The following is a 142377-nucleotide window of genomic DNA, read 5'->3' as shown; positions in this document are numbered from 1 at the left end:
GTCTTAAAAAATAGTCAAGGACATGCAGCATCAAAGCTCATAAATTTTTTGACGGAAACAAAGCTCATAAATTTGATTAACGATTTTCTGCGAAAGCTGGTAATTTGACTAGTAATTTCTATAAAGATGCTTCAGTTCGTATTTAGAGAACATATTTTCGTAGCATTTTTTTTCCCATGAGGAAAATTCTGTACTTCCTTTTTTTTAATGTAAACCTATAATCATCTTCTAGACCAGAGGGAGCATTTAAGGGAAAACGAGAGAGAGAGAGAGAGAGAGAGAGAGAGAGAGAGAGAGAGAGAGAGATGAGTGAGGAAAGAAGAAGAGGAAGGAAGGGGGCAAGCAGACGAACAAAACACAACAAAACCGGTCGTAATTGGCAGACCGGAAGCGCCACTTCCCTGGCGAAGCCCTTCCAAGTTTCCGTCCATCTCGAGGCACCTCCCCAGTCTTCTGTTCTGTTCTAGGACTAGGAGCATCGGCACACCAGCCCAGTAAAGAAAAAACAAAAAAAAAAAACAAAACCGCGGCGACAAAAAAGAAGGGGAATCGAGGCCGGACGGCAAACACTGGGCACAATTCCCCACCCGTCCTCGCGCACCCACCCGTCTGCCCTGCCTCTTTAATTAACGTAATCCTACTCGCCTTAATTAAAACCCCCACCCCTAAATAATACTAGTAACCTACAGTACTAATCAATCTCCTCGCCAAGTCGCTAATCTACGCAGCGGGTGTCCGTCACTGCACTCGACTCGATACGCGCCCCCAGCATCTCCTCGCTAATATACCATGGCCACCACCACCACCACCCACGCCCTCGCCGCCGCCTCCGCTCGCTCTCGCGCTCGCGCTACGCTTCGCTTCCCCAGTCAGTCTCCCCTCGCCCGCTCGCGATGGCGGCCGCACCGCGGCGGCTCACTCCCCTCGCCGCGGCGGCCGTCGCGGCGTGGATGCTGGCCGCCGCTGCTACTGCTGGCGTGGAGGCCGGGGACCCGCCGCTCTCGCCCAAGGGGGTCAACTACGAAGGTGCGCTGCCGCGCGCGCGCACGCGCTTGCCGTCGCCCGTGGCTGGGGTTTAGGGTTTGGTCATGTGACTTGGGGGCTTCGATGGCAGGATGGGGGTTTCTGACGCTCTAGGCGCGGTTTGGTTCTGCTTTCCTTGTGCAGTGGCGGCGCTCATGGCGGTGAAGAGCCGGCTGCGGGACGAGAGGGGGGTCATGGCCCACTGGGACATCTACTCCGTCGACCCCTGCACCTGGTCCATGGTCGCCTGCTCCCCGGACAAGTTCGTCGTCTCGCTGTGAGTGACCCTCTCTTCCCCCATCTCTGATCCTGGCCCCCGCTTTTTTTTCCCCCATTGTTGGCTGTTTGTTGCCGGTCAGTCAGTGACAGTGTTTTGTTTCGTTTCGTTTCGCGCTGGAGCTGCAGCCAGATGGCCAACAACGGCTTGTCCGGGGCACTGTCGCCGAGCATCGGGAACCTCAGCCACCTCCAGACAATGTGAGCGTTTCAGGATGACGAACCCCGCCTTTCCATTTCGGTTGCTTCTTGTCTGTTTCATTCTTATTAGTAACTCTACCACAGTAATATCGCGTGCCTCACGTTCACATCACTGTAAAATAGACATGCACTCCAGTTGATACTGGTTCAAGAATGGGATTGTTAATTTGTCGTTGACACTAGTAAAGATGAATGTGATGTTTGGTCTGTTCACTTCGTCCAGCTCCCATTTTAGTTTAGTCCAACCGTGACAAATGTGTCGCTGTCATGTCACTTGCAGTCTTGCAGAGCAGTGAAGGAACATTGCAATAACACTCTTTGGTTTTATCATTATTTTGAATGGAAATCCTACATAGGACCCGTGTACACTTACAAACATGGATCATAAGCCTTCCAATGTCAGGACAACAACAAAGCAAAATAAGATAGTCTACAAATACAAGAGACCATGGTCCACGGCTCCAGGCACACCAAAACCACAGCCTTTCCTAATGAGTGATGACTCTTGTTTTGTAACTTTTTTATTGCCAAAAAAGGCAAGTTTGGATGTCCCCAGTTCTTTTTGGAATCATATGGAAGCACAAATAGATCCCACTTTTCTATCATTGACAATGTTAGTATGGCTACAGTTTCCATCTGGGTGTTCTCGAACTTCTAGGCTTCTATGGCTTCTTGAACACAGATTGCCCATTTGTATACACACATTGATGCAGTGTCATAGCTCCTAACTATATATGTGTTGTTTTCTGAATCCAGACCGAGTTGTTTGTGCAATTCCTGGTTTGATTTATCATAATATGTAGTTTCAAATTTGTGCAGAGAAGATGATTTGTGGCTTCCTTTTTTTTCCTTACCTAACATTCAGTGGTTGGTTGAATTAAGTTACACAACGCTAGCTATTTTTCCTCTCTTCATGATAATTTCAATTACAGCGTTCCTTTCTCATAACATTATTTAACCATGAACCGTTGCTTTATTCTTTATAGTATATATGGCATAGTGGATCTAGAATCTTCACGGCTGCACCTCACAAATCTGTTTACCATGAAACATTTGGCAGCACTATTTGCTTAGGTCAGTGGTTATCTCCCGAATTAGAAAGCATAAGCAGAAGTCTCTTCTTGGTTCATGATTGACCATGTGAGCGTTTCAGGATGATGGACCTACCATTCCATTTCATTCACTTCTTGTTTGTTTCATTCTACTATAGTAACGTCGCGTGCCTCACGCTCACAGCACTGTAAAATAGGCATGCATTCCAGTTGAACTGGTTCAAGAATGAGATTACCATTGACAATGTTAATTAGGATGGCTAGAGTTTCTATTGGGGTGTTCTAGACCTTCTATGGCTTCTTGAACACAGATTGCCCATTTGTATACACACCAGTCACACCTGTTTTATGTGTCATAGCTCCTAAGTATACAAGTAAATATGTGTTGTTTTCTGAATCCAGACCGATCTGTTTGTGCAATTGCCCAGTTTGATTTATCATAATAGATAGGTTTCAAGTTTTTGTACAGAATATGATTTGTCTTCTAATTTTCCTTACCTAACATTCGGTGGTTTGTTGAATTAAGCTACATAAAGCTAACTATTTTTCCTCTTAATTTCAATTATATCATTCCTTTCTTATAACATTATCTAACCAGGGACTGTTGGTTTATACATGTATTGTGCTACACTGGCATAGTGCATCTAGAACCTTCACAGCTTCACCTCACAAATCTGTTTACCACGAAACGTTTGCCTATTTGCTTAGGTCAGTGGTTAGCTCCCGAATGAGGAAGCATAAGCATAAGTCTCCTCTTGGTTTTGTGTGATTGACCATCCAACTTGAAGCTCTTACTGATCACAGCTGGCTTTTGGATACCAAGGGAGCCCGCACAGTTGGTGTTATAGTGGACTTCCTCCATCTTTGGGAAGTGTTGTACAATTTCGAATTAGAGCCTGACGTCGAAGTGTCCACATTTGGCGGCTATCAAATAGTAGGCAATACTCTGCCAAGTCTGCTTATGAGGGTTTCTTCCTGGGATCTACTCAGTTTGGACCTTATGAGAGGATTTGGAGATCCTGGGCACCGCCCAAGTGTCGTTTTTTCCTATGGTTGGTGGCCCATCATCGGTGCTGGACAGCTGATCGCCTCCGCGACGTGGGCTGCCTCATCCTGAGAAGTGCCCTTTTTGTGACCAGGAAGATGAGACTATCAACCACCTTCTAGTCTCTTGTGTCTTTGCTAGGCAATTCTGGTATTATCTTTTAAGTCAGGTCAGCCTCCATTCCTTGTCACCACAACCTTCAGACGTTTCTTTTGATAGCTGGTGAGAACAAGCTAGTGGAGCAACAAGCGGATTGATACAAAAAGGTCTCAACTCTCTCATTGTGCTTGGGGGCATGGACTCTTTGGAAACATCAGAACCGTTGCGTTTTTTATGGCATTATCCCAAGCCTTGGTGGTGCACTCATCCTTGCTGGAGAAGAGCGCCGGTTGTGGAGTCTAGCAGGAGCTAAGGGTCTGTCCTCCTTGACAGCCCCTCTCCTTGGTGGTTAGCTTAGTGCTAGTCCTTTTGGTCGCTTCCCTGTCTGCTTTGCGGGTGCGATTGTAATCTCTGAGTGTGGGGATTATGTTTCGTGTGTGTTGTAGGACTCTAGCCCCTTTATTTGTTCTTAAGATAATGAAGCGCAGCTCTCCTGCGTTTTCGAGAAAAAAACCATCCAACTTGAAAATAATGCTGCATCATTCACCCATCTTAAAAGTTAAGAGTATTGGCTATATGATGATTTCCTTCTCAATTCTGGACTTGTATCATATTTCCTATTGGATTTCACTAACTATGACTACCATCCATCCTTGTGAAATGAGATAGTACCTGTGTTCAATAGCTGACCTTATTGTTGGTTTGATTCAGGTCACTACAGAATAACAGAATATCAGGTGAAATTCCTCCAGAGATAGGGAAGCTGATCAATCTGAATGCTCTTGACCTTTCTAGTAACGAGTTCATTGGTGATATGCCAAGTTCATTGGGGCAATTGACTCGACTAAATTATCTGTGAGTTGATTTCAAAAATGTTTCTTAAGTTTACAACCTGTATTTTATATTAAAACGGTTGCTTTGTCAATCTCTCAGACGCCTTGATAGGAATAACTTGTCTGGGCCGATCCCAGCAGATGTTGCTAGGCTTCCAGGTCTCACATTCCTGTATGTTTCTTTCTGATTTCCTCTCTTTTTCACATAAGTGAGTTGTAACTATTGGCTGCATGTTTCTTTCTGATTTCCTTTCTCTTTTTCACATAAGTGAGTTGTAACTATTGGCTATTTGGCTTTACACTAACGAGGTGATATGTTTCAGTGATTTATCATTCAACAATTTAAGTGGCCAAGTTCCAAAAATCTATGCACATGATTACAGGTAACTGTTGGGGGTGTATGTATAAGCTCTTATTTCTCTTACTCCAGTTTAAGCATATTTTGGTCAATCATCTAGATTAGGGAGACCACACTAGGAGATGACCATGGTATGCATGATGTTAATTTCTGGAGAATAATGTATGGAATGATTTGTGGGTTGTTTATTAGAAAACGTTGAAGAGGAGTGAAAATAAATAAGGGAAAGGAGAGAAAGGGTAATTTGCATGTGTGCTGTATATGTCAAAGTAAGATTACAAATTCTATAGGCCATGTACTTTTGAAATGGATGGAGTACTGTTTTCCTCCATTTTCTCATTCAAAATCTTTTGTCAGTTGCAATGAATGATTATTTGCTTCCCACCTTTTATTACATTGCGTAAGCTGAGACTGAGCATGCACATTCTTTTCTGATAGTTTTGACGTTACACTGAAGTAAACTTTTTACTTTGTTTCTCAGTCTTGCGGGAAATCGGTTCCTTTGCAATTCCTCAACTGTACATGGTTGTTCGGATCTGACAGCAACGACTAATGGTAGTTGCTTTCCCAGATGGCATATTTTTTACATATCTATTCTTTAGAAACTGGAACTTAACTGTACGTTAATGGTAGGGACAATGTCAAGACAGGTCCAGAAGGCCAAGAACCATCATCAATTAGCTCTGGCAATTTCTTTAAGTGTCACCTGTTCCACAATATTAGTTTTGTTGTTCGTGTATTGGCTAAGCTATTGCAGATGGCGCTTGCCTTTTGCTTCTGCTGGTAATTATCCAAGCCGATGCAGTATTCGCTCTTTACAGGTTAATATACATGATTTGACATTTTTTTTATTTGTAGATCAAGATCTAGAATTGGAATTGGGTCATGTGAAGCATTTCTCATTTCATGACCTGCAAAGCGCAACGGACAATTTCAATTCAAAGAATATATTAGGTCAAGGAGGTTTTGGCATTGTGTATAAAGGCTGTTTGAGAAATGGAACTTTAGTTGCAGTGAAGAGATTAAAAGATCCTGATGTTACCGGTGAAGTCCAATTTCAAACAGAAGTTGAGTTGATTGGCCTTGCTGTGCACAGGAATCTCTTGCGATTGTATGGATTTTGCATGACCTCGAAAGAACGGTTGCTTGTATATCCGTATATGCCAAATGGCAGTGTTGCTGACCGCTTGAGAGGTAACTCAATTGTCTACAACATCAATGTTATTTAAGTCTATAATTGGCATTCTGTGCATGTGTTTTGGTTGCTTCTTTGCCACGGTCATATCATCTGCTATCCTTATCTCTTTGTAATATATGGGGTTGCAATTTTCAGATTACCGTAACGGAAAACCATCTCTTGATTGGAGTAAACGCATGCGGATTGCTCTTGGCGCTGCCAGGGGGTTACTCTACCTTCATGAACAATGCAATCCTAAGATCATTCATAGGGATGTCAAAGCTGCAAACATATTGCTTGATGAAAGTTTTGAAGCAATCGTTGGGGATTTTGGATTGGCGAAACTTCTTGACCGTCAGGAATCACATGTTACTACTGCAGTTCGGGGCACTATTGGGCATATTGCTCCTGAGTATCTCTCAACTGGACAGTCCTCAGAAAAGACTGATGTTTATGGGTTTGGTATTCTCCTGTTGGAACTGATCACTGGTCCTAAAACCTTGAGCAATGGACATGGCCAGTCTCAGAAAGGCATGATTCTAGATTGGGTAAACTTCTGCGCACTTATTTACATAGTATTTACTGTATTTCAACCCCACGCCACATAGATTTGACACCTGTGTTCCTCTTCAGGTTAGGGAGCTAAAGGAGGAAAAGAAACTGGATAAGCTGGTCGACAGGGATCTCAGAGATTCATTTGATATTCTCGAGCTGGAATGTTCAGTTGACGTGATCATCCAATGTACACTGACGAACCCTATACTGCGGCCTAAGATGTCTGAAGTTCTGCACGCTCTTGAAGCTAACGTCACGCTGGCAGAAAGCAGCGTCGAGTTGAATAGAGAACCTCTTCCTAGTGGCCTGCCTTACAGTTTCTCTATAAGACATGAGGACCCACATGATTCGTCGTCCTTCATAATAGAGCCAATTGAGCTATCTGGTCCCAGATGACATCTGTTATCGGTCGGGTGGGGACAAAAATGAACCAAAAGAAGTTTGAAATTGTACAAAAAAAAATTGTATATCCTGGATGTAGTTCTACTTGGAAAGAGTTCGCTGGGTGTTGCAGCACCTTACATACCATTTTGAACTATGGAGCTGTGGTGATCATGATAGCTGTTTTTTGTCGCATGACCCATCTAGTTCAAACTTGTATTTTTACACCACTGGCAATGTTTTTACATTTCATCTGCTACCCATAAGCCGACCATCCATTTTTGACGTGACATGTTGTTCAGAATATTCATGGAGATGGCTTAATTTCTACACCAAATGCTTTTACTCTGACAAGTACAAACATCTTTAGCTTTTTTTTAGCAAAACAAACATTTTTAGCTACGTTCATGCTGAGTTCTGGGCGTGTTTTCCACAAATTTTTTTTTAAAAAAATTGCGTTTCCTCAATTTGGTAATATTTCCAGCAAAAAGTGCTGGAAGAACGGTACGCTCCCGCCAGTTGCCTGAGTAACTTGACCTCAGTTTGTCAGGCCGTGACAGCGAGAGACAGATGCAACCTCGACGGCCCTTTTACAGTAACGGCCCATGAGACTACAAACCTGGGCTGGCATAGGAGGGCCGAAACATGTCAGCCGCACACGGGAAATCAGCATTGGGCCCAAACAAGCGCGCCGCGCGCACGGGGGAGTGGCAGACCGCGGGGAGAGTAGTAGAGGCGGTGCAGATGTTTTAGTCCCACATCGCCTGCTGAGCCGCGGAGGGGCGCGAGGCGCTCTACAAAAGAAGGCGCAGGGCTCCGTCCCAACTCATACCTTTCTCGGCCTTTTGGCTAAGATCAAGTGTAGTATCTGTTCTTATCAGTTTAATATCTGATATGTGGGCCATGTGCCCACTTCGATATTAAATTTATTTATTGTGGGGAGAGGTCGCAACAGTAGCTTGCTACTGGGCCTCTCGAGCGTCGCTTGGGCTTTGCACTACAGCCCTAGCCTGGCGCACCCCAACCAAAGCTAATTTAAATTTGCTGAAATGTTTAATTATTATTATTATTGTTATTATTATTCTTTTTACAAAATAAACATATATACTACTAGAGTTTGGATAATAAGCAGAAAAAGTGTATATTATTAATATAATATATATAACACTAAATGTTTAAATGTGAATGATTGTAATTAAAATCAGTTTAAATAATAAATGTATTCTACATTAAATGTTTGGAATGATTGTACTGTAACATAGCTGTAGTCGGGTTCCCTAATTCAGGATTATAATTCAATTAGAAGTTTTAAAAACATGTAAGCACCACAGGGCATTCTCTAAAGTCAAGAATTTTCACGTAGAACTCTAATCTGCAGAGTAATTTAAACGCTGGACAAACAAATTCTTAACTTCGCACTGTAAATTATGCTACAGCCTTTTGCAGATGGTGTAACAATTGTCATGACAATACCAAAAAACAGTAAATAGAAGCAGCAGGATCAGCATGTAGCTCTCAAAACTGAAGTTTTTAAATTATGCTATAGCCTTTTGCAGCTGGGGTAACAATTTGTCATGACAAGACCGGGAAACAGAAAATACGAGGAATAGGATCAACATGTATATAGCTCTCAAAACTGAAGTTTTACATCTCTGAGTCTCCATGCATGTGGGACCGCAGGCTTCACTTATTTCACCAGAACGACCATGTTATTATGTCAGGAAAGAAAAAAAAAAGGTGCCTCAGCCTCATTTCATCCGCCAAAGGTAGGACCGTAACTCAGTTTGGTTTGGTAACCTCATGAATCGCATTTGCCAAGTAAGCAACATTTCCTGTTGTTACACCAGCCATGCTGAAATTGGCACGGGAATGAAGTTAGAATTCATTCTTCGGAAGGTACGAGGAATAGATCAATGAATCAACGTGATGTAAAAAAAGAATCAGGAAGTGCTATACCTTATCCTCCCATTGCGGGTCATGTAAATATGGTATTCATTTGTTAAACGGTCAACTTGTTCAGGTGTCATACCACTGTAGCAGAACATTCCAATCTGTACAAAGACACGTACCCTTTATTCAGATACAAATTCACCACATACTAATAATAATGCCTTGCACAAGGCGTAAATTGAGTCTGGTCTCATAAAAAAGAGTACTGAAACAAAAATGCAGTGGCACCGGAAAAGACATGTTGCAAGAAGAACTATTGCTATTGCTATCCAGTAAAGGTATCAGCAAATTCAGCAGCACAAGATGAGATTGGTCCTCGTTAGTAACTCGATACACTTAAAATATGAATGATGATTGGCTGATGTACTGGCTTTTCGTTCGGAACTTCAAAAATTTGGATATAGTCCTTCCATTATACTTGTTTCCTAGAATATCGAAACTCAACATTTTGATTGCTAATATGAATGAACAATTTTTGCTTCATGAAAATAGCAGTAATTGATTCCTCTTAATTCTAAAAAAAATAGTTATATATCATCACAATTGCCACACATCCTGCTAGATGTCACTATAAAAAATAAATGATCAAAGGGGAGTATGTGTATCTCAGACTATCTATGTTCGAAGCATTAAGTAAACAAGACACTAGATGCCCTTGTTTGTCATTATCTATTGCCAACTGTTAGTCCCAAGGTTGGCGGCTCAAAGGACCTTGTATTTATTTTTATTTACTAATCCAAACCACGCACCAAATTGAACTCCAACAACATTACGATACAAACTAGACAACCTTAGCCTTGGGATAACCAGTTACTGGTCACTGTCGTAAACCGGCGAATATACATGTTACTCTAAATATCAGTAACTATATTCAGATTTCAGAAACATGGAAATGATATTTCTCATAGTTGTATTACCTGATTAGTGATATGATCCCATGACAAAGGTGAACCTAGCTTTATAAGATTTTCCTTAAGTGCCTTCCGCATGCCAATGATACGATCAGCCATACCCTGAAACAATCAATAGGGTGTTGATAAAATTCTTCTTTATTTACACAATAGATTAACCATCATTTAAGAACATAGTACTTTTGTAGGCATCACAATTTACCTTGACTTCTTTTAACCATAAACTCTTCAATTCTGGATCATTGAGGATTATAGAAACAACCAGTGCACCATGAACAGGTGGGTTGCTGTACATTGGTCTCGCGATCTGTTGCAGTTGGCTCTTGACAGCAACTGCTTGCATCTCATCCTCACACAGAATACTGCAATATTGGTAACAAGCACACATTATAGTGATTAGTGTACTACCATTATCTAAAAAGTAAAAGTAATCACACTATAGTCACTATTTGACCAAAAGTTTAAACAATGGAGCATCTATTATATTTAATATCATCCACTTAGCTTCAGAGGGCATCTATTATATTTAATATCATCCACTTAGCTACAGAGGGAATGCAATAAGGTGCACTCAAATTGAAAAAAAAAGTCTTTCATTAAGTCAAGTCTGCCCCCCTTCCCCCTTTCTTTAGAATGCTCTATATCATAAGAAATCCAACAACTCTTTCTCTCAGAAGCATAGAAAACTCCAATGAAGAATACTAAGAAATCTAACAGCTGTTATATTAGGAAACTAGCCACATATCATTTCAAAAAATCACGCATGTCGGTATACTAAGTACAGCAGGTGGCAATGCTATATGTAAACAATAGCTAGGCACTGGTCAACTAAATACCTCAGGCATCCCGCTCTCTGTCCATAAAGTCCCATGTTCTTTGCGTATGACTGAGCACATCCAATTTGGTGTCCATCTTCAAGGAAAATTCGGATTGCCTTGGCATCTCTCTCTGGATCACCACTGGCAAACCCTTGGTATGCCATGTCAAAGAATGGGAAATGTTTTTTCACCTATAGAGGAACAAGAGTGAAACTTGAAAGTTCTGGCTTGTAGTAGTTCACAGGAAAAACTGTAACTTTTGTGTTCCCCAGTTCCCCTTACCTTGAACTGATGGGATATTTCTCTCCATTGTTCCTCTGTAGGATCTACACCAGTAGGATTATGGGCACATGCATGAAGCAAAAAGAATGAACCGTCTGGAGCATTCTGCAGGTGACAGAAAAAAACATAAACAAAAGGAATTTCAGACAAATTCTCAGTACTCAGCAGAACAGATCCACCGAGCAGAAAATAGTCTCTCAGGGTTCCATTTCCAAATTTCAACTGACTAGGTATCTGTATTGTACCAAAAGAACTATAAATGCACACAATAACTCTCAATTAGAGAGGACAAATTGCTACCAAAGTAACAAGCGAAGCTAAATTTGTAGCTGGTAGGACACGAGATTTAAGAATAAATCCATACAAAGCTTAATACATACGGGAAGCAGCAAGAATGGAAGAAGCAAAAAAGAAACAATATTGAACGTGTTATAATGTTAAAGAAATGAACCACCTTGATGTCATTCATCAATCCTGAAAAATCAAGCCCTCTTGACTCTGGATGGTAGTATGTGAATGTCTTCTGTGGCACGTGAGCATCCCTCCAGATATTGTGATGGCTGGAGAAGTCCCCACATTATAAGCCAATATAAGGGTGTAAGTAAAGTAATAATACTGACAATGAAAGGTCAATGTTAACTCTGCAAAGAATCCTGGATGGCTAGTTGGCTACCATAGTCCATAGGTACATAGCAGGAACAAATAAATTGAGATTAACTCTTTGCCAAACGAATTGCAAGGGAGTGCAGAGCACACTCATCTCCATAGCTCTACTATTTCATACCCTTTTTTCCCCTGTGAAGTAAACAAAATAACATTTGGTGACACAGCAAGGTGTCAACTCACTTGGACCACGTTGGTGTTGGTATGTAGATCTGCGAATCCGGCAAAAAACGCTTCTGGAAATCAGCAAAGAGCCGGCAGGCACCAGTGCCTGAAAGAGCCTGCACCGCTGCTATCCTCTTATCTTTGATGAAGCCAGAATCCTCACCGTACGCCAGCTTCAGTGACTCTTCAATCATCTTGATACTGCCTCCCATCGGAAGGTACTCCCTGAATTGCAAATTTAGCAAATATAATGTTCAGAACCCACGGCATTCTTGTATTAAGCCTGAAGACACTAAGACAGAATAGCATTAGCATGCCTAGGATGAGCAAATCAATCTCGCAGCAAGGGGGGGGAAGCGGCAGTGCAAAATCTTAATGCCCCAATCGTTGTACTAGTAAGCAAGCTGAAGCTAACCTATGTGCTGGATCGAGCCCACCGTTCGGGTAGGAAAACACAGCACCCTCCCAATATGTCGTTTTTTCAAGGGATCGCACGGAAATGGGGAGAAGAAAGCAAGGCAGGGGACCGGTCGCAAAGGAGGAAGAGGAGGAGATGTCTCACATGTTGAGGTTGCCCGCGATCCGGCGCTCGGCCTCGCGCACGCAGCTGAGCACGACGGGCTGGCCGTTGTCGTCCCGGTAGGCGCCCTGCGGCAAAAGCACCCGTCCCGTTCATCAGGATTCAGGAACCGAGGACAGGCTAGAAAGCAAGATTCGATGACAGCGATCGCGGAGGGAGAAGAGAAGAGAAGATGAGAGGTTCGCGGAGCGGATTACGTACGACGCCGACGTTGACTTTGTCGGGCGAGGGGTCGGCGAGGAAAGCCTCGGTGACGCCGAGGATTGGGTCCTTGGGCGCCGGCTCGACGTGGCCGAAGAGCGACGACGCCATCGCCCTCGCCGCCAGCAGCCTCGGCGGCAGCAGTGCCGGGCGCCGGGCCGCGGAGGAGGCCGCGCGGGAGAGCATCGCCATGCCGGGACGGGACAGGCAGGGGCGCGGCGGCGGGCGGCGGCGTCAGAGAGGGAAACGGACGGGGCAAGAAAGTTGGGGGGCGAAGGCTGTGGCTGTGGGATTTTGTCACTGCCCTGCGCCGCTGGTTTTGCTTTGGACTGCACTACTAGGCTACTCCTAGACGAGCAAAGTGGACCGGCCTGGCCTGCTGCGACGGTTCGCTGCTGCTGCGGCCTGCGGCCACTCGGCGCCGCCGCTCTCGCCACTTGCCTCAAACAAACAGGCCAGACCATGACGCCAGGTCGCATCACCTCGAAGCGAGAGAGCCGGCCATTTTGGCCCTTGCCCGGTTGCCCGCCCCAACCGCCCTCCTCCCTCGAGATGGCAAAAGATATCCGAAATCCGAGTACTTGATAAGTTTTATCCCATAAAGAGATAGATATTAGATGAATTTTCTATCCATGGATTTATTATTGGATAAAATATTATACTCATCGAGTATGGCGGGTACGGGTGTAAGTGTATTCTACTCATACCCGCCTACCCACGAGTAAAAAATACTCACTAAAATAACTAGTTACTTTTGTCATTTTTAGCCTATATAACTCATGAATTTGGTCTGAATCCAGGAAAACTCTCCTAGTATATATATAAATTTAATGTTATTATATGAATATTAGTTTGTAACTTATTCGAGGCGTAGAATGATTTTATTTTTACGTGTGAATGTCTAATTTTTATATATAATTCTCGGGTATACTATCGGGTGCGGGTTACTCATCGGGTAGAATTTACCTACAGGTGCGGATATAGGAGCATTTTTCTACCTGTGTGCAGGTACGGGTAACTCAACGGATAAAATTTAGACTTCGCGGGTGGGGTACGAATGATCACTACCCGTCGTCCATCTTGACTCCTACCTCCTCGCGTCTCCAATGGAAACCAAATCGCTAGCACGAAGTGAATTCCTTTTTTTTGCAACGAACCGGTGGAAAAGCTGCGGGCTATATTAAAAAGAGGAGAGTGCCTACACAGACAAAGTACAAACACGACAAAAACACAGCAACTGCAAAGAGCGAAAAGAGAAAAAAAGACATACGCTACAGTAGTGCCGATAAAAAATGTAGACGGTGGTGATTTACGAAATTTTTCAGATGCTTTGCTCCTGCTATGATCTACACTCTCACCTCCTCTTTGATCTTTTAAAGAACCCCAAAGTTTGTGGACTCCGCTAGTTGGAAAAGTCTAGTATTTCTTTCCTTCTAAATTTCCCAACAAATTTGCATGATGATCCACTAGAGCCCTCTTCTATTTACACTAGCCACATCTGAAGTGGATGTCCACCACTTGGTGTCGTTGGGCGGCCACGCATTCGGTTGCATATTATAGTTTGCTGTTCAGATAGCGATTTCACTCCATAGATGCTTCGTGAACCTACATTCTTTGAGAAGGTGGAGTGAATTTTATTGACCGAGAGAACAGAAGCTGAACTTGCTAGCGAGTTACTAATGGCTAGTTCTCTAACAGCTCACGTGCTCCTTCACTCCTGTTCTTGTTTTTATCATTTCTAGAGCTCACGGTGCTAGCATTTTGTTCCACCCTGTTGAGGACGCCCCATCAACAGCTTCAACAGGCTCTAGTACCCCATTTTTGGATGAAAAACAGATTAAATATGAACGGATATCACTGTTATCATTTTTTTCATATTTCTGGTCGGATTCGAATACGGATAAGATACAATTGAATGTTGAAATCATAAATATATAATTTTAGTATTCGAATACGGATACGGTATCGGATGTTGAATATTCGAACTCGAATAGGCATAAATTTGAACCCCTCTAAACGAGTTCGGTCTCGAATACGATCGGAAAATATTTATACCGTTTTCATCCCTAACTCCATTGCACCTTACGAATCTTCTCTATAAATAAAAATATAAAATAATATAGAAATAACAAAATAATATAGGAATCCTGCATCAAAAAGTGAGTCCATGGATCAGACCACGTCGTCCAATAACCCACTAGCTGTAGGATAGAGCTATCATGTGAACTGTCAGCAAGTTTAATAATGCAGCCTACTTGTTGACTGTATGATTTTTTTAGCTTTCTCTCAGTCCACCCATACAATAGTTATCTATTCACTATTAATATATGGCTCACTTATTTCTCTCACAAAAAAACTTTTTTGTGGTTCTTATGCCTAACCTGGCTGTAAGCTTACATTGCTTCTCTTCTCTCTTCTTCCTTCTCTCCTCCACCTCAGCATTTAGCTACCTTACAGCCCACTATAATACTTGCTCTGATACAAATGTTAGCGGGTCTCTCACCCATTAAATCGGAAATCGGACGCTTGAGAAATTAGGGCACTCACAATGCAGCCTCTATCATAGAGTCTAAAGTTATTTATTACCTCGAACAATGTGGACTTAGAGTCTAAATAAGACTTGGAGTCTTATTTTTTCTACCTCTTTCTTCAATAAATATGCTGACACATCAGCAAAATACCATAAATATTATGTAATTAAATGTCTTGGACTCTGTGATAGAGTCTTGCATTGTGAGTGCGCTTATACCACAGAAAATGTACACGTGCATAGAGACAGTCGTCCAATAACTGCTAACCATAAGATTAAGCCAGCTCGATCGTCACATTAACCGACCGAAACAAATGTTAGTGGGTCTGCCACCCATTAACCTAGAAACCAAACACTCAGTGCATATTTGCGAGAGGCCGCTCAAGCTACGAGCTCATCCCCACTCCCAAGAGTCATCGAGAAGATAAGTAATGGCCCTTGGTTGCAAGTTTGCGACCATGGAGCCGATGGAGGGCAGTCGTCCCCCACCTTCCTCCGATCCTAGAGCTGCATCGGGAGAGCAGTCGCTCGTGCTGTGGAGCCATCCTACATCAAGGGCCCAGCAAGCCTACGACGTCGAAAATGTCAAGTGCGCTCGGTTGCTGGCTGCTACACTTGCCCTCGAGCCGATCGAGGACGACCGAGGGCTCACACACCGGGGACGCCATGGGAGGAAGCCATTGTGGCTGTGTGGCCGACGCTGTCATGCGGAGGATCCACCCTTGCTGATGTTGTGTCGGCCCTCATGTTCTTCTGTCCAAACGCAACCATTTTTATTTTTTTTATAAAGAAAAGATTTTATTAATTCACAGTCATTACATCGAGTTGATATAATAAAAGTAAATTCACTTCCGGCTTAAACACAAAGCCTAAGAGAAAGAAACCTCACACTCTAGTGACAATCAATTCTAAGACTAGATCGCCACCCATGTGACCGGCAGAAAAACACCGTAACCGCTTGCATCGATTGTTGCAATGCCTTCTGCACCAAATCCTGTGCGTAAGGCTTTTGGAGGATAACTCATGTATGCAGCCAATAGATTACCAAATAAACCACCTGCAAACGCAGCCATGAATACATCATCAGATCATCTACCTAACCAGGCATTTTTTTTCTATCAATTACAAGCAACTTACGGGCACATGAAAAGCCCATACAACTTATTCAGGGTTTTATCCAAATATGTCACAAAAGCATTGGTGTCGGCAGGCTAGTCTTCTACGTCCAAGCCTCATTTCTTCATGAGCATATTTTTTTACCTTGATATCAGGCTTTGCTGCTCTCTTCTTGCTCTTCGTCGTGAGGCGACTACTCCTGTGGACCCACATAGGCCCATATGTAGAATGGAGGTATTCACGACTCCTCCTATGGACCCACATAGGCCCATCTGTAGAATGGAGGTATTCGGTCACAGTGTGACTTACCACCTGGCATCCATTCTCTGAATAAAACTGTTGTTTGATTCAGTCAGTTAAGGCCTTGTTTAGATCCAAAAACTTTTTGGATTTTGACAATGTAGTATTTTCATTTTTATTTAACAAACATTGTCCAATTATGGAGTAACTAGGCTTAAAAGATTTGTATCGTGATTTACAGATAAACTGTGCAACTAGTTATCTTTTTTATTTATATTTAATGTTCCATGCAAGTGCCGCAAGATTTGATGTGATGAGGAATCTTGTAAAATTTTGGGTTTTTAGGTGCATCTAAACAAGGCCTAAGGATGTGAACCAAACACAATGGCGAACTGATGGTGATGCTTTATGTTTGTTTCATCACCAAAATACCATGGTAATCCATACCCCGCCGTAGTACGTCATTTACGTCCAAATTGATGGGCAAACCATCCACTCTCACTCATTTTGTTAGCATGGTTGAACAAAACAAAACAAGCAACCCCAACTATTCCCTTTCCATTCCTGTAGAGGGGTGATTCCATTTGCGTTGATGTGACCTCCGTGTAAACAAGCAACATCTAAGATCTAATGGCACCCAAGCACATCGTAAAAAAAGAGGCTCCCAAGAAAAAAATAGTATACAATTTTTTCAGCAGGAAAGGCCAGGGCTCGAGTGATTAGTCTTCACTTACCTCCGTTCATCACTCCATGGCGCCCTGCCGCCCTTGGCTATCGCAACAATGAGCCACCGCTAGAGGAGAGGGAGACGAGCCGCCCAAGAGCCCAAGACGTTGTTAGGAGAACGTACATGTCCATGGGAAGCCATGGAGCGTCAGGAGAAGGTACATATCCATTGTTGCTTCGTATATAAATGCATGGACATCTTTGCCGTTGCTCGTACAGTGTCATACTGAAAGCTCTAGTTTGATTTTGGATAATTGATAAAATCCTAATACTAACCTCTATATTAAGTGTGTAGACTTAATGAGGTTGGTACATGCCAAGTGATGGAGCAAGTAAATGATCATGGTGATGATGGTGATGACCACAAGATGATCAAGTACTCAACTTGAAAAATAAGAAAGAAAAAACAAAACCCTATGGAGATCAAAGCAAAAGTATTGCTTAGGGTTTTAGTTTTGGTGATCAAGACACCATAGAGGGTGTGATCATATTTAGGATAGATAGTCATACTATAAAGAGAAAAATTCTTTGACTAAGCGGTTATCAAGTGTCACTAGATATCATTATTCAATGTGCATGCATTTAGAACCTAGTGAGCTAACTTAACTTCTTCGAAGAAAATGTTTATAAAAATGCTAACACACTTGCACATGTTGGTACACACATAGTGATGTTGGCACACTTTAAGAAGAAGGTGGAGTTTGAAGGGTAGAGAGGGGTTTGGATTCCTCTCTCCCTCCTACTGACCTTGCGAGGCGGGATTCGACGCTTTTGAGAAAATAAAATGTATATTTTCTATTGCGTCGGTGGAAAGTTTTAAGAAGTCATGAGAGTGTTTTTCACCGGACGCTGGCCTCGAAGGCACCGGACGCTACACCTGTGTGTCTAGTGCGCTCTCAGTTTCAAGCACAACTTAACTACAAGCATCGGACACTCAGCACCAGACGCAGGCTAGACCCTGTTCATGCGTCCGGTGTGGCTTGACTTCAGGAGGTGTGACTGAGAGCACCGGTGAAAGGTCTAAATGGCTAGAGGGGGGTGAATAACCTATTTAAATTTTCTACAAACTTCAACTAGACAAGTTGATTAGTAAAACAAAAGGCAAAGCTATTCTAGCACTGGCACAACTAAGCTATGCAAGCCACCTACACAAGTCTAACAAGTCTAGCAAGAAAGCTAAACAAACCACAACAACTAGAGAAGGCTACACAACAACTAAGCTAAACAAGCTAAACTAACAAGGTAAGAAAAGTATGTAAAGAGAAGAGAGTAATTGGTATACTGACGTTGTAGAGAGAAGATATGTCCAATCAATCACGTGCACAATTGCAAGAGAGATCTCGACAAGAGATGACACAAGATTTTTTTACCGAGGTTCACTTGCTTCCCGACAAGCTACTCCTCGTTGTGGCGATACACCCACTTGATGGATCACGAGCTAATTGGCAATCCAAAGCCAAACTCTCAGCGGGTGCCGTACATCCACTCACAAGATAAGGATCCTCCAAGCCACGAGCAATCCACTAGAGTAGTCAATTACGATCTCCCGCGGGGAAGGCTCAAGAACCTCTCACAAAACACTTGGTGAGGCTCGAAACAATCTCCAATCACGAGCTCAACACCACCGCTGCTCCAAGCCATCTAGAGCGTCGGAAAACACCCAAGAGTAACAAGAAATCCGTAGCAAACTCAAGAATCAAGTGCCACTAAATGCAACTCTCAAAGCAATGCACTTGAATCTCACTCAATCTCACTAGGATTAGCAATCAAGCAAGGAAATGAGTGGAGGGAGTGTTCTCTAGCTCAATGTATGCCTCAAATATTCAAATGTGAAAGAGAGAACCCCCAAAACTGGCCACCAACTATTTATAAGCTCCCTCAAAAAAACTAGCCGTTGGCTGTTTTCAAAGTGATGCAGTCGACCACACCGGACGTGTCCGGTATGAACCAGGACAGCGTCCGGTGCCTTTGACCGTACAAAAAGTAGCCGTTGCCGTTGCACGAGACACGGCACCGAACTCTCGACTTGGAACGCAACGGACGGTCTCGAGTGAGACCGGACGAAAACTCAGAGAGGTTCGCAGAAACGCCACAGCACCGGACGCACAACCCGGACGCATCCGGTGTGCACCGGACTTAAACACAGAGAGGCTTAAAACTGAGTTTGCACCGGACGCTCAACTCGGACGTGTCCGGTGTCACACCGGACGCGTCCGGTGTGCAACTGACGCAAACTCAGAGAGCTACTCGTGACAGTGTCTACTCCGGACGATTTACACCGGACTCAACACAGAGAGTCCGGAAAAAGTTGAGATCACACCGGACGCTCAACTCGGACACGTCCGACCTCATACCGGACGCGTCCGGCCTCACGTCGAACGCGTCCGACCTCACATTGAACGTGTCCGGCCTACAACTTCTTCCCTTGCTTCCATGTGCCAACACAAAAGTGTCACAACACTTGTGCAAGTGTGTTAGCATTTTCACAAATATTTTTATCAAGGATTCAAGTTAGCACTTTACTAGATCCTAATGCATATGCTCAAGATATGGACCTAGTAGCACTTGATTCGAGAGATGACCGTGATTTCCCCTCTTGATAGTCGGCTATCTATCCTAAACCCGTTCAAACACTTCTCTACTCAACTTAGAACAACAAAAGCAAAACCCTATGTTTATACCTTTTCCTTGTTTACTTTCTCCCTTGTCTATCATCATGATCTCCACATCATGCTTCATCTCTTTGTAATCACGTGGCCAACTTTCCATGCCACCTTGCTCCTTCATCACATGTGTTGCTATGCCTATCTCAATTTACTTAAGTACAAAGCATTAGCAACTAGGTGTCATTAATTACCAAAACCAAACTTGGGCTTTCAACCAGACGCTCAGGGAGTGTCCAGTGGTGTGAGTCCGGTGCTCCTGCGTCTTTGCAACCCTCTCTGTGTACATGACCGGTGTACACCGGACGCGTTTGGTATCTACTTGACCGCGTCCAGTGGTTCGAATTTTAGCATTAGAGATCAACGCGTGAGGTTCGCTTAGCTGACATGCGGCTGGATCTGGAGCACCGGACGCAAGGGTTGAGCGTCCGGTGGTCACCTGCTGTGCGTCCTGTGACCCCGTGTTCTGCCCAGTGAAAGAGCCAACGGCTCTATTTTTTGAGGGGCTTATAAATATATGTTAGCCAGTTTATGGCTCACTCTCTTGGCATTCTATCATACTTGACATCATTGTGAGCCTAAGAAAACACCTCCCACTCATCTTCTTTATAGATTAACCATCTTTGTGAGATTGGAAGTGATTCCAAGTGCATTTGCTTGAGTGATTGCGTCTGGTGGCACTTGGGGATCGATTTGGCTGCGGTTTTCTTGTTACTCTTGGTGGTTGCCGCCACCTAGACTGCTTGGAGCAGCGGAGGAGCATTGACACGAGTTGGTGATTATTCATGGCCATCTCTCGGTGATTGTGAGGACTTTTGTGCCTACCCCGGTGTCGGGCATTCTTAACGCTATTACCAAAAGTAGACTTAGTTTTCTAATTCTGATAACGGCGCCAAAAATGCCGAACCTATCCCTCATGCCACTTAAGCCAAGTTGTCATCCCCAGCATGTCATGAGAGACGCGGTATTGAAATATGCAATTGCTCTTCTGAATGAATAATAATTGAGATCTGCAAGTGCACAGATTAATACCGATGTAGCATTTTAACCGGGAAGTATTCCACGTATTGTTATTTATATTTTTACCACTGGGAAGGGAATGCTAATCATCAATGTTGATTGTGGAATGAAATATGGAATTGAGTACCTATCATTGCATGTGTAATAGAGAGCATTTATCTATCTCTTTTATACAGGGATAAATGTCACATAAAATATAGATAAAGTATGAATAGTGATAAAGATAATTAATCTGATCAACATAACTAGCCACATATAATAATGATAAGCACCTCAACAGATATTCTAGCAAGTCATTAGCATGGAACTAGGATGAACTACAAGAATATTTCCTAAGTTATTCTTAACTATAAAGTCTAGCATATCATATTTAGTGCAATTATACTTGGCAATCATTACGAGACAGGACTACGCCCATGCATAGTAATATTATCAAGGAAGATGAGAAACATAGCAACCACTCCCCTATAATAATGTTGCTCTGCCTGCCCTATACACGGGAGGGGGACTATATAAGAATCAATGGAGCTGTCACCACCACGAACTACCCCGCGATCCGGCATATAGGGTACAATCGTAGATAAATACGGTATAGGCACCACACCTACACAATACTTATCATTTACCCACTGTACACATGGATAAATGCTATATGATCCTAAACAGTATATAATTCCAATCTAACTAAGCCAAGCATATAACTATGATAAACTAAGAACGATATAATTGCAAATATAAACAAGTATAGCAAAGTCATAATCAATATATTAAAGTAGAACAAAGTCATATTCATAATATTGAAGAACAATGATGAACAAATAAAGAACAGTAGAGGAATTACCAAGAATCCTCTTGACACATCCAGAAACCAATCGAAGATTGACTCCTTCTAGTTCTAATCCTATGTAGCTATGCTAAACTAGAGATCTAGTTGATGTGGTGGCTCTAGGGCTTGATCAGAGACTTCTTCTCCCGAGATGAATGAATGAATTAGGGTTTCAGAGGTGCCTCCTCCAGGGGCCAAGGGGCCTGCTTATATAGTCCCTCCAAATGAATATGGGCCGTCGGATCAAACCAACCTTAATCGCACGGTTTTCCTTAATCCTCTAGGTCGGTGGAGCATTATCCGCGAGACGGAGCCTGATTGGCCCAGGCAGCAGGGCGGGCGCCCAAGGGGGGAGGGCGGGCGCCCTGTCCCCGGGCCCGCTCGGCCTCTCGCTCGTTCTCGTGGCTTCTGGACTCTTCTAGGTTAGGGAAAATTGCGCGACACGTAATTATCTCTATGTAAACCCGACGTGTGGGCCTTTCCTCCATATTTCCTAATAACCCCCTGCAGAAATAGACAAACACCAAAACTCGTGGAATTCTGTCAGATAAAACCCTAAGTCTGGGTGTCGGTTGCATTTGGGTCCTTTTCTCTATTTATTTGTTGATTATATTTGATACTTAAGGACCGTCAACACCCGGCGAAGAGCCAAAGGCAACCATTAGCGAATTGCACGTATCATTGAGTTACCTCACTTGTGGTAGGTCCTTGCGGTGCTCGTGGTGAGCTTGGGTGTGGAACCCCAATTAATCGTCGGATCATGAAGTGTTGGTCGACACAACGGGGACATAGCGTGCCGGCAAGCACGTGAACATCTGGAGAAAAATCTTTGTGTCTTTTTGTCTCCCTTGGTTATTTAGTGATTGATTGGATTCTTGGTTATCTTGGATATTCTTTTGTGATTGGATCAATCTCCTCTACACGGTGGTATAACATCTCTAACTCAACTTTGCATTACTTTCTTTTACATTCCCGCTAACTAGAGTAGCTTACTTGTATAGAAACTTTAGGTAGTTCTCTAATGTAAGTAGAGACTTAGTTCTTGTGTGCCTAGTGATTATAGCAAGTAAAATTGTTGGTTAGGTGGCTTGCAAACACCCCATTAGAGCTAGAGCAAAAAGCTTTGCTTTGTTTTTACTAACCTCTTGCTCTAGTGAGTTTGTAGAATTTTTAAATAGGCTATTCACCCCCTCTAGCCATATTAGGTCCTTTCACATACTCACAACACTTTAGTTTGGCAATAATACTTCTTTTTTATGGAACATGGCTTGGCACGATATTCATTAAGCAGAGGTAGAAATTTTCACTTACATAGGACTCATAGGTAATCCTAGAATTACCATAATAGCCCCAAAAAACAATGAGCAACAAGAGAAAAAACAAAGAAAAGAAGACCCTAGCCTCAACACCCTTGCAGATTGAACTTATGATCAAATGACAACAATACAGAAATAGCCTACAAGGCCTTGAATCTGCAGTGGCGAAGCATCTACCAAAAGAAGACCAGACGAGATTGCAACAATAGAGGCAACAAAGTATCCACTAGAGAGAACCACAATGACCTTGGTGGCAAAGTATTCACCGAAAACGAGACGTGCGATGGTAGTGGCAAGGCATCCGCTAAGAAAGCCAACAAGGAAGCAATCAAGGAAAGCTGAAACAATAGCGAATCAATCGCCAAGACCTACAACGTCAAAGTATCTTCATAGCGAGCCATCAACACTGACACAAAGCATCCGCCAGAAAGGAGTGCATCAATGGCAAAGTATCCACCGGGTAAGCGACAAACGAAGGGGCAAAGCATCCGCCAAAGAAGAGACCACCACGTAGGACAACACATAGGTTGAAGATTTGCGCGGAGGGATCACACACACAACGATAATGATGAAAGACGCTGCAGGACCATAGGCAGCAATAGCCACATGTAGCACCAAGAAAGACGGGGAGGCAGCCCCACATGCGCCATGGCCAGGGAACTCCAAGGAGGAGCGTGACGCGGACAACGCCGACATTGCTTGCACAACAGGGACAAGGTTTCCACCCAGAAGATCCATGAAAGGTTTTGGAGCGTCGTTACCCTCCTTGGAGGCATTTGTCCTTGGTAATAGTACTTCTAAACAACTGGTTGTCTTCACCGTTTATTTATTTTTGTGACTGGTTGTCTTCACCATTTATTTATTTTGTACACAAAATTCAAACTCACCTATTTTTTCCTCTAGAAAAGTTTTATTTCAGTTTTTAATACAGGGACAAAAGCAAAGATGAATTTTCATTATAGGTGTGACCTGGAAGTCCCTCAAGTGCTGCACAAATGCATGTTATTTGTGCGGTAAAGCTATCGTATGCTCAAGGGTTTCTCTCCTTCTCAACACTCAATTATCTTCTTCTTAGCCCCGCAGGCTTAAAAGAGGCTCACATGACTATAGCAGCGGCGAGAGAGGGAAGAGGAAGGAGGCCACCGCAGACAAAGTAGAGTTTCACCAGAATTCCACCACGGTGGGCACTAAGCGACGACGATGCATGGAGAGGAGGAAGAAGACAATGAAGAAAAAAATTAAATATTCTCACACCTAGACAAACACTACTACAGATACCTTATTTTCGGCCCTCAGTTTCAAACCATACTAATTTTTGTTGTTGATTGATTTACATGCCAATAAACTTGACTGCATTTATAGAAAATATATCAATAATTTTATATTTCAAAATATATTTTATAAAAATAGATTTAATGATCTATCTAATGATACTAATTATATACTATAAATATTAATATTTTTAATATAAATTTAATTTAAAACTATTTTTAAGCAAGAATGAGGGACGAAGGAACTATAATACGTGACATAAATAAATGCTACAAGAGTACCCCAACGGCCCAACCGACCCCTGCAGCAGTGCAGCCTCTCGGGGTCCGGTCCACTGTCCAAGCCACCACTCGAGTTCCCCCGCCATGATGTCCCATCACCTGGCGAAGCGACCGTCCGACAGCGCAGCCACGGTGGCATTGCCGGCGGCGAAGCTTGCCCGTGACCCATCCTCGCCGGCGTTCCCCACGAACAAGGAAGCCACCGATCTGCCCCCCAAGACCCGCATCTTCTACGATATCCTAGCCTCCCGCACCGACGACGACGTGGACGCCACGCTCGACAAGACCGACATCCGCGGCGTAACCACCGTTGACGTCGAGCAGGTGCTTCGCTCATCCTAGGTGCACCCGCACGCCGCCACCGCCTTCTTCCACTGGGCGGGGCACCGGCACCTCGACCATGACAACCACTCCCCCAACTCATGGAACCTCATCGTCGACATCCTCAGCACAAACTGCCTCTTCACGCGCATGTGGGAAACCGTCGACTCCATTCACTCGCGGCGGCTGCTCTTGCTCGATACTTTCGCCTCCGTATTCTCCTCCCTCGCGGCAAGCCCCGGCTGTTGCCTGCTCAAGGCGTTCATGGACGACATGCTGCGCTACGACATGACCCGCGACACGCTGGCGCTCAACTCGCTTCTCTCCGCACTCTGTCGTGGCGACCGCCTCGACGACGCCCACGCGACGATCCTAGTAGCCCGCGCCGAGGCCGGCACGCTTCTGGATGCCGACTCCTACACCATCCTCCTCGAGTGCTACGAGGCTACCCCCGACACGCGGGCTGCACGCAACGTGTTCGACAAAATGGTGCGCGACATCGGTGTTGATCTTGACAACGTGCCTGCCTATGATGCCTTCCTCACTACGCTTGTGTCAAGCAACTCCTCCATGGCGCTACCGAAAGCAATGTACTATCTAGATTTCTTAAACAGGCGTGGTTGTTCGCCGGGAGTAGGAGAGAGGTTCTTTCGTGCTGCTCTCGCCGTGCACCTTGAGGTAGGAGAATTGCGCGGCGCCACTTATCTTTGGGACAAGTTTGTTGGGCGTCGAGGGCTCGTCCGAGACATGGAAATGTACAACAGAATGATCATGCTGCAGGGCAGTCTTGGGCATGGTGAGGTGATAGTGGATTATCTGGACGACATGATCTTCAATGGTTTGTTCCCTAATACCAACACATACAATGTGGTCCTCTAGATTTTGCTAGACAGAAGGGAGCTCCATAAGACAGCGGCAATATTTAGCGAGATGGTTAAGAACGAATGTGGGCCAAATGAGGGAAATTGATTTTGCTAGACAGAAGGGAGCTCCATAAGGCAGCGGCAATATTTAGCGAGATGGTTAAGAACGAATGTTGGCCGAACGAGGGAAATTGTTCGCTTGCACTTCGCTTATTTTTGGATGCACGCTATTGGGAGACTAGTGTTGATATTTGGTAACGCAATCAGAAAATGATCCACAAGCGCACGGATATCGGTGAGCATTTCACCCGGGAGGTTTTCTAGAGTATCGTATTTATATTTTTACCACTGGGAGAAAGGGTGCATCTGACTAACCAAATCTATTGCTACTATCCCTTTAGGCTACAAAGAATGTTTCTCGATGTGAGTGATGTATAGAGAAGACTGCAACCGTAGTCTCGTTCTAACCTTGGTAAGGATGATCTACTGTTCTATTGGGGAAGCTTACGGAATCTAGACACCACAAAGGATGTTCGACCTGCACCTATAAACCTACCCGTCCTGCTAACAAGATATGGGATACAAAGGTAACTCGGAAATGTCACGTTCCTCGCTACTACCACGGTCCAGCTAGTCAGGGGATATCTATGAGTACCCTAGCCTAAACACCACGTTTACGCTAGCAATGATTACTCTAATACTCAACCGGAAGAGGATTAAAGTAAACCCATAAACCAAAGAACAATAAAACAAGAACTTACTAGAATTTAGAAGTCGAATTACTGAAGAATCTTAGGAGCAAGCCTCGGGTTAGAAGACTTGATCCCGCAGGTATAACTCGGAGTAGACACCGATAGGCCGGCCTTCCTCCTATCTACACCTCCACTCTATCTCTCTCAATCTAGTAGAAACTAGAAGATCTATTTCTACTTACATTGGTTGCTAAGCCTAAAAAGAAATATTATTTAGAGAAGAGGTTTTTCTTCGAGGGCACCCCTCAATCTCTATGATAACTTCTTGTCTTCTCCAGGGGCCAGGGGGGTCTCCTTATATAGTCCTCCTCCTCTATGCGTTTTTGGGTCGGTAGGCGATGTGGTACTACGTTATCTTTGATCCTTTAGGTCGGTGGAACATCATGTGCGAAGAGAGTCCCGAACGGAGTCCAGGACAGGGCGGGCGCCCTGGGCCTAGCCCCTTTCGGCCTCTGCTTTCTTCCCGTGGCTTCTGGAGTCTTCTAGATGGTAGAAACTTTCGCGGTGCGTTGATATCTCTATGTAATCTCGACATGTGGGCCTTTCTTTCGTATTTCCTGATAACCCCCTGCAGAAATAGACAAACACCAAAACTCGTGGAATTCTGTCAGATAAAACCCTAAGTCTAGGTGTTGGTTGCATTTGGATCCTTTTCTTTATTTATTTGATGATTATATTTGGTACTTAAGGACCGTCAACAACTCCCCCAAGCTTACCTCTTGCTCGTCCCTGAGCAAGGATGAACTCAAGAGTTTCTGTAGTGGTTTTATGCCTTAAAAGTACACACGCATTCAAGCAAGATCTCATCTCTGAGTTAGAATAAACTGTTAAGACTTAAAACTTACTCATTTTACCTTTCACCATAGGACTTGTAATCGTCACTTGTGTTTTGAGCAGTTAAAAGATAGAACGGTCAAGTCAAGCGCTATGTCTCTTATTCTTTATCAGCTATAGCTCTGGAGTTTTTTGCAGATTTTCAAATAAAACTCAGAGATTCCTTGTATGACTCTCTCAGATCTCTCTTTTGTGGTATTTCTAGATCCTTACCAAGGCAATAATGGTATATGCCTTCTCTCAAAGTATGTAGTATTTGTGGTATGAGGCATAGTGATATTGCCTTCTCTCTCACCCTATTCTAATAAGGTTTTGATATCTGGAGCTCATAGGTGGGAGACAGCTAATACATACTTACAAGACATTTATTGCATAGTCAAACCATGGATCCAGAGAAACAAGTCAATAAGTCAAATCAAGATGTGCATGTGTGGCGAATGAATGGTGTATGGTGATGATGGTGATAACAATGGTGAAAGTCAAATTCTATTTTTGCTCTTTTAAGGGGATACATACCTTTCTTGCACTTTGAAGCTTTTTGAGGATAATGAGATGCTCTATATTTTCTTTTTCTTTCTCTCTCAGGTGGGTATCTTGTACCCCTAATTCTACTGTCGGACACTTGTCCATTTTTACCTCTCGTCTCACTTTTTCTTTTCTTCGAGGTTCCGGGCATTTGCCCCTTTTTATTTCCTCGTATATTTTTTTTCTCTCTTTTTTTCTTTCTTTCTCTTCTTTTTTTAGAGCACTCATCTCCTGAAATAATATAGCAAGTGGTAGTAACCAAAATAACTGGAGCATTTATTTCATAGGGAATAATAGGGATAGGAAAATATTTTTAGCTATTCTCTCCCGGATTAGGAGTAGAATAATTTTGGGTGAATCTGGAGATGGAAATGAGTGGATGTATGTGGATGCGTACTTCCAGAGTAGAAGCAGCATATACGAGTGAACATGCAAGTGAATCTAGATTTTAACCACATGACAAGCTCCTAAGGGTCTACATAGCTTGACCACACTCAATGCTCATAAGCAGTAAAAAGTAAATGTGTGGCTAAAAGTCTAATAAGCATGTATATATGGCTGAGGTAGGATTTTAAACTCTCATCATACAGGAACTCATCATATGATATTTTAAAGATTTTTTAAAGATAAAATTCTCCAGAATTCTAGCATCTCTAGGAACAGATAAACAGCAGCTCAACCTTCCATATCATATCCGTTAACGACTTAGACTTTAGATCAAGTACTCTTTCCACAAGTTCAGGTTTAGAGCAAATCTTACTTCATAACAGTCATGCCTAAACTTGAGAGAGATTTCAATTTTAAGAACTAGTCATGGCAGAGCAACTATTCATTATTTCCATGTGAGAGCTTATCATGAGGGTTCATAGCAAACTTTATTTATTTATTTATTTAGCAAACTAAGCAAAGATATATATATAAAAGCACAAAATCTTTATTTGGGTTTTCATGATTATGCATCTTTTATTATTTGAGTAAAGTATAAACGCGAGTAGAAACACTTAGCTGGATAAATGGGGGTGCTCTCTCCCAAGCTGGATTTTGACGTAATTTCTTCTGATGTAGCTAGCAGGTGATGGAGGTGTATTTGAAAGTCGGCAGCACCCTGACAACGATTAGGATGTCCTTCGTCTGCTAGTTTTCTTTGATCCTTGAATTCTGTGGAGCTCAAATAGACAACAAAGCTTTGTGAAACTGGTTAAGTGTTAGCATAAATATCTAGCCTCTATCATGTTGAGCCTCCTCAATAAATGTTATTTATTTAGCAGGATCATGCACTTATTATTTTTATATTTTTATTGTAAGATGAAAACATATTTATTTTATGCCACCACAGTGAATGTACCTATGGGTTTTATGCCATGAGCATACTCACATGGAGCTTACTATTTTTAACATTTTTATTTTCTTTTCGAGATGATGTGAACCTGATTAACTAAGCAAACTATTAAAAGGAAAAGGATAACTACCAAGTTTACCTCTTGGCAAGGCGTTCGGTGTTTTTAAGTCCTCCGGGACTCTCCGTTTTCTCAGTCGTCCTGGGATTCGTTGGATGGCGTAGTCGGTGATTCCGGTGGCGCCTCATCTTCGTGTATAACTATCTTCTCTCTCCTCACCTGACTCGGTGCTATGGTCTCCTCAGGACAGTTCTGTTCAAGCTATATGTCTCCAGACCTTGTCACTTCTCCTTCGTAGTCTACCCATCCGTCCTTGATGTTAGAGTCTTCAACTATATAGTTAGGGTCAGTAAAATAGCGGTGTACCTTCTTAGAGGGGAAGTACACGTGGACTTCTCCGATTTCAATGTAGACGATAACTTTGATAGTGTTGAGGAATGGTCTTCCAAGGATGATGGGTGGATCGTACTCGTCTTCTCCCATGTCAATGATCTGAAAATCATCTGGAGCTGAATATATATTGGTTGTAGAGGCATGGTTCCATGCAGGAGCTGATAAGTGACTGCGGCCATTATGTTGTCATCAGATCCGGTGTCGTAGAGTGTCTTCTGAAAAGAGTATCCATTGACTGTGCACTCGATGCTTGGAACACTAGGGTCGTCCTTCTTAATCAGGAGAGGCGACTTGAGTCGACGATCTTGACCTCCTCCGATAAGGATCCAATGTTTTAAGTCTTCTGGTCAAGACTTCTCACCGTCTTCATCCTTTTGGTGCATCATTTGATTAGGTGTGGACCTTGACGTCTGCACTTCTTGATACGGTGTCACCTATATTCTTTGATTGCCCAGGAGTTCGAAGTGCGGTGTTGGCAATATCCTGCTCAGTGTGTTTGTGCTCATATATCCAGGTCCTTCACTTGGTGGAGTCTGGGAGTTGTAAAATTCCTCCATGTTTTGCTTGAAGTGTACCTGCTCATAGAGACAAGGCAGAGATCAAGTGCATGGGCTCTGTTGGTGGAAAACACCAACAGAACCAAAAGTGTATTTGTTCTTCTCGAACCTTAAGCATAGAGAGCAAGACAAAGTTGATGGATCATGAGTGTAGCATTTAAAACATTTGTCAGATCAGATGGCTCAACCTAATGAAAAGATAATCTATCTATATTTATGTTTTGTTTATATCTTCCAAAGATTGAATGTGCAACATATTAGCTTATATGATTAGGAGTGTGGGATCACGAAGGTAGTACTAAGAACAAAGATTAAAGGACTCAACATGTTGAATTAATTGAGTTGGTTAATTTGGAGTTACAGATCATACATGTTTGTCTCTTTATTTTGTGTGAATGCCAGAACCAAGGAGAAGTTTATAAAAGTGATAGTCAAGTACCTTAAGGTGTTACCTTACTTGAAGAGTGATGGTATAGTGTCACCTTGTGGAAGCTTTCCTTTCTTAGCGGTTGTGCATCGTGTTTGTGGCACCCTACATGAATCATCTCTTATGAGCTACGTCTTTCTTGTGCAAATTGTTAAACTTCATGTGTCACTTTCTTCATCTCTAATGTGAGTTTATCTCAGGACTTCCCAGGTTGATATTGAAAGTTTTCCTGCAAGGGTTAGTCCCACAAAATATACCAATATCTACTCAAGCAGTTTTTAGTTCAGTAACCAAACTAGACTCCATGTCTAATCAGATTAAGGAAGGCTATTTAACCTAAGCACCATGCTTAATTTAAATGCCAATGGAAGTATGTCGAGTACTTCCAAACCAACACTTGCTAGTAAATAGATAAAGGTAGCATGACAACATTTATAGAGATCTACTCAAGTGGAGATGAAGTAGTGTGATTAGTACTTAACAAATTGAGCATCTCTCAAAGGTAGGGACAACCAACATAGCAACATGGCAAAGGATGTTTTTATGTCAAGTACTCCCCCAAACTTGAATTTTGTGAAATTCAAGTTTGGATGAATTTAATTCAATGTTGTATGATGGTTGGCTGGACATACCTTGTGCTTGTCATTCATCAGATCTTCTTGCTCCAATCCTGGAAAGGTTAGTGGCAAGAATACCCGAAGGAATATTTCTACAATTATCTCAATATGCTCAATACACGAGGCAATGTTGCAAATACATGTTACAATCTGATAAGTGCTTGTTTAAGGACGCTAAGCTTATCCTTGGAAAACCATCAAATTATGTCGGTGAAGTGGTTTCCCCTCCAACGCTGACCTATATCAAGATCAACGCAACGAGATCTGCAATATTTATTATAGACATATGCATCGACAACCGCCCTTTTAAAGTTTTTATAAATAGAAAGTAAAAGGGGGTTGGAGATCTCAAATGTGGTAAGGATGGAGAGACCAATTGATTGGGGAGATGTTTTATATGAGCAAGGACTTGATAAGGTATTTATGAAATAACTTCCATGCTCACTATTGTTTCTCTCATTCTCAAACTTCAAGGATGATTCTTCATGAATGCTAAAAATTTCTCTAGGATTGTCTCTCAAGTTTGTTTTATCTATCCATTCAATGGTGATAGCACATGGATTTTTAATGCCCTCTAGCCATTGATGTTGCTCTTCTCGATCCTCCTTCTTATGCATGGGATGTCTAGAGAGATTCATAGGATTATCGGGAGGTTCAAGAGAAAGAGCATAGTAGAAATTATTAAGCTCAAGGATGGGATGGATAGCCGAATCATGGGATTGAAATATTTGGAAATTAGCTATTGAAACTTCCTTTCCTCGTCTGGGAGATGATTCCTTCTCTATCTCTAGGATTTTTCTATGAAGACTAGTGCAAGAAGGATGTCTACGAATGAAGACATACCTTCCTTTACTAATAGATAAAGAAAGAAATACTCTATCAAAGGGTATATAATTAAGACCAATGTAAAAATATCGAGAAAAAACATGGTCTTGTTGGGCTAGGTCTAAACCAGAATTTATAGAAAGGTTAACAGATTCCCTAAGTGTAGCAAAAAGTGCATTATCTTCTTGATTAAAAGATAGGACCTCAGCTATAGAGAAGGGTTGGTTTTGACCTATTGCAATCAACTCCGGACACAGATCATAATTAGGGGCAGGACTTGTTGACTCCCATGGTCTATGGCTGGTCTCCGAAGGTGCAAAAAATTCAATAATAGGTGTGGAATTTGAGTTATCCATAAAGATGGAAAAAATAAAAAGATAAAAGAATAAAAGCATAAAAATATAATACAAGATAGTAGCAAGACTTAAAGTTATCTCAGCAAACCGTCTTTCTCCCCGACAACGGCGCCAGAAATGCTTGTTAATATTTGGTAACGCAATCAGGAAATGATCCGCAAGCGCACGGATATCGGTGAGCATTTCACCCGGAAGGTTTTCCAGAGTATCGTATTTATATTTTTACCACTGGGAGAAAGGGTGCATCTGACTAACCAAATCTATTGCTACTATCCCTTTAGGCTACAAAGAATGTTTCTCGATGTGAGTGATGTATAGAGAAGACTGCAACCGTAGTCTCGTTCTAACCTTAGTAAGGATGATCTACTGTTCTATTGGGGAAGCTTACGGAATCTAGACACCACAAAGGATGTTCGACCTGCACCTATAAACCTACCCGTCCTGCTAACAAGATATTTTTTTTTTGCGAACAGCCGGAGCTTGTATTAATCATGTGCAGGATTACAATCGAGATCAACCGTGCCTTGTAAACCTGGTGGAATTATATGCCACATTTCCACCGGGTTTTCACGAGACACCAATCTAGCACACTCATGAGCTAATTTATTACAGGTTCTGCTAACAAAACAAAAACTGAAAGCTTCAAAATTCCGGCTAAGGTCTTGCATCTGGAACAGAACAGGTGCAACCTCTGATCTCTGTGTCTTGCGATTCTCCCAAAGCTTCACCAAGACCTGGCAATCCGTTTCAAGAACTAGCTTGCTGACCCCACAGTCTTGCGCGAATTGCATACCATCACGGCATGCCAGAGCTTCAGCGGTCATAGCATTCAGCGTTTGTTCATACCATCTAGCCATAGCACCACAAGGTTGTCCATCATGATCACGTAGGACTACTCCTGTCGTTCCTGTGCTGTCCCCCTCATAGAAAGATGCATCAACATTACATTTCGTCCATCCAGGGTCCGGCTTATGCCAGTGTTGTTGCTCTGGTTGGGCCATTCTCGGACATTTTGGGGGATGGCTCAGTTGCCATAGATCGAAAGCTGTATCCTTGACCCATTGCACTGCTGAACGAATTGGGTAAGGAGATTCACCATGTCGTCTTTTATTCCGTGCCATCCATAAGGACCACATTCCACAGAGTAAAACTGCCGCAGCTCTTGGGGAACATCGCCCTGGATCCACTAAATCATGTGCCCAGGTTAGTGGATGTAAATGTGGGAGTTTTACTGCAGTCAGCTTCCTCATTTCTACCCAGAAACATTTAGCAACACTGCAGTCCATCAAGACATGCTTAATTGACTCTTCTTCTGCCCCACAAACATCACAGTTTGGCAAGGGTTCAATATGTCTTCGGTGTAACTCACCCTTAGTCGGTAGGAATCCGTTCACTACACGCCACCAGAAGGATTTCACTTTCGGCGGCACACATAAGCCCCAAATCTGTTTCCAGACCTTCTCTCCCGAGGATGATGCCAACCCATCGGTTGTCTGCATATTCAGTTCATCATACAGCTTGCGATACGCTGAACGTACCGTGTAAAGACCATGTCGCTCCGGCTCCCAAGCCCAAGTGTCATCCCCAGCCCCTCTGATCTGGGTGCTCAGGATTGCCCGAGCATCGACGTTGACAAAAATTTGTCTAATCAACCTCTCATTCCATGCTCCACTAGGCGTTACTAGGTCTGAAACCAAGCGAACTTGTGGGGCATCCGGCATAACAATCGGTCGCCCACCAAAGTGGTTTGGAAGCCATCGGTCCTGCCAAATGTCTGTTGTGCTGCCATCTCCAATCCTCCGCAATAAACCTTTCTTTAGGACCTCTCTCCCTTCCAGAATTGCGCGCCAAGTATGGCTAGCATGCTTCTTCCGAGTAGCTGTTAGAAAATCAACATCAGGAAAGTAACGTCCTTTGAGAACCTTCGCACACAAAGATTCCGGGTTCTCAATTAACCTCCACCCCTGTTTCCCCAGCATAGCCAAGTTAAAACATCTGAGGTCTCTGAAGCCCATACCTCCCTGTACCTTGGGTCTCATTAGAAGTTCCCAGCGCTGCCAATGCATATGTCTGCTATCAGCCGAGCTACCCCACCAGTAGTTCGAGAACAACGATTTCAATTTCCGACAGGTATCCTTTGGAATTAAGAAGCAACTCATTGGATATGTGGGAATTGCCTGAGCCACTGATTTCAGAAGTACCTCTCTACCGGCACAGCTCGCTTCCCGCCCACTCCATGCCCCCACCAGACCCCTGATTTTGGTGGGCATGTATTCAAAGGCCTCCTTTGTTGACCGCCCAAGAGCGGTCGGGAGACCCAAATACTTGTCAGCTAGTGCTTCAGTCTCAATTTGGAGAATCTCTCTCACCTCATTTTTTGCACCATCATCACAGTTTGAACTGAAGAACACTACAGATTTATCTTTGTTCACCAGCTGACCTGAACCTCGGCTATAGGTTTCCAGAACATCATGCAGCCGATCAGCTCCTCGTTTCGAAGCTTCTGAGAACACAATGCAGTCATCTGCGAAGAGGAGATGTGAAATCCAGGGAGCATGGATACCCACTCGGACTCCTCTTGAGAAGTATAAAGGGCCGACTGATTTCAGGAGACACGATAAACCCTCCGAGCATAATAAGAATAAGTAGGGTGAAATAGGATCACCTTGTCGTATACCCCTAGTCGGTCGAAAGAGCCTTGAAAGATTACCATTTACACGTACTGAGAAGACCACTGAGGTAACACATCTCATGACGGTGTTAACAAAACTTTCAGCAAAGCCCAGTTTCAGCATAATTCCTCTTAAATAATTCCATTCCACTCGGTCGTATGCCTTAGCCATATCCAGCTTGATTGCACACGCCCCAGTTTTCCCTTTCTTCCTCTTCAGATAATGTGTACATTCATATGCAACTAACACATTGTCAGTGATCAGGCGTCCAGGAACAAAAGCACTTTGCTCCTCGGAGATGATCTCATCAAGAAAGACCCGAAGCCTATTAGCCAATACTTTAGAGCAGATTTTGTAGATGACATTGCACAAAGAAATTGGCCTAAAATTTTTTAGATCTTGGGGATGTTTGACTTTCGGTATAAGCACAATTGTCGTCTGATTAATACCTTCTGGCATATGGCCGCCATTTAGGAAGTGTATCACCGCCTTCGTAATGCTCGGCCCAACCACGTCCCAATGGTTTTGATAGAAACCTGCTGTGAACCCGTCGGGTCCCGGAGCCTTGTTAGCGCCCATCATAAAAAGAGCCCGTTCCACCTCCAGGGCTGTGTAGGGGCTTTCCAGGGACACATTCATCTCATCCGTAACCCGCAGTGGCACATGTGCCAGGATGTTCTCAGGGCGTTGTTCTAGCTGTGCCGTGAACAGGTTACTATAAAAATCTGACGCCAAGGCCTCAAGCTCCACCTGTTCAGTGATCAACACCCCATCATCTGATCTCAATCCAACAATCTGATTCATTTTGGCTCTCTCCTTTGATTTAGCCTGGAACAGCTTGGTATTACGGTCCCCTAGCTTCAGCCATGTAATGCGTGACCGTTGTCTCTCCATAGTCTCCTCCCTAGCCAGCAGTTCGGAGATCCTGTACATGAGCTGACGCTCCTCTTGGGATGGACCAGTAAACAGAGACCGACGCCGTACTGACTCCAGTTCACGGCGTAGACGGTTCAAGTCTCTCCTAACCGATCCAAAAACAGAAGCCTCCCATTCCTGGAAGGAGCACTTCATCTTCCGTAGAACCAATTGCAGTTGGCCAAGGCTTTGGATTGCATTTGGATTACCCCAGGAGTCTGCCACTAGAGCAGCATAGGAGGGGTCCCGGCGCCACATATTTTCATATTTAAAACCACGTTGCCGTCTCCCTCTCCTCTTATTCCGGATGCATTCAATAATCAAACATCAATGGTCTGATTCAGTTGTCTGCATATGCCACACCTTAATGTCTTTGAACATATCAGTAAAGCTGGAGTTAGCAAAGGCCCGGTCTAGCCGCACCTTTATATTCTGATCTCCTTGCTGTCTGTTGTCCCAGGTGTAGGGTAATCCCAAGTAGCCGAGATCCGTAAAGCCGCATACACCTACCGCATCACGGAAACCATTCATCTGTCGCTCTGGTCTAGTCACCCCGCCAAACTGTTCTCGAGCATCCAGAATTTCATTGAAATCCCCCGTGCACATCCACGGGACATCACTCTGGGTGCTCAAATACTTTAATAGATCCCAGCTTCGGTGCCTGCGTTCCCTCCGAGCTTCTCCATAGAAGCCCGTGAACCTCCATAGATCGGAACCAGTGGTTGGATCAACCACTACTACATCAATATGAAGTTTATCATACGAAAGCAAGCGCACTTGAATCTCATGCGACCAGAGGAGAGCCAGTCCTCCACCTCGCCCGAAGCTACCAACGCCAAGGCCATTCCTATAGCCTAGACTCCTTTTCAAGCCTTCCACATTATTACTGAACAATCTCGTTTCTGACAGGAACACCACCACCGGGCGGTGCAACTGGGTGAGGCTACGAACTTCTTGAACTGCCTCGGACCGCCCCAGGCCCCGGCAGTTCATACTTAAGAGTTTCATTGTGCCCGGCGAGGACTGCTGCCCGCAGCCGTCGCCGATCTTGCAATGTTGGAGCTACCGCCCCGCTTTTGTTTCTTAACCGTCTCCTCCAGACTACCACCGCTGCTTTCAGTGTCCCCATCCAGTTGACTGACCCTTGAAATAACCAGTCCAACTGGCACGATGGCACTGGTATTATTCACCGGCACATTCAGGTCTGGTGTTTGCAAACTCGCTTGAGTGGGCTTGGACTTCCTCTTTCGCACCTGTTGGATCTCCATGAGATCAAGTTTTCGGTTGACTCCAGGCAAAACCCCTTTCTCCTTTGAGTTAGACTTTGGAGGTTCCTTTAGAGGAGACTGCACCTCTGTATCATCAGCTACATGATTGGTTTCCGAGGAGGAGTGGTCAGATCTTCCATCCATTTGGCTCTTCCCCTTCCCACGTGGAGGCCGTGAACCCATCGACGAGCCGCTGCTCTGGGACGCAGCTGCAGCTTCGGCAAAAGATTGCACCTTCCTCCTCTTCTCTTCTGGTGCACGTAACTGAACATCAAAAGGCAGCTTACCATACTCATTGCGTGGAACAGGGTTAGGGCATTCAATCTCAGAATGTCCCATGATCCCACACGCGAAACAGAAGAAAGGCAGCCGTTCATATTGAACTGCAAACCATTTCGGTTCCTCCGATCTACTCATACGCAGCAAAACTCCTCTCCTCAGAGGTTTATCAATCTCAATTGCCAAGCGAGCACGTAGAAAGGCTCCACTAGCTTTGCCATCCCTATCAACATCCATTTTGATCACATTTCCAATCAAACCCATCGCCCTATTACCTCTCTGCAGGTTCATCCATCCCAAGGGAAGGTTTAGAATTCTTACCCAGATCTCCATACGGTCAAAGACTATCTCTGAAGCGCTAAGCCTTTCATCATACTGTTTCAAGATCACTGCATGTCGACCCACCATCCATGGCGAGCCAGCAAGGATCCTCTCCATATCCATCTTGCCGCCGAATTCGGCAACGAACAAGTTGTCAATCTTTTCTCCAAAAGCCCGGATTTTGAGCCCCCACGGATTACCCCATGCCGGCTTCATAGCCCCCCGGACTGTGTTCACATGCACAATTGACGGCAAGAGGACCTTGCCGACCACCGCCCAGTTCATTGGCTGCGGGTTCTCGTCCCCCTCATCGTCACTGAAGTCTGCAATCACTTCTTCACCTTCGGTAAGATTCAGGCGCATAAGGAGATCAGCCACGGTTGATTTGTCACCGCCGCCGCCACCCGCAGCCGAACCACCCCCGGTTTTCTCGCTCCCAACTCCAGATGATGCCAAGGCGATCTGATCTGGAGGGGTACACCAAGTGAGAACTGCACACAATCACAATGATGCAGCCACACGCGCGATCCCAATCACTATGACCTAAGCGGCGCTAGCGGGGAAACAATCTGTGGTCGGCGGCGCCGGGCTGGCTAACCGACGATTTGCGGTGGCCGCACGTCGACTGGCTGCCGGCGGGCGGGGCGTGGACGTCGCGATCGCTGTGATCGACAACGGAGCAGGTCCTAGCTATCATCGATGTGGCGATCTAGGATGATGGCAGGATCGCAAACGACAGCGTGGGGGCGACCTTGGCGAGAAGGTGAGCGTTTGAGGGAGGAAGCGACAGGTAATTTGGGGAAGGCGTCTCGCGATTGGGGGAGGGCCTCCTGCTAACAAGATATGGGATACAAAGGTAACTCGGAAATGTCACGTTCCTCGCTACTACCACGGTCCAGCTAGTCAGGGGATATCTATGAGTACCCTAGCCTAAACATCATGTTTACGCTAGCAATGATTACTCTAATACTCAACCGGAAGAGGATTAAAGTAAACCCATAAACCAAAGAACAATAAAACAAGAACTTACTAGAATTTAGAAGTCGAATTACTGAAGAATCTTAGGAGCAAGCCTCGGGTTAGAAGACTTGATCCCGCAGGTACAACTCGGAGTAGACACCGACAGGCCGGCCTTCCTCCGATGTACACCTCCACTCTATCTCTCTCAATCTAGTAGAAACTAGAAGATCTATTTCTACTTACATTGGTTGCTAAGCCTAAAAAGAAATATTATTTAGAGAAGAGGTTTTCCTTCGAGGGCACCCCTCAATCTCTATGATAACTTCTTGTCTTCTCCAGGGGCCAGGGGGGTCTCCTTATATAGTCCTCCTCCTCTATGCGTTTTTGGGTCGGTAGGCGATGTGGTACTACGTTATCCTTGATCCTTTAGGTCGGTGGAACATCGTGTGCGAAGAGAGTCCCGAACGGAGTCCAGGACAGGGCGGGCGCCCAGGGAAAGAGGGCGGGCGCCCTGGGCCTGGCCCCTTTCGGCCTCTGCTTTCTTCCCGTGGCTTCTGGAGTCTTCTAGATGGTAGAAAATTACGCGGTGCGTTGATATCTCTATGTAATCCCGACATGTGGGCCTTTCTTTCGTATTTCTTGATAACCCCCTGCATTAATAGACAAACATCAAAACTCGTGGAATTCTGTCAGATAAAACCCTAAGTCTAGGTGTTGGTTGCATTTGGATCATTTTCTTTATTTATTTGATGATTATATTTGGTACTTAAGGACCGTCAACAACTAGGATCAGAGTCTGGAGCTGCATGGTGCAGAATGGCTTGCCACCTTTAGAGGAGTGTGGGAACATGCTTGTGTGTTGTGTCAAAGCTGAAGGATGACAGGCTACCTGAGGCATGCAAGTATGCAGAAGACATGGTTGATCAGGGTATCAAGTTGAGTTCATCGACACTGTCCAAGCTGAAGCGGTGCCTGCAGAAAATTAAGAAAGGAGACATCTATGATGACCTACTTAGAAAATGGGAGGCACATTAGTTTGTTGATCTCTCTTGTACGGGTAACTGACTAAAGACAGGTAGGATCACTTAGCGTTGACACCTAGGTTGAACCTTTTTATCAGTTTAGAATGTTTCAAACAACAGTTGGTGGTAACAACTCCATTATCATCCTTCAAACATGGGCAATCTGGAATCTCCACAATCCATACGTGTTTGATGGGACCTGGCCTAGTTTGAATGGAGTTTTAGAGTTCATTAGGAAGGCACTACATTTCTAGTGTTTAGCTGTGGCTCGAGGGGTTTCACATCTCCTCGCCTTTAGGTCCAGCGTTAGTTAGTTTGCTGGCTAAGGTTGTTTGGTGCTTGCAGTCTTTAGCGAGTTCATTTTCCTTTTCTTTTTGTGTGTGATCTGTCCGTGTCGTGGGGTTGTGTGATGTTGGGTTCTATATCCTTTTCTTCTTGATACACAGATCTCCTGTGTATTAGAGTTCGTCGGGTTTCTTTGTCTCCATATCTCCCATGCTGTAGTAATAGACTTCCAAGAAGAAATGATGCTGCACTCTGGATGGTAATGGTATGATCCCAATAAAGTTCTAGCACTCGTGCTAAAGTTGTCCATGTTTATGTTAGCTTGAGACCTCTCTAATGATTCCAAGGACCTCTCTCAAAAAACAGAACTAAATTGGAGACAAAATCAATTTAATATCTGTTTATTATTCATAACATATAGATACAAGCTATACCCCCTAGCTTATTAAAAAACCTATCCACAAATTAAGTGAAATCTATGACAGGTTGTAGGCCTCCTAAAAGAACATTTGATTGGGCAGAAAATGGAAATACACATTTGTTCTCAAGATGTTAGCAAAGAGAAGTTTTACCATATCTCAATATTATCACTGTTTTACAGGCAAAATTATCTCCTCTATTTATCAGTATTAATACATCTTCCAAAGAAGATATTGTGAAAAGTAGAGAAGATATAGAGAAAGAGGAGTAACAAAATCTGTAAAAACAGGCTGACCCACTCCACGGAGGGCGCGGCAAAGCCGAGCTGGTTTTCTATGTCAACCTCCACTGCATCTTCAGTTGAGGCCATGCAGTTTCAGTGCTGGTTTTGTACATAGCATGGGCGTCAATACTCCTTTGCCTCCCAATTTCAGCAATGCCACACAGAAAATGCTGAAACTAGCAACAAGATGTCATGCAGAATTTAGAAATCACCCTGTCGCCTTTCGTAATTCATGAATATATGATTCATATATCACTGTGTCGTTCTATTGCACCATTGGCTATTGACACTTGGGGCAGGTACATCACATTCTATTGCCGAATCTGTCAACCATTCAACGATGTTTTTCTTTCATGATAAATCAAGAAACGGTATTTGCAGCCGAGAAAAGAGAAGCTCACTCATCAACTGTCTGAAAACAACCCACTCTGACTGTGCCATTCCCCTGTCTCCTCCCCAACCTCAAACAGGGGAGGGATGCTCTGCTCACTCCAGAACACCTGGTCAGGATCCACCTCGGCCTTCACCATGGCCAGCCTCCTGAAGTTGCCCCTGAAGTACATCTCCCCCCACGCCCTGGCGGCCTCGTAGGTCGTCTTCCCATCCACGTTCTGCCCTAGGTCCAGGTCCCTGAAGTTGACGTACGCCGCCCGGGGACTCGCGCTCGCGTACGGCGTCATCCACCGGTGCACGCCCCGCACCCACCCGAGGTGCGCGTCCTCGTACGACACGTTGGCGTCGCCGCCCCACTTGACGAAGTACTGCACGTTGTATAGGTACCCTCGCCGGTGCGCGTACGGCGTGTCCGACTCCGGTGTCGCGCTCATGGCGCCACCCTGTGGGTCCACGTCGATGGACCCGCCCCTGTCCTCCACCACCCTGGCGAGGAGCCCCGCCAGCCCGGCCGCCGGGATCGGGGTCGTCACGTAGTCCAGCTTGACCTTGTAGTAGTCCTTGGGCTGCAGGCTCCGGTCAAGGAGCACCTCCGCGGCGGTCTGCCCGCTCGTGTACCCGTAGAAGTAGAGCATTGACTGGATCCAGCTCATGTCTCTGCAGTCGCTCGCCGTGACGCCGAGCTCCGGTAGGTGGGCGCTCATCTCCGCCACCATCCCGCTGCAGTTGCCGCCGAGGAACAGCGACTTGAAGGTCACCAGCGGGTGCCTCTCGCCGGCGTCGTCGAGCTCCGGCTCCATGGCCGCCTTCACGAACAGGTCGTCGGGGAGCGCGTGCGCCACGCGCTGCCACTTGGCCAGCAGCCGGACCGTCGCCTGGGTCTGCCGTCGGTCCCCGCGGCGGACCAGGCGGCGCACGGTGAAGGCGGAGACGACGCGCGGCACGGGGACCAGCCGCACCGTCCAGGAAACCACCACGCCAAAGCTCCCGCCCCCACCGCCGCGGATCGCCCAGAAGTGGCCCTCGCCCATGGCCGCGCGGTCCAGGAGCCTCCCGTCGGCGTCCACCACCTCGGCGTCCACCACGTTGTCCGCGCCCAGCCCGTGCTTCCGCATCATGGGGCCGAACCCGCCGCCGCTGAGGTGGCCGCCCACACAGACCGTGGGGCAGATCCCCGCGGGGAACCCCAGCGCCCCGCCGCTGTCTCGCGCCACTGCGTAGTAGAGCTCCCCGAGCGTGGCGCCCGGCCCGACCGTCGCCACGCGGCGCGCGGCATCGACGCGGACATCGCGCAGCGCGGCGACGTCGACCACGGCGAAGGGGCGGGCGGTGCCAGCGCTCTGGAGGACCGAGCGGTAGGAGAGGCCCTCGTAGTCGTGGCCGCCGCTGCGGGCGCGGACCGTGAGGCCCTGGCGCCGGCAGCAGGCGACGCAGGCCCGCACCTCGGCGACGGTCGCCGGTGTCAGGAGCAGCGCCGGCCGCGGCGTCCGTGGGGAGGCGAAGCGGAGGTTCTGGATGGTGGCGTTGAGCAGGGAAGTGTAGGACGCCGCCGACGGTGCGTGGACGAGCCGGGACGGGTCGGTGGTCGCCGGCGAGAGGCGCGCGACGCAGCGGACGAAGCTCCCGTGGAGGGCGACGCCGCCGCCGCCGTCGTCTTGCTCCTGCGGGGAACAAGGCGGGGCGAGGAGGAGCAGGAAGAGGAGAGAGAGGTGCGCCGCCGATCTTGGTCGCACCACCGCCATCGTCTTGCTCGTCATGCCTTGCTCCTGGCCTCGCTCTCTTCTCTTCTACCTATACACCTACTCTGCTCTTTCGGTGAAAGATTTTCTCACTTTTCTGTTCTTTGGAATACGGCAATTTTGGCATAATTTGCACTGGAACCCAGGCATAAAACAATCGATGGAGGCAGAGGCTCTCCAGATTGGCAGCTCTAGTGAGCTGGGACGGAGTAGCGTGGCGGTGGGTATGGTGTCGGCCACCGGCGAAGCTAGCTTAGCACGGGAGATGCACTCGCGGCAGCAGGTGGGAAGGTCGGAAGGAGTGAGGGAAAATGGCGTCAGAGAAGAAGGGTCGCCGTTGCGCCGTCGTTTTCAGGTACCACCAGCTTTCAACGTTTAGCTCAGTGTCACAGGTGGCGTTTCCTACCACAAGAAGTGCTCGAATTTCCGGTGTGAAAGAGCAGAACTGATCAAAGAGTGCTCAAGAGTAATTCAGGCCTTATTTAGTTCCCAAAATATTTTACACAAAAATTCAGATTCACCATCACATCAAATCTTACCGTGCAGGCATAGAGAATTAAATATAGATAAAAATAATAACTAATTGCACAATTTGTCTATAATTTGCGAAACAAATTTTTTGAGCCTAGTTAGTCGATGATTAGATAATATTTATCAAATACAAACGAAATTACTACAGTGTCTATTTTGCAAAAAAAACTGGAACTAAACAAGGCCTAACTCCCCATCCCGAGGGCCACAGGTGTATCAGGTTATGGGTAAGAGACTGTTTAGATTGGAGATGAAAAATTTTTGTGTGTCACATCGAATGTGTCGGAAGGATGTCGGGAGAGGTTTTTAGCAACTAATAAAAAAATAAATTACATAGCTCGTCTGGAAACTGCAAGACAAATCTATTAAGCATAATTAATCTGTCATTAGTACATGTGGGTTACTGTAGCACTTAAGGCTAATCATAGACTAACTAGGCTTGAAAGATTCATCTTGCGATTTTAAACCAAACTGTATAATTAGTTTATTTTTTTATCTAAATTTAATGTTCTATCCATGTGTCCAAAGATTCGATGGGATTTATGAAAATTTTTTGGGTGGGAAACTAAACAGGCCCTAAGGGTAACGAGTTGGGTTACATTGTTGAGATGAAGATGAGGGCTTGTGTTCATGGAAACGTTGGCAGCTGACGGGCGTTCTGCAGCCATGTATGGTGCATTGGTTTGTCTAGCGAAGAAAGGGTGAAATCAGGTCTCGTTTAGTTCGCAATTTTTTTTGAATTTGACTACCATAATATTTTCATTTTATTTAGCAATTAGTGTCTAATTATAGATTAATTAAACTCAAAAAATTCGTCTCACAAATTACATATAAATTGTACAATTAGTTATTTTTTATCTATATTTAATACTCCATACATCATTTAAAGATTGATGCGATGTGACAACAAAAACAGAAGCAAGAGCCGAACGCATTACGGATTAACTGTGTCAAAAAGTTTTTTATTTTGACACTGTAGTATTTTCGTTTTTATTTAACAAACATTGTCCGATCATTGAATAACTAGGCTTAAAAGATTTGTATCATGATTTACAAGTAAACTGTGTAATTAGTTTTTATTTTTATCTATATTTAATGCTCTATGCGTATACCACGAGATTCAATGTGACGGAAAATCTTAAAAAGTTTTTGATTTTTAGGGTGATCTGAACAATGCCTCAGCTGTGTTGAAAGAATATCAGCGTATAATTTTTAAGAAAATGCCCTTGTTTCGTACGGACGTATTGATGACAGTTGACAGGAACTTGCGTTCACCAATGGAATTTTCCCACCCTTTCGAAGATATTCTGTAGAGACCACAATCAGGCCTTGTTTAGTTGGCAATTTTTCTTTGTTTTTGGCTATATAACACTTTCATTTGTAATGGATAATTATTGTCCAATCAACTAACTACTCAAAAAATTCATCTTATAAATTATAGATAAACTGTATAATTAGTTATTTTTTAACATTTAATGCTCCGTGTAAATTTTGAAGAAACTTTTCAAAATTTCCCATCCATCAAATATTGCAGCTCATGCATAAAACATTAAATATAAATAAAAAAAAACTAATTATACAATTTGTCTATAATTTACGAGATGAATCTTTTATGACTAATTAGTCGTTAGACAATAATTGCCAAATACAAACAAAAATACTACAATGTCAAAATCCAAAAAAAATTTGATCTAAACCAGACCACAGTACACAAATGCTTGCTGATACCCATTACAAACAATAGAAACCTTCCCTTAGTCCGCTTCAATTTTCCAGACCAGGTGACAGTAATTCGTCAACAAAAACACAAAACGCAGGCGGCAGATAAAGCAATGTAACCAAAGAAGAGCCAGATCACAAGCTGCGCTAGGAGATCAGACTAGCATGTTTTTAAGCAACAGCACAGAGTATGATACGGGCACTGAAATAATTCATTCGGCAGTTTATAGCTCTGCTATAGTAGACTAAAACATCTTGCGTCTGCATGGAGCTTAGACAAACTAAGGTTTACACCGTGTTGGCCTGAGCCTTGTTGAGGATGACACCTTCGTACTTGACCTGGAACCACTTCATCGAGTCCTCCTTGGTCACCCTGTGCTGGATCCCAACACGGGCCTTGCACCTCCTGCGGCGTGCAACTCGGTAGCCAGCACGCTCGAGCACGACATAGAAGTCCATTCCATAGATGCCTGTTGATGGATCATACCTGCACAATACATAAGACATGCCTCAGTGCCTCTGGAGAGAATACATAAAACTGAAAAGAGAACATGTTGAAAGCTATGCGCCTCTGCCAACAGATTTAAAATTTGCATTTGTGTGTGGCTAATTAAAAATTGACAAGGTATAGCAGTATAGCTTAACTCATGTTAGCAATGCACAGCTAACACAGCTAATATTTCAGGTCATTAAATGCGTCAAATACTAGTAACAAGGAGAGGGAAAAATTTTTTTGGGTGTCACATCAGATGTGGTTCGTAGGAAGTCGGAAGAGGTGTTCGAATACTAATAAAAAAACTAATTACATAACTCGGCTGGAAACTGCGAGACAAATTTATTAAGCCTAATTAATCTATCATTAGCACATGTAGGTTAGTGTAGCACTTAAGGCTAATCTAGGCTTAAAAGATTCGTCTCGTGATTTCTAACTAAACTGTGTAATTAGTTTATTTTTTTATCTATATTTAATATTCCATGCATGCGTCCAAACATTCGATGTGATAGTGAACTTTTTGAGTTGGGAACTAAACATGACCTCAACAGACGAAAACGGAAACAACAGGATAAACAGGCAATTTAAATTATATATATACGGAGCACATTTCAGTCTCAACAGTAGGAACAAACACTATATGTAAATATGCAAAACCAGATAAACTCTGCACAGACGACAAAATTCAAGAACTGGATTGTACCAACAATGCACAGAGCCACAGACTAAACTGTAAACTTCCACTGAACTAGCATTGCACTGACAGAAGAAAAATATTATCCACTAGTATGGCAATTAACTGTGCAATAACTGCAGAATGAGTTGTGATTTCTGGACCTCAGTCTTAAACAACAAACACCTAAAACAAAGTTTTAATCAATTTTAAAAACATGCTCATAGTGAACTAAAGCATCAGTCATGTTCAAAAACAACTACTGGGCTTGGAGCTAATGGACTAAGATAGTAGAAAACAAGCCAAGGATTTACTAGCATCGGATTTATCACTGGTAGCCTCACCACATGGAAATAGAGGACCGAAATTTTGAAGCTTCTAACAACCACAGCAACCCATAACCTCGGAACCAGTTGACATCGCAAAAGCAAGAATGTATGCACTGGCACAACATATGGCCTGAATCGTAGCAAAGATTCTCGTAAAGTAAGACGGAGCCATACTTGATACCAAGGTCGATGTGCTCCTGGATGCCGAATCCGAAGCACCCGGTGTCGCTGAAGTTCCTCCTGAGCAGCTCGTACTCCTTGACCTTGAGGCCGCTCTCAAGCAGCTGCATAGCCTTCTCGCCCCTGACAGTGACGTAGCAGGCGATCTTCTCGTTACGCCGGATGCCGAACGACCGCACCGTGTACCTCGCTGCAAGACCGAGCAAAAGGACGCACCCCGTCAGCGAAAGGCAATGAAACGGAGCCGAAAGACCTCAGCACACTTACCCTTGGAGAAGACAGGGGTCTGGCCGCTGAGCTGCTCGAGCACCTTGGCGGCGCGGGTGAGGCGGTCGCCGCTCTCCCCTACGGAGATGTTGAGGACGAGCTTCTGCACCTTGATCTCCCGCATCGGGTTCGACTGCTTCTTCTCGGACGCCTGCGGGACGCCAAGCGAGTTAGCCTCACATACCACAGGCAGCAAGAGGAAGACGAAGAGGAAGATGGGAAAATGAGAATGGGAGCACGAGGATGGAATGGGGGCGGTACCATTGGGGCGATGAGACGGCCGGATCCTCTTCTCCTCCTTCTCCTTCGGCGGCGGCGGCGGCGGCTTGAGGAGGAGATGGGCGTCGAGAGACGAAGGGGGTGGCGGCGCGAGGTTAAAAGGGAGAAACCCTAGGTGGGGTGGTGGTGGGAGCTGGGATAGGCTTTTCATTGGCCTTTTTGGGCTTTTGGGACCATGTGATGGGTTTTGCGCTTTGTTCAACCCAAGCCGAATATTTGGGCTTCTGTCTGATGGGCCGAAGAAAGGCCGAATGTAGCAGGCCGGGTGTAGCACCGTGGTCTTCTTAGATTTTTTTAATACTTTAATCTTTTTTAATAAATATTTTAATATTAATCATCATATGCATCACATGTTCCAGAAAATATTGGGTTTCTACAATTTTTTTATAAAAACATATTTTCATACGACGTCGTATTAAAGAGTTATAATTTTTTAAAAGTTTGATCTTGTCACGCCACTCACCGAGCGCGCGATAAGACAATACCGTCACGCCAATGGAAGTGGTGTGACAAGCTTTTTCACGTCGAAAATACCGTCAAATGTGTCGTATCTTGCCACGCCAACGCATGTTTCGTGACTATTACTTGGTCGTGCCAGTGGAGCTATCTGATGCAAAATATTTTTTGGAAGGATTATTATTAAAATATTTATTAAAAAATGATTAAATTATAAAAATTTGCCCCTTCTTCTACCTTGAGCTGCTGCTGCCTGCAGGTGGCAAATGTGTGTGTGTGTGTGCAGGCGCATCGCCGGGCAAATCCCCTTTGGCAGGGTAGGGTGTAGGTCGCACCTGCCAACGGAGGGTTGCCCTGCAATGGACCTCCACATTTCCATAAACACATGCTTCATTGCTTCAAGGATAGGTGAGATCGATACCAAAGGTAGGCATGCATACCATGCCGTTTTGGGGGTTGTTGGTGAGGAGAGGAACTGCGGCGTCACCTACTTATTTCATGCCAGAAAGAGCATATCCGGCAGGATATGGGCTGTCCTCCTTTCGCCGCGCCGGTAAAGCAAGGCCGGTTATCTGGAGAAATCTAAAGATATATACTCCTACGTGCCAACAGAAGCAAACCAGAATCCATCGCTTTATTCCGATGGAGATAGACCGTGCATATGCCTGTTACGCGACGAAAGGTCGCCGACTTTTCTGATCGAGGATGAGGAGCCTCGACTCGCTCCAAAGAAGAAGAAAAAGATCATAGAGGAATGTGTGGCTTTGGCTGTTGCTTAGGTCTAGTTTAGTTTGTGATTTTTTTTGGTTTTGGCTAATATAGTACTTTTATTTGTATTTGATAATTATTGTCCAATTATCGATCAACTAGGCTTAAAAGATTCGTCTCACAAATTATAGGTAAACTATGCAATTAGTTTTTATTTTCATGTATATTTAATATTCCATGCATGCGTCCAAAGATTCGATGTGACGAAGAATCTTAAATTTTTTTGGAAAGACGGTAGACGCTCTACAGTTGTATGGTATCTAGTGGAGGAGACTAAAACTGACGGAAAGGCGACGCTTGGAAGCCCCAACACATAGCACCCTTCGGCATTGCACAATCTCAGAAATAGAGAGAGAGAGAGAGAGATTTCATGGTGATAGAGTGGAGAAGCCCATGCGAATGTCCAGCGGCAACGCACACTACTGCCACACATGAAATGTTGGATTTAGTATGGGCTAGACCCATTTAGATTTAATAAATCAATAAACTCTATGGTGTGTAATTATGGATAATATATATTGTACCAAATTGAAAGTCCAAGAGTTGAAGTGGTAGGCTAACGGTATGGGAGTTTCAACTCAATTATGTGGGAGTTTCAACTCATTATTTGCGGGTGTTTCGATAAGTAATTGAGGGAGTTTTAACTCCGCGTGAAAACCCTTCAGATGCCCGTCTCCTCAACCGCCAACAGGGAGTCCCTTCCCCTCCTCTCCTCTCAAGCCACAAGGATAAACAGGAGACTCTCATCTCTTTGGTACAAGAATAGAGAACACTCAGATCACAGTTTCGTTGCAAAGTTAGAATTACCATCTCGTAACTCCGCACGCACGGAGGAGCGAGAGAGCAGGTGCCTCCGGATCCCTTGCCGTTCGAGACCTTACAACGGGGGATCGGCAATTAGGTTTTTGGGGAGCGTCTATGCGACTACCCAACTCCATTGCTGCTATTCATCTTCTTCCCGGAGGTCTCTTGGTGTTGCCGGTCACCGTCTTCTCCTTCCCGGTGATTGGTTCGTCATCTTCACCTTCGTCTCTACACTATGGCGATCGAGGAAGGACAAGGTTCTGGAAATCTGAATGCGCGAGTCTCAGGGTATGATCTATTCGTCTTCCCTCAGTTTTACGTCGCTCTGTTTCTATTTGTTTCAGAGTAGTTGTGTCATACCTATTTCCATAAGTCTGTTTAGTTGTTTCGGAAGATATTTGTTGTCTGTTCCTATTATGTTTAAGTTTTGCGTATATGCCTCTGTTCTACAGTTCTATTGTTTTGCTAGTATCTGCTTGCCTGTTTCAGTACATCTGTTTATTTGTTTTGATTGCTATATTATGTTTGGTACTATTACAGAGAGTTATATACCATGCCATGTTTTGATGTTTGATATGCTTTATGGATCATGTTTATATGTCGTAATGATGATTCATGTCATGCTTATATTTATCAATAATATCATATATGTAATCATCATATTGTTAATTTATGGAATTAAAATGACATAAAAATTGCCTAATAATCTAACAATCCAAAAACCTAATTATAGGCTATTTTCTGTCAGAGGTTTTGTTGCTGTGCTAAAGCCTGATTCTTTTGATGGTAAAAACTTCTTGATTTGGAAAGCTAAGATGGAATTGTGGCTAACTGCTATGTCATGTTATCATGCCGTTGTGGGCAAGCCTAATAATTTACCTCCTGCGGATGAGGCTAAGTTTAATGCTGATGACAACCTCTTTCGAGGTACAGTGATTAGCGCACTTGATCTAAAATTCCAGAAAAGCTACATAATTCTTCCAAGCGGGAAAGAATTATGGGATGCTCTTGCGGCTAAGTTTGGAGTTACTGACGCTGGTACTGAGCTGTATCTTATAGAGCAGTTGTATGACTACAAGATGGTTGAGAACCGTTCTGTAGTGGAACAAGCTCATGAGATTCAGGCACTGGTGAAAGGTCCTAATATGGCTAGAGGGGGGTGAATAGCCTATTTAAAAATCTACAAAAACACTAGAGCAAGAGATTAGTAAATAACAAAGCGAAGCTTTTTGCTCTAGCTCTAAAAGGGATGTTTGCAAGCCACCTATCCAACAATTCTAGTTGATATAATCTCTAGGCACACAAGAACTAAGTCTCTACAAGTTACACTAGAGAACTAAGCTACACAAGTCAAAGTAAGCAACTAAACTAATTACACTAGTTTGCGGTAAGTAAAGATAAGATGAGATATTTATACCGCCGTGTAGGGAATGAACCAATCATCAATATAAACAATCAAGCACCGGGAGAATGCCAATCAAACACAATTGAGACACCGATTTTTCTCCCGAGGTTCACGTGCTTGCCGACACGCTACGTCCCCGTTGTGTCGACCAACACTTGGTGGTTCGGTGGCTAAGAGGTGTAGCACGAACCTCGTCCTCACTAGGACACCACAAGAACCTACCCACAAGTGAGGTAACTCAATGACACGAGCAATCCACTAATGTTGCCTTTGGCACTCCGCCGAGGTAGGCACAAACCTCTCACAATCACCGGGAGATGGCCACGAACAATCACCAACTCGTGCCAATCCTCCTCCGCTGCTCCAAGCCGTCTAGGTGGCGGCAACCACCAAGAGTAACAAGAAAACCACAGCCAAATCGATCCCCAAGTGCCACTAGATGCAATCACTCAAGCAAATGCACTTGGAATCACTCCCAATCTCACAAAGACGTTTAATCTATGAAGGAGATGAGTGGGAGGTGTTTGCTTAGGCTCACAAGGATGTCTAGTAGTCAAGAATGCCAAGAGTGTCAGCCCCAAGCCGGTCAAACACGTATTTATAGCCCCTCAAACAAATAGAGCCGTTGGCTCTTTCACTGGGCGAAATACGGGGTCACCGGACGCTCTTAAAGGGGCACCGGACGCTCGACACCAGCGTCCGGTGCTCCAACGTCAGCCGCGTGTCAGAGTCTAACGGTAACCTGCAGAGCACCGGACGCTGAGCAGGTTGGCATCGGACGCGTCCGGTGCACACCGGACTCATGCGCAGAGAGCTCCGCAAACTCGCAGGGTCACCGGACGCAAGCCACCGGACGCACCCAGAGCGTCCGGTGCTCACCGGACTCACACCCAGAGAGTTTTGCAAAACGCGCGGACACCGGACTCAGACCACCGGACGCTCCAGCTTGCGTCCGGTGCCTAGCGTCCGGTGCCTAACCCTAGCTGAGCCAGGCAGCCTGCACACCGGACGCTCAGACACAGCGTCCGGTGCCTCTGAGCCAGCGTCCGGTGAGTGTCCCTCAGCGAGAAACACTCCCGCGACTTCTCCAAATTTCCCACCGGCGCAATAGAAAATATGCACTTCATTTTCTTGAAAAGCGCGGAATATGAACCCATCCTCTCTCTACCCTTCAAACTCCACCTCCTTCTCAAAGTGTGCCAACACCACAACGTGTGAACCAACATGTGCACGTGTGTTAGCATTTTCACAAACATTTTCTTTGAAGGAGTTAAGTTAGCTCACTAGGTTCTAAATGCATGCACATGAACAATGACACCTAGTGGCACTCGATAACCGCTTAGCCAAAGAATTCCCCTCTTTATAGTACGGCTATCTATCCTAAATGTGATCACACCCTCTATGGTGTGTTGATCACCAAAACCAAAACCCTAAGCAATACCTTTGCCTTGATCTCCATAGGGTTTTGTTTTTCTCTTTCTTCTTTTCCAAGTTGAGCACTTGATCATCTTGTGGTCATCACCATCATCACCATGATCATCACTTGCTCCATCACTTGGCATGTACCAACCTCATTAAGTCTACACACACTTAGTATAGAGGTTAGTACTAGGATTTCATCAATTATCCAAAACCAAACTAGGGCTTTCAACTGGCTAAGGAACTTGAACTTTTCCCTTGTCCACTGCCTGACAAGTTTGTGGCCGGCGGTATTATCGCCAAGTTACCACCTTCTTGGAAGGAATTTGCTAATTCTTTCAAACACAAGAGGCAAGAGTTCAATGTTGAGGAACTCATTGGTACTCTTGATGTTGAGGAGAGGGCGAGAGCAAAAGATAATGGGAAAGGTGTTGAGCCTTCTACTGCCAATGTGGTGTAGAAGAAATTCCACAAGTTTAACAAGAAGAAAAACCAGAAAAAGAAAGAGAATAACCATAAGCCCAATCAGTCCACTCAATTCAAGAAAACTACCAACAATAGCAAGAAGAAGGGAGGCTGCTTTGTTCGTGGCAGTGAGGAACACTGGGCAAGTGAGTGCCCAGATCGCAAGTTCTTCCAAGGGAAGAAATCAGTTAATGTTGTAACCACTGAGACTGTAGGAACATCTGGGTATGGTAATTTTTGCCATATGTTCTTTCAGTTTGTAATTCACCTGAGTGGTAGATGGATAGTGGTGCAAATATACTATGTGTGCTGATGTTTCCTTGTTTGCCACTTACCAAGTCTGGAGGTCTGGCGCCTTGTTGATGGGAAATGGGTCGCATGCTCATGTTCTTGGTGTTGGTACGGTTATTCTGTAGTTTACTTCAGGGATGACAGTGCCATTGAAGAGCATGCAGCATGTGCCCTCTATCAAGAAAAATCTTGTTAGTGCTTCTATGCTATGTCAAGATGGTTATAGAGTTGTCCTTGAATCGAAGAAATGTGTTGTGTCGAAACATGTATCCTTTGTTGGTAAAGGATATGATTGCGGAGATTTGTTCCGCTTATCTCTACATGATGTGTGTAATAAACTAGTGAATTCTGTTGATATTTCTGATGAGTCGGATTTATGGCATTCACGGTTTTGTCATGCAAGTTATGGCTGTCTTATGCGGTTAGCGAATCTGAATTTAATTCCTAAATTTAACTTGGTCAATAAATCTAAGTGCCATGTATGCGTTGATCAAAACAACCCCACAAGCCTCATAAGGCTGCTGAGACGAGGAACTAGGCACCTCTAGAACTTATTCATTCCGATTTGTGCGAAATGAATGGTATTTTGACTAAAGGCGGCAAAAGATACTTTATCACATTTATAGATGACTCCACTAGATTTTGCTATGTGTATCTCTTAAAAACAAAGGATGAAGCGCTCCATTATTTTAAGGCCTATAAAGCTAAAGTTGAAAACCAACTAGAGAGGAAAATAAAACATTTAAGGTCTGATAGAGGTGGAGAATATTTCTCAAATGATTTCGATGAATTTTGTGTGGAACACGGTATTATTCATGAGAGGATATTGCCATTCTCACCACAATCCAATGGAATTGCTGAAAGGAAAAACCACACTTTAACAGAGTTGGTGAATGCCATGTTAAATACAACGGGATTATCCAAGGAATGGTGGGGTGAGGCAATTTTGACCGCGTGTCATGTCCTAAACACAGTTCCTACTAAAAACAAAGAGATCACTCCATTCGAGAAATGGGAAAAGAAGAGAATAAATCTTTCATATTTACACACCTGGGGTTGTTTGGCAAATGTGAATATGCCAATCAACAAGAAGCGTAAATTAGGACCTAAAACAGTTGATTGTGTTTTTCTTGGTTATGCTTTCCACAACGTTGGATATAGGTTCTTAATTATAAAATTTGATGTGCCTGATATTTATGTTGATACTATCATGGAATCGAGAGATGCTACATTTTTTGAGAATGAGTTTCCCATGAAAAATACACCTAGTAAAACAAGTCATGAGACTATAATACCCTATGATCAAGAATTGTCTATTCCTATAGATCATGCTGAGGAGACTCACATGCACATCCGTAAGGCGGATGACACTATAGTCACTCGAAAGAGCAAGAGACAGAGGATTGCAAAATCCTTTGGTGATGACTTTATAGTGTACCTTGTGGAAGACACGCCAACCACTATTGTTGAGGCATATTCCTCTCTTGATGCCGACTTATGGAAGGAGGCAGTAAGGAGTGAGATGGAATCTATTATGTCCAATGGAACATGGGAGGTCATTGACCGTCTCTATGGCTATCAACCTATAGGCTGCAAATGGATCTTCAAGAAAAAGCTTAGGCCTGATGGTACAATTGAGAGGTACAAGGCAAGGCTGGTGGCCAAAGGATATACCCAGAAAGAGGGGGAAGATTTCTTTGACACCTATTCACCGGTCGCTCGATTGACTACAATTCGCACTTTGATTGTCGTGGCAGCTTCATACGGTCTTATCATTCAATAGATGGATGTTAAGACGGCTTTCCTTAATGGAGAGTTAGATGAGGAGATCTATATGGATCAGCCAGAAGGGTTCATTGCGGATGGTCAAGAAAGCAAGGTGTGTAGGCTGTTAAAGTAATTATATGGCCTAAAGCAAGCACCTAAGCAATGGCATGAAAAGTTTGATAGTACACTTATAGCTGCTGGCTTTGTTGTGAATGAAGCTGACACTTGTGTGTATTATCGATATGGTGGGGTTGAGGCTGTTATGCTATGCCTTTATGTTGATGATATTTTGATCTTCGGATGTAATCTCCATATGATTGAGGAAGTAAAGAAACTTCTATCGAGTAATTTCGATATGAAAAATTTGGGAGAAGCTGATGTCATTCTTAACATCAAGCTTATCAGAGAAGGTGATGGTGGGGTAGCTTTGTTACAATCCCATTATGTGGAAAATGTATTAAGTCACTTTGGGTTTAGTGACTGTGATCCTACTCCCACGCCTTATGACCCTAGTGCGCTATTGAGGAAAAATCAAAGAATAGTAAGGGATCAATTAACATACTCCTAGATCATTGGCTCGCTTATGTATCTTGCGAGTGCAACGAGACCTGATATTTCATATGCTGTGAGCAAGCTGAGTTGGTTTGTGTCAAAACCGGGCGATGATCACTGGCGTGCTCTTGAGAGAGTGTTGCGCTACCTGAAAGGGACTATGTCCTATGGTATTCACTATACGAGAAACCCTAGAGTGCTGGAAGTATTGTGATGCCAACTGGATCTTTGATGTTGATGAGCTTTATGCGACGAGCGGATATGTGTTCCTGCTTGGAGGTGGTGCTGTTTCCTGCAAGTCTTGCAAGCAAACTATCTTAACAAAGTCTATAATGGAAGCAGAACTCACAGCGTTAGACACTGCTGGGGCTGAGGCCGAGTGGCTTCGTGAACTCCTGATGGATTTACTGGTAGTTGAAAAACCGATACCGGCTATATCCATGAACTGTGACAACTAAACTATGATTACTAAAGTCAACGGTTCCAGGAATAACATGAAGTCTACAAGGCACGTTAAGAGACGATTAAAATCTGTCAAAAAGTTGAAAACCTCCGGAGTTATAACGGTGGACTATGTCTATACATCGAATAATCTGGCAGATCAATTCACTAAGGGACTGTCACGTAATGTGATAGAAAGTGAATCGAGAGAGATGGGTATGAGACCAACAAGTTAATCTACTGTAGTGGTAACCTGCTCTATGTGATCGGAGATCCCGTGAAGTAGAGTGGTGAAACAAGCTATGAGTAAATTGAGAAGAAAGTTTCCTTTTGAACCTATCTCTGATGTACAACTTTCCTTCTGTAAGGCAGGTTGGTATTTATCTTAATGTATTCCAAGAGTCTTATACAGATGAGATGTTGGCCTACAGAACATCTTTTGAGGAAAACACCTATATGAGTCAGACTGCTGGTCACAGTCTATGGGACTTGGCTAATCCCTAAATACTCATGAAAGGCACTTAAGTGTGACTTATATGCTTCAAACAGCGGGGATGCCTTGTGCAGCTAAGTATCAACAAAGGGCTTGAGTGGATCTCATCTCGCACAAAACTGTCAATTCAAGGCATAGTCCATTGTTCAGGTGTGAGTGGGTAAAACTCTTGTTCTAGATGGATGTTCAACTTAACAGACTCCATCGAAACACTGATATATCAAAGAACTATGGTTCTGATGCTTCATCATTATAAACCCTAGAGATTGGTGGGGATTGTTGGATTTAGTATGGGCTAGACCCATTTAGATTTAATAAATCAATAAACTCTATGGTGTGCAATTATGGACAATAAATATTGTACCAAATTGGAAGTCCAAGAGTTGGAGTGGCAGGCTGACGGTATAGGAGTTTCAACTCAATTATGTGGGAGTTTCAACTCATTATCTGTGGGTGTTTCGATAAGTAATTGAGGGAGTTTTAAGTCCATGTGAAAACCCTTCAGATGCCCGTCTCCTCAGCCGCTAACAGGGAGTCCCTTCCCCTCCTCTCCTCTCCAGCCACAAGGATAAATAGGAGACTCTCATCTCTTTGGTACAAGAAGAGAGAACACTTAGGTCACAGTTTCATTGCAAAGTTGGAATTCCCATCTCGTAACTCCACGCACACGAAGGAGCGAGAGGGCAGGTGCCTCCGGAGCCCTTGCCGTTCGAGACCTTGCACGGGGAATTGGCAATTAGGTTTTTTGGGGAGCGTCTACGCGACTACCCAAGTCCATTGCTGCTGTTCATCTTCTTCCCAGATGTACCTGTTAAACTTTAACAATAATTATCAAATAAAATGAAAATGCTATAGTACCTATTAAACTTTAACAACCCCAATCAAACTTCCCTAGTTGTTTGCAGAGAGTGTGTGTGTATATATACAAGTGCTATTCTACACCCTAGGTGTAGAATACTATTCTACACCCTAGGTGTAGAATACTATTCTACACCGAAGTGTTATACTGAGCAGAATTCAGTATCGTTCAGTATCCGTGTTTCAGTATTGTTCAGTATTTCGTGGTCCTGAGTGTACTATTACATGATACTGAACACGGTTCAGTACTACTCAGTATTTTTTCTGCTCAATTTTGACTTGTGGTGTAGAATATTATTCTACACCTAGGGTGTAGAATAGCGCTGTCATGTGTGTGTATATATATATATACGGTAGCGCTATTCTACACCGAAGGTTGTAAAGCCTCAAATAAACGGTGCCTCAGCTCCGATACCAGCTGAAAGGTCCAAATGTCTAGAGGGGGGTGAATAGCCTATTTAAAATTCTCTACAAACTCAACTAGACAAGTTGATTAGTTAAACAAATGGCGAAGCTATTCTAGCACTAGCTCAACTAAGCTATGCAAGCCACCTATACAAACTAGTACAAGGCTAAACACTAAACCACAACAACAAGAGAAGGCTACACAACAACTCTACTCTAAACTAGAGCTAAGCTAAACAAGCTAAACAACTGGCAAGACAAGCAAGTATGTAAAGGAGTGGAGAGTGATTGTTATACCAACATTGTAGTGTAGATATATGTCCAATCAATCATACACAATCACAATCCCAAAGAGAATCCTCGGCAAGATATGACACATGATTTTTTACCGAGGTTCACTTGCTTCCCAGCAAGCTAGTCCTCATTGTGGTGATACACCCACTTGACGGATCACGAGCTAATTGGCAATCTAAAGCCAAACCCTCAGCGTGTGCCGCACATCCACTCACAAGATGGGGATCCTCCAAGCCACGAGCAATCCACTAGAGTAGCCAATTGCGATCTCCCGCGAGGAAGGCTCAAGAACCCCTCACAAATCACTTGGTGAGGCTCGAAACAATCTCCAATCACGAGCTCAACACGACCGCTGCTCCAAGTCATCTAGAGTGTCGGGAAACACCCAAGAGTAACAAGAAATCCACAGCAAACTCAAGGATCAAGTGCCACTAGATGCAACTCTCAAAGCAATGCACTTGAATCTCACTCAATCTCACTAGGATTAGCAATCAAACAAGGAGATGAGTGGAGGGAGTATTCTCTAGCTCAGTGTATGCCTCAAGTAATCAAATGTGCAAGAGTAAGTCTCCCAAAGTCGGCTACCTTCTATTTATAAGCCCCCACAACAAAAGAGCCGTTGGCCACTTTCACTTGGCTGAAATTGGGGGCATCGGACGCTACCAAGGTACCACCAGCCGCTCGACCCCCTGCGTCCGGTGCTCAAGAGATAGCCACGTGTCCACCTTTGAATCTCATAAGTCAATCTCTAACGGCTACCTGTGAACCACCGGACGCGGTAAAGTGAGCACCGGACGCTTCCGGTACTCACCGAACTCGTGCGTAGAGAGTTTGTAAAACTCAGAGATCTCACTGGACTCGGAGCACCGGACGCTCCGGTGCTCACCGGACTTATGCGCAGAGAGGCACACCGGACGCACACCACCAGACGCACTCAGAGCGTCCGGTGCTCTCAGTCAGACACCCTCAGCTTAAGTCAGGCCACACCGGACGCATGAACAGGGAACACCCTGCGTCCGATGTAGTGCGTCCGGTGCTCAACCCTAACCGGGCCAAGCACTGACAGCACACCGGACGCTCAGCCAACGTCTGGTGCCTCCGCGCACTACGTCCGGTGAGTGTTTCACGACTTCTCCAAATTTCCCACCGGCGCAATAGAAAATATACACTTAATTTTCTCAAAAGCGTCCGGTGAGTGTTCTCAAAAGCCGACTATTTATCCTAAACCCGGTCAATCACTTCTCTACTCATCTTAGATCGGTAAAAGTAAAACCCTATGTTTATACCTTTGCCTTGATAACTTTGCTCCTCGTCTATCACCATGATCTTTACTTCATGCTTCATCCCTTTGTGATCATGTGGCCACCTTTCCATGCCACCATGCACCTTCATCACCTGTGTTGCTATGCCTAACTCAAATCACTTAAACACAAGGCATTAGCAACTTGGTGTCATTAATTACCAAAACCAAACTTGGGCTTTCACCAGCTCATCACGTGAACATTCGATACAAATGTTAGCGGGTGTCTCACCCATTAAGGGGGTGTTTGGGACTATTCTGCTCCACGTTTTTCAGCTCCGTTCCATGTTTTTAGCCAAACGGTTTTAGCTCCACGCACTTAGTTTGAGGAAAAATGGTGGAGTTGTGAGAGCAACTAAAGAGGTACTCCACAAACTCTAGTTTTTTGTGGAGCTGCTCCACGATGGAGTTTGTGGAGCAGTCACAAACACCCTCTAAACTAAAACCAGGCGCTCGAGAAATTATGCATCCAAAAATATAACCATGGATAGGGCCACATCATCCAATAACCTGCTAACAATAAGATCGAGTCAGCTCGTCACATGAACCAATTGACACAAATGCTAGCAGGCTTGCCACCCATTAAACTGAAAAACCAAACACTCGTAGATGTTTGCGAGGCCCCTCGAGCTACGAGTTCATTCCTCCTCCCCTTCGCTATAGGAAAGCCGAAACAACAGTGAAGAAATCACCAAAAGCTGCAACGGCAAAGTATCCGCTCAGCCAGAACCATTGACGTCGGTGCCAAAGCATCCATGTCAAAGAAGTGCACTAGCGACAAACAAAGGGGCAAAGCATCTACCGAAGAAGCGACCACAACATAGGACAAACATGTGTTGAAGGTATGAAACGTGCAGACGGATCATAGGCACAATGATAATCTCCATAGCATGACAGAAGACGATGTTAGACCACAAGCGGCGACAACCACACGTAGCATCGAGGAAGAGGGGGAGGCAGCCCGACGCACACCATGGCAGGGGACTACAAAGACAATGCCTCCAAGGAGGAGCGACGCAGATAGCGCCGTTGCTGCCTGCCTAATAGGGACAAGGTTTTCACCCAAAAGATCCACTGAAGGTTTTGGAGCATAGTTACCTTCTTGGAGTCATTTGTTGTTGGTAATAATAACTGGTTGTCTTCGGCGTTTATTTATTTTTGTGACCGGATGTCTTCACCTCACCATTTTTTACATAAAATTCAAACTCACCCTATTTTTCTCTCTGGCAAAGTTATTTCATTTTTTGTATACAAGAATAACGTGCAAGCAAAGAGGAATTTTCATTATAGGCCTCACCAAAAAGTCTCTCAAGTGTTGTCAGGTGTGTGGCACTAGCACAACTGTAGAAATGCATGGTACTAGTCCAATAAAGCATCTCGTGCTTGAGTGTTTATCTCTCTCTCAACACTCGATTTCTCTTTCTCTTATTTTTCTCCATCTTGGGCCTCTCTCTCTTCTTTCCCAACTTTGCTAGGGGGAGGTAGGCCGCCCAGGCCGCGTTAGGGTTCCAGCAATAGAGGAGGTGGTTGGGCTAGGTCGGGGCGATGGCTCCCATGGCCATAGCAGTGGTAGGAGCAGGGAGGAGAAAAAGAAGGTTGCTGCGGCCATGGTAGGGTCTCACCAGAGCTCCGCCGCTGTGGGAAGCGGTGGGCACGAGGTTTGCGATGGTGCATGGGGAGGAGGAAGAAGACGATGAAGGAAAAAAATCAAATGTTTCAACACATGAGCGTGGCATAGAGACACTCTACTAGTGATATACCATTTTCTTCTTCGTTCTAAAAGTACACTAGTTTTATCGTTGTTAGTCTGTGTGCTAATAAATTTCACTTGATTTATAGAAAATATTAGTAATATTTATATCTTGAAATATTTTGAAAAAAATGAATTGAACAATGTATCTAATAATATTAGTTATGTATCATAAATATTAATAAATTTTATATAAATTTAGTCAAAATTATTTTTTTGAAAGGAGGGATAGAGGATTAAAAGCAACAGATCACATCAGATGTTATATAGGGTGTTCCCTCAAGTATTCAGATATTAATAAAATAAATAAATTACAGATTCTGTCAGTACTCCATGAGACAAATTTACTAAGCTTAATTAATCCATCATTAGCACATTGTCTATAGCAATTAGTATTTAATTATAGACTAATTATGCTTAAAAATGTCTCACAAATTACTTTCTAGCTATATTTTTTATTTTATAAATAGTCTATATTTTATACTTTATGTCTTAAAATTTAGGGGGTGTTTAGTTCCCCAAGAATCCAAAATGCGAAATTCCACCTACTTTAGAGTGATGAAATGCAAAATACCAAAATTTTCAGGATCATGTTTAGTTCCATTCAAAATACAAAATTTATTGCCCTCATGAGAGTCTCTTGAGGCTCTCTTTTAGTTCTTTTTGCCTCTTGAGGTCAAAATCCAAAATGGAGAATAACTACCTTTTTGCAAAAAAAAAAAACCCAAAAATTTTTGAAAAAAAGGAGAACTAGGCCTTGTTTAGTTCTTAAAAAGTTTGCAAAAAAATTCAAATTTTCCATCACATCAAATCTTATGGCGCATGCATGAAACAATAAATATAGATACAATTATAACTAATTGAACAATTTGTCTGTAATTTGGGAGACAAATCTTTGGAGCCTAGTTAGTCCGTGATTAGATAAAATTTACTAAATACAAACGAAAGTGCTACAGTGTCGATTTTGCAAAAAAAAAATTAGAACTAAACAAGGCCCCAATTTTTTTTTGGTTTTGGGCCTTGGCAATTATTGTCCAATTATAGACTAACTAGGCTCAAAAGATTAATCTCGCGATTTACGGGTAAACTATGTAATTAGTTTTTTTTTTGACTATATTTAATGCTCTATGCATGTGCCGCAAGATTCGATGTGACGGGAAATCTTGAAAAGTTTTTGGTTTTTGGGTGAACTAGGCCTTATTTAGTTGGCAAAATTTTTGGATTTTGGGTACTGTAGCACTTTCGTTTGTATATTTGGTAATGATTGTCCAGTCATGGCCTAACCAGGCTCAAAAGATTCATCTCGTAAATCATAGGTAAATTGTGTAATTACTTTCTATTTTTGTTTATATTGAGGCCTTGTTTAGTTCCCGAAATTGTTTGGTTTAGGATACTATAGTATTTTCATTTTTATTTGACAATTATTGTTCAGTCATGTATTAACTAGACTCAAAAGATTTATCTCGCGATTTATATGTAAACTGTGCAATTAGTTTTTATTTTTATCTATATTTAATGCTCCATGCATATACCACAAGATTTGATGTGACGGGGAATCTTGAAAAAATTTTAGATTTTGGGGTGAAGGTCTAAGGCTTTGTTTAGTTCACCCAAAACCAAAAACTTTTCAAGATTCCCTATCACATTAATCTTGCAACACATGCATAGAGCATTAAATATAGATGAAAGAAACTAATTGCATAGTTTGTCTGTAAATCGCAAGACAAATCTTTTAAGCCTAGTTAGTCTATGGTTAAATAATGTTCGTCAAATAAAAATAAAAGTGATATAGTGTCATAATCTAAAAACTTTTTGGATCTAAACAAAGTCTTAATCCTTTATGTATGTGCTGCAAGATTCGATGTGACGAGAAATCTTGAAATTTTTAAGGAAAAAAACAAAGCCTATGTGATACTCCATAGAGTTTAACATAACATGGCGTAACCTCGCCGGCCCAACTTGACCCCTGCAGCAGCAGTGCAGCCTCTCGTAATGGCGACCACTCGAGTTCCCCCGCCGTGAATCTGTGATGTCCCATCACCTGGCGAAGCGGCCGTCCGACAGCGCAGCCACGGTGGCATCGCCGGCGGCAAAGCGCGCCCGCGACCCGTCCTCACTGGCGTTCCCCACGAACAAGGAAGCCCCCGAGCTGCCGCACAAGACCTGCATCTTCTGCGATATCCTAGCCTCCCATTGCCGACGACGACGTGGACGCCGCGCTCGACAAGGCCGACATCCGCGGTGTAACCACCACTAACGTCGAGCAGGTGCTTCGCTTATCCTACGCGCACCCATGCGCCGCCGCCGCCTTCTTCCACTTGGCGGGGCACTGGCACCTCGGCCACGACAACCACTCCCCCTACTCGTGGAACCTCGTCATCGACATCCTCGGCACAAACCGCATCTTCACGCGCATGTGGGAAACCGTCGACTCCATGCACTCACGGTGGCTGCTCTCGCTCGACACTTTCGCCTCCGTATTCTCCTCCCTGGCGGCGAGCCCCAGCTGTTCCATGCTCAAGGCGTTCATGGACGACATGCCGCACTATGACATGGCCTGCGACACGACGACGCTCAACTCGCTCCTCTCCGCGCTCTGTCGTGCCAACCGCCTCGACGACGCCCGCGCGGTGATCCTAGTAGCCCGCGCCGAGGTCGGCACGCTACCGGATGCCGACTCCTACGCAATCCTCCTCGAGTGTGCAAGGCTGCCGCCGACACGTGGGCTGCACGAGACGTGTTCGACGAAATGGTGCGTGACATCGGTGGTGATCCTGACAATGTGCCTGCCTATGATGCCTTCCTCACTACGATTGTGTCAAGCAACTACTCCATGGCGCTACCAAAAGCAACGTACTATCTAGACTTCTTAAAGAGGCACGACTGTTTGCCGGGAACAGGACAGAGGTTCTTCCATGCTGCTCTCGTCGTGCACCTTGAGGCTGGAGAATTGCGCGGTGCCACTTATCTCTCTGGGACAAGTTTGTTGGACATCGAGGGCTCGTCCGAGACATGGAAATGTACAACACAATGATCATGTTGTAGGGTAGTCTTGGGCATGCTGAGGTGATAGTGGATTATCTTGACGACATGATCTTCAATATTTAGCGAGATGGTTAAGAACGAATGTTGGCCAAACGAGGAAACTTGTTCGCTTGCACTTCGCTTGTTTTTGGATGCACGCTATTGGGAGACTGGGAGTCTGGAGCTGCATGGTGGAGAATGGCTTGCCACCTTTAGAGGAGTGTGGGAACATGCTTGTGTCAAAGCTTAAGGATGACAGGCTACCTAAGGCATGCAAGTATGTAGAAGACATGGTTGATCGGGGTATCAAGTTGAGTTTATCGACACAATCCGAGCTGAAGCTGTGCTTGCAGAAGATTAAGAAAGGAGACATCTATGATGACCTACTTAGAAAATGGGAGGCACATTAGTTTGTTGATCTCTCTTGTATGGGTAACCTGATTAAAGACAGGTAGGATCACTTAGTGTTGACTCCTAGGTTGAACCTTTTTATCACTTTCTAACGTTTCAAACAATAGTTAGAGGTCTAAACTCCATTATCATCCTTCAAACATGGGCAATCTGGAATCTCCACAATCCATACGTGTTTCATGGGATCTAGCCTAGTTTGAATGGAGTTTTAGAATTCATCAGAAGGAACTACATTTCTAGTGTTTAGCTGTGGCTCGAGGGGTTTCACATCTCCTCGCCTTTAGGTCTAGCGTTAGTTACTTTGTTGGCTGAGGTTGTTTGGTGCTTGCAGTCATTGGCGAGTTCATTTTTGTTTTCTTTTTGTGTGTGTGATCTGTCTGTGTCGTGGGGCTGTGTGATGTTGTTGGTTTCTATCCCCTTTTCTTCTTGATACACAGATCTCCTGTGTATTAGAGTTCCCCTCAAGATTTGAGGGTTTCTTTGTCTCCATATCTCCCACGCTGTGGTAATAGACTTCCAAAAAGAAATGATGCTACACTCTAGATGGTAATGGTATGATCCCAATAAAGTTCTAGCACTCAGTGCTAAAGTGGTCCATGTTTATGTTAGCTTGAGACCTCTCTGACGATTCCAGGGATCTCTCTCAAAAAAAAACAAAACTAAATTAGAGACAAAATCACTTTAATATATGTTTATTATTCATAACATATAGATACAAGCTATACCTCCTAGCTATTATAAAAAAACTGTCCACAAATTAAGTGAAATCTATGACAGGTTCTAGGCCTCCTAAAAGAACAACATTTGATTGGGCAGAAAATGGAAATACACATTTGTTCTAAAGATGTTAGCAAAGAAAAGTTTTACCATATCTCAATATTACCATTGTTTTACAGGCAAAATTATCCCCTCTATTTATCAGTATTAATACGTCTTCCAAAGAAGATACTGTGAAAAGTAGAGAAGATATAGAGAAAAGAGGAGTAACAAAACCTGTAAAAACAGGCTGACCCACTCCACGGAGGGCGCGGCAAAGCCGAGCTGGTTTTCTAGTTCATTACATGTCAACCTCCACTACAACTTCAGTTGAGGCCCTATAGTTTCAGTGCTGGTTTTGTACATAGCATGGGCGCCAATACTCCTTGCCTCGCAATATCAGCAATGCCACACTGAAAATGTTGAAACTAGCAACAAGATGTCGCGCAGAATTTAGAAATCACTGTGTCGCCTTTTGTAATTCATGAATATATGATTGATACATCACTGTATCGTTCTATTGCATCATTGGATATTGACACTTGGGGCAAGCACATCACATTCTATCGCAGAATAGATGAGCCTGTTTGCTTGAGCTTAACTGCCGAATCTGTTAACTATTCAACTGTGTTTTTCTCTCACAACAAATCAACAAGCAATGTTTCATGGCTTTTCGGGCAAGAGAAGGAGAAGATCACTCATCAACTGTCCGAAAACAACCCACTCTGACTGTGCCATTCCCCTGTCTCCTCCCCAACCTCAAAAAGGGGAGGGATGCTCTGCTCGCTCCAGAACACCTGGTCAGGATCGACCTCGGCCTTCACCATGGCCAGCCTCCTGAAGTTGCCCCTGAAGTACATCTCCCCCCACGCCCTGGCCTCGTCATAGGTCGTCTCCCCGTCCATGTTCTGCCCTAGGTCCTGGTCCCTGAAGTTGACGTAAGCCGCCCAGGGACTCGCGCTCGCATATGGCGCCATCCACCGGTGCACGCCCCGCACCCACCCGAGGTGCGCGTTTTCGTACGACACGTTGGAGTCGCCGCCCCACTTGACGAAGTACAGCACGTTGTACAGGTACCCTCGCCGTTGCGCGTACGCGTGTCCGACTTCGGCGTCGCGCTCATGGCGCCGCCCTGCGGGTTCACGTCGATGGACCCGCCCCTGTCCTCCACCACCCTGGCGAGGAGCCCTGCCAGCCCGGCCGCCGGGATCGGGGTCGTCACGCAGTAGTCCTTGGGCTGCAGGCTCTGGTCAAGGAGCACCTCCACGGCGGCCTGCCCGCTCGTGTACCCGTAGAAGTAGAGCATCGACTGGATCCAGCTCATGTCTCTGCAGTCGCTCGCTGTGATGCCGAGCTCCGGTAGGTGGGTGCTCATCTCCGCCACCATCCCGCTGCAGTTGCCGCCGAGGAACAACAACTTGAAGGTCACCAGCGGGTGCCTCTCGCCAGTGTCGTCGAGCTCCGACTCCATGGCCGCCTTCACGAACAGGTCATCGGGGAGCGCGTGCGCCACGCGCTGCCACTTGGCCAGCAGCCAGACCGTCGCCTGGGTCTGCCGTCGGTCCCCGCAGCGGACCAATCGGCGCACAGTGAAGGCGGAGATGACGCGTGGCACGGGGACCAGCGGCACCGTCCAGGAAACCACCACGCCGAAGCTCCTGCCCCCACCACCGCGGATCGCCCAGAAGTGGCCCTCGCCCAGGGCCACGCGGTCCAAGAGCCTCTCGTCGCCGTCCACCATGTTGTTCACGCCAAGCCCATGCTTCCGCATCATGGGGCCGAACCCACCGCCGCTGAGGTGGCCGCCCACGCAGACAGTGGGGTAGATCCCCGTAGGGAACCCTAGCGCTCCGCCGCTGTCTCGCGCCACGGCGTAGTAGAGCTCCCCGAGCGTGGCGCCCGGCCCGACCGTCGCCACGCGGCGCGCGGCGTCGACGCGGACATCGCAGTGCGGCGACGTCGACCACGGCGAAGGGGCGGGCGGCGCCAGCGCTCCGGAGGACCGAGCGGTAGGAGAGGCCCTTGTAGTCGTGGCCGCCGCTGCGGGCGTGGACCGTGAGGCCGTGGCGCCGGCAGCAGGCGACGCAGGCCCGCGCTTCTACGACGGTCGCTGGGGTCAGGAGCAGTGTCGGCCACGTCGTCCGTGGGGAGGCGAAGCAGAGGTTCTGGATGGTGGCGTTGAGCAGGGAAGCGTAGGACACCACCGACGGTGTGTGGACGAGCCAGGACGGTTCAGTGGTCGCCGGCGAGAGGCACGTGACGCAGCGGACGAAGCTCCCGTGGAGGGCGACAGGTGTATCAGGATATGGGTAAGGGTAACGAGTTGGGTTACATTCGCATTATGGTCTGCTGTTCAGGAATGTCTCACCCCCTATGTTCATATAAAATATAAGCGTATAAATTTTAAGATAACACAAGCCCTTGTTTCGTACTCCCTGTCCCTGATGGCTTGATGACAGTAGACACTTGCATTCACCCATGGAATTTTACCACCCTTTTGAAGAAATTCTGTAGAGACAACAATCAGTACACAAATGTTCGTACTGCGCTGATACCCAAATACAAACATTAGAAACCTTCCCCTCAGTTCGCTTCAATTTTCAAGATCGGGTGACAGCTATTCGCCAACAAAAACCAGGTGTGGCAGATAAATAAAGCAATCTAACCAAAGAAGAGCCAGATCACAAGCTGCGCTAGGAGATCAGACTAGCATGTTTTCAAGCAACAGAACAGAGTATGAATGTATGATACGGGCACTGAAATAATTCATATGGCGTTTTATAGCTCTGCTATAGTAGTAGACTAAACCATCAGGTCAGAGAATACAATGTGAACAAAAACCTTGCATGGTGATCTTGCGTCTGCATGGAGCTTAGACAAACTAAGGTTTACACCGTGTTGGCCTGAGCCTTGTTGAGGATGACACCTTCGTACTTGACCTGGAACCACTTCATCGAGTCCTCCTTGGTCACCCTGTGCTGGATCCCAACGCGGGCCTTGCACCTCCTGCGGCGCGCAACACGGTAGCCAGCACGCTCCAGCACGACATAGAAGTCCATTCCATAGATGCCCGTTGATGGATCATACCTGCACAATACAAAGACATGGCTCAGTGCCTCTGGAGAGAATATATAAAACTAAAAACAGAGCATATTGAAAAACTATGTGCCTCTGCCGACAGAATTAAAATTTGCATTGGTGTGTGGCTTATTAAAAATTTAAAGGTATAGCAGTATAGCTTAATTCATGTTAGCAATCCTCAGCTGACACAAATATTTCAGGTCATTAAATGGCTATTAGTACATTCTTTACCGCATAAGGAGTAAGGAACCAATGCCTCAAATACTAACAACAAGGCTCATCAGACAAAAACGGAAACATCAGGATAAACAGACAATTTAAATTATATATACACGGAGCACGTTTCAGTCTTAACAGTAGGAACAAACACTAAATGTAAATATGCAAAACCAGATAAACTCTGCACAGATGACAAAATTCAAGAACTGCATTGTACCAACAATGCACACAATGTCACAGACTAAACTGTAAACTTCCACTGAACTAGCATCGCAATGACAGAAGAAAAATATTATCCACTTGTATGACAACTAACTGTGCAATAACTGCAGAATGATTTGTGATTTCTGGACCTCAGTCTTAAACAACAAACACCTAGAACAATGTTTTAATCAATTCTAAAAACATGCTCATAGTGAACTAAAGCATCAGTCATGTTCAGAAACAATTACTGGGCTTGGAGCTAATGGACAAAGATAGTACTAGAAAACAAGCCAAGGATTTACTAGCATCGGATTTATCACTGGTAGCCTCACCACATGGAAATAGAGGACCGAAATTTTGAAGCTTCTAACAACAACAGCAACCGATGTAGCAAAAACAGTTGATGTGCAAAAACAAGAACCTATGTACTGACACAACATATGGCCTGAATCATAGCAAAGATTCTCGAAAAAGTACGACGGAGCCATACTTGATACCAAGGTCGATGTGCTCCTGGATGCCGAATCCGAAGCACCCGGTGTCGCTGAAGTTCCTCCTGAGCAGCTCGTACTCCTTGACCTTGAGGCCGCTCTCAAGCAGCTGCATGGCCTTCTCGCCCCTGACAGTGACGTAGCAGGCGATCTTCTCGTTGCGCCGGATGCCGAACGACCGCACCGTGTACCTCGCTGCAAGACCGACCAGCAAATCAGGCAAAAAGGACGCACCCCGTCAGCGAAAGGGAAAGAAACGGAGCCGGAAGAACTCAGCACACTCACCCTTGGAGAAGACAGGGGTCTGGCCGCTGAGCTGCTCGAGCACCTTGGCGGCGCGGGTGAGGCGGTCACCGCTCTCCCCGACGGAGATGTTGAGGACGAGCTTCTGCACCTTGATCTCCCGCATCGGGTTCGACTGCTTCTTCTCGGACGCCTGCGGAACGCCACGCGAGTTAGCGTCACATGTCACAGGCAGGACGAGGAAGAGGAAGGCGAGAAGATGGGAATGGGAGCACGAGGATGGAATGGAGGCGGTACCATGGGGGCGAGGAAACGGCCGGATCCTCTTCTCCTCGTTCTCGGCGGCGGCGGCGGATGGTGGAGGAGATGGGCGTCGAGAGATGAAGGGGGGTGGCGGCGCGAGGTTGAAAGGGAGCAACCCTAGTTGGGGTGGTGCACTGGTGGTGGGAGCTGGGATAGGCTTTTCATGGGCCTTTTTGGGCTTTTGGTGACCATGTGATAGGTTTTGGGCTTTGTTCAACCCAGGCCGAATATTGGGCTCCTGTCTGATGGGCCGAAGAAAGGCCGAATGTAGCAGGCCGGGTGGAGCACCGTCGTCTTCTTAGATTTTTTTTATACTTTAATCTTTTTTAATAAATATTTTAATATTAATCATCCTAGAAAAATATTTTTGCATCACATGTCCCAGAAAATATTAGGTTCCTACAAGTTTCATATAATTTTTTTTTCATCCGACGTTGTATCGAAGAGTTATGATTTTTAAAAGTTTGAGAGTGGCGTGATAAGCTTTTCCACGTCAAAAACGCTGTCGAATGTGTCGTTTCTTGTCGGGTCAATGCATGTGACGTGACTATGTTGTTTGGTCACGCCAGTGGAGCTATCTGATGCAAAATATTTTTTGGAAGGATTATTATTAAAATATAAAAATCTGCCCCTTCTTCTACCTTGAGTTGTTGCAGCCTGCAGGTGGCGAAAGTGTGTGTGTGCAGGCGCATCGCTGGGCAAATCCCCTTTGGCAGGGTAGGGTGTAGGTCGCACCTGCCAACGGAGGGTTGCCCTGCAATGGACCTCCACATTTCCATAAACACATGCTTCATTGCTTCAAGGATAGTAGGTAAGATCGATACCGAAGGTAGGCATGCATACCATGTCGTTTTTGGGTTTGTTGGTGAGGAGAGGAACGACAGGGTCGCCTACTTATACCATGACAGAAAAGAGCATATCCGGTAGGACATGCGTCGTCCTCCTTTCGCCGCGCCGGTAAAGAAAGTCCGGTCAGCTAGAGAAATCTAAAAAAAGATATATGCTCCTACGTGCCAACAGAAGCAAGCCAGAATCCATTGCTTTATTCCAATGGAGATAGACCATGCATATGCCTGTTACGCGACGAAAGGCCGCTGGCTTTTCTTATCGAGGACGAGTAGCCTCGACTCGCTCCAGAAGAAGAAAAAGATCGTAGAGGAATGTGTGGCTTTGGCTGTTGCTTAGGTCTAGTTTAGTTTGCGATTTTTTTTGGTTTTGGCTAATATAGTACTTTCGTTTGTATTTGATAATTATTGTCCAATTATCGATCAACTAGGCTTAAAAGATTCGTCTCGCAAATTATAGGTAAATTGTGCAATTAGTTTTTATTTTTATGATGAATATTTAAGACTCCATACGTGCGTCTAAAGATTCGATGTGACGGAATCTGAAAATTTTTGGAAGACGGTAGACGCTCTGCAGCTTGAACTGTGGTTGTATGATATCTAGTGGAGGAGACTAAACTGATGGGAAGGCGACGCTTGGAAGCCCCAACAGGTAGCATCCTTCGGCATTGCACAATCTCAGAAATAGAGAGAGATTTCATGGCGACAGAGTGGAGAAGCCCATGCGAATGTCCAGCGGCAACGCACACTACTGTCACACATGAAAAAGGCGCACAGCTCAATCATTTCCTTTGACGAGATGCGATTATATATTCAACCATGGTCCACGTGATAGGATTAATTCCATGATCCATGTGCGTGCATGGCCTCTATCGTCCCTGCAAGTACAACTTGTACTGCTACTAGCTCTGCTCCATGTCAAATGATATCGTAGCTGGGCGATCAAACCACCACAGCACCATTGTACTTCACTTTGTTGGGCTGCAATTGCAACAGCTATTAGAGGAGGTATAATAATGGGTTTATAGCCAAGCTAATACTGATGTGGAGGAGAGAAGAGAGAAGAAAGATGATAGCTTAGCGCTCATATAAACACCAAGCTGGGCACGGATTGTTTACTTGCAAAAATTTTTGCAAAATATGAATAGTACCACTTTCGTTTGTATTTGACAAATATTGTCCAATCATAGGCTAACTAGGCTCAAAAAATTCGTCTCGCAAATTATATGCAAACTGTGTAATTAGTTATCTTTTTTAACTATATTTAATGTTTCATGCATGTGTCGTAAGATTTGATGTGACGGAGAATATGAAACATTTGGCAAAATATTTGGGGAAGTAAACAAGACCTAGGTAGTAGTGGGTCCAAATAGCAAGTGTTGTGAGAAGGAATAGGAAAGAGAAAATGTTTAGAACAAGTATAAGACAACTTATTGTATAACTTGGCTCTAATTACTTAGCTTATATAACCAAGTACTTGGCTCTATTATTGACCTTGCTCTTATATCTTTTAATTTGAGCAGCGACGGCCGTTTGACAAAGATCTAATCTAATACTCCCTCCATTCTAAATTGTAAGTCATTTCAAGAATCTTGAAGAGTCAAATTTTTTAAGTTTAACCAAATTTATATTATAAAATAATAATTATTATGATACTAACTAAGTATCATTAGATTTTTTTCTTAATTATATTTTCATAATATACTCACTTTACGTTACAAATCTTAGTATTTTTCTTTATAATTTTGGTCAAACGTGAAAATGCTTTGACTTTTCAAGATTCTTGGAATGACTTACAATTTAAGATGAAGGGAGTATATAACTAACGAGCAAGAAGGCTAAGCTAAGCTAGGAGGGCTAGGGAAAAGTCCGTCCCATGGATTATATATTCTGGATGATGACACCATGTCGTATAATGAAGCCATGAGCAAACATAGCGGAGAATTATTTGAAGGATGGATCGGATGGATGAGGAGAACCATATGCCGATATGCGTGTCCTGCTTTTTTTTGTTACACAGTAAGTGTTAAGTTACATCATACTAGAAATTATATTTTGTCATTATATTATTAGTTCTTAAACATCAACTGTCAAATTTAATAGATAAGCTCAAGTCAATAGGCTTTGTCCCAGGCTCTAACCGATGGGAGGCACCTATGCTGGGCATGGCAGCGAGAGCGGCACCTATGCTATGCATGCAGAATTCTGCATGCAACACAGCCCAGGCCCAGACAGCTGAAAAGAGAAGAGAGAAGCTTCCCTGAAGTCTCAATTGTGTAGTAGCACACGCCGAGCATATCTAGATTTCGTCTTCACGTTACGGGCGAATAAATTATATTGTTCGTCACATCAAATATTTAGATACATGCATAAAATACTAAATGTAGATTATTTATAAAAACTAAAAATATAGCTAGAAAGTAATTTACGAGACGAATCTTTTAGACCTAATTAGTTTATGATTGGATAATAATTGTCGAATAAAACGAAAATGTTACAGTATCTAATCACCAATCAAACACCCCTAGCTGTTTGCAGAGTATATATATATAGGTAGCTGGCGGGCACCAGAGTTAAGGCCAAGGGCGCCATGGATGGATAGCTAGACGAGGAGTGAGAAGAGAAGCAAACAGAAACAGTCTGTAATTAGATAATATTTGTCAAATAAAAACGAAAATACTACACTATCGAAATCTAAAAAATTTTCGGAACTAAACAAGGCCAGTCTATCCATCCTAAATTAATTGTAGCTTTTAATTTTCATATCATAAGTTTGTTTTGATTTGTAGAAAACACATGCAATATTTGTATCATCAAATAAATTTGTTCAAAACTAGACTTAAAGATCCTTCTAATGATACTTATTATGTACCATAAACATTAATATTTTTTAATATATATTTAGTCAAATTAATTTATTGAGAAATACAAACAACAATTATTTTAGGACGGAGAAACTATGAATCTTCTTTATAATAAAATAATATAGGAATCTATATCAAAAAGTGAGCCCATGGATGAAGGCCACGTCATCTAAGCAGTTTCAATGGGAGATTTATTTGAGTTTTATTTGCATTAAATAGGTTGCGACATAGGGGTTTTTATGATATGACAGTGTATTTAAGAAGAGAGAGAAGAAATGAGTTTCATCTAGATGAAACTCTCTTGGCACAATTACCAACTCTCTATAAGTTTTGGAATTAAATGCCTATGAAACTATAAAATAAAACTCTCCATTGAGAGTGTGTGTTTTATCCTAATTTTATTTTATTTCACATGACATGACAGTTTTGAAAACTCTCTAAGACTCACCTAATAACCCAAAAGGTGTAGGATCGAGCCAGCTCATCACGTGAACATTCGATACAAATGTTAGCGGGTGTCTCACCCATTAAACTAAAACCAGGCGCTCGAGAAATTATGCATCCAAAAATATATCCATGGATAGGGCCGCATCATCCAATAACCTGCTAACCATAAGAATCGAGTCAGCTCGTCACATGAACCAATTGAAACAAATGCTAGCGGGTTTGCCACCCATTAAACTGAAAAACCAAACACTCGTAGATGTTTGCAAGGCCCTTCGAGCTACGAGCTCATTCTCCTCCCCTTCGCTAGGAAAGCCGAAACAACAGCGAACAACAGCGAAGAAATCACCAAGAGCTGCAACCGCAAAGTATCAGCCCAGCCAGAACCATTGACATCGGTGGCAAAGCATTCAGCGGAAACTATAAAATTAGTTTTTGTTTTCAACTATATTTAATGCTTCATGTGCCGCAAGATTCTATATGACGGAAAATCTTGAAAAGCTTTTAGTTTTTGGGTGAACTAAAGCCTTATTTAGTTGGCAAAAGTTTTGGATTTTGGGTACTGTAGCACTTTTGTTTGTATATTTGGTATTATTGTCCAGTCATGGCCTAACTAGGCTCAAAAGATTCATCTCGCAAATCATAGGTAAATTGTGTAATTAGTTTCTATTTTTTTTATATTTAGGCCGTTCCCAAAAATTTTTTATTTGGGATATTGTAGTATTTTTGTTTTTATTTAATAATTATTGTTCAATCACGGATTAACTAGGTTCAGAAGATTTATCTCACGATTTACAGATAACTGTGTAATTAGTTTTTATTTTTTTTATATTTAATGCTCCATATATATACCGCAAGATTTGATGTGACGGGAAATCTTGAAAACTTTTTAGTTTTTGAGGCCTTGTTTAGTTCCCAAAACCAAAAACTTTTCTAAATTTCCAATCACATCGAATCTTGCAACACATGCATAGAGCATTAAATATAGATAAAAACAAAAACTAATTGCATAAATCGCGAGAAGAATCTTTTAAATCTAGTTAAAATAAAAATAAAAGTGCTATAGTGTCAAAATCTAAAAACTTTTTGATCTAAACAAAGCCTTAGTCCTTTATGTATGTGCCGCAAGATTTGATGTGACAAAGAATCTTGAAATTTTTATGGAGAAAAACAAGGCCTATGTGATACTTCGTACAGTTTAACGGAACATGGCGTAATCCCGTCGGCCCAACTTGACCCCTGCAGCAGTGCAGCCTCCCGGGGTCCGGTCCACTGTCCAGGCGACCGCTCGAGTTCCCCTGCCGTGATGTCCCATCACCTAGCGAAGCGGCCGTCCGACAACGCAACCACGATGGCATCGTCGGCGGCGAAGCGCGCCCGCGACCCGTCCTCGCCGGCGTTCCCCACAAACAAGGAAGCCTCCGAGCTGCCGCACAAGACCCGCATCTTCTACGATATCCTAGCCTCCCGCGCCGACGACGACATGGACGCCGCGCTCGATGAGGCCGACATCCGCGGTGTAACCACCGCTGACGTCGAACAGGTGCTTCACTTATCCTACGCGCACCCGCACGCTGCCGCCGCCTTCTTCCACTGGGCGGGGCACTGGCACCTCGGCCACGACAACCACTCCCCCTACTCATGGAACCTCGTCGTCGACATCCTCGGTGCAAACCGCCTCTTCACGCGCATGTGGGAAACCTCGACTCCATGCACTCGCGGCGGCTCCTCTCGCTCGACACTTTCGCCTCCGTATTCTCCTCCCTGGCGGCAAGCCCCGGCTGTTCCCCGCTCAAGGCGTTCATGGACGACATGCCGCGCTATGGCATGGCCCGCGACATGTCGGCGCTCAACTCGTTCCTCTCCGCGCTCTGTCGTGCCGACCGCCTCGACGACGCTCGTGCGGCGATCCCTGTAGCCCACGCCGAGGCTGGCACGCTTCTGGATGCCGACTCCTATGCCATCCTCCTCGAGTGCTGCGAGGCTGCTGCCGACACGCGGGGTGCGCGTGACGTGTGCGATGAAATGGTGCATGATATCGGTGTTGGTCCTGACAACATGCCTGCCTATGAGGCCTTCCTCGCTATGCTTGTGTCAAGCAACTCCTCCATGGCGCTACTAGAAGCAATGTACTATCTAGACTTCTTAAACAAGCGCAGCTGTTCGCCGGGAGCAGGAGAGAGGTTCTTCTGTGCTGTTGTCGCCGTGCACCTTGAGGCAGGAGAATTGCGCGGCGCCACTTATCTATGGGACAAGTTTGTTGGGCGTCGAGGGCTTGTCCCAGACATGGAAATGTACAACACAATGATCATGCTACAGGGCAGTCTTGGGCATGTTGAGGTGATAGTGGATTATCTCGATGACATGATCTTCAATGGATTGGTCCCTGATACCAACACATACAATGTGTTCCTCCTGATTTTGCTAGAGAGAAGGGAGCTCCATAAGGCAGCAACAATATTTAGCGAGATGGTTAAGAACGAATGTTGGCCAAACGAGGGAAATTGTTCGCTTGCACTTCGCTTGTTTTTGGATGCACGCTATTGGGAGACTGGGATCAGAATTTGGAGCTGCGTGGTGGAGAATGGCTTGCCACCTTTAGAGGAGTGTGGGAACATGCTTGTTTCAAAGCTGAAGGATGACAAGTTGAGTTCATCGACACTGTCCAAGCTGAAGTTGTGCATGCAAAAGATTAAGAAACGAGACATCTATGATGACTTACTTAGAAAATGGGAGGCACATTAGTTTGTTGATCTCTCTTGTATGGGTAACCTAATTAAAGACAGGTAGGATCACTTAGTGTTGACACCTAGGTTGAACCTTTTTATCACTTTGGAATGTTTCAAACAAAAGTTGGAGGTCTCAACTCCATTATTATCCTTCGAACATGGGCAATCTGGAATCTCCACAATCCATACGTGTTTGATGGGATCTGGCCTAGTTTGAATGGAGTTTTAGAGTTCATCAGGAAGGAACTACATTTATAGTGTTTAGCTATGGCTCGAGATGTTTCACATTTCCTCGCCTTTAGGTCTACCGTTAGTTACTTTGTTGGCTGAGGTTGTTTGGTGCTTGCAGTCATTGGCGAGTTCATTTTCGTTTTGTTTTTGTGTGTGATCTGTCTGTGTCGTGGGGTTGTGTGATGTTGTTGGTTTCTATCCCCTTTTCTTCTTGATACACATATCTCCTGTGTATTAGAGTTCCCCTCAAGATTTGAGGGTTTCTTTGTCTCCATATCTCCCACGTTGTAGTAATAGACTTCCAAGAAGAAATGATGCTGCACTCTGGATGGTAATGGTATGATCACAATAAAGTTCTAGCACTCGTGCTAAAGTGGTCCATGTTTATGTTAGCTTGAGACCTCTCTGATGATTCCAGGGACCTAACCCAAAAAAACAGAACTAAATTGGAGACAAAAGCAATTTAATATCTGTTTATTATTCATAACATATAGATACAAGCTATACCTCCAAGCTATTGAAAAACCTGTCCACAAATTAAGTGAGATCTATGATAGGTTCTAGGCCTCCTAAACGAACAACATTTGATTAGGCAGAAAATGGAAATACACATTTGTTCTAAAGATGTTAGCATAGAAAAGTTTTACCATATCTCAATATTACCACTGTTTTATAGGCACAATTATCCCCTCTATTTATCAGTATTAATACGTCTTCCAAAGAAGATACTGTGAAAAGTAGAGAAGATATAGAGAAAAGAGGAGTAACAAAACCTGTAAAAACAGGCTGACCCACTCCACGGAGGGCACGACAAAGCCGAGCTGGTTTTCTAGTTCATTCCATGTCAACCTCCACTGCAACTTCAGTTGAGGCCCTGCAGTTTCGGTGCTGGTTTTGTACATAGCATGGGCGCCAATACTCCTTGCCTCGCAATATCAGCAGTGCCACACTGAAAATGCTGAAACTAGCAACAAGATGTCGCGCAGAATTTAGAAATCACAGTGTCGCCTTTGGTAATTCATGAATATATGATTGATACATCACTGTGCTGTTCTATTGCATCATTGGCTATTGACACTTGGGGAAAGCACATCACATTCTATTGCAGAATAGATGAGCATGTTTGCTTTAGCTTAACTGCCGACTGTTAACTATTCAATAGTGTTTTTCTCACAACAAATCAACAAACAATATTTCATGGCTTTTCGGGCAAGAGAAGGAGAAGATCACTCATCAATTGTCTAAAAACAACCCACTCTGACTGTGTCATTCCCCTGTCTCCTCCCCAACCTCAAACAGGGGAGGGATGCTCTGCTCGCTCCAGAACACCTGGTCAGGATCCACCTCGGCCTTCACCATGGCCAGCCTCCTGAAGTTACCCCTGAAGTACATCTCCCCCCATGCCCTGGCCGCCTCGTAGGTCGTCTCCCCGTCCACGTTCTGCCCCAGGTCCAGGTCCCTGAAGTTGACGTACGCCGCCCGGGGACTCACGGTCGCATACGGCGTCATCCACCGGTGCACGCCCTACACCCACCCGAGGTGCGCGTCCTCGTACGACACATTGGCGTCGCCGCCCCACTTGACAAAGTACTGCACGTTGTACAGGTACCCTCGCCGGTGCGCCTACGGCGTGTCCGAGTCTAGCATCGCGCTCATGGCGCTGCCCTGTGGGTCCACGTCGATGGACCCGCCCCTGTCCTCCACCACCCTGGCGAGGAGCCCCGCCTGCACGGACACCAAGATCGGGGTCGTCACGTAGTCCAGCTTGAACTTGTAGTAGTCCTTGGGCTGCAGGCTCCGGTCAAGGAGCCCCTCCGCGGTGGCCTGCCCGCTCGTGCACCCATAGAAGTAGAGCATCGACTGGATCCAGCTCATGTCTCTGCAGTCTTTCGCCGTGACGCCAAGCTCCGGTAGGTGGGTGCTCATCTCTGCCACCGTCCCGTTGCAGTTGCTGCCGAGGAACAGTGACTTGAAGGTCACCAGCAGGTGCCTCACGCTGGCGTCATCGAGCTCCGGCTCCATGGCCGCCTTCACGAACAGGTCGTCGGGGAGCGTGTGCGCCACGCGCAGCCACTTGGCCAGCAGTCGGACCGTTGCCTGGGGCTGCCGTCGGTCCCCGTGGCGGACTAGGCGTCGCACGGTGAAGGCGAAGACGATGCGCGGCACGGGGACCGCCGCACTGTCCAGGAAACCACTGTTGAAGTGTTCCAAATTCAACGTGATGCTTTCTCTATGAATAGCATATGTGCGTGAAGGAATTGCATGCACATTGTATGGCTATGGTTGGCAAAAGAAATGTGGTTGCATGACATTCGCAAGGTCATGGTCTTCAAGAGAGATGCGTGATCTTCGTCACACTCCTTGCGCACAGCCATGAAGTAATATTGTTGGATGGCATGCATAGGCTATGAATAGTCATTTGCTCAGAATAGAGTTCCACTAAGATGACAATATATTTCATTCTCTTGTAAGCCACCGCATGGTGTTGTAACTTGTAACCCGACACTTGAAAATAGTGAGAAGAGTTGCTGGCTGGCGCCCGTGGTTTTTCCCTTTCGCATTGGAGGGGTTTTCCACGTAAATCGGTTCATGTCGACGTCGATGAAGTTCGATCTTCCGCTATTGAACTACGACACGCGGTTCTCGCTATGGCAAGTCAAGATGCGGGGGATTCTGGCGCAGACTCATGACTATGATGAGGCGCTGGATAATTTCGGCAAGAGGAAGGCCGAGTGGACTCCTAAGGAGACCCGCAAGGATCAGAAGGCGCTCGCACTAATCCAGCTATATCTTCATAATGATATTTTGCAGGAGTGTTTGAAGGAGAAAACTTCTGCAGAACTATGGCTGAAACTGGAATCGATCTGTATGTCCAAGGATCTAACCAGTAAGATGCAGATGAAGATGAAGCTGTTCACTCTAAAGATGAAGGAGGATTCGGTGATGACCCACATCGCTGAATTTAAGAAGATCATGGCTGATCTAGTGCCGATGGAGGTGAAGTATGATGATGAGGACTTAGGTCTTTTACTTCTATGTTCATTGCCAAATTCGTATGCAAATTTCCGTGACACCATACTTTTAAGCCGTGATGAACTAACCCTAAAGGAAGTTTATGAGGCTCTCCAGTCTAGGGAGAAGATGAAAGGCATGGTGCAGTATGACGGGTCGTCGTCCTCCAAGGGCGAAGCTTTGCATGTGAGAGGCAGATCTGAGCATAGATACTCCAATGACAGTCGTGACAAGAGCTACGATGGAAGAGGCCGTTCAAAGTCCAAGCCGCCTGGTAATAAAAAATTCTGTGTTTTCTGCAAGTTGAAAAATCATAATGTTGAGGACTGCAGAAAACTAAAGAATAAGGAGAAGAAAAACAACAAGTCGGCTGGTAAGGTCTCTGTTGTTGCTGCTGCTGCTGCTTCTGATGATGATTCTGGAGATTGTCTGGTAGTATTTGCTGGTTGTGTTGCAAGTCATGATGAATGGATTCTTGATTCTGCATGTTCATTTCATATTTGCACTAACAGAAATTGGTTTAGTTCATATGAGCCTGTGCAGAAAGGGAATGTTGTGCGGATGGGAGATGATAACCCATGTGAGATCGTGGGAATAGGATCAGTTCAGATCAAGACTGATGATGGCATGACACACACACTGAAGAATGTCAGGTATATTCCAGGGATGTCTAGAAATTTTATCTCATTGAGCACGCTAGATGCAGAAGGTTACAAATATTCCGGTTCAAATGGCGTTCTAAAGGTGTCTAAAGGTTCTCTTGTTTGCCTAAAAGGTGATCTGAGTTCTGCACATTTATATGTCCTTAGAGGGTGTACTTTACCTGGTTCTGATTCTATTGCTTCCGCTGTTACTAATGATGAACCTAGTAAGACTAACCTTTGGCATATGTGTTTGGGACATATGAGTAAACTTGGTATCACAGAATTGGTGAAGAGAAACTTGTTGAAGGGCTGCACTCCGAGTAACATGAAGTTTTGTGAGCATTGTATTTTCGGGAAGCATATAAGGGTACACTTTAACACTTCGGTTCACAGCACAAAGGTACTCTTGATTATGTTCATACTGATTTGTGGGGTCCTTCTAAGAAGCCCTCACTTGGTGGTGCTCGTTACATGCTTACAATTATTGATGATTACTCTAAAAGGGTTTGGCCTTATTTTCTGAAACATAAAGATGATACTTTTGATGCTTTTAAGAACTGGAAAGTATTGATAGAAAGGCAAACTGAAAGAAAGGTAAAATTACTTTGTACTGATAATGGTGGAGAATTTTGTTCGCATGCCTTTAATGATTATTGCAGACAGGAAGGTATTGTTCGGCATCACACCATACCCCATACTCCACAACAGAATGGTGTGGCTGAACGTATGAACAGAACCATCATATCCAAGGCCCGTTGCATGCTGTCTAATGCCAGGATGAGCAAGCAGTTTTGGGCTGAAGCTGCAAATACTGCCTGTTACTTGATAAACAGGTCGCCTTCTATTCCACTTAATAAGAAAACTCCTATTGAGGTATGGTCTGGTACACCTGTAGATTATTCACAGTTGAAAGTTTTTGGATGCACTGCTTATGCTCATGTTGATAATGGAAAATTAGAGCCTAGAGCTATTAAGTGTCTTTTTCTTGGTTATAGCTCGGGAGTCAAGGGTTATAAACTGTGGAATCCCGATACAGGAAAGACTTTTATGAGCAGAAGTGTTGTTTTCAACGAATCTATGATGTTTACTGACAGTTTGCCCTCAGATCATGTTCCAGAAACAGAGCTGCAGTGTATGCGCATGCAGGTGGAGCATGTTGATGATGATATACACATGCAGGTGGGGCATGTTGATGATGATACAGGTGTGCAGGTGGAGCCTATTGATGAGCATGATGACCATGCTAATGATGTTGCTGATGATGATGCTCATGATGATGTTCAGCAAACTCCTCCTATTTTGCAGCAAGAGGAGGATTTACCTATTGCTCAACGCAAGTCAAAAAGGACAGTTGTACCTCCCAAACGTCTCATTGAAGAATGTAATTTGTCTTACTATGCTTTGAGTTGTGCTGAACAGGTGGAGAATGTTCATGAGCCAGCAACCTACAAAGAGGTTGTTCGTTGTGGTGATAGTGAGAATTGGATTTCTACTATGCATGAGGAGATGCAGTCTCTTGAGAAGAACAGTACATGGGAGGTTGTACCTTTGCCTAAGAAAAAGAAGACCATCAACTGCAAATGGATCTTCAAGAGAAAGGAGGGTTTATCTCCAAGTGAGCCTCCAAAGTACAAGGCAAGGTTAGTAGCCAAAGGATATATTCAAATTTCGGGTGTTGACTATAATGATGTATTCTCTCCAGTGGTATGAGTTCAATTCATACTTTCCTAAGTATTGTTGCTTCACATGATCTTGAGCTTGAGCAGTTAGATGTGAAGACTGCGTTTTTGCATGGAGAGCTTGAGGATGACATATACATGGACCAACCGGAAGGGTTCATAGTGCCTGGCAAGGAGAAATATGTGTGCAAGTTGAAGCGATCCTTGTATGGTTTGAAACAGTCCCCTCGTCAGTGGAACAAGAGGTTTGATTCATTTATGTTGTCACACAGTTTTAAAAGATCTAAATATGATAGCTGTGTATACATCAAGCATGTTAATGGATCACCTATATATTTGTTGTTATATGTTGATGATATGTTGATTGCTGCCAAGAGTAAGATTGAAATCACTAAGTTAAAGAAGTTATTGAGTAGTGAGTTTGATATGAAAGATCTTGGTAGTGCTAAGAAAATTCTTGGTATGGAAATTAGTAGAGAAAGAAAATCTGGTTTGCTATTTCTAAGTCAACAAAATTATATCAAGAAAGTTCTTCAGCGTTTCAACATGCAGAATGCTAAGGCTGTTAGTACCCCTATTGCACCTTACTTTAAGTTGTCAGCTGCTCAGTGTCCTAGTACAGATGCAGAGACTAATTACATGTCAAGGGTTCCTTATTCTAGTGCTGTTGGGTCTTTGATGTATGCCATGGTCTGCTCTCGTCCAGATTTATCATATGCTATGAGTCTTGTTAGCAGATATATGTCTAATCCCGGTAAAGAACATTGGAGGGCAGTTCAGTGGATTTTCAGGTACCTCCGAGGCACAGCATATTCCAGTTTGAAGTTTGGAAGAACTGATAAGGGTCTCATTGGTTATGTGGATTCAGATTATGCTGCTGATCTGGACAGGCGAAGATCACTTACAGGTTATGTGTTTACTGTTGGCAGTTGTGCTGTGAGTTGGAGGGCTACTTTACAGTCTGTTGTTGCTTTGTCTACTACTGAAGCAGAATATATGGCTATTTGTGAAGCGTGCAAAGAATTAATTTGGCTAAAAGGTTTGTACGCTGAGCTGTGTGGAGTTGAATCTTGCATAAGTTTGCATTGTGATAGTCAAAGTGCAACTTACCTCACTAAAGATAAGATGTTCCATGAGAGAACTAAGCACATAGATATCAAATATCATTTTGTGCGTGATGTGATTGAAGAAGGTAAGCTGAAGGTATGTAAGATCAGTACTCATGATAATCCTGCTGATATGATGACTAAACATGTCCCTGTTGCTAAGTTTGAGCTGTGCTCAAGCTTAGTTGGTTTAGTGGATTAGCCTAAGAGGCTATTTGGCGCCAGCAATATTTTTCTCTGTTATGTTCAAGATGAAGGTGTTGATTTATGATACAAGATGAATTTGTCTCAAGGTGGAGTTTGTTGAAGTGTTCCAAATTCAACGTGATGCTTTCTCTATGAATAGCATATGTGCGTGAAGGAATTGCATGCACATTGTATGGCTATGGTTGGCAAAAGAAATGTGGTTGCATAACATTCGCAAGGTCATGGTCTTCAAGAGAGATGTGTGATCTTCGTCACACTCCTTGCGCACAGCCATGGAGTAATATTGTTGGATGGCATGCATAGGCTATGAATAGTCATTTGCTCAGAATGACAATATATTTCATTCTCTTGTAAGCCACCGCATGGTGTTGTAACTTGTAACCCGACACTTGAAAATAGTGAGAAGACTGGCGCCCGTGGTTTTTTCCCTTCCCATTGGAGCGGTTTTCCACGTAAATCGTGTGTCTCCGCTGTGATTGATTTCGTTTACTTCATATTTCCATACGTCGATTCTAACAACCACCACGCCAAAGCTCTCGCCCCCACCGCCGCGGATCGCCCAGCAGTGGCCCTCGCCCATGGCCGCGCGGTCCAGGAGCCTCCCATCGGCGTCCACCACGTTGTCTGCGCCCAGCCCGGGGTCGAACCCACCGCTGTCACGCGCCACGGCGTTGTAGAGCTCCCTGAGTGTGGCGCCCGGCCCGACCGTCGCCACGCGGAGCGCGGCGTCGACGCGGACATCGCGCAACACGCCGACGTCGACCACGGCGAAGGGGCGGGCGGCGCCAGCGCTCCGGAGGACCGAGCGGTAGGAGAGGCCTTCGTAGTCGTGGCCGCCGCTGGAGGCGTGGACCGTGAGGCCGTGGCACCGGCAGCAGGCGACGCAAGCCCTCGCCTCGGCGACGATCGCCGGAGTCAGGAGCAGCACCGGCCGCGGAGTTCGTGGGGAGGCGAAGCGGAGGTTCTGGATGGTGGCGTTGAGCAGGGAAGGGCAGGACGCCGCCGTCGGTGCGTGGACGAGCCGGGACAGGTCGGTGGTCGCCGGCGAGTGGCGCGCGACGCAGCGGACGAAGCTCCCGTGGAGGGCGACAGGTGTATCAGGTTATGGGTATGGGTAACGAGTTGGGTTACATTCGCATTACGGATGAACTGTCTGCTGTTTAGGAATGTCTCACCCCCTATGTTAAAAGAATATATCATCGTATAAATTTTAGGATAACACAAGCCCTTATTTCGTACTCCCTGTCCCTGATGGCTTGATGACAGTAGACACTTGCATTCACCCATGGAATTTTACCACCCTTTTGAAGAAATTCTGTAGAGACAACAATCAGTACACAAATGTTCGTACTGCGCTGATACCCAAATAAAAACATTAGGGCCTTGTTTACTTCCCAGAAAATTTTGCAAAATTTTTCACATTCTCCGTCACATCGAATTTTTAGACGCATGCATGGAGTATTAAATATAGACGAAAATAAAAACTAATTGTACAGTTTGGTCGAAATTGACGAGACGAATCTTTTGAGCCAGTTAGTCCATAATTAGACAATATTTGTCAAATACAAACGAAAATGCTACAGTGTCCATTTCCCAAAATTTTTCGGAACTAAACAAGGCCTAGAAACCTTCCCCTCAGTTCGCTTCAGTTTTCCAGATCGGGTGACAGTAATTCACCAACAAAAACTCAAACACAGGTGTGGCAGATAAATAAAGCAATGTAACCAAAGAAGAGCCAGATCACAAGCTGCGCTGGGAGATCAGACTAGCATGTTTTCAAGCAACAGAACAGAGTATGATACGGGCACTGAAATAATTCATACGGCGTTTTATAGCTCTGCTATAGTAGACTAAAACATCAGGCCAGAGAATACAATGTGAACAAAAACCTTGCAAGGTGATCTTGCGTCTGCACGGAGCTTAGACAAACTAAAGTTTACACCGTGTTGGCCTGAGCCTTGTTGAGGATGACACCTTCGTACTTGACCTGGAACCACTTCATCGAGTCCTCCTTGGTCACCCTGTGCTGGATCCCAACACGGGCCTTGCACCTCCTGCGGCGCGCAACACGGTAGCCAGCACGCTCGAGCACGACATAGAAGTCCATTCCATAGATGCCTGTTGATGGATCATACCTGCACAATACAAAGACATGGCTCAGTGCCTCTGGAGAGAATATATAAAACTAAAAACAGAGCATATTGAAAAACTATGTGCCTCGCCGACAGAATTAAAATTTGCATTGCTGTGTGGCTTATTAAAAATTTAAAGGTATAGCAGTATAGCTTAATTCATGTTAGCAATGCACAGCTGACACATATATTTCAGGTCATTACATGGCTATTAGTACATTCTTTACCGCATAAGGAATAAAGAACCAATGCCTCAAATACTAGCAACAAGGCTCATCAGACAAAAACAGAAACATCAGGGTAAACAGACAATTTAAATTATATATACACGGAGCACGTTTCAGTCTTAACAGTAGGAACAAACACTAAATGTAAATATAGAAGACCAGATAAACTCTGCACAGATGACAAAATTCAAGAACTGCATTGTACCAACAATGCACACAATGTTACAGACTAAACTGTAAACTTCCACTGAACTAGCATCGCAATGACAGAAGAAAAATATTATCCACTTGTATGACAATTAACTGTGCAATAAATGCAGAATGATTTGTGATTTCTGGACCTCAGTCTTAAACAAACACCTAGAACAAAGTTTTAATCAACTTTAAAAACATGCTCATAGTGAACTAAAGCATCAGTCATGTTCAGAAACCATAGTTCCGCTAGGCGCTCGCCTAGGCGCGATTCAGCGCAACTAGGCGGTAGTCGGAGGGTGCTCGCCTCGCCTATGGGGGTAGGTGGACCCCAAGGCGGCGGCAGCTCCGTGGCGGCGCCGGTGGAGGTGGCGCAGCGTCTGGCGGAGCATGCTCTGGCATGCTGGTGGCGGACGGCGGCGAGCGCGGGCGAGCGCGGCTGGCGGCGGGCGCACAGAGGAGGGGGAGATGCCGGAGATAGAGAGGAACCGGCGGCGGGCGGCGGCTGATGCAGGCGGATGCGCGGGGGTCGGGTGCGGCGTGAGGGAGCAGGTGCGGCGCGTGAGGGTGAGGGGGATAGGGTTTAGGGTTTGTAGTCTGTGGAAGATGGGCTGGACCCTTGCCTGTTGGGCCTTTTTACCTATTTAGGCTAGCCTTTCTATATATTTGGACTCACTATTCAGCTGTTTTTTTTCTCTTATCAGTATATATATATATATATATATATATATATATATATATATAACGCCTAGCAAAACGCCTAGAAGCGCCTAGACGCGATTAATCCCACCTAGGCGCTAGGCTAGGGGTCATTGCCTAGAGAGCGCCTAGCTGAACCTTGTCAGAAACAATTACTGGGCTTGGAGCTAATGGACAAAGATAGTAGAAAACAAGCCAAGGATTTACTAGCATCGGATTTATCACTGGTAGCCTCACCACATGGAAATAGAGGACCGAAATTTTGAAGCTTCTAACAACAACAGCAACCCATAACCTCGGAACCAGTTGACATCGCAAAAGTAAGAATGTATGCACTGGCACAACATTTGGCCTGAATCATAGCAAAGATTCTCGTAAAGTAAGACGGAGCCATACTTGATACCAAGGTCGATGTGCTCCTGGATGCCGAATCCGAAGCACCCGGTGTCGCTGAAGTTCCTCCTGAGCAGCTCGTACTCCTTAACCTTGAGGCCGCTCTCAAGCAGCTGCATAGCCTTCTCGCCCCTGACAGTGACGTAGCAGGCGATCTTCTCGTTACGCCGGATGCCGAACGACCGCACCGTGTACCTCGCTGCAAGACCGACCAACACATCAGGTAAAAAGGACGCACCGCGTCAGCGAAAGGCAAAGAAACGGAGCCGGAAGACCTCAGCACACTTACCCTTGGAGAAGACAGGGGTCTGGCCACTGAGCTGCTCGAGCACCTTGGCGGCGCGGGTGAGGCGGTCGCCGCTCTCCCCGACGGAGATGTTGAGGACGAGCTTCTGCACCTTGATCTCCCGCATCGGGTTTGACTGCTTCTTCTCGGACGCCTGCGGGACGCCAAGCGAGTTAGCCTCACATATCACAGGCAGCAAGAGGAAGACGAAGAGGAAGATGGGTAAATGAGAATGGGAGCACGAGGATGGAATGGGGGCGGTACCATTGGGGCGAATAGACGGCCGGATCCTCTTCTCCTTCGGCGGCGGCGGCGACGGCTGGAGGAGGAGATGGGCGTCGAGAGATGAAGGGGGTGGCGGCGCGAGGTTAAAAGGGAGAAACCCTAGGTGGGGTGGTGGTGGGAGCTGGGATAGGCTTTTCATGGGCCTTTTTGGGCTTTTGGGGACCATGTGATGGGTTTTGGGCTTTGTTCAACCTAGGCCGAATATTGGGCTCCTGTCTGATGGGCTGAAGAAAGGCCGAATCTAGCAGGCCGGGACGCCGGGTGGAGCACCGTCGTCTTCTTGGATTCTTTTATACTTAATCTTTTTTAATAAATATTTTAATATTAATCATCCCAGAAAAATATTTTGCATCACATGTCCCAGAAAAATATTGGGTTTCTACAATTTTCATACAAGTAACATTTTCATCTGATGTCATATCGAAGAGTTATGATTTTTTAAAAGTTTGGTCTTGTCACGCCACTCTCGATGACGCGACAAGACAATACTGTCACGCCAACAGGAGTTGCGCGACAAGCTTTTTCACGTTGAAAACAACGTGAATGTGTCGTATCTTGCCATGTCAATGCATGTGACGCGATTATTTGGTCGCGTCAGTGAGGCTATCTGATGCAAAATATTTTTTTGGAGGATTATTATTAAAATACTTATTAAAATGATTAAAATATAAAAATGTGCCCCTTCTTCTACCTTGAGCTGCTGCTGCCTGCAGGTGGCGAAAGTGTGTGTGTGCAGGCACATCGCCGGGCAAATCCCCTTTGGCAGGGTAGGGTGTAGGTCGCACCTGCCAATGGAGGGTTGCCCTGCAATGGACCTCCACATTTTCATAAACAAATGCTTCATCCATCCAGTATAAACATGCAACCGGTGGGGGGCTATTCCCCATCCAGTATAAACATGCAACCGAGTGATGCCAGAAAGGCTAACTCGTTACCGCATATCATTTCACATGGTACCAGAGCCTTAAACAATCCCTACGGAACTTTCCTTCGATCCTCCATGGCTTTCTCCTCATCCTCGCTTCCGACTGCTATCTCCCTCGGCTTAGCATTCATCCCCATCTCCGAGAAACTCACCCGCCACAACTACCAATCCTGGAAAGCACAGGTCACCGCTGCCATCAATGGCGCTCAGGCTGCTCATCTCCTCAACCCAAACACCACACCTCCACCCCCAACCATCACACAAAAAAATGCCGAGGGCAAGGATGAATCTACACCAAATCCAGACTACGCTGTCTGGAAGGCTCAAGATCAGCAGGTTCTCAGCTACCTGTTGAGTGGCCTCTCCAAAGAAATTTTCGGTCAAGTGAATTCTGAGACAACGGCGGCCGGCGCATGGGCTGCCATCCAAGGGCTCCATGCAGCCCAATCACGGGCGCGAGTCATCGCCACGCGCATGGCTCTGGCTAATGCGTCCAGAGGAACGTCTACAATCACCGAATACTTCGGTAAAATGAAGGCTCTCGCCGATGAGATGGCGGCTGGGGGAAAGAAGCTCGATGATGATGACCTGATCTAATACATTCTGACTGGGTTGGATGAACCATTCGACCCGGTCGTGTCCGCTGTTTCCCTGCGCGTCGAGCCACTCTCGGTGCACGAGTTGTTCACCCAACTTGTCAACCATGAGCAGCGGATCGGCCTGCGTGCAGGGGGCAGCTACTCCTCTGCCAACCTCGCGTCCCGTGGGGGCCATGGTGGCGGTAACCAGTACCAGGCGCGTGGCCGCGGTGGCCGCTACCGCGGTGGTCCGAACCGTGCTGGCTCTCCTGGGCGTGGCGGCGGACGCAACACCGTGCCCTGTGATGTCTGCGGGCGCACACATGGCCGCAATTTCGAGCACGGCGTCTTCTGCCAAGTTTGCAAGAAGGAAGGACATGGTGCAGATCGCTGCTTCAAGAGGTTTGACCAAAACTACACTCCACCTTCAAAATCCGCTTCATCTGCCACTACATCATACGGTGTCGACATAAATTGGTACCTCGACACTGGAGCAACCGATCATATCACTAGGAAACTTGACAAGCTGACCTTCCGTGACCGGTACACCGGAGGTGATCAAGTGCATGCGGCCAACGGATCAGGTATGGAGATAGGTCATATTGGTCATGGTACTTTGCAATCCCCAACTAGCTCTCTCAATTTACACAATATTCTTCATGTTCCTCAAGCTAGTAAAAGTTTAGTTTCTGTCCATCGCCTAGCACATGACAACAATGCTTAACTTGAGTTTCATCCTGAATGTTTTTTCATCAAGGACCAGCAGACGCAGAAAATCCTTCACACCGGCAGATGTGAAGGCGGTCTCTACCCATTCAAGTCATCGTTCAATAAACAAGGACTTAGCATCACCAAACCTTCCAGTTCCATGTGGCACTCTAGGCTTGGTCATCCTTCCTCTTCAATTGTGCACCAAGTTCTTAGTTGTCATTCCCTTCCTTTTGTTAAAGATTTAAATAATCATGTGTGTGATGCATGTCAACAAGGCAAACACCATCAACTCCCCTACCCTAGATCTAGTAGTGTGTCCACTAGTCCTATGGAACTCATCTTTTCAGATGTATGGGGCTCTGCCCCAATTTCAGTTGGTAAACATGCTTACTATGTTAGTTTCATTGATGATTATAGTAAGTTTGTGTGGATCTACCTTATTCGCCAAAAATCCGAGGTCTTTCGATGTTTTCAAGACTTTCAAAATCTTATTGAACGACAATTTAATTGTAAGATTCGTTCAGTACAATCTGATTGGGGAGGGGAGTATCAAACTCTCAATAGCTTCTTCCAACGTCTAGGTATCACCCATCATGTCTCGTGTCCACACGCACACCAACAAAATGGGTCAGCAGAGCGCAAACACCGACACATTGTTGACATGGGCCTCACACTCCTTGCACACACATCTATTCCATTAAAATTTTGGGATGAAGCCTTTCTTACCGTTGTTTTTCTTATTAATCGGCTTCCATCCAAAACACTTTCAGATCAATCCCCCTTTGAGCGGCTTTATGGGAAATCACCAGACTATACTTTTTTCGCACATTTGGGTGTGCCGTTTGGCCAAACCTCAGGCCCTTTAATTCCACAAAACTTCAATTCCGCTCCAAAAAATGTGTTTTCCTTGGGTACAGTCATCTACACAAAGGATTCAAATGCTTGGACCCTGCTGAAGGGCGCATCTACATATCACGGGATGTTGTTTTTGATGAACACATCTTTCCATTTGCTTCCCTTCATCCGAATGCTGGAGCTCGTCTTAGAGGCGAAATAGCCCTTTTACACCCTTCTTTGTTAAGCCCTAACGCTAGCTTTGGGGATGCATTTTTTCGTGATCAATATACATCTCCACCTGTAACTACTAATATTCTGCCAAGTACTATTGATCTCACAGAAAATGCAGGAGATAAATCAGTGATCAATGATGCTGTTTTACCATCGCCGGGGCAATATTTCCTACGTCCGCACGGTGGTGCGAGACACGGATCAGATTCACCTGCCCCTCGTACTGGTGGATCAGCGTTGGATCATGCGCCTTCCTCGTCCTCAGATCGTACGCAGGCAACGGTGCTGCCAGGACCCGCAACGCTCGAGCCACCCGCACCAACCGGATCCTCTACGCCAACCCAGGAAGATGTCTCCGCCACACATGTACCGATTCAGCCGCAGAGTGATCCAGCTTCGCTGACACCGGATCCCGTTCCCGCTACGACGACCACGCCGACAGAGGTGGTAGGAACGGAGATCTTGCCGCTGGATTTTCTGCGCCTGTCAATCCTGCATCATCTTCCCCTCAACGCCCCACTACACGGCTACAACGAGGTATCATTAAACCCAAAACTTATACAGATGGTACAGTCCGATGGTGTAATTTGGCTTCTTCATCAACTGCTGAACCATCCTCGATTGTTGCTGCACTTAATGATAAAAATTGGGTAGCTGCCATGGACAATGAATATCAAGCACTTGTTCACAATAAAACATGGCAGTTGGTCCCTAGACCGAAAGGCAAGAACATCATTGGATGCAAATGAGTATACAAGATTAAAAGGAAAGCTGATGGGACCATTGATAGGTATAAAGCTAGACTTGTTGCAAAAGGTTTTAAACAACGATATGGCATTGACTATGAGGACACATTTAGTCCTGTTGTCAAAGCAGCCACCATTCGACTTGTTCTATCTATTGCAGTGACCAATGCTTGGTCCCTCCGCCAACTTGACGTACAAAATGCATTCTTGCATGGGAAGCTCAGCGAAGAGGTGTATATGTATCAACCACCATGTTACTCTGATAAATCCCACCCTTCCTATGTGTGTAAATTGGATAAAGCACTCTATGGTTTGAAACAGGCTCCAAGGGCTTGGTATGCTCGACTCTGCAGCAAGTTAGTACAACTTGGTTTTGTACCCTCCAAGGCCGACACCTCACTTTTTCACTATAACAAAAATGGGTACAATCTTTTTGTTTTGGTATATGTTGATAATATTATTGTGGCTAGCTCCTCTCAGAAAGCTACAAATGCACTACTCAAAGACTTACAAGATGACTTTGCACTCAAAGACCTTGGTGACCTCCATTACTTTTTGGGCATTGAGGTCAGGAGAACACAGGAAGGTCTAGTGATGTCTCAACAAAAATATGCATCTGACATCCTGACACGGGCAGAAATGCGCAACTGCAAACCTGTTGATACTCCATTATCCACTTCGGAAAAACTCAGTCTCACAGATGGTGATCCACTTGGTGTAGATGACTCAACTAATTATCGAAGTATGGTTGGTGCCTTACAGTACCTTACACTCACTCGTCCAGACATCTTTTTGCTGTCAACAAGGTCTGTCAATTTCTCCATGCTCCCACCACAGTTCACTAGAGTGCAGTTAAAAGGATACTACGCTATGTACAAGGATCACTAACTATGGGGCTTACAATTCGTAAGTCATCCTCCATGATAGTCAGTGCTTTTTCTGACGCTGACTGGGCTGGCTGTGTAGATGATCGCAGGTCTACAGGTGGATTTGCTGTGTTTTTTGGTGCCAACCTGATCTCATGGAGTGCTAGGAAACAACCCACTGTCTCCCGTTCCTCTACGGAAGCCGAGTACAAAGCACTTGCTAACGCGACTGCTGAAATGATGTGGGTACAAAAGCTCTTACAAGAGATGGGCATCCGCCATTCTCCTGTAGCACGGTTATGGTGTGATAACTTGGGCGCCAAATATTTATCTGCTAACCCTGTGTTCCATGCACGGACGAAACACATCGAAATTGATTTTCATTTTGTTAGAGAACGTGTTGCTCAAAAGCTGCTGGATGTCAGGTTTATTTCTACCAACGATCAACTCGCCGACGGCTTCACCAAACCAATTTCAGCAGCCAAGCTCCAAGTTTTTTGTTCCAATCTCAACCTCATTCGTGGCTGAGATTGAAGGGGGTGTTAGAATGATTCATGTGTTAACGTGTGGTTAGAATGATTCAATGTTAGCATGTGGTGTTAGAGTGTATTCAGGTGCATGTGTTAGAATGATTCATGTGTTAACGTGTGGTTAGAATGATTCAATGTTTGCATGTGGTGTTAGAGTGTATTCAGGTGCATGTAACGACTAAGCATTGGTCCATCCTAAACTTGTTGTACAACTGACACATGTAAGAGCTACCGGTGGGGGGCTATTCCACATCCAGTATAAACATGCAACCGAGTGATGCCAGGAAGGCTAACTCGTTACCGCATATCATTTCACAGCCCATGCCGAGCATATCCAGATTTGGAGCTCTGCTAGCCAATAATGTTTTTTTCTCACGATAAATCACTAAACGGTATTTTCAACTAGGATTTTTTAGACCAGTGAACAGGCTCGATCATCTTCACGTCTCTCCTCTGATGTAAGCTGTTTGCAGAGTATATATATAGGCGAGGAGAGTTAAGGCCAAGGGAGCCATGGATAGCTAGGCGAGGAGGGAGAAGAAGAGAAGCAAACAGAGCAAAGAACAATGGCAAGCAGAGCAGAGGATGGTGCCATGAGCCGCATGTCCTTGTGTGAAGACAGAAGAGGGCGAGAATCACAGTGCGGTTCTCCTCTGGCATGAACGACGGCTGGAGCAGCTTGCCACATGGCTCGGCCACGGCCCTTGCTTGCCAAAGGAGAATTGCCCTGCCATTCGGAACCCCTGTAGTAGATGTTCACAAACTGATCATGGACTTCGCCCGAGTTTTGAGCTTCTTTTTTCACATAAAGGTTCTCAGTATTTTCTCTTTTTTTAAAAAAAAACTATGATTTGCTTCAATGATGGCCGAACCTAAGTTCCATTACCATGACAAAAAATTTATGAAACCCTAATGTTTTCAGTCTACCTAATTATGCAACGGTCACCAAAGTGCCTTGCTATTTGACGACACATCGCCTACTATTAAAAGAATACCACTTTTAAATTCTATAATAAATTCAAAAAAACACAAACACTTATGTCAAGTCGAGGATTTAATCTAGATGAGTAGATTCCACTACAAGTAACCTAGCTAGCTAAGCTATACATTTGCTAAAAGACAAACATGATAGAACTATCAAAGTAAATGCAGAAAATAGTACAAATAATACATTATGTGTTTATTCAGCAATCAAATAAGACGTCAGCAGCCTCAAGGGACACTAGACCGGATGTCTCCATACAGGAAATCTCCAGATTCTCTAGGAAGCCAATGCACAAATAAGCTTGTTCAATATAAATATTCATCAAACATTTTGTGAGAATGTATTCTTTTCTACCAGGTTCTAAAATGTGTAGCTTGAAAGGCGGTGGAAATATGCCTGGCTATCCAGAAAATACTGCTAAATGAAGCAACTCCAACAATTTGGCTAAACTTAATAGCCAAATTTCATAATGTTGGGAAAATGCTCTCCGCACGCCCCAGCAGTACAGTAGATCGGGAACCTTCTCACTCGGTGCTGTGAGAGGCCTGAGCGGTAACGGACAGTGGGCTCAACAGTAGGTGAATGCAGTGAATGCCCTCTCTTCTCCTTATTAATGACGGCATCGCGCCCCTTATATAGGGCCTGGAAACCGACCTAACGACATTTACATAAATACCCCGTGACGGTGGGGGAATATTCCAGCATATCCTTACATCACAGTCTACTGACCCTAAGTCACCTGCGTAATTTCACATTGCAAGCCCTTCGTTTATCCTCTGTCTGGGGCTTCAGCTGGTCGGAGGCTTGGATCCTCCGCCCAATCGCGGATCCTCCGACGCTTCGGTGTCGGAGGTTCCTCAGCCTGGCTGGGCCGGAGGTTGCTTGACCCGGCCACCCCGGGAGTTCCCCCTTAGCCTGGTCGAGTCGGAGGTCCCTCGGCCTGACCGCGTTCTCTCGCCATCCTCGGACCCGGGAGGGTCGGAGGTTCCCCCCTTTCCTTGCCTGTGGGCCTCCGCCGGTGCCTCAGTCCCTGCACACACTTAGCACGACCAGACGAGTCGTCAACATTAGTATTTTTCCAGTGAAGGATATCCTTCGACGCTTCAGGCGTCGGAGGTTCCTCGGGTGAAGGATAACCTTCGACGCTACCAGGGGGAAGGATGCAGCTGTTCCCCAATATTTCCCCCCTTTTTGGGCTAATGGCACTCCTGCGGTCCATGTGCTCAAAAACATGCCACGCTGCGGAGGCCGCGAGCATGGTCTGCCTTCCCCCCTGGTGCGCAGGATGTGTTTGTTAGCGGTTTCGAAAAAATATTTCTTTTACTTAGCCATTTGTTTTGACAGGATCCTTCGATCATTGTTGTTCTGATAGGCTGTTATCCTTCGCGCGTTAGAGTGCGAAGGGTATTATAGCCGTTGGAGTTAGCCGTTTGGGCTGGTGAATCGCAACGGTCAGGCCGAGTCCTCCGGTTTTAGCCGTTGGGCGCGGGGAATCGCAACGGCCGCGCGGTCGCAGGCCCCCCCTATAAAAAGGGATGCTGGGGTGCTCTGAGCTCTCACCCCTGCCGCTCATTTCCTGCACATTTTCCTTCGCCACATCTTGCTTTCTGAGTTGCTCGCACTGCTCGCGTGTGTTACTGTTGTGTTTAGTTCATAAGTTTTGTCGGAGGATCTACGGTGGCTCATCTTCCTCCGCCGCGTCCTTCGAGGTCAGATTTTTCTGGTCCTTTGTGAAATTTTCTTAGTGTAAGGTCTGGGGGTTGGCTGCGGAGGTTTGAGGAGTGGATGCTTGAGGTGGCAGCAGCTCAAGATCTGGAGGAGACGTTGTCTGACGTCGAAGCTTCTGTTGGTGATCTAATCAGCGCGAAAGAGTTTGAGGAGATGGCTGCAATTACCTTTGAGTTTGGGGAGTCGACTGTGAGGACGGAGGATATCGCTGACATGGTTGAAGCGCGGTTTTTCAAGGATGGCCGTGCGAAGGCTCCTCCTGCGGGTCAGACGGTGCCTGCGCCTGAAGAGGGTTATGCTGTTGTATTCAGGGACTTTTTTACCTGCGGACTTCGGATGCCTCCGTACCATTTCCTTCGCGAGGTGATGGAGAGCTTCAACGTTGAGCTACAGCATTTCAGCCCCAATGGGATACTGACCCTTAGCAAATTTTCCTGGGCGTGTGAATCCTACGGAGCCATGCCCCACATTGACACTTTCTGCTCGTATTTCGAACTTCAGCGCCAGCCTAAGAAGGTGAAGGATGCCGAAGGTGTTGAGTGCATTGCGCAGTTTGGAAGCTGCGCGTTCATGCCGCGCCGCACAATGCCTGGGCCAAGGTGCGAGATCTCCTACTGCCAAAAGGGCAAGTGGGAGAAGGATTGGATGAGAGCCTGGTTCTACGTGAAGACCCCCGCTGCGTCGAGGACTTTGGATGACGGTAGCGTTGATAAGGTTTACCCTTACGCATCGTTGATGAAGGAGTTGAAGCCTATCTCGAAGGTTGATCCTTCGAAGCCGGTGTCGGAGGAGCAGCTTGAGGCGCGATTGGCTTGCGACAAGGCCTTTGCGCTGGCTTGCCGATACTCCGGAGGTCGGGACCTGGTCGAGGAGATGGTTGCAGCCGACTACTGGCCCCTTGGCCGCAGGACTGACGAGTTCACCATTGAAATGGTGCAAGTACCGGTCTTTGGTCCTCCGGAGGGGTTGCCGTTTCCTTGATTTGGCGCGGGTTTGCCGGAGGATGAGACGAAGGATTCTTTCCTTGACCGCGTGGAGGTTTTTGCTCGGAGGATCGTTGGAAAGATCTCAGAGAAGGAATACCTCCAGCGGAAGTCCGCACTTGGGACTATGCCGCGTTTCAATCGCGTTTTTGAAGATTTGGGGATCGAGTATGAGGATTATGTCGTTCCTCCGGAGGTTCTGCTTGGCCTGGAGAAGAAGAAGGATTCGTCCAAGGCCGTTGTTGCGGCGGAGGCTAAGAAGAGGAAGGGTGGTGGTGGTGTTAAGCAGCTTGCGAAGAAGCGCAAGGCGGAGGTTGTGTTGGAGACTCCTGTGGAGTCTTCCTCCGCCCGCTCTTCTGCTGCCGAGTCTAACTCGGTGGCTGCTGCTCCTGCGGAGGTTGCTCCTGCCGGTGGAGTTCCTGAAGTTGAAGCCTCCCGCGCGGTTTCTTCTGTACGCGCGCCTTTCGCGTCTCTTCTTGGGGAGGAGTCTTCAGACGCGGAGCCTCCTGAGGCGAGTCCTGCGCGGGAGGCGAATCCTGCGGTGGCTGAGGGTTCTGCGCGGGAGGTATCTGCTGGCGGAGGATCTCCGCCAAAGGATGTGCAGGAGTCGTCTAGTGATGAAGCAGAGTCCGCCTCTGTTCGGAGGGTAAAGATGGCGGAGGCTCCCCCGCGCCTGGCCGGAGATGGTATAAACTCGCTGTATATAGGTTCGTTTCTTTGCTGTTATTTTTGTTTTTTTCTGCTTGTTTCTATTATCGCGGTCTTATATCATTTTTATGTTGTTTTTAGAGGATGTGGTTGCAGGTTTGGCCACTGCGGAGGAACTGGCTAAGGGTGCTAGCATAGCACAGGAAGGTCTTGCGGTTCCTCCGCATCGGGTTCCTGCGCCTTCTGCGCTGGCAAGTAGGCCTTCGCCTGCTGATGTTCTTGGTCCCGGTGAGTTTCTTCTTTTTTGTTCAACTAATTGGTTTGTTTTTTTTTGTATTTTATTCTAAGATTTGTTTTGGTTTTGCGCAGGTGCTTCTGATCCTTCGATCTCAGGTTGGACTGATGCCTTGCGCGAGGTTCATTCCTTGGTCGGAGGTTCGTTGTCTGGCCTCCGCCAAAGGTTTTTTGTTTCTTACGATGTTTTTTCTTACTTGTTTTTGCTTTACAGATCGTTTTGGTCAGAAGCTCCGCGGCATGGACTTTGACACGCTCCTTCGCATTCAATATGAGCACCATAGCCTTGTATGTTTGTGATGCGTTTTATTTTCCTTCGCCGTTTTTTGTTCGGAGGTTTCATATGTGTTGTTTTTGGGCAGGGTCATCACATGGCTGCTGCCTTGGAGGAGCGGTGCTCCCGAGAGGTTATTTGCCGTGATGAAGCCATTGGGGCTCTTAAGAAGGAAAATGAAACTTTGGAGGCTGAGAAGGCTCGCCTGTCGGAGGAAGTTAAGGAGTTTTCTTCTGTCCGGCGGGAAATTGAGTCCTTGAGAAAGGAAAGGGATGATTACAAGGCTGGGTCGGAGGTCTTGAAGAAGGAGAAAGAAGATGCCGAAGCTTCGGCGGCTGTCCTCCGCACGAATGTCACTGAGGCGGGGAGAGCTAGGGACTTGGCCCTACAGCGAGCCAAGAAGGCGGAGGACATTGCTGACCGCCTTCGCAAGGAACTTGATGCTGAGCGGACGTCTGCGGCTGAGCTGCAGACGCGCATGCAGAAAGCGGAAGCGGAGGCTGCAGCTATTGTTGGGCTCTATGCCGACTCGCTGGCGCAGTTTGGGGGCAGCACCTCTGCTCCTCCGCCCAGCGGCGACGTTGGGGCTGGCCTAGCGTGGTTGAAGTCCCATATCCGCATGCTACCTGACTTTGTCGGAGGAGCTGTTGATTTTGGGGCTTTGGCTGCGGTTAGCTCCTTCGCTCGACTTTTGCGGCGCGGAGGTTGCTCCCACGCCGAGGGGGTTGCTAAGGAGGAGTTTGCCTCGGCGGAGGATGTTGGCGAGGGCACCTCTAGCCTGCGCAAATCTGTCCGGAACTTCATCAGTTCGTTCTGGATTAGGTTTGGGCGGGCTGAGGCGAAGAAGATGGCGGAGGCTCGTCGCGCTGAGGTATTTTTGATTTGTTTTTTTTCTTTTTGTATTCTGTTTTGCTGTTTTGCAATGTCACTTAAGATGTTTATTTTGTAGGAGATTGCGAAGAAGAAGGCTAAGGTTGATAAGGCCGGTCCTTCGCGTCCACCAAGCGAGGCGCATCCTCTGACGCAGGCTGAAGCGGAGGCTTGTGATGCTGGTGCTAAAGCTCCGGAGGGATCTGCTGCCAAGGTTCCAGAGCAGCCCGAGACTTCTGCTCCTCCTCCGCCTCAGGTGTGAGGCTTTTTAGTTTTTAGGTTTTTCTTAGTATTTTTTTTTGCGTCCATGCATGTGACGCTTTTTTGTAAGTAAGGCCGGAGGTTTTGCTCAATTTGTAAAGACTGTTGAGAATGTAATATATTGAGTTGTTTTCGGATAATCCTTTGTTTTACACTTTGATCATGCGCAGGTCTCTGGCGGAGGACCTGCGCAGGATCATTGCATTACTCCGCTTTCAATTTTTTACAAAGGGATTTATGTTTCTGGCGAATTGTGGGAGTACTGGCGAATTGCCTTCCCTAACATGAGGGTGGTGGATATGTTTGAGTTTGTTGGATATGACCTAGATGACGAACGATCTGAATTCGTCCGGTCGCTTGCGCGTCGAGGTTCATGGCCTCCGGCTTAGGTGGTGGTTTTTGTTTTATTTTTCGTTTATCGTAGGTTATGTGTATATTTCTTTGACAAGGTTTGTTGTTTTTACGCAGCCGCCATATCCTATCCTTCGCATCTTTGGTGAGAAGGATAGGGTACGATGGGTGTCGGAGGTTCCCGAGGATTTGGCTGAGCCTTTTCTCCATGGTTATCCGGAGGTTCGAAAGCTTCGTAATAAGTTTTGGCTTTATCCTTCGTTTGGGTTGGTTTTGAAGTTGCTCTTTTTTTGCACAGGTTGTGAGATCTGCTCCAGAGGATGTTCTTCCTTCGAACTTTGTCGAAGGAAGCTACGTTACCCCTGTGACGTTCAAGCGTGGAGATCTGTACGCGAGGGGTTACCTGATTGATTGGTGGCGCCATAAGTATCCTACGCGTAGTATTGATGACTTAGTTGATTTTCTTGTTCGTGATTACTGCGATGAGCTTAGGCTTATTCCAGATTCATATGTAAAAATTGTGCGAGGGTCTTAGAACCTTCGACTCTTGACGGTCGAAGGATGTTTTTCGTTTTTGGTTGTAAACTTTTGTTGTTTATAGTTAATAAAGATCAGACATTTTTACCATTGCTTCGGCCATGGTCTCCACACCTTTTAGCTTTATTTTTATTGCAACCTTCGCGCTATAACGTTTATACATTGCAACGTCACAGTGGTGTTGATCCTAAGGATCTTTGTGTTGCTGTGGCCTGCTTGTGCTTGATGCTCGATGTTGCGAAGGTGTTGTTGGTTTTTTCTTGCACGGAGGATCGCCGCTTCTTGGCCTTAGAACCTTCGACTTTATTGGTGCGAAGGAGCCTCCGCTGAATTGTGCTACTTTTTTCCTTTGCTCGACTCCCGTGGAGTGTTGTCGAGGAGAACCTTCGGGTATCTGAGTCGGAGGTTCTGAAGGGACGTTACGAGACTTCGTGCGATACCCTTCAGAGACCTCTGAGTCTGACTTCCATTGTTTCTGTTGTGGCTGTACACGACTTTGTGGTCGATGTTCATCACAACGCCGCAGTTCTAGTATTACGAAGCTTCGTGCAATACAAACTTTTGTTGCTGTTGTGAGGCTAACTCCTGCTTCCATGGTGGCCTAGGATTTTGCTTTGTGACTGCTAGGTTTGCACTCGATGCTTGGGTCTTTGTATACTGATCCTGATTGAGGGTGGGGGCAAGGTGAGCCTGGTTTTATAGGCTTTCATGCATTTATTTTATGTACTCTGTTAGGTTAAAATTTATTATCGAGTTATTGATGGTTGTTGTGGTGGTTGGTTTTGCTGTACGTGACTGAGGGTTATTGTAGTTTTGTTTTATTTTCACACTTTGTTTGTTGGGGGTCTGCTTAGAGTAGCAGGATACCTTCGACCTTATTTTGGTGAAGGTTATGTGAATTTTGTTGAGGTCTGTCTTGTGAATGTTAAACCTCCGCTGCCTTTTGGCAAAAATAATATAGTTCCTGATGCTTGATTGTCCTCAGGTCTTTGTCAGGTTTGAAGGTTTTGTTCCTTCTGGCCATGTTGTGATGCCTGAGGAGGACAGGAGTTTTTCACTTTTTGGCCATGCTATCCTTGCTGCCCGGCTCTTGGCTAGGTCTTTTGCTAAGGATTTGGTGTTTTTTCACCTTTGAGGACGTTCCGAGCTTTCTTAGCTTTTGGATGAAAGCTGCGGAGGGTCCTTGTGATCACGTGATGTTTTGTCGAATGCTACAGCCTCGTTGCTGGCTGTTTTTCGACTTTTGGGCTTTGGTTCTGGGGTGGATTCCTCTTTATATCTCAGAGGTTTTTACATAGGTTCTGCCTCGTTAAAAACCTCACCTCCTGGTAGGAGTACCCCTGTGAGGAAAAGAGTGCAGACCTTGGAGTGCGAAAAAGTAGAGAGAAAAAGAAAACAAGCGTATTTAGGGACGTGGATGCCGCCGCTTATTTTGCGGGGGTCATCCTTACACTCAAATGTAAAATCTTCGTAGATTGTCGACGTTCCACGTGTGGGTGGAGGTTCTACCTTCGAGGTCTTTCAGGTAGAAGGATCCCGACCTTCCCGCTTGTATTGCTGTATAAGGTCCTTCCCACTTGGGTTGCAATTTACCAGCGTTTGGGTGATCTCCTTTTTTCCTGAGTACCAGGTCCCCATTTTGTATGTCTTTTCGTACTACCTTGCGGTCTCTCCATTTCTTGGTTTCTTGTTGATACCTGGTAATGTTCTCCACTGCCTCAAGTCTTATTGATTCTAAGGTTTCCTTGCAATACTCTTCATCTTCAGCCAACTGCTGCTTCATGGAACGCAGGCTTTGGTGTTTGATTTCTTCGGGCAACATTGCCTCTTCCCCATACAAGAGCTTGAATGGAGTGAACCCAGTTGTTCTTGAAACTGTTTTGTTATGTGACCATACAACTCTGGGTAGTTCTTCAACCCATTTCCCCTTGCGTAGGTTGAGTAAGGTCTTGGAGATTGCGGAGAATATTGTTCTGTTTGCTCTCTCCACGGCCCCGTTTGACTCTGGGTGATAAACAGACGCGAAAGCAATTTTGGTTCCTATGTGATGGCAGAATTCCTTGAAACTGTCTGAATCAAACTGCTTCCCGTTGTCAACTGTGAGCAAGCTTGGAACTCCGAATCTGCAGACTATGTTCTGCCAGAAAAATTTCCTGATTGTTTCAGAGGTTATGGTTGCCAGTGGCTTAGCTTCGATCCATCTTGTGAAGTATTCGATGGCCACGACGGCGAATTTGTTTCCCCCCTGGGCAGTTGGCATTGGTCCTACCAGGTCCATTCCCCATCTCTGCAACGGTCATGATGCTGGTATGAGCTGAGTTAGTGCTGAAGGTCCTGATTGAATTGGTGAGAACGTTTGGCAAGCTTTGCATGTCTTCACTATTTCTTGAGCATCTTTGATGTGGGTTGGCCAATAGAAGCCTTGTCTTAATGCTTTAGCAGATAATGCGCGAGGTCCAATGTGAGAACCGCATATTCCAGAGTGTATCTCTTTCAGGAGTTCTCTGCCTTCGCTTTGTGATATGCATCTCAGCAAAGGTTGGACTACGCCTTTCTTGTACAGGACCCCGTCAATGGTGGTGTAATTCCTTGCTCTTGCCTCCATCCTCTTGGCTAATGCTTCGTCATCTGCAGTCGTTTTGCCTTTGAGAGAATCAACTACTGCTTGCCTCCAATCCTCGCCTTCTGTCAGCAGAACTGAGCGAAAAGCTTTCGGCAATGATTCAGTTGCGGGTGCTGCGACGATTTGGTAGAAGGTTCCTTCTGGCAAGGGGGTGTTGTTGGCTGCTGCCTTTGCTAGCTCGTCTGCCTCGTAGTTATCGGCTCTAGGAATGTAATGCAGAGTGAATCCCTCGAACCTTCTCTCCAGACCTCTTACAACAGCCAGATATCTTGCCAGCTCCGGGTTGTGTGCTAGGTATTCCTTCTCCACTTGTCCTGCCACCACCTGGGAGTCTGTTTTGATGAGCAGGGTTTTTGCTCCGGAAGCCTTAGCTTTGTTCAGCCCGAGGATGAGACCTTCATACTCAGCTATGTTGTTTGTTGCTTTGAATTCGAGTCTCGCAGCATATTTTAGCCTGAGTCCGGATGGCGCGATCAGAACGGCTGCTGCTCCTGCTCCTGACTGCCCCCAGGCGCCATCTGTGTACAGTGTCCATGGCTGGTCGACTACCTTCTCCTCTTTTTTGTTCGAAGGTGTCCAATCTGCCATGAAGTCAGCCAGGGCTTGAGATTTGATGGAAGTTCTAGGGACATAGGTTATGTCAAACTGTGATAGCTCGACCGCCCATTTTCCAATACGTCCGGAAGCCTCTTTGTTCCCAAGGATGTCACCCAATGGCTGTGAAGTGGGTACTTTGATCTCATGGCTTTGGAAGTAATGCTTGAGTTTCCTTGATGCACACAGGACTGCGTACGCGATTTTTTCGATCTCCGTGTAGTTCAACTTTGCTCCTGACAGAGCTTCGGATACGTAGTAAACGGGTCTTTGCACCGTTCCCTTACTGTCGCTTGTCTCGTGTACCAGAACACCACTGACGGCGTGCTCGGAGGCAGCCACATACAGTAGTAGTGGAGTGTCTGGCTCGGGCACTGTTATCACCAGGTTGGTCGCAATGTAATTCTTGAGCTGCCTGAAGGCCTCTGATTGTTCCGGACCCCATTCTGTTTTACCTTCTCCTCTCAGCACTTTGAAGAATGGAAGGCTCCGTTCTGCCGATCTTGAAATGAATCTGTTGAGGGCTGCTATTCGGCCAGTCAGCCTTTGCACTTCTTTCTTGTTTGAGGGTTCTGCCATTGACATGATTGCTTTTGTCTTGTCTGGGTTAGCTCTGATTCCTTCGGAGCTGATGATATATCCCAGCATTTTTCCCTTGCTGACCCCGAACACACACTTCTCCGGGTTAAGTTTCAGCCCGGCAGATCTAAGGTTGACAAAGGTTTCCTGCAGGTCCTTGATATGGTCCTCCTTGCGCTTGCTCATGACGACAACATCATCGACGTAGGCTATAATGTTTCTCTGTAGCTGACTTCCTAGAACCTTCCCCATCATTCTGGAGAAGGTTTCTCCAGCGTTTTTGAGACCTTCTGGCATTCTGGTGTAGCAATACGTGCCGAATGGGGTTGTGAAGCTTGCCTTCTCCTCGTCTTCCTTTTTGAGCCAAACTTGGTGGTATCCGGAGAAACAATCCAGTAGTGAAAATCTCTGGCAACCAGCGGCTTTGTCAACGGAGGTATCTATCCTTGGCAAGGGAAAGGAGTCTTTGACACAAGCCTTGTTGAGGTCTGTGAAGTCTATGAACATTCTCATTTTACCATTCTTCTTGGGGACCAGGACCACATTCGCCAGCCACTCCGGGTAGATGACCTCTCTGATGACCTTTGCGTCCAGAAGTCTTTGTACCTCTGCCTTCGCGGCTAAGGTTCTTTCTTCAGCGAGTTTCTATCATTGCTCTGCCTCTTATGAGAGTTTTGGTCTTCCAACCTCTTGCGGTAGTCGTTGTCTGACCTGCAATACTTCTCGAACTCATGGTACAGCTCGTGCATGGATGCTGGTTTTTCTCTGGCCAAGTGAGCTGCGAAGGGCCCTATGCGAAGACCCTTGATGGCCGCTTCAATGGCAACCTCCTCCGGCACGCCGGGTGCTCTCGCCTTAGTCTGCACGAACCTTTGGAAGTATTCCCGCAGTGCCTCTCCCTGACTTTGGCGGCACTGGAACAGGTCCGTGGAGGTTAGTGATTCAACCGCGAACCCCTGGAAATTCGCCAAAATCTTGTCTCGAAGGTTCTCCCATGAATAGATCGACCCGGGTCTGAGCATCGAGTAGCACGCCAAGGCATCTCCTTCGGCTGCGATCACAAAGGACTTCGCCATTACAGTTTCGTTCCCTCCAGCTGAGGCTACAGCTGCCTCGAAACTCATCAGGAATTGTCGGGGGTCAGCTTTTCCGTTGAACTTGGGGAGCGTGATTGGTTTGTAGGTTGCCGGCCAAGGTGAGGTTTGCAATCCTTCGGATAAGGGGGAACGAAGGTCCAATGTGCTCCTCAGCGCGCCACCGTAACTCGTTAGCTGCGCCTTTACTGATGGACTGGCGCCGGGTAGGACAGTGGGTTGGACCGTCGGCTGTGGAGGTTGCATGCTAAGGATCTCCGCCTGCAGGATTGAAAGCTGCTGCCTGATCTCAGCTGCCTGTGCTGCAGCTACTGCTGCCTCTTGGCTGGCGGCGTAGGCAGCAGCGATTCGGTCTCGCTCCTGCTGAATGTTCTGCAGCTGCGTCTGCAGTAGCTGGATTTCTTGCGTGGCCGTTGGTTGCGCCGGGCCTGCGGCGGGAGAAGGTTCCTGGCTGGGCTCCGGCTGCTCGTTCTCCGGCTGTTCGCCCTCAGAGCCTTCCCCCTCTACGGTCGCATACGTGCTCCGCACGGCCCTTCTCGGCCTTCCCCTCCTGGGGGGCTCTGCCCGAGGTCTTGTGGTGCTAGTTCTCTTTCCAGCCATCGCGGGTGATCTTTTGAGCGCCCCACGGTGGGCGCCAATGTTGGGAAAATGCTCTCCGCACGCCCCAGCAGTACAGTAGATCGGGAACCTTCTCACTCGGTGCTGTGAGAGGCCTGAGCGGTAACGGACAGTGGGCTCAACAGTAGGTGAATGCAGTGAATGCCCTCTCTTCTCCTTATTAATGACGGCATCGCGCCCCTTATATAGGGCCTGGAAACCGACCTAACGACATTTACATAAATACCCCGTGACGGTGGGGGAATATTCCAGCATATCCTTACATCACAGTCTACTGACCCTAAGTCACCTGCGTAATTTCACATTGCAAGCCCTTCGTTTATCCTCTGTCTGGGGCTTCAGCTGGTCGGAGGCTTGGATCCTCCGCCCAATCGTGGATCCTCCGACGCTTCGGTGTCGGAGGTTCCTCAGCCTGGCTGGGCCGGAGGTTGCTTGACCCGGCCACCCCGGGAGTTCCCCCTTAGCCTGGTCGAGTCGGAGGTCCCTCGGCCTGGCCGCGTTCTCTCGCCATCCTCGGACCCGGGAGGGTCGGAGGTTCCCCCCTTTCCTTGCCTGTGGGCCTCCGCCGGTGCCTCAGTCCCTGCACACACTTAGCACGACCAGACGAGTCGTCAACATTAGTATTTTTCCAGTGAAGGATATCCTTCGACGCTTCAGGCGTCGGAGGTTCCTCGGGTGAAGGATAACCTTCGACGCTACCAGGAGGAAGGATGCAGCTGTTCCCCAACACATAATTTAGTCATTTTTTAAAATAAAAAACTCTTAAAAGAGAAGAGATTTGTAACAACCTTGCTATTTCTCATCTTCAAATAGCTAGAGCCCATGGTTGGCTTTATATGGCCACCTAAAATCAAGGGATAGACAATTCCTATTTTGCAAAACCAGATAGCATATAGAGCCTATGTTTTGCTATATAAATTATAAAATAGTCCCTAAAATAAGAATAGTCAAGTTGTTGGAGTTGCTCTTAAAAGAGAATGTTTTTTACTGCCATTGAACTAATGTATGAATTTATTTTTAGCCATGCAACTTTAAAACTAAAAATCTTTGACCAATGAACTATCAATACTAGACGAATTTGACCACCTAGCCAGTTTCAAAGATAGTTTTGTATTTCTTAAAAAATAATAAACACTAGTTTTATTTTTAAAAATTCATAACTAATCTGTTTTCAATTAGAGAAAAATAAAAGCAGTACAAAAACACACACACACACAATATATATATATATATATATATATATATATATATATATATATATATATAGTTTTTGATTTTTCTGTTTCTGTTCCCAGTGTTTATTGCCCGTAATCATGTTTGCTACCTATTTAAATCATCATTCCGTGCTATATTAATTATACCCAATGTTAATTAAAAGATTCATAGCAGAAAAAGAGTAAACAGAAGATCTAGAAGACAACAACCTTTGCAGGTGCCTTACTCCATCACATATAGACCATACTCGACCATTACAATTAGCATTGCAACGCCATCCTTGAAAAGATAATTTGGTTAATTTAAACAACATATTTAGTGCTCTACTTTGAATATGATTTTGTTGGTCACTGGCCTATATGTTTAATAGTACAAAATGTTGATTTGAATAAATAATGTGCAGAACTACTTGCGATAAACCACTAATGCGACTACAAAGTTCTAAATACCTTCAAATCTTGCACTAATGGACACATTATTTTTTTTACAAAATGGAATTAGTGTTGTATTTTGTGATTTAGAATTAATTAGTTATGTTCTTTTTAACTAGTTTTATTGATTTTTTTTTAAAAAAAATACAAAATCACCTGTGGAACCTACTAGATGGTCAAGTAAGTCCAGTAACGATAGTTTAATGGTCATATTTTTGGTTTTCGAGTTGTATGGCAAAAAGTAAACACATATAATAGCTTGTATGGCCAAACCACCCTACAATATTTTTATTCAATTCGAAGGCCCAATCTCTACAAACTTTTCAAATCTCATTTGGAAAGCGTGGGCGTCATCGAGGTCTAAGTTCTATTTCTGGTTCCTCTTGCAAGATAGGCTCTGGACTGTAGCTCCATTACAAATACGGGATGGAAAAGCAATTATTTCTGCGTCCTCTGAAAAAAAATAGAAACTGCTATGCATCTTTTTACCGATTGACCCTTCTCCATAATGGTCTGGACTCTGGTGGCAAACTGGAGCGCTTGCCAAAACTTGCACCCCTCGAAACGGAGCAAGGCATTAGACATTGAGGATTGGTTATCCCAGCTGATAGGTAGAGGTGATAAATTATCACACTCCCTGTCAATCTTGACTGCTTGGAGTATTCAAAAGCAAAGAAATGCAATCATCTTCTCAGAAGAAACAAAGACAACGCAGGAGGTTTTCATGGTGATAAAGACACGTCCTTGAACTGGGCCAGGGCGGGGGCTTTAATGAAATAAGCCTATCCGCTTATCTACCATTCGCTGATTTATTATAAAAAAATATTGTTGGCTGGAAAAAAAACAGTTTATAAGACAAGCCTGTAATAGGACTAATACCGCAGCAGCAGCTAGCATTAGTAGCGCTGCTCGTGCATGTAAGCTAATTGTACTCCTCTCCTACTTATTAATACAAAGCCGGTCTAACCCGATCTTCCAAAAAAAAAAGAATTATGTTGTGATTCTCACCCTGAGTACCGAATGTTGGGCTTATCACCCTTATTCTCTTGTAGCTGCCCTATATCTTCAAATCTTCTTCTATCCTAGTCCAAGTGTCTTTTTCTCGCTTTGTGTTGTGTTCTACCGATTATATGCATATACAGAGAGAAATAGCAGCAGTTAAGACGAAGGATATGGATATGCTGCCTGTATATGCTTCCTATTAAGGACTGTCTTCAAGTTGCACATGAAAATCAGAGTAGTCCCTATTCTCATCTGATCCGAAAAGGCAACCTTTTTCCACATATATTCTTCCCTTTGATATTGTTAGTACAGCATGTAAACACTAACATAAGACACTAGCACATGATTATTTTCCAAATCCTTTGAATAGACATGCAAGATCGTTATATGATTAATATCCCTCCTCATGTGAAGATGTCCCGTTGATATTTTCCTCATGTGAAGATGCCCCCTTTCTAAAAAAACCATAACGATGTTGAATTTTGATATGTTTTCTGCATACATAAGGGGAAAATATTGTGAATGAATGTGGAAGTATGCATTTCTTTTTGCAAAAATACTTTGCAGTTTTCTTCATCGCTATGGCCAAATTATATGACCTACTGATGCTACAGGGGCTACTCACAGGCAAATGGCATCAAAGTATGTAAGCTTGGTCTTTTCAAGCAAATGAAATTGAATTATGAAAAGCATGACATGGTTTTCACGAACAAAAAAGAATTACGTTAATTAAAATTCTGAGGTCGTTGTTACTGTCCTTGAGGAGATGTTTGATCTTTTTATTATGGTGAAAATTTAGGACTGAATATATTGGTTTTGTACACAACTAAGGAGATGTTTACATCATGATATTTAGGAAGTGCCAAAGGCACATTATCCATCCAAAACTCTGGGGCTGCTTGATTTGTGCCAAACTTGGCCACACATGCTTGCTCATGAGCTGACCGGAATTCGGCAAGAAAAATGAACTCAATGTGAAAGAATGTGAATCTGGAAGGAAGCTTGCCAATTTCTTTTTTTGGTAAAAGCTTACTCTATGCTAAATGTGGTCAGCACCACCATTTTTTCATTAACAAAAGATTGGCAGACATGAGCTTCAAAACTCAATCCTCTATTTTTTTTTCAGATAATTCGCCGAGCACACGTCCTGAATAGCTAATTCTTGGGTACTGACCCGCTCACCAAAATAGCTGAAATTATAATACACCAACTAAGCAAATAATTATCAGCATGCATGCATTTATTTGTGGAAAAAAATCTTACAGTTAAAAACTTAAACCTTACAAAGAGACAATGTGTTGCTCTTCAGACACTTGTTTCTACACAATAGACACTTGCTGAGTGACGAGCTTTATTTTGGTTGGTTAATGAGCAATATTGTATTCTAAATAGGATGAACAGTCATTTAATCAATCTGACTACACTACTACAGAATGAGGCATTGGTCGATGCTCAAAATGGCCAAAAACCTCGGTCTTTTTGCGGCCCGGGGTTAAAGACCCCTTTAGCACCGGCCAGAGCCACGGGCCGAGGCAAACCCTTTAGCACCGGTTTGTGTTACAAACCGGTGCTAAAGGGTAACCCTTTAGCACCGGTTTTTGCCCTGAACCGGTGCTAAAGGTCCGGTTTATAGGCCGGCTCCCTCCTCCCCTCTGCCCATTTGAAACCGAGAGCACCATTGTTGTTCTTGGAGCTTCTTCTTGCTTGTTCTTCATTTGTTCTTCATCTCCAACGCCCATCGTTGATCTTCTTCGACTCCGTCATCGTCTCTTCGTGCTTGGAGGTGACTAACTTCAGCCTTTCTTGTCTTTTTCATGTTGTTTTTGGCTTGTGATATTCCCATCATTTTTTAGCTCAAATCCACTTTGTTATTTTGAATCATTCACATGAATTAGTATCCATATATATATATATCATATTTCATGGTTGACCTAGTTTTAATGTATTTTGTAAGAATGAATTATAGTATATTTTTAGATCTTATAAAGTAGGATAGTTCAAATTAATTGGTTTGTTAATATCACTTGATTTATTTTTATTACTACATATAATGTCCATTGTATCATACATGTTTACTAGTAAATGTGGAATTTATAATTGTTTAAAAATTGAGTATGGATAGTAGATGGCAACCGTGACCGGGTCTTCGGTCTCTCAAGGGTTCAAAAGCGATACCGTCCGGAACTCCCTCTCATTACTTGTGGCAAGTGTGGGCAGAAGATTTTGATGGAGTACAAAGTGTCGAAAGAGGGAGTAAACAAGGGTCGTATATTCTACAAGTGTCCAGATCGTAATGTGAGTTATTTCCAGACATTTGCTTATATATGTGCATATTTTTTAAAATGATATTAATTAAACTTTTGATTTTCTCTTTTAATTTCAGTGGAACGGTACCGGCGGATGTACAGGTTGGTACTGGGGGAAGAATACATTGAACACATTAAGAAATCTTTTGCACAGGTGGTTGAGGCTGAAGGTGGTGAGGCAGTGAGCCGACGAAAGGAGTTCAATGATGTTGATCAAGCGAATGATCTATCTATTATAGTTGGGATCGGACGCGAACTAATTATGTTGCTTAAGTGCATTTTAGTTTTGTTTTTTTAATGCTAGTTGCGATTGTATTTGTTGTAGCCAAGCTTTCCTAAATTAATCAACTATGTATCTTAGACATGTTGTGCAATAAGATGAGAAACTATATGTGTGCATGGTTTTCATAATATATATGTTATATTTAATGCAGATGGTAACACGTAATTGGATGTATAATGCCGATCGGCGCTCCGAAGAGTTCATTAATGGCGTGCACTATTTCTTAAGTGTGGCCGAGTCAAATAATAGGGACGGTTTCATGTGCTGTCCATGTGCCGTGTGCAAGAATTTGACGGAATATTCTAACTCTAGAACTCTTCATTCACACTTATTAAAGTCTGGTTTCGTACCAAACTATATTTGTTGGACCAAACATGGAGAAAGCGGGATTATAATGGATGAAGGTGAAGAAGAAGAAGAAGAAGAATTGGACCAAGCCAATATTATTGCTCAGTACGGTGGCTTCAATGATGTTGCAATGGGAGGAGATAATGAAGAAGAGGTGGCGGCAGAAGATGATCGGGGCGATGATGCTTTTGGTGATGCCATCCGTGATGCACAAAGAGAATGTGAAAGTGATAAAGAGAAAGCCAAGTTCGAGCGCATGCTAGAGGACCACAGGAAATTGCTATATCCCACCGCTGAAGAGGGGCAAAAAAAGCTGGGTACCACACTAGAATTGCTGCAATAGAAGGCAAAGAATGGTACATCTGACAAGGCATTTGGGCAGTTATTGAAGATCGTAAAAATGATGCTTTCGAAAGGCAACGAATTGCCCACCACTACGTATGAAGCAAAACAGGTTGTCTGCCCTTTGGGATTAGAAACCAGAAGATACACGCATGTCCTAATGACTGCATCCTCTACCGTGGGGAGGAATACGAGAATTTGGATGCATCAAAGAAATCGGTGAAGTAGGAAAGGGGGTCCCATAACTCGGAGAAGTAGGAAAGGGGGTCCCACAACTCGGAGAAGTATCAAAACCGGTGCCCCCTTTGATTGTGCCAAATCAATACGGCTCAAATGAAGACTTGATGCCAAAGAAATCCTTAGCGTTGTCTGAGCTAGAGCGGTTTAAATATGGAAGAAATTGCCGCCATTCTTGGATGTCAAACATTTGAAAAAGCCGAGGTAGTTGATCAATGGAGGGCAAGATATGAACCGGGCAGGAGTCTATTCGACCCTAAGCGTTTACACGAGCTCGGCACACAAATGTTTGCAATAAACAAATGGTGCATTGAGGCGTCTAAAAGGGGAGAGAATTAGATTTCTGTTCGTATTAGACAACATCACTACTTCCGTGGAGATGACCTCATATACGTGCAGTTCGAAGAATTGCACCAATTATGCCACCTTGACGCTCTTGAAAAATCTCTTGTCAGCTGCTTTTGTCTGTAAGTATTTTTTTCTTTTTATTATACTTCTAACTTCTTTAATTACATGTATATAATCCTTACACACTTAGGATTTGTATGTATATATGTAGGCACCAAATGAGAGAGCTCAGAATGAGAAATGACAATAGTATTGGGTTCGTTGACTCTTATATTGTTTTCAAGGCTCCACAGGCAGTGTGGACAGCAGATCATGAGACAGAAATCTGCACCAATCTTATGAGGTTTTTTGTGAACCAAAAAGAAAAACAAAAAATATTCTTCCCCTTCAACTTCGAGTGAGTTATATAGTTATTAAGTGCATGCATATTTTATTTTACATTATAGGACTGACCCTATATATGTGTGTGTGTAAACAGCTTTCACTGGATACTCATGGTCATTGAAATTTCCAAGAACCGATTGATAATCTTTGACTCAATGAGAAAACCACAAGAAAATTATCAACAAATGGTAAACGTTATTCAAAGGTACGTAATGTCGATCTCAGCTACAAAAATATCATAATATGACTCTGTAATTATTAGTTCACGATCCACAATGGCTGTGTATAGGGTTTGGGAAAGATTCATTGACCGTGAACAATCTATGTGCATATTACGTGTGCAAATTCATGATGGCACAAGTCAATCAAACACCCACAGAGACGCTCAGAGTACGTTACATGTCTCTTTTCATTATCTCCTGAATTATATTGAATAACTTAGATAACTAATACCTTTTTTATTTATTTCAAATTAAAGACGGAATGGCTGAGGGAAAAGGTCCTACAACAAGACCGAATCAAAGCTATCCAAAAGACGATAGCAGGATTTCTCCGCGACCAAGTGATCAATCCAAACGGCGAGTTTCACTTCAACGGCAACGAAACTCTTATTCCAAACAACGATGATCATTTGTATCGTTTGTAGACATTGGGAGAAAAAACTCTATATATATATGTGTTACGAATTTTGTACATATAAAACTATATATATATAAAGCTTTTTACATATATATTTAATTTTTGATGTGGTCTATTCATTTTATTATAGGCAAAGCTTAATTATTAAGCTAAGCCTATAATTTTCATTTATATATGCTTAATATGCGTGTAATATAAATATATTATTGTATCAGCAAAACATGTATTGAAAAACCTATTATTATATATTATATATAAACAATAAACAGAACCGAAGAAGTGAACCAAAAAAAAAGAAAAAGAAACCCTTTAACGCCGGTTGGTGGGTCCTGCAACGTGGCAGCCCTGGCAGGACCCTTTAACACCGGTTGGTGTTACCAACCGGTGTTAAAGGGGGGGCTTTAGCCCCGGTTGCTAGAACCGGGACTAAAGGGTGGGCCTTTAGTCCCGGAAGGGCAGCACCGGCTCGGGAACCGGAGCAACAGGCCCTTCCCGACCGGTGCTAATGCCCGATCATGCAGCAGTGCTAAATGTACGCTCCACATGGCCTTTCAAGATCCAAAAGCCCTTCAACCTGCATGCAAAGCTATCGCTATCTCTTTTCTTAAAAGAATCAGATCCATTCTAGATTTATCAAGGGAAGATCCATAAGAATGTCCCACGACAAAGCATAGCATCAATAGGATCTTGAAAAGGACATGTCTCAGGCATGGTTCACTGGATGCATGCGCTTATGTTAATACCGGCCTCCTTTTCCAATGCAAGAAGAGATATAAGCATGTCATCTGCAATCAATTGGTAACAATGAGGGAAGAAATTCGATCTACATGAACCAAACTCAAAAGTGACAGTTAGTTAGCTTCTCGAACATGGTCCTGATTTGAGCATATTCGGAGGGATATCCAGATTTCGGCAGGAGAGCTTTGTGGTATATATAGGCCTTGGAAACATAAAACTATAAGGCAAGGAAACAGTGGAGGAAAAAGAGGATCTGAACAAGCATCAACAGCAGGCAGTTGAAGGAGGTCAAGAGAAGTAGCTCAGGGTGAGAATCACAGTGCAGCTCTCCTCTGGCATGAAGGCTGAGAGAGTCATGAGCAGTTTTCTGGCCTTTCCCTGCCAAAGGAGAGCTGCCCTGCCATTCATTAGCCCTGCAAATTAACAGCACGCACAGTTTCATGATACTGTTGATGTACTGAAGTTTTCAGTGGATCATCGTGGAGTTTACTGCGTCAAGGTATATATGTGCATGGAACTTTCGTAAAAAAAAAAGTAGTTTTTAAACATTTCTCTGTGCATCTTTCTCATTGGTGTGAAGCAAGGAATAATACTTGTTCTTATTATTTATAGTTCTTGAACGATAGCTAAGTATACCATTGCCATCTCACCAAGCAAAGCTGCTGGTGGTGGTATGAAAGTGAAACACAATTCTCATCTCATCAATGGTGCTTTCATTTTTCAATTGATTGATCATTTATATAGAGGAGTCAACACAGCTTTTGCTATGTTGTAAGCATCTTTGGAAAAAAGGAAACACAAGTCGAGCACGAGCTTGGGTGGTCAAGGCGTACCCTCAACCAACATATAGGCTCAATTCCTTGCATATCTATTATTGTATGAACCAGTTATTATTAAATGACAAGTCCATACAAATTTTTGGACTGACGGAAAGTAAGTAGATTTTTACTACCTGCAAACAGGTTGCTGACACCTCATTACTGTTTACAGAAATCAATATGATTATACTCTTGCTATAAAAGTAGGGCTACCGTTTTTTTTCCCAAAGCAAAGGATATAAAGAAGCTATTGAAAGATAGCAACATACAGATAGCGAATTTCATTCAAAAGACTATCTAAATGACAATTTAGAGAGTGAGTTAGAGATGCTTTTAGCCTGTCCAATCTTGTGTAATGCAGTACTCCTCCGTCCCACAAAAAAACGCAATTCTAGTAATGAATCTGGACATACAGTGTCCAGATTCATTGCTAGAATTGCGTTTTTTTGTGGGACGGAGGGAGTAAGTAATTTGCACATGTTTGGTTGCTTGCATAGGCTCTTATGCAAATATGCATAGTGCTGAATGCAGGCTCAATTTTGCATTATCTGGTGCCCTAGATTTGGTCATATTAGACAATACAAGTTTGCACAAGCCGACGAGGACATAGAAATGAAATATTCTCATCTCCATATCTCTGTTAGAAACACGAGACCTCAATTATGGAGGTGACTACACATGGCATGGTTAGCACATATATTGATCTAGCTCTCTTGCCTACTCCCTCATTTCTATGCCAATCTTTGCCACCGAGAGCAAGGTATACATGCTAGAGATGAACAGTATAAAAAAAGTGTTGTTAAGACATGGCCAACTTTTTTTTTAAAAAAATAAATGGATAAAAAGCTTACCATGAGACCTGGGGAATGGAATGTTGGCCTCCATCTTAGAGATGAAAATGGACTAAACATACTGAAAACCACCTTAACCGTCATGGGAAACGAGAACGAGACTTGATTGTCAGAAAGGGGAATGAAAGTAGGACAGCGAAAATATGGAAAGAAACAAATACTGATGGCAACCGAAAACTTAAACTAAGAGATCACGACAGAGCTTATAGAGCTTAATGTGTGGTATTTGACATGTTTGGTTCTTGTTGAAGTGCCTCACTTGATGCCCCTCGGAAGGGCTTTCTGAATTCTTGAACTAGTATTTGTCGTATAAAAATCTAATGCTCCAAGGTTGCTACAATAGTAACTATTAAAGCTTATCCTGTATTTAGACTTGTTTGATACACATGGCTAGTTACTTGTTCGAGCTAAAAATTAATTCAACTATAATTATTTATCTAATTGGCTAACAATTATCTGAAAAATTTACAAATAAATTAGCTCACCTATCAGTTCTTCTGTTTTGATGTACTAGAGCCAGTTTTAACTAATGTTAGGTAAAAATTAGCCCTCATAAAAAAACATACGGAAAACACATCATTCCGCTTCCTATCCCGCATTTCCCCGCAAAATACGAAAATAGATTTTTTTTTAGACTAAATACGAAAATAGATGGGATACGTTTCACCATTATTCGGGTTCACATGGGCCTTGGTTTTTTTTTTGAGAATCACATGGGCCTTGGATGGCCTAGCCCACAATACACGATTGAGGACCCAAGCCCAAGCTCACACCACACAGAAGCGCACGCCACTCGTCTCACCGGCCACCGCATATATAATCCAGGCCCTCCAAAGTCCAAACCCTAGTGTCTACCGGGTTCTTCCCTGCCGCCGCCGCGTTCTCCACGTCGACTCGCCTCCGCCGTCGCCATGGGGAGGAGTAAGATCGACGCCTAGCCTCCTCTTCCGCCCAAAGTCCCTCTCTCTACGTTGCTGGGATCCCTGTGGTGTTCGTTAGATGCCGTTGCCCGTAGGTTATGCGAGTATTATGAGCTACGAGAAATCTGCACATGATTTTGTGGCTGTTAGATCCAATAGTACTGGGCCATCCAGACACTTACGTGGTTTGTCTTGGTGATGATTTTTCGGAATTCTGTTTTTCCCAGTTGTAGTTAGCCAGTTTGGTGCAGAATGAGATTAATGGCGTCGTGATTCGGCGGAGCATATAGAGTTAATTCTGGTTTAAAATTTTGTTTCTAGCAAGCATGGCCTGTTTGTCGATACTAGGATCACTGATTCGTAACTACGTCTTGTTTCATCAAACATAGAATTCTTGATCTCTGATTCTCTGATCAGTTTCCATTATTTCTTAGTGGATAGCTTTGTCATTACAACCAGAATACTCGCCTTTCTGTGGACATCTAACAAGGATTAGAACCTGTTTAATACTATTACTCTATTCTGTTAAGAGTGCCGACAATGTTATTGATATCTTATTGGCATTCATTTTGTGTGATGTACGAGTTCTGTTTACAGTGAATTGTTGTATACTGTGATAATCTTGTATGAATTATGGACTGATTTTATTTCTTTCTAAACCTGAGCAATGATGTCACTTGATTGAGTATCTATGTTTTATGATCCACAGGATTTCTTGGTAGAATAGCAATGACTATGCGGTGTTTGCACTGAGTCATTGATTTATTTTTTTAAGCTTGAAGTTCTGGTTCTGATTTGTTTTATATTACACCTATGTAATGAAGTAATGGTGTAGAGGTTCATGTTGCTGTGGGTGCTTTATTTTCCTTCTCTGCATTTGTATTTCTAATGATATGGTATGCTTCCATATCATTTTCTGCACATTGGTTGTAACTAGGTCCTTGCTTATTCCAGGACCAGCAAGATGCTACCGCCAGATCAAGAACAAGCCATACCCGAAGTCAAGGTACTGCCGTGGTGTCCCTGACCCCAAGATCAGGATCTATGATGTTGGGATGAAGAAGAAGGGAGTGGATGAGTTCCCCTTCTGCGTCCACCTGGTGAGTTGGGAGAAGGAGAATGTTTCCAGTGAGGCTCTTGAGGCTGCCCGCATTGCTTGCAACAAGTACATGACCAAGAGTGCCGGGAAGGATGCCTTCCACCTGAGGGTGAGGGTCCACCCATTCCATGTCCTTCGTATCAACAAGATGCTTTCATGTGCTGGGGCTGATCGGCTCCAGACTGGAATGAGGGGTGCTTTTGGCAAGCCCCAGGGTACCTGCGCTCGTGTGGACATTGGTCAGGTCCTCCTTTCTGTGCGCTGCAAGGAAAGCAATGCTAATCATGCTGAAGAAGCCCTCCGCCGTGCCAAATTCAAGTTCCCTGGCCGCCAAAAGATCATCCGCAGCAGGAAGTGGTATGTGGGAATGAAGATCCTTTGCTGTTGAACCCAGTGTCATGTCACGGCATTGATGAAAGGCTTGGATTTGACTTGTTTGGTGCATTGTCTTTTTTTTTCAGGGGTTTTACCAAGTTCACCCGTGCTGAGTATCTGAAGTACAAGAGCGAGGGTAGGATTGCACCTGATGGTGTCAATGCTAAGGTAAAAATGTTGTTTCAGTTATTTATTTATTTGTGTTGCTGTTTAATATCATATGCTTCACATGAAGAACTCATCTTGAATAATGGTTTCTGTTCTGATTCAATTCGAATGTACAGAATATTACCTTTTGCTTTATGGGCTTTTCTATAAGTGGCCAATCTATTTAATACTGGTTCATCTTTTGGCCTTTGTGCAGCTGCTCGGTGTTCATGGTCCCCTCTCTAAGCGTGCCCCGGGGAAGGCATTCCTTGCAGAGAACATTCAAGCGTCTGCGTAGACTTATCCTTCTGCCAATTGGAACTCCAGATATTCAGGATATTCTGCTTAGTCTAATTTTCTATGCTAGAACTTTGTTAATGGCTATTGCTTGCAGCATGATCTACTTGTGTAGCCCAGTTTCATATGGTGGTTAAATATTCATAATAGATTGTTTGAACCCTTACTATGTAATCCTTGTTAACAAGTCTACATCCTGCTCATTTGAGTGGATATGGTTGGTTCTGTCAAGTTATTTTCTTGCTGCTTTGCCCATTTGATGGGGACGAGTAGAGAAATACTCATTTCTGAAAGGACGAATGTTGGCATGGTTTCCTAGCTGTGGAGTCTCATGTCACTCGTCTCTGAACGTGCGTGCTGCAGTGTACAGAGCAGTGCTCAAATCACTTTGAGCTTACACTGCAGAAGGCCCTGGAGCCTTAGGAAACCTTAAATCAGGTGATTTGAGGGCTTTGCATCTATTCTAGCAGCAGGTCTCAAATTCGTTGCAGTAGACGCGTGCTGCGGGGAGGAGGGAGGGTTGCTGTGGAAGGTGTTCCGTGGAGGAAGGGCATCAGTGGAATAGAGCTGCCGAGGAGGGTGGGCGGTGGCTGTGGTGCCGCGGGAGGTAACCGCGTTGGCGAATGTGGAGGGAGGGCATCGGGGAAGGGAGCCGCCGAGGAAAGCGGTGGTGAAGCGGGAGTAACCGCTAGGGGAGCTGTGCTGGGGATCCTAGTAGGCTTTGTACTTATCAGCTGTATTTGTCAGCTATTCAACAGTGTTTTTCTTTCAGAATAAATCAGCCAGCAGTACTTTCTACCTTGGCTTATTAGCCAAACGAACAAGTCTGTGGACAAGTTCCGAATTCTTTCAAAAACTATTCATGACAAACAAGCTCTTCTTCTGTTTCTTTTCCAGAAATATCCCTACCTTCTCTTTCCATTATATTCTCTCCGTCCACAAAACTGCATGTCTTGTTTTCTAAGTCATTTTTTTAATTTAACCAAATATATAAAAAAATATACTAATATTTACCATATGTAATATGTATTATTAGATTGAGCATAAAATATACTTATTTACATAAATATTGATATTGTTTGATATATATTTCTAATACTTAGAAAGAAAGATGTGCATTTATTTGCAAGCGGAGGGAGTAATCAAATAAACCGCCAGTAAGCTTAAAGTATTGGCATATGAAGGTGCATCTCATTTTCTCACTTGCTGACATCTGCAGCATACAAACCTACACCGAAACATCGGTTTCCCATACTATGAATAATCATCCAGTTCCCCCACCCTCTTATTTACATTGTAGACCAATTTGTAAACTTTACGAGACAGGGAAATTACCATGGACAATTAACAATTACAAGTTTACAACATATATGCCACATTTGCAGCATGTACAATACTAAGAACATATGTACTGTCTCGTCTTAGACACATCATTGGAGAACATACCTAGTATCAGGTTTCGTTTCTCCGATAAAACAAGGGGTGGAAATTAAATAGCAAGACAACATCGCAATTACTGTTCCCACAGTTACCCATCGCAAAGTTGGGGACGAATAGTGTAACTTATGGCATTTATCGATCCTCTCATCAAAATCTTTGGCCTGCCACTCTAAGATGTAGGATAACTATCTTTTTTGTGTGGATACTTCACATGATCATAAGAGAAAAAAACAGTTTAAACCTGTTGGTACAAAAAGCCCAAGTCTAAAGGATGACAATGTTCATGAACTTCCTCTTAGCAAAAGCCAACCACCATTTGTTTGGAAAGCCATTAGCTCTGTATGCACAGTTGAGCAATCTTCCACTTGTTTCCTCCCTTATCTGCTTCAAATAATTCCTCAACAATTCTGCATTCAGACACAGAAATGCAGTCAATTTATCATTAGAATCCATGGGTACACGAATGTTTTACTGACTTAATTAGTCTAAATTATCACAACACACATAATCATGTGAAAATAATAATGAGTAGCATATTACTTTTATCCATAGAAAAGACTAGTCTTGAAAAAAGAAGATACGTGCATACAATTGTAGACGAAACTGTATACCTGCTTCCTCCTGGGACTGGGGAAGAGTGAAAAGTCCAGGGAAAGGAAACCCTGGTTCCCCAGGTACAGGAACTTTCTCCAATCCCAGATTAATGATTGCCTTAGTCCCAACAGCTAGTGTCCGGCAACCTTCTAGTCTTTTTAAGGCAATATTGATATAAGACGTCAAATAGATCAATAACTTGTCTGCTGAGCTTTTGACATGGAAATTTTTGAAGAAAACATTGGCCCGAAAGAAAGTTATGGCTTCATCAACAATGTCCGCTTTATCTGTATAACATGAACATAAAAAAAGAAAATGGTCTTATAGTAGTGAAAGTAGTAGTACATCATCAAATGAATTCGGTGTAGCCATGGTACCAGGGTCAGAGGCTGGTGCTGGGCCCTTGATATGAGTTTTCAGTGGAAGCAAAGGACAGCTGCAAGCTTTTTTGATCCCATCATCATCAACAAAACTAGAGTGATAAACCTGGCCATCCAATTCATGCATTTATTATTAGTGTTTCTTAAAACCACACTGCACTTAGATATCATCAATTAATCAGAACCAAAATGTAACTATTATAACCAATATGGAAAAATCAAAAGAAAAGACCCATCTAAAGTAAATAACCCACGAAAAGGTTTCATTAACGGTTTAACTCCAAATGAAGTAGTATAATTCCACAACATTTATTTTCTGACTTTTCTTCTGTTCTACTACCTCAACTGCTGTAAGAAGAGTTCACCATACAATAACAAGACAGCAATCTGGAAATTTGGTTAGTCTTGTAGAGCATCATAAATTTCTTTGTTTGTTCCCATTTTATTGGTGTCGATTTCTTCTTTAATCACAGTTTTGCACTCTTGCAGAATATTATGTGCACACAATTCATCTGGTTTTATTTTGAAGATGAAGCAGCTAATATAAGTACTGTACTCCTCCATCCCAAATTATAAGTCGTTTTGGCTTTTCTAGTTACATACTACATAGCTTTTATCATGCACCTAGGTATACACTATGTAAATAGTAAAAACTATGTATCTAGAAAAGCGAAAACGACCTTTAATTTGGAACGGAGGTAATACCTTGTGAGCTAAAAACTGAATATAGAAGACCCATGTCATTAGTTTCAATCCAGGCATCAAAACAAGTTGTCAGATTATAACTTTCGGATATGTAGCAACACATTGATGAATTAATCAGACAACACTGTTTCTCTTGTAAGACAGTACCACAAATATCTCACATAATTCTGCATTGTAATTGACAACACTTAGTGAAGTACTCGATTCTCTATAACTAACTATAATAAAATAGTCTCACACTCTAGTTGTCAGATTATAACTTTCGGATATGTAGCAACACATTGATGAATTAATCAGACAACACTGTTTCTCTTGTAAGACAGTACCACAAATATCTCACATAATTCTGCATTGTAATTGACAACACTTAGTGAAGTACTCGATTCTCTATAACTAACTATAATAAAATAGTCTCACACTCTAGTTTACAAAATGTCTCGAACATGCCCTTGATCCCATTTGATTCTGCAACAAATGCTGGTAATGTGCTACTAAATAGGCCTGTGCACCTGTAGGAGTAGGATATCTACACCTTATGACAGGCTTCCCTAAGTTCTAGCATTCAGCATTCTGAGAACTTCTAATTATCTGTTTCACAATAAGCATATTTAAAATGGCTAATCATCGAGTCTTGATCATGAATACAACTTTGCCACAGGTACATGCAAGATTGATTATTGATCCAATTGGAAATGGAATATACACCATGACACAATATTTCAGACAGCCAGACACATTACAATATCAAGACTATCCAGATGCTGACAGGCACAGGTGAACAGAGTAATCTAATAACACCATCCATCCACACAAAGAAGGTACACAATATCCAGATCCTATACGAGTAAAATGTAATTCTGGGAAGTCAAGGGGGTAAAGAGATGGGTACCATCTTGCGTCTCCAAATCAGGAGAAGCTAGCGCAGACGAGTCAAGGTCGCGGCGGCGGCGAAGCACAACCCTGGTCGTGGCCGGAGAGGAGAGCAGGAGGGAATCTGGGGGAGGCCGGGACCGGGAGAAGATGATTTAGGGAAGGAGGAACGGAGATCGTGTTTCGCCCCTGACGGATCGAAGCTGCTCAATCCGCAGTTCGTCCCGTCGCCCACGGTTTTCGCCGCGGTCTTCCGGAGGCCGGAGCCGCCGCCTTGTCCCAACTCCCACCCGTCCGCACGGGTTGACGACACCTCCTCTCGGATCCGGGCGCTCAGCTCCGGGAGGCGGCAATAGCCCAAGCTGAGCGCGTGGAATGGGTGCGATTGAGGCAGGGGAGATGAGAGGGGTGGCGGTATTGGTGGCCGGCTGCCGCTGGGCGAGAGCCGAGAGACGACAGAGGCGCAGGCGGCGGCGGCGGCGTCGGTCGGCAAGGAGAACGAGCGCGAGAGGGGCAGAGAGACAGAGATAAAAGACGACAGCTATTTTTCTCGAACGTTGTTGCATGGTACGATACGAGTGAATTTGCCACGACAATGAGTTGTTCTATTTTTACTCAAATGTTAATATTTTTTACCATCTATTTAAATATTTAGTTTCACAACATGCAAACTATATTATTATTATTGTTGTTGTTGCAGAAACATTTCTCACTACAAAGCTAAAAGCATAAATCTTGTGTTATGAATCTATATATTTTTTTTAAAATTAACGGTTAAAAATATGAATATTTGATTTAGGACGACAAAATAGATATGTAAAAAAAACCAAAGAAGTAACCTACGCTCTATTAGGTCTTGTTCGTTTCATCCCAAACTAAGGGATTGTGATTGTTAGGAGTTAGAATGAAACAAACTTGTGTACTAGAGACAACTTCTTATCTCTACTCTCCATCCTTCATCACACTTAAAAAGAGGAATATTATACACCATTCAAGTGTTGCAACACTCGATTCCACCCCACCAGCGCGCCCTTGCTTGCACTGACAAAGAAGATAACAACGACGGCTAGGGTTCGGTGGCGGTGGCTAGGATTCAACGCCCTCTCTCTAGCTCTCCCTCTCTACAGGTTTAGAAGGGCTCGGAGGAGGTAGGCTAGCTAAGCGATGGGGATGGAGACAAGGGGATGACGGTGATTAAGGTTCTACCAAAGTAGAAGGCAGTCGGGCTAGGTCGGGGCGGGGGCACCTATGGCTATGGCAGCGGTGGGAGGGGAGGGAAAGGAGGAGGTCGCCGCATGCGGTGGGCGGAGGGCAGCAACAACGCGTCAAGTTTCATGGAAAGACAAAGTTAGGTTTTGGTGAGAGCCGTAAACCGTTAGACGAGGAGATCAATGGTCCAAAAATCAAGTGTTTTGGCCCTCTAAACGTGCTAGCTAGATGGCCTCCTTAAAAAAACATAACACAGATCTATATATCTAGCTAGCATGCATGTGTGAGCGTAACACTGTTGATAAGCACCGTACGTAGGTTTTTAAATATATGTTGACACCGTGACTTTTGTCATAAGATATTTGTCTTTCTTTATATCGTGCAAATAGATAGATTACAAAGCACCTTTTTATAATAATTTTTTACTTAACTAAATAATTGAATAAACATTGTTGGTCAAAGTTTAAATTAAATGTCATGGTATTTACTAGACGCTTAACTCCACACAGCCAAATTAAGTAAGTGCATATTTAAAATTATAGGGGATACATCTCACCAAGAGTCTCAACATCAGAGTGGATTTGGATCTCTAGACACTGATGCATCCATGTCAACTTCAAAAGGTGAAGTGCAGCCAATGGACATGTTAGGTGCCTAATATTCCACCATCGGTTTGGGTGGATCCTACTCCATCGAATTGGTCCGTTTATTTATCATAACCGGCCTCCAGCCATCGGGAAAGACTGGTAGGACTTTAGTTACTTTGAGTATAATATCACCATCCATAGTATCTTTATATATCTTCATTCTAGAACTAAAATTTTCACACATCAATAGCCGATTTCTTTATTAACACGCTAACATCGAGTCACAAATTAATTCACACGTCAGTAAGTCCTCACATGCCCTTCTCTCTCTAGCCTGAACAATCAAGGATCCTTTCAAAAGAATTTTGTCCCAAAACCTTGGTTCCATCTAAACCTAGTTCTAGTCCGATCCATCACTAATTAACCACGTTCTGCTTCAAGCAACATTTACACATGAATACCCAACACTACCACAAAACTGAATACCCTTGAGGGTCAAAAACCCTCAAGGAAACCCCTAAAACCGCCAAGGAAATCAATATTGGCGGCTAGCACTCAAGAAATGGCTGCCAAGGGTAGAGAGACAAGGAAATACTATTTTCTTGAGTGCCGGCTGCCACAAATCAATTCCTTGAGGGTTAAACCGTCAAGAAAATAAATCAGTGGTCAGATTTTTAATATCGTCAAGAAAATCTAATGACACCCAAGGATATAGGTTTCCTTGAGTGCCAATGACACTCAAGAAAATATAAAAACACCCAAGGATAAATGTTTTCTTGAGTGCCGATGACCCTCAAGGATATGCATGAAACAAAAGAGAAACAATCCCATATTTGTTGTAGCTGAGAATCGAACTCATGACCTGATGTTGTATGTGAAACTAACTTACCACTACACCACGAAGTCTTTTGTGACTAAATGAATGTTTCTTTCTTTTTGTTTTCACTTTAGTGGATCTTGTAATGAATATTTGAGAACCTAAATGATTTCAAATGAAAAAAGTTTAAATTATAAAGTTTTATATCTCATCGAGTACTATAACTTTGGTTTAGGTTGTATCTCTATCTGAGGTCATTTGAAAGATTCAAAAAATTTAAAGTTTAAAGTTCTAATAATTTAAAACATATTTTATGGACCTCAAATAATTTCAAATGAAAATTTCATCAACTAAGAAGTTGTATATCTCTTTGGGCTCTATAACTTTGATATAAACTTTGCCTCCATACGATATTATGTTACATTTTAGCTTTAAAATAAGCAAGCATCTCAAGCTAAGTGCTAGTATATGCATTCTCTAATGCATAACAACACAAAATTATAACTTTTATTGGATTAATTTACTAACAAAAATTATATATCATTTTCCAAACATGTCAATGGAGCGTTTATGTCTATAAAATGCAATGTCTAACTAACAAGAATGCAATGAGTTCACTATATCGGTGGTTAAGAGAAATATGACTATAAACTGTTTTTTTCCTTGGCAGCTACAATAATTTACTTGAGGGTTTACACCCAAAGAAACTAGAACTTCCTTGGCGGTTTCTAGTTACACCCAAGGAAATGTGAATTACCTTTGGTGGTTTATAATAACACTCAAGGAAACATAGAATTACCTTGGCGGTTTCAACTAGCACTCAAGGAAATATAGATTTAACTTGGCAGTTTGGTTCAGCACTCAAGAATATGCATTTTCTTGAGGGTTTTATACAACCCTCAAGGTAATTGTATATCCTTGGGGGTTTAATTTCGCCCCTCAAGGAAATTGCTAGCCCTCAAAGATACTCAGTTTTCTGGTAGTGCAAGTAGTCAAGTACGAGCAAAAGTTGATGACTTGACAGCATCAATGAATGCAACACATCACTTCCATGAGTGCATTGTAAATTGTATCAATGTCAAAGCCAGCACATTTCCAACACTTGCACATGAACAAATGCAATTATAATTTGCAGCTCCAGTTTCATTAAAAAACCAATTTTTTTTATCACACGAAGTGATATTACAAGAAGTTAATACAAAGTAATAACAAATAATACAAATTTTTCATAAATGCTTATATACAGCGTGGTAGTAAGGAGGTGTCACATGAGGCTTGCTGACTTGCTGTCACATGTTCATCGAGAATACACACGTGTGTACTTTGTGCTAAAATGTGTGACCATGCAATTAGCCACGTACTTATCATAAGGTGGATCATCTCAAGAAATTGATTTTCAAGGGTATTGGTACACCCACCCGTATAAATACATGATTTTTTAATAATGAAAAGAGTTTTGGCTTCATACTTCTTTAGAGAAGAACCATCAGACCAAGCGTCTTATAAAACTCATACACCTCAAAGTTTAACTTAATACAAGCACGTACACACACCACTAAAGTCCAATATGAAAAGTAAACGACTAGCCATTATTAGCTACAACGACGAAGAAGCTGCTTGATCCTGACTCCAGGGTTTTGCGTGCCTTTAAGATGCACCCTTTATTGTCATCCGAGCTCTGCAATTGAGCCCGACCTGAGCCACTGCGTCTCTCCGAAGAGTACCCATAGAAGACTTTGTGGAGCATTTATCAAGCACCAAGTCATTTCTTATGAGCCAGATTGCCCAACACATAGCTACAACTTCTTCAATAACAATTGATTATGCTTAGTACCACCTAGCTAGTTTTGATCAATTGTTAAAAAAGTGGAGTGAATGTCTTGGTGGGTTATTTCCAAAAATACACCAAAGAAATCAAGCGTAAAGACACTAAAAAACAAATATCGAATTGTTTTAGATTTACTACAAATGCAACATTTCATACTATCATTCCAGTTTCTCTTGGCAAGGTTATCTTTCTTAGAGGTACTTTCATACGCCAACTAAATCTCCTGAGTAACTATTAAACTATTGTTGAGTAGATAACTATACATAGATTTTACAGTGCCATTTCTATTGAGCAACCAAATCGTTATCCTCATTTAAATTAATATGAGGCACTCTTGTACTAAACTGTGACATTCCAATAGCTTGTTCTCAACTAATGCTAGTCTAAAAGACACGCTGAGTTCTATGCATGTGCACCATTGCGTGTAGGTGCGGTTGCGAAAACCGTCTCTACAAATTAATTTGGACCAGAAGTGCACAGGCATGTATTTTTTCTTTTAAGTATTAAAAAAATCATATATATATATATATATATATATATATATATATATATGATAATGTTTTTTGGATAAAAAAGGTCAGAATCAGATCAAGGCATCCAGAACACGTGCTATCGCATGAGTACATGGACGACTTAAGAGCATCTAATGCCTTGTGATCATAGTGTAGTGCTGCAACCAGTGTAGTGCTGCAACCATTCGTGGCATCCAATGTCATAATAAATAAACTCATAAGCCCTTTTGTATCTTCTATTATAATGGTTGTGTGTCGTGCGTGCAAGCCGTGGTAACTTGCATCGCCATCATATCATTGCATGGCATGCCAACGTCTACAGATGTGATCTTCACAGCGATGCGTCACATGACCTGAATTGAAGAAAGTTCCATAGATTGGACTAGCTAGCTGGTCACTCATAAACAATAGTTACTATATATGACTGAAAGATAGGAGAACAAATTAAAGGCATCTGACCAGCACTAAAATATTTACTCCTACTATAGTAATTAAATTAATATAAGCATATGCGTGTAGAGTCGTAGAGATGACCCAAGGAAACCTAATCATGTAGTCATGCGTGCCACATCACATCTCACCATGCAGTACGGATTTAGCAATTGAAATCCACAAGACCGGAAGAAAAAAAAAACAATATTATCAATATATATGAACCATTTAACCCCCACGATTTTTTTGAAGTTTAGGCCTTGTTTAGTTCCTAAAAAAATTTTATAAAATTTTTTAGATTCCTATCATATAGAATCTTGCGGCACATGCATGAAGCATTAAATATATATATAAAAATAACTAATTATACAATTTATTTGTAATTTGAGACACTAATTTTTTGAGCCTAGTTATTAGTCCTATTCTATGATTAGATAATATTTGTCAAATACAAACAAAAATGTTGTCCATTTTACTAAAAATTTTGGAACTAAACAAGGCCTTACATACCCATTCAAAAACACGGAAGAGGACACTGAAACCAACAAAGCAGGTCCTTTCACCATCCAAGCCTTGTTTAGATGCAAAAAGTTTTGGGATTTTGACACTGTAGTATTTTCGTTTTTATTTGACAAACATTGTCTAATTATGGAGTAACTAGGCTTAAAAGATTCATCTCGTGATTTACAAGTAAAATGTGCAATTAGTTATTCTTTTTATCTATATTTAATACTTCATGCATGTGTCGTAAGATTCGATGTGACAGGGAATCTTATAAAGTTTTGGGTCTACCGAACGACAACAGCAAGGCAGCAGGAGATTCTCTCTGTTCTATCACTCCCGGCCTCACTCCCATCCAGTAGTGCCCCCACAGGCATCTTGCCCCGCTACCAAGAAAGCACAACAGCTCACCTATCTCATTCTCACCTTCCATTCCATCCAATCCACCCATCCTTGTTTTTTGTTCCTCATGCATGCATTGTTCCTGTCTGCCGGCCTGATCAGGACAAGAGAGCTAGCTAGCCATGCCGCCATCACCGTCGCTCCTGGACCTCATGAGCCTGCCCGAGCTGTCTCCGTCTCTTGAAGCGGCGGCGGACTCCTCGTCCTCAGAAGGCAGCAGCTGTGGCATGGTGCAGGTGGTGCCGAGAGACCTCTCCGACGAGCTCCTCGGCAAGTTCGAGGACACCAGCGAGTTCGGCTTCGAGTATAGCCAGAGCGGCCTCTGGTCACCGCTGGTCCTGCGGCCCGAGGTCCTGGCGAGCGCCGGGCGAGACCGACGGAGGCGCAGCCGCCGGAGCTGGAGGAGGAAGGTTGGTACGGTGAGTTGTTCTCTTAAAGAATTACCGCGAAAGGGTGCTGCAGCCTGCAGGTGTTCTGCTCCCTTGGATCCTAACTGTTGTTGTTCTTGTTCTTGTTTTTCTGATGTAGGTGTTCTGTTGTTGCTGACATCCAGGAAATCAGGCATGCTGTGCAATGTTTATGTTGGACGACAAGCTCTTGTCTCTCCTAAACTCTGCCGCACTTTTCTCTTCTCATGTACAAACTGTTTCGTACTTCAATTTTGGTGATGAAGTTAGTTTGTAATTTTTGGATGAAGATTACTTTTTACTGGGATGTAAAAAAAATAGTACTAGGATGCTTGTGGGTTTGTAAGTGCTGGTGTGTGTCCATTGATTTAATTTGTAGTTTGCTCAGAATCCTGATTAGTAAGATGCTTGGGTTTGTAAGTACTTGTGTGTGGCCACTGATTTAATTTTTTTTAATATGTAGGCCCAAAATTTCACTTTTGGTGATTAATGATGCCAAGGTACTGTGACTAATGTCTGTTTTACGGCAGCATTATTATATGGAGTCACAATATATTGGCCACATGGTTTTCTTCGCCTCCATTATGTTTTTTATTCGAATCAGTTCAAAGGATATGATCGGTCTGTTGGAATATATGTACACGACTAGAATTTGCGGCTTTTCCTTTAGACGTGAGGTTCTCTTAGTGTTTAGCATTTAATATTTAGTATGAGTTTTTCCGTACCAAATGCCTCTTAGGGAGAATTCCATGAGTTAGGACTGATGTAGTGTTCTTATTTCTACTTAAAACATTAGGAAAACTCTATTTTTTTTGATCGGGTACAACTTGTAGGATTAGGAGAACTCTACTCGATGATATCTGCAGCTTTCCTGTTGAAACCTTTTTCTTGAATTCATTTAAGGTCTCAAAAATTCATTTCAAAATCTAGTAAATTGAATACAAAAAGGAGGTATGCACTCTTTAGTCACACCTCACAAGTGATTTTGGACAAAATATATGCACTTGTGAGGTGTGACTTATGCCCTCACCAGCTGCCTCTATAAATCGATCGACTCTATAATAATAATAATACTTACAAAAAGAAACATGAAAGGAGGAACATAAGAGCCTCAAATCAAACAAATAGCAGAATGGACTCGTATCAAATTGGAGTATGAGTGCAAATTACAAGCCCACAAAGCAGTGGGAAGCTCGAGTGAACTGTATCCTCGATGACCGCACCAGAAGTATATATTCGGGCAGCTTCTTTTTGCTTCAGGTCAGGCCCACTTGAAATCTCTAATGACCCCATTGATAGCTCCGATGCCATTGGATTATGGATTTCTCTTGTGCACCTCTGGGATGCTCTCTGAGTCTTGTTTCTTCGCGTCCATATGTCCAGGCTTTACTTGATTGATGTCTTAAGCTTTTTGCTTGTGGTGATTGCTGATGTCCACCTTAGCCTAGCTCAAGTTCATCTTTGTGAGGTCTGAATCCAATCCGCGATGATTCGATGAATAAATCCAATGATCAAGATGTTGTTTGCCTTCAAATTCTCCTAAGTAAAATTCTCTAAGTGCGTATATGCCCCGTCGAGGACAAGATGAGGAACAAATCACTATAAGGCCTTGTTTAGTTCACCTAAACCAAAAACTTCTCAAGATTTTCCGTTGAAAGGTCCAAATGGCTAGAGGGGGGAGGGGTGAATAGCCTATTTAAATTTTCTACAAACTTTACTAGTCAAGTAAGTTAGTAAAATAAATAGCGAAGCAATTCTAGCACTAGCTCAACTAAGCTATGCAAGCCACCTATACAAATTAGTACAAGGCTAAACACTAATTCACAACAACAAGAGAAGGCTACACAATAGCTCTACTCTAAACAAGAACTAAGCTACACAAGTTAAACAACTAGCAAGGTATGTAAGTAAGTAAAGGAGTAGAGAGTGATCGTTATACCAACGTTGTAGAGAAGAGATATATCCAATCAATCACAAACACAATCACAATAGAGAATCCTCGGCACAAGATGACACATGATTTTTTACCCAGGTTCACTTGCTTTCCGACAAGCTAGTCCTCGTTGTGGCGATACACCCACTTGATGGATCACGAGCTAATTAGCAATTCAAAGCCAAACCCTTAGCGGGTGCCGCATCCACTCCAAGATGGGAATCCTCCAAGCCATGAGCAATCCACTAGAGTAACCAATTGTGATCTCCCACAGGGAAGGCTCAAGAACCTCTCACAAATCACTTGGTGAGGTTTGAAACAATCTCCAATCACGAGCTTAACACCTCCGCTGCTCCACGCCGTCTAGGTGTTAGGAAAACACCCAAGAGTAACAAGAAATCCGCAGCAAACTCAAGGATCAAGTGTCACTAGATGCAACTCTCGATGCAATGCACTTGAATCTCACTCAATCTCACTAGGATTAGCAATCAAGCAAGGAGATGAGTGGAGGGAGTGTTCTATAGCTCAAAGTATGCCTCAAATGTTCAAAAGTGCAAGAGAGAAGCCCCAAAGACCGGCCAACCTCTATTTAAAGAGGGTAGCCCGACAACTAGCCGTTAGGGCCAAAATTAGGGGCGTCGGATGCGCTGACGCTAAGCATCGGACGCATGACTCTAGCGTTCGATGCTTTACGTGCTACCACGTGTCACTATTCTTTTGAATTCAACCATTGTCGCTAACGGCTAACTCGTACGTACGCCTGAAACAGTAACGTCGGACGCGTCAGACGCCAGACGTTGGACGCGTCAAACGCTAGGTGTCGGACGCCCCCCCTTATGTCGGATGCTACTCAGAGAGCTCCGCAATCACGTAGGACCGACGGAGAGACATCGAACGCACACCCAGCGTCCAACGCTCGCGACCACATAAACTCGCTCGTGCGCTTGCTGACATCACCACTGACCGGACGCAAACAATGTTCGGACTGTGTCCGACGCTCACCCATCAGACGCTCCGACGCACAGTTCAACAATGCTGCTTAGCCATAATGCACCGGACGCTGGACCAGTGTCCGATGCTTCTACGGCTAGCGTTCGATGAGTGTTTTTCTAGTGAAAAACAGTAGCTCCCACAATTTCTCCAAATTTTCACCGATGCAATAAAAAATATGCATTCCATTTTTCAAAAAGTGTCGAATCCCGCCACTCTACCCTAAAACTCCACCTCCTTTGTAAATGTGCTAACACCACCAAGTGACCACCACCATTGTGCATGTGTGTTAGCATTTTACAAACATTTCATCAAAGGAGTTAGGTTAGCACATAACTAGATCCTAATGTATATGCTCATGATATGGATCTAGTAGCACTTGATTCAAGAGATGACCATGATTTTCCCTCTTGATAGTCGGCTATCTATCCTAAATCCGGTCAATCACTTCTCTACTGAAAGCCCTAGTTTTGTTTTGGATAATTGATGAAACCCTTGTACTAACCTCTATACTAAGTGTGTGTAGACTTAAGAGATTGGTACATGCCAAGTGATGGAGCAAGATATGATCATGGTGATAATGATGACCACAAGATGATCAAGTGCTCAACTTGGAAAAGAAGAAAGAGAAAAACAAAATCCTATGGAGATCAAGGCAAAGGTATTACTTAGGGTTTTAGTTTGGTGATCAAGACACCATAGAGGGTGTGATCACATTTAGGATAGATAGCCATACTATAAAGAGAAGAATTCTTTGGCTAAGTGGTTATTGAGTGCCACTAGGTGTTATTATTCTTGTGCATGCATTTAGAACCTAGTGAGCTAACTTAACTCCTTCAAAGAAAATGTTTGTGAAAATACTAACACACTTGCACTTGTTGGTACACACATGGTGGTGTTGGCACACTTTAAGAAGGAGGTGGAGTTTGAAGGGTAGAGAGGGGTTTGGGTACCTCTCTCCCTCCCGCCGAGCTTGCGAGGTGCTGTTGACACCTGTTAACCCACAATATTTGTTAGCAATTATATCTCCACCAAATATGAATATCTACTAGAACAAGGTTATCACTAACAATTTCCATGAGTTTTGGTGATTTGTGTATTTTTCAGGGAAGTATCCAGAAAAGCCTAAAAAGAGATATTTAAGTGCTAATCTACCACGAAACTTATCCGTGACGGAAGGATGTCACCAGAGGGATAAAAAAATACTCCAGAAGACACCCGAAGCAATAGGGGGGCCAGCAGCCGCCAAGTGGGGCTAGGCGGCCCCACCCCTGCACCGGGCGACCCCTAGGGTTAGGGTTGGCCACCTCCCTTCTGGAGTCTTTCTCCACCGCCTTCGAGGAGCCATCTTGGCCGCTTGTTATGTTGGTTTGATCCAACAGCGTGTATCCATCCCACCGGGCTATAAATACAGGGCCAAGCCCCCCTAGAGGAGCCCAGATCAAGAGATAAAGAGTCAGAGCATTAGATAGAGATCCACTAGATCTAGGCTAGCAATCAAGATAAAAATTAGAGAGATAGAGTAGAGGAGTAGAGATTCAGAGGAGTCCCAGCTTGTCGGAGCTTCCTCACGAGCTGTATTGGTCTGGATTCAGCTCCCTTGCCCGGAGTTGCGTTCTGAGGTACTTTTGTATTTACCATTCTGATTCAAGTAAGAAACTTGTTTTTATTCATTCTTTGGTTTGCAACTCATATTATATTGAGTACTTTGATTTGGGTAGCTCCTAGGTCGGAGTAGTGATTCGTAGCGTAGACATGGTGTCTGGGCTATTGTTGCTTGTAGATGTCCCATGATCAGCCGAACAGTGGTAGCTCGCGTAGGTGACTTTATAGCTACGTTGAATCCTCTGCAGTCCACTTCCCGTTGATAGGACTGATAGGCTTATAGGTGCCTGATAGGAGATTACTTTGTTTCTTCTTCTATTCGGGTTACTTGCCCGACAAGATGATATTATACAAAGCTTACCGGTTATTAGAACCAGAGTACATTAGCTATTTCCTCATTCTCAATAGTTTTCTAGATTGATTGTACCCCCTTAGATTAAGAGTTATAGGCTAGGTCATAAATCACCTACTGTTCCTTTGGGTTTGATATTAAAACCAAGTTGATCTTGGTGAAGTGCTGATCAGTATATATCTGTGCGCTTGCGGATAATCTAATTATAATCATTATATAGGGTACAGTTAATTTATACCAACAGGCGAGATTCGGCACTTTTGAGAAAATGAAATGCATATTTTCTATTGCGCCGGTGGGAAGTTTAGAGAAGTCACGGGAGTGTTTTCACTGGAAAACACTCACCGGACGCTAGCCTCGGAGGCATCAGACATTGTTCCTGCGTGTCCGGTGCACTCTCGTTTCTGGCAGAGGTGAAGGGTGTAACGGACGCTCAGCATCAGACGCTGACCAAACACTGTTCGTGCGTCAGGTGCGGTATGATGTCAACATGTATGAATGAGAGTGTTTCTGACTAAGAGCATCGGATGCCCAGGGAGCGTTTGGTGGTTGTGTCCGGTGACTCCACGCGTTTGACAACCTCTTTGCGTACGGGTCCAATGTGTACCGGACGCGTTCGGTGCTCACTTGACCACGTCTAGTAGTTTGAAAGTGACCGTTAGAGTTTGACACACGAGATTCAAAAGTTGACATGTGGCTGCATCCGGAGCACCTGACGCAGGGTACGAGCGTCCAGTGGCTCACCTGCAGCGAATCCGGTGGCCCCGACTTTTGCCCAGTGAAAGAGCCAACGACTCTATTTCTTTGAGGGGATTATAAATAGTTGTTGACCATCTCGGAGCTCACCCACTTGGCATTCTAGCATACTTGACATCCTTGTGAGCCTAAGCAAACACCTCCCACTCATCTCCTTCATAGATTAACTATCTTTGTGAGATTGGGAGTGATTCTAAGTGTATTTGCTTGAGTGATTGCATCTAGTGGCACTTGAGGATCATTTTAGCTGCGATTTTCTTGTTACTCTTGGTGGCTGCCGCCACCTAGACGGCTTGGAGCAGCGGAGGAGCATTGGCATGAGTTGGTGATTGTTCGTGGTCATCTTCCGGTGATCATGAGGGGTTTCGTACCTTCTCAGGCGGAGAGCCGAAAGGTAACTCTAGTGGATTGCTCGTGTCATTGAGCTACCTCACTTGTGGGTAGGTTCTTGTGGTGTCCTAGTGAGGACGAGGTTCGTGCTACACCTCTTAGCCGCCGAACCACCAAGTGTTGGTCGACACAACTAGGATGTAGCGTGCCGGTAAGCACGTGAACCTCGGAAGAAAAATCGGTGTCTCAATTATGTTTGATTGATATTCTCCTAGTGCTTGATTGTTTATATATTGGTGATTGGTTCATTCCCTACACGGCAGTATGAATATCTCATCCTATCCATTTACTTACCACAAAGTAGTGTAATTAGTTTAGTTGCTTACTTTGTCTTGTGTAGCATAGTTCTCTAGTGTAGCTTGTAGTGACATAGCTCTTGTGTGTCTAGTAATCATATCAACTAGAATTGTTAGATAAGTGGCTTGCAAACACTCCACTAGCGCTAGAGCAAAAAACTTCGCTTTATTATTTACTAACCTCTTGCTCTAGTGAGTTTGTAGAATTTTTTAAATAGACTATTCACCCCCCTCTAGCCATATTAGGACCTTTCATCTACTCAATTTAGACCAGCAAAAGAAAAACTCTATGTTTATACCTTTGCCTTGATCACTTTACTCCTTGTCTATTACTATGATCTCTACTTCATGCTTCATCATCTCTTTGTGATCATGTGTCCCCCACTCCATGTCATATTTCTTCTTCATCACATGTGTTGCTATGCCTAACTCAAATCACTTAAACACAAGACATTAGCAACTTGGTGTCATTAATTACCAAAACCAAACTTAGGCTTTCACCGTCACATCAAATCTTGCGGCACATGCATAGAGCATTAAATATATATAAAAACAAAAACTAATTGCACAGTTTGCCAATAAATCACAAGACGAATCTTTTAAGCCTATTTATTCCATGATTTGATAATATCTATCAAATAAAAACGAAGGTACTACAATATCAAAATCTAAAAACTTTTTAAATCTAAACATATAGTTGATCGCTGACTGTGAATTGGACCAGACCAGACACTGACTTTGACATGGACCCAAAAGCTCCCACAGCCCCAACTCCACGCACTAGAGCCCGGAGGAAGCGGCTTTGTTAAGGATGAAACTAGCACAAATTTGAGTGCGGACTCAAATTTGTGCTAGTTTCATCCTTAACAAAGCCGGTTCCTCCAGGATCTAGTGCGTGGAGTTGGGGCTGTGGCAGCTTTTGGGGTCTATTATTGATGGACTTAACTATATGGAAGAAGGTATATTTTCTTTGAATATCTAAAATTTAAGTGGGGACACATGCCAGGCATACGCCTGAATAATTTGGGGTATTGGATGTGTCAAATAACGATCAACTCTCGAGGCTTGTTCTACAATTTCTCTATGGGAGTTCTCTAGAAATTTTGAATATACAAGATACTACTTTCTCTGATGCCAGCTACTTTGGCAATCTCACATCTTTAACAGATCTGGGAGTAGATGAATGAACAATTTTTATGGATCCTCCCTATATATTTGTAACCAAGCTGACCATGCATATTAGTACCTTGCGACTCTCTTTGATAATTTTTTCATAGGAAGTAGGGTCAAATTTCTCATAGATTGGTGATCCAGAGCTTGACAACATTGAAACTCTCTAATTGCTATTCCACCAAGACAACGTCCTCCTGGATTGGAAACCTCACCAATTTGAGAAGCCTGGATGTCAGGTATTGTGATTTTATAGGGCTAATTCCACGGTCAATTGCAACCTTACGAAATTGGAATATTTGACAATCTTTGATTGTGCCTTTTTAGGTCAATTAGTCTCTTCAGTTGGCAATCTAGAAAACTTAATTCCTGCAAATATCCTATAATTATCAAGGTTTGGCCCTATAACACCGGCAATTGGACATCTCAGCAAGTTGGCAGTTTTAATACTTAAGATTACAACATCTCTACAATTGCTAACATAACTAAACTGAATTTCATGGACCTTTCATAGAATGATCTTGTCGATAAAATTCAAAATCCAAAATTTAAGTGGGGGCACGTGCCCCCTACTCCTTGTTACACAATTCAAAATCCAAAATCCTTGTGTACTACATGTACTGGGTCCGCCCGTCTTCTCTATCTCCAGTTCTCCCTGCAGCCCAATTTCCGTACCTGACATGTATTATGATGGCACATGGCAAACCTGGTGAAGGAAGCCGCGTTGGTGTTCATGAGGACACTAACTTCAGCATCAAACATGGCTGCTGGCAAGGAGGACATGATGCTGTCGTCGTTCTTCCTGGCGCTCCTATTTGCAAGATCGTCAAACATAGCTGCTGGCAAGGAGGACATGATGTTGTCGTCGTTCTTCATGGCGCTCCTGTTTGCAACGATCTTGCTGAATCCATCGGTGGTGTCAGAGTCGAGGACTTTGAATCCATCAGTGTGGTCAGAGTCGAGGAGGAAGTCCTGGTTATTCATGTGCATTATTCTTTTTTCTATTGCCTTGTTTATAATTTCATTGTTGTGTTTATATAAAGTAACAATTTGGAACAGAAGAAGTGATAGTGAAGAATATACCTATGCGCATGGAGATGTCATGCCGCTATGTCTGAGACGAACACAACAAGGAGAGATGAAAGCGAAAATTAAACATTATGTAATATGATTGTTTCTGATCATTACGGTATTTATTAAAAAATTTAAGCAGTGTATTATGTCATTATTAAATAGTTTAGTTGAAAATAGTGAGCTTCTGATCGTCCAGGAACCATTTTAGAAAAAGATAAATCGTAATCGATAGTTTTCAATTGTCTTTATCCCTAGGAGCAAATAAATCGTAATCGATAGTTTTCAATTGTCTTTATCCCTAGGAGCAAGCCCGGCCCAAACGCTCTGCACAGCTGTGTCTCATACTTGCGTCATGTATGTAGCCATGGCGCATGCCTTGCACCACACTACCAAACATGACACAACCATGGTCCATGGCTTGTGGCCCTCCGTCCTCACAGCTAGTCGCCTGGGGTCAAAGATCGGGAAATCGGAAACAGTGGTTCAGTCTAGATGCAATGGATTGCATCGTCTTGTCTCAAGAGTTTGTACCCTTAGCTTGAGCTCTTTTTCTTACCGCATTTATATTCCAAAACAAATGTGTGTTTTACTAGGCTAGTCAATATAGTTGGCTCTAATTTGATAAACTGAGTTTGGGTAGATAGATAACACTAGAGAAACTCAAATGCACATTATTAGTTGTAATGATAATTCAAGTAGAGTCCAAGGTTAATTTTTTTAGCAATCCAACTCACCTCTCCTCCTTTTGATGGATCGGCACTCAAGTTACCTACAAGCGGAATGAAGTCACACGGTACATGTTAAAATGGCCTTTTTCTCGTGTATATAGTTATTGGGCTGACTTACACAGTTTATGACAGCAACAGATTACAAGTGCAATAGAGTACAACTATCACAGTGTGCTAGTTAAGGAAAAAACATATGGATTTTCTTCTCTGTTTGAATTCGGGTTTTACCCAGGCAGCCAAAAATGTGTGCTAACTAGAAAAAAAAAATACATGGTTCTTTTTGCTTGATTGGATTCATGTGTTTTTTTCTTGAAAACACCGTGTGCTAGAAGTTGATAAAACACACAGGTGTGGACTAGACAGATTCTAATTTTTTAGTAATCCAACTCACCTCTCCTCCTTTTGATGGATCGGCACTCAAGTTTCCTACAAGTGGAATGAAGTCACGCGGTAGCGTGGCTATGACATTTCCAAGCTATCCGTTGCAAGATATGTATGGTTCACTAGCATAATCTTTGAAAGGATAATAGTTCAACGAAGTGAATGTAGCTAAATTGTTTAGGTTTCTCATGGTGAAATCTATCTATTTGGGTTAAAGTTATCGACTTGGCACATGGCACGTATACATGTTTTTTGAAATTTTGATCTTTTAAGTGGTAAGCTTATGTTTATCGCTGACAAGACACTTCCGGTAATTTTTTTTGTCAATCTTATGTCCTGATAATATAAAGGTAATTAAGATCTCCATGCCTGTATGTAATAGTTTAAATCTGGTGGATCGCCCGCCTAACAAAGCTACTTAAAAGTAACACAAAAGCAGTTCCAACAGGACTCAGTGACTGCAGTTGGAATTATTGGTATCTTTCGGTGGCTTGACTTTTGAAATCTTCAAAGTCATTACGGTGGACTACTGTGGACAGTGGTTGACGCACTGGCGCATCGGGAATGGGATGTGTCCATCTCTAATCTCCAATAATATATAGAACTGTCTTGTTTTGTTTTTGCTCTGAAGTGCAAGGAGAGAATGATGGCTCGTGCTAGTTATCTCCTTCCCCTCTTCATAGCACTGATACACCTCCCTTCACTAGCTTCATCCACTTCCTATGGTGGTAACCTCACAGCTCCTTCGTGCTACCCAGACCATGCTGCAGCACTCCTCCAGCTCAAGCGATCCTTCCTCTTCGACTACTCCACCACCACCCTTCCTTCATGGGAAGCAGGCACTGACTGCTGCCTCTGGGAGGGTGTTGGCTGCGACAGCATCTCTGGCCATGTCACTGTTCTTGACCTCAGTGGCCGTGGCTTGTACAGCTACAGTCTTGATGGAGCGCTCTTCAACCTCACCTCACTCCAGCGACTCGACCTGAGCAAGAATGACTTCGGTGGATCCCGTATTCCGGCAGCTGGCTTTGAGAGGCTTTTGGTACTCACACACCTCAACCTTTCTTACGCAGGTTTCTATGGACAGATTCCCATTGTAATAGGCAGACTCCTGAATCTTGTATCCTTGGATATTTCTTCGGTCCATTATTACACTGATGGTGATGAATTAGACACACTCTATAATGTTCTTGACAGCTATAACCTTTTAGTCCTACAAGAACCAAGTTTCGAGACACTGGTGTCGAACCTCACAAATTTGAGAGAGCTCTACCTTGACGGAGTGGACATAGCCAGTGGCAGAGAAGACTGGGGCAGAACTCTTGGAAAATATGTTCCTCATCTTCAGGTTCTTAGCATGGCATATTGCAGCCTTGTTGGTCCTATCCATTACTCCATGTCACGTCTCCGCTCTATTGAAGTGATCAATCTCAAACGGAACGGAATTTCCGGCGTGGTTCCAGAATTCTTTGCAGATTTTCTCAATTTAAGAGTTCTTCAACTCAGCTTTAATGATTTGAGAGGCAGGTTTCCTCCCAAAATCTTCCAGCTGAAGAATCTGGGAGTACTGGATGTGTCACATAACCATCAACTCTCGGGGCATGTTCCAAAATTTCTCTATGGGAGCACCCTGGAAACTTTGAATCTACAGGATACCCTTTTCTCTGGTGTCACTCTGAGCTACTTTGGCAATCTCACATCTTTGACAGATCTGGGAATAGATGGAAAATCAATTGTTACGGAGCATCCCTATCTTTTTGTAAACAAGCTGGGCCATATTAGTACCTTGCGACTCTCTTTGATAAATCTTTCATGGGAGTTAGGGTCAAGTTTCTCATGGATTGGTGATCTCCAGAGCTTGACAACATTGAAACTGTCTGATTGCTACTCCACCAAGACAATGCCCTCCTGGATTGGAAACCTCACCAATTTGAGAAGCTTGGATATCAGGTATTGTGATTTCATAGGGCCAATTCCACAGTCAATTAGCAACCTCACGACATTGGAATATTTGGCAATCTCTGATTGTGCTTTTTCGGGTCAACTACTCACTTCAATTGGCAATCTAGAAAACTTAAGATTCCTGCAAATATCCTACAATTATCATGGTTTATCTGGTCCTATAACACCGGCTATTGGACATCTCAACAAGTTGGAAGTATTAATATTGGGAGATTGCAGCTTCTCTGGGAGAATACCAAATACAATTGCCAACATGACTAAACTGATTTTTGTGGACCTTTCGCAGAATAACCTTGTCGGTAAGATTCTAAATCCCATTATCACATTATACCTTATGATTTGCGAATTATGCATCAAATGATATGATACGTACAAGAGGGCAATGCTACAGTACACTTCTTACTTCCTAGAAGATACTATTTCAAATAAATCTGAGCCATTAGTTTTTTGGTTTTCTAGAATTAATTAATTAGTTAAAAAAAAGGAAAACTATTCTCAAATCCCTCTACTCATGCGAGATATGGGTGGGCATGCAACTCCTTCCTTGTTCTTGGGCATGGCTGCACCCTTTCTTTTATGTAAATTGTCGTCATGTCCTTTTCTTCCCAGGGAGCGTATGCTATGGAAACCAGTTTCGTATACAAACTATGCAAACTCTCATAAGGAGCGTAGGATGATCATCCGATTAGAAGCAATGGTGGGATATTTTGCACTTAAACCCCCCACTCATCCTACCCTAATTAATTCATTTGCAAATCAGCCCTTTAAAACCCAGCAAAACCCACGCCGCTGTCACCTACGCGAGACGCCGTCGCCTCGTCACCTACGCGAGGGAATCCGGCTCCCGTTCGCCCGATTCGCGTAGAAGACGGGGCGTCGTATGCGAACCGGGCGAACGTGAGCCGGATTCCCTCGCGTAGGTGACGGGGCGACGGCGTCTCGGTGACGGCGGCGTGGGTTTTGTTGGGTTTCAGGGGGGTGATTTGCAAAATATTAATTAGGGTAGGATGAGTGGGGGTTTAAGTGGAAAATATCCCACCATTGCCTCTAACCATCGGATGATCATCCTACGCTCTTGATGAGAGTTTGCATAGTTTGCATACGAAGCTGGTTTCCATAGCATACGCTCCCTTCTTCCCATGGCTAAACTAAAATGACAACTATCACTCTAATGTCAAGATGTGTATAAACCTATCACATTATAAGGTTAAAATTATACACCAATAACAACAGGTATTTAGCGGCTTTATCATGTATAAAGCTTGATGGTAATTATGTTAAAATTAAAAACCGGACGTTTTTGGCTATGTTAAAGTTTCATATACCTACCTAGTGTTTCGTATATGTGCAGCACGTATGTCGCATTCCTAAGTAACAAGTGAATCAAAAAAGTAATTAGTCTATTGTAATTAAATTATGTTATATCCAGAGTTGCTAAAATAAAAAGATTCATCATGTCTAATAGATCATGCATGAATCAATTAAATCTAAAAAGATCTTTATATCTAAAACTTTACTTATTTCAACTATTACCTCCTACAAAGTAATACATGATTCTAACCCTTCGATCTAATCAAATGAACGGCTCACGGTCATTTGAGAGTACCACAACAAAGCCCCGTACAAGAACCATTAACATGCATGAACTCTTGGCAAATTTTGTCACAAATAACTGTTGCTATCTTTTGCTCTTAAATATTTCTTTCTTCGTTATCTCTATCTTTACTCTTACTCATTAGAGGTGTTAATTCTTATGAGATGTGTTAGAAAAAAGGTAATCTAA

General features: G+C 44.1%; 11 protein-coding genes, 1 long non-coding RNA gene and 5 pseudogenes across 14 annotated transcripts; 9 read left to right on the top strand and 8 right to left on the bottom strand.

Annotated features, from left to right (window-relative positions):
• LOC8085575 (probable LRR receptor-like serine/threonine-protein kinase At5g45780) lies at positions 725-7287 on the top strand. Its single transcript, XM_002453544.2, has 11 exons — positions 725-1026; positions 1168-1300; positions 1429-1500; positions 4408-4551; positions 4630-4701; positions 4853-4912; positions 5369-5442; positions 5521-5670; positions 5746-6081; positions 6221-6612; positions 6698-7287. The coding sequence occupies exons 1-11, from the start codon at positions 894-896 to the stop codon at positions 7013-7015; spliced, it is 1884 nt and encodes a 627-aa protein (XP_002453589.1). The 5' UTR covers positions 725-893; the 3' UTR covers positions 7016-7287.
• On the bottom strand, positions 8510-12967 carry LOC110435098 (aspartate aminotransferase, mitochondrial). Its single transcript, XM_021460464.1, has 10 exons — positions 12571-12967; positions 12352-12437; positions 11808-12014; positions 11416-11521; positions 10962-11066; positions 10698-10870; positions 10064-10223; positions 9868-9963; positions 8957-9051; positions 8510-8852 (listed from the first exon to the last, which is right to left on the bottom strand). Exons 1-10 carry the CDS (start codon positions 12760-12762, stop codon positions 8780-8782), a joined length of 1293 nt encoding a protein of 430 aa, XP_021316139.1. The 5' UTR covers positions 12763-12967; the 3' UTR covers positions 8510-8779.
• Positions 24648-39912, top strand: LOC8073828 (annotated as a pseudogene).
• On the bottom strand, positions 40813-43303 carry LOC8073826 (berberine bridge enzyme-like 13). Its single transcript, XM_002451798.2, has one exon. The coding sequence runs from the start codon at positions 43000-43002 to the stop codon at positions 41257-41259; it is 1746 nt and encodes a 581-aa protein (XP_002451843.2). The 5' UTR covers positions 43003-43303; the 3' UTR covers positions 40813-41256.
• LOC8085572 (60S ribosomal protein L11) lies at positions 45196-69803 on the bottom strand. 2 transcript variants are annotated; one of them, XM_021458983.1, is made up of 5 exons: positions 69650-69803; positions 69395-69545; positions 69109-69304; positions 67969-68201; positions 45196-45488 (listed from the first exon to the last, which is right to left on the bottom strand). In XM_021458983.1, the coding sequence occupies exons 1-4, from the start codon at positions 69650-69652 to the stop codon at positions 68003-68005; spliced, it is 549 nt and encodes a 182-aa protein (XP_021314658.1). In that variant the 5' UTR covers positions 69653-69803; the 3' UTR covers positions 45196-45488; positions 67969-68002. The 2 variants fall into 2 exon arrangements, with proteins under 2 accessions (XP_021314658.1, XP_002451841.1); XM_002451796.2 differs by lacking the exon at positions 45196-45488 and having other exon boundaries at positions 67735-68201.
• On the bottom strand, positions 45201-47597 carry LOC8085573 (60S ribosomal protein L11). The gene is made up of 4 exons (XM_002451797.2): positions 47438-47597; positions 47177-47327; positions 46904-47099; positions 45201-45721 (listed from the first exon to the last, which is right to left on the bottom strand). Exons 1-4 carry the CDS (start codon positions 47438-47440, stop codon positions 45523-45525), a joined length of 549 nt encoding a protein of 182 aa, XP_002451842.1. The 5' UTR covers positions 47441-47597; the 3' UTR covers positions 45201-45522.
• On the top strand, positions 62953-64357 carry LOC8073825 (annotated as a pseudogene).
• LOC110434731 lies at positions 65816-67435 on the bottom strand (annotated as a pseudogene).
• Positions 75115-76553, top strand: LOC8073824 (annotated as a pseudogene).
• On the bottom strand, positions 77795-84518 carry LOC8085571 (annotated as a pseudogene).
• On the top strand, positions 82267-83141 carry LOC110435041. The gene is made up of 2 exons (XR_002452693.1): positions 82267-82348; positions 82972-83141. It is a non-coding gene; the product is annotated as an uncharacterized LOC110435041 (long non-coding RNA).
• On the bottom strand, positions 85117-87743 carry LOC110435040 (60S ribosomal protein L11-like). The gene is made up of 4 exons (XM_021460335.1): positions 87610-87743; positions 87349-87499; positions 87063-87258; positions 85117-85551 (listed from the first exon to the last, which is right to left on the bottom strand). Exons 1-4 carry the CDS (start codon positions 87610-87612, stop codon positions 85353-85355), a joined length of 549 nt encoding a protein of 182 aa, XP_021316010.1. The 5' UTR covers positions 87613-87743; the 3' UTR covers positions 85117-85352.
• On the top strand, positions 96878-99983 carry LOC110434730. The gene is made up of 8 exons (XM_021459445.1): positions 96878-97457; positions 97555-97686; positions 97768-97833; positions 97907-97980; positions 98055-98636; positions 98916-99092; positions 99566-99670; positions 99747-99983. Exons 1-8 carry the CDS (start codon positions 96878-96880, stop codon positions 99981-99983), a joined length of 1953 nt encoding a protein of 650 aa, XP_021315120.1.
• On the top strand, positions 116205-118508 carry LOC8073823 (60S ribosomal protein L10-1). The gene is made up of 4 exons (XM_002453539.2): positions 116205-116356; positions 117310-117811; positions 117916-117997; positions 118194-118508. The coding sequence occupies exons 1-4, from the start codon at positions 116347-116349 to the stop codon at positions 118272-118274; spliced, it is 675 nt and encodes a 224-aa protein (XP_002453584.1). The 5' UTR covers positions 116205-116346; the 3' UTR covers positions 118275-118508.
• On the bottom strand, positions 119459-122868 carry LOC8085570 (actin-related protein 2/3 complex subunit 3). Its single transcript, XM_002451794.2, has 4 exons — positions 122282-122868; positions 120685-120793; positions 120325-120594; positions 119459-120120 (listed from the first exon to the last, which is right to left on the bottom strand). Exons 1-4 carry the CDS (start codon positions 122282-122284, stop codon positions 119978-119980), a joined length of 525 nt encoding a protein of 174 aa, XP_002451839.1. The 5' UTR covers positions 122285-122868; the 3' UTR covers positions 119459-119977.
• On the top strand, positions 128483-129626 carry LOC8085569. Of its 2 annotated transcripts, none has more exons than XM_002453538.2 (2): positions 128483-128960; positions 129079-129626. In XM_002453538.2, exons 1-2 carry the CDS (start codon positions 128673-128675, stop codon positions 129094-129096), a joined length of 306 nt encoding a protein of 101 aa, XP_002453583.1. In that variant the 5' UTR covers positions 128483-128672; the 3' UTR covers positions 129097-129626. The 2 variants fall into 2 exon arrangements, with proteins under 2 accessions (XP_002453583.1, XP_021316252.1); XM_021460577.1 differs by having other exon boundaries at positions 128487-128969.
• LOC8085567 (receptor-like protein 12) lies at positions 139275-140855 on the top strand. The gene is made up of 2 exons (XM_021459444.1): positions 139275-140582; positions 140702-140855. The coding sequence occupies exons 1-2, from the start codon at positions 139276-139278 to the stop codon at positions 140853-140855; spliced, it is 1461 nt and encodes a 486-aa protein (XP_021315119.1). The 5' UTR covers position 139275.

This window comes from Sorghum bicolor, chromosome 4 (assembly GCF_000003195.3).
Source record: "Sorghum bicolor cultivar BTx623 chromosome 4, Sorghum_bicolor_NCBIv3, whole genome shotgun sequence".
NCBI classification, from domain to species: Eukaryota; Viridiplantae; Streptophyta; class Magnoliopsida; order Poales; family Poaceae; genus Sorghum; species Sorghum bicolor.
The sequence above is the reverse complement of the archived record's forward strand: the minus strand, read 5'-3'. Positions and strand labels throughout refer to the sequence as shown.

Excerpts from the sequence above, each read along its gene's own strand:
- LOC8085575 (XM_002453544.2), top strand. The coding sequence starts at position 894 with ATGGCGGCCGCACCGCGGCGGCTCACTCCCCTCGCCGCGGCGGCCGTC. Across the intron at positions 1,301-1,428 it reads GACAAGTTCGTCGTCTCGCT|CCAGATGGCCAACAACGGCT; the intron begins GTGAGTGACCCT and ends CTGGAGCTGCAG. Across the intron at positions 6,613-6,697 it reads AAGGCATGATTCTAGATTGG|GTTAGGGAGCTAAAGGAGGA; the intron begins GTAAACTTCTGC and ends GTTCCTCTTCAG.
- LOC110435098 (XM_021460464.1), bottom strand. The coding sequence starts at position 12,762 with ATGGCGATGCTCTCCCGCGCGGCCTCCTCCGCGGCCCGGCGCCCGGCA. Across the intron at positions 11,067-11,415 it reads GATTGATGAATGACATCAAG|AATGCTCCAGACGGTTCATT; the intron begins GTGGTTCATTTC and ends TGTCACCTGCAG. Across the intron at positions 8,853-8,956 it reads ACCCGCAATGGGAGGATAAG|CATGGCTGGTGTAACAACAG; the intron begins GTATAGCACTTC and ends TGCCAATTTCAG.
- LOC8073826 (XM_002451798.2), bottom strand. The coding sequence starts at position 43,002 with ATGACGAGCAAGACGATGGCGGTGGTGCGACCAAGATCGGCGGCGCAC.
- LOC8085573 (XM_002451797.2), bottom strand. Across the intron at positions 47,100-47,176 it reads GACCCCTGTCTTCTCCAAGG|CGAGGTACACGGTGCGGTCG; the intron begins GTAAGTGTGCTG and ends TCGGTCTTGCAG. Across the intron at positions 45,722-46,903 it reads CACATCGACCTTGGTATCAA|GTATGATCCATCAACAGGCA; the intron begins GTATGGCTCCGT and ends TGTATTGTGCAG.
- LOC8085572 (XM_021458983.1), bottom strand. Across the intron at positions 69,305-69,394 it reads GACCCCTGTCTTCTCCAAGG|CGAGGTACACGGTGCGGTCG; the intron begins GTGAGTGTGCTG and ends TCGGTCTTGCAG. Across the intron at positions 68,202-69,108 it reads CACATCGACCTTGGTATCAA|GTATGATCCATCAACGGGCA; the intron begins GTATGGCTCCGT and ends TGTATTGTGCAG.
- LOC110435040 (XM_021460335.1), bottom strand. Across the intron at positions 87,259-87,348 it reads GACCCCTGTCTTCTCCAAGG|CGAGGTACACGGTGCGGTCG; the intron begins GTAAGTGTGCTG and ends TCGGTCTTGCAG. Across the intron at positions 85,552-87,062 it reads CACATCGACCTTGGTATCAA|GTATGATCCATCAACAGGCA; the intron begins GTATGGCTCCGT and ends TGTATTGTGCAG.
- LOC110434730 (XM_021459445.1), top strand. The coding sequence starts at position 96,878 with ATGCCGCGTTTCAATCGCGTTTTTGAAGATTTGGGGATCGAGTATGAG. Across the intron at positions 97,981-98,054 it reads AATATGAGCACCATAGCCTT|GGTCATCACATGGCTGCTGC; the intron begins GTATGTTTGTGA and ends GTTTTTGGGCAG. Across the intron at positions 98,637-98,915 it reads ATTTTGGGGCTTTGGCTGCG|GAGATTGCGAAGAAGAAGGC; the intron begins GTTAGCTCCTTC and ends TTTATTTTGTAG.
- LOC8073823 (XM_002453539.2), top strand. Across the intron at positions 117,812-117,915 it reads ATCATCCGCAGCAGGAAGTG|GGGTTTTACCAAGTTCACCC; the intron begins GTATGTGGGAAT and ends TTTTTTTTTCAG. Across the intron at positions 117,998-118,193 it reads CTGATGGTGTCAATGCTAAG|CTGCTCGGTGTTCATGGTCC; the intron begins GTAAAAATGTTG and ends GCCTTTGTGCAG.
- LOC8085570 (XM_002451794.2), bottom strand. Across the intron at positions 120,595-120,684 it reads AGCACCAGCCTCTGACCCTG|ATAAAGCGGACATTGTTGAT; the intron begins GTACCATGGCTA and ends CATGTTATACAG. Across the intron at positions 120,121-120,324 it reads CCAGTCCCAGGAGGAAGCAG|AATTGTTGAGGAATTATTTG; the intron begins GTATACAGTTTC and ends GTCTGAATGCAG.
- LOC8085569 (XM_021460577.1), top strand. The coding sequence starts at position 128,673 with ATGCCGCCATCACCGTCGCTCCTGGACCTCATGAGCCTGCCCGAGCTG.
- LOC8085567 (XM_021459444.1), top strand. The coding sequence starts at position 139,276 with ATGATGGCTCGTGCTAGTTATCTCCTTCCCCTCTTCATAGCACTGATA. Across the intron at positions 140,583-140,701 it reads TTGAGAAGCTTGGATATCAG|AAAACTTAAGATTCCTGCAA; the intron begins GTATTGTGATTT and ends TTGGCAATCTAG.